The sequence below is a fragment of the Convolutriloba macropyga genome, chromosome 11 (genome assembly GCF_964194025.1).
Source record: "Convolutriloba macropyga chromosome 11, txConMacr16.3, whole genome shotgun sequence".
Taxonomy (NCBI): domain Eukaryota; kingdom Metazoa; phylum Xenacoelomorpha; order Acoela; family Convolutidae; genus Convolutriloba; species Convolutriloba macropyga.
The window spans coordinates 44,471,218-44,615,396 of record NC_134478.1 but is presented as its reverse complement, the minus strand read 5'-3'; the positions used below and the strand labels follow the sequence as shown (position 1 = coordinate 44,615,396).

Here is a 144,179-nt window from a genome sequence, read left to right as displayed (position 1 = left end):
TCTTGAGTTTCCTCTTTCGTCGGACGAGGAACCAGCCGCGTCACCGAAAGTGTATAGAGGCATTCAATGTATTTCAAAATCCAATCTGAAAAATAATGATGGATGGGACGCGTAATAGATCTCCGTCAAGCGTTAACTTATTCAACAAAAATCAGAGTTCAGGACATTACAAAGTCCTCTTTGGTCTGAATAGAACCAAAAAAGTTAGCAGACATAATGAAAGTGAGCAAAGATAAGAACAAATTTCATGACAGCTGTAAATGAGAACCAGCTGCAAAGTAGTAGTAGTAGCAATAGTAGATAGGCTTTAGGACGAGACCAGGGATGAAATTCACCCTTGTTTTCAGCTGGCACAATTTTCTTGGCAGGGTTACAGGAGCTACAGAGACAGAGAATTCACCAGGTGAAGGGTTCCATCTCATTGTAGCTGCTATCGGAGATTTGGTAATACATCTTTGTCAGTCTTTATTTCGTTAACTCATTTTCAGGTATGTGCTTGTTTAGGATGTTCATAAGTCGCGCAGTCCGTGCCCAAAAATAATGTATCGGTCTTCTTCAGCCTGCTAAAAGGAACTTCGAAGTTTTGCCGCGTTTCTCTTGATCTGGATTTAGGTTTGTCGATCGAATCTAGAGCATACTTGTCTTGACATAATGCGTTGAAGAATAGAATATGGTGCAATTCGAGATACAACGATACAGGCAGTGTGTTGAGTTTTAGTATTAGTGTAAAAGAAACCAATTTGTCAAATTAAAATTACTTCCAATACTTAAAACAAACGTTTTCGAACTTTACGTTCATCGTCAGGTTAAAACTGTTTTACAAATTGTTAAAAGATAAAATGAATATGTATTTACATTTGTCTGAGATGACAATTAAAACAATTCTAGGAAACATTCTAAAAAATTCAATCGAAAATTTTTCCTTATATACAATATTTAGCCTATTTACAACACATATTTACATCTGTTATCAATTTACTTAAAAACATTCCTATTCCGGATTTTTCGATTTTGTCCATGTTCTTGTATTTTTAGGGTTATTCCGAATTAGGGTTATTCCGAAACGTAAATGTGAGCAGCAAAAATAATATCACCTGTCATTGGTATCAAAAACCAACTGACACTGGAATAATACTGAATTTTCGCAGCTGTGCACCGCTTCAACATAAGAAAAATGTGATTCAAGGGACGGTTCACAGGGTTTTTAATGCAACCTCTAATTGGTTGGCCTTCGATCAGGCTCTTGAAAAGAACAAATCTTGCTGGACCAAAAATCAATATCCAGAGGAATGGTCTTCAAAAATTGTGAATCAGACTCTGGAAAAAATAATAAGTGGCGGTAAAGACCAATTAAGAACAACACCAAAAGAGCATCAAAAAAGCAAGACTAAATCTAATGATAAGCCAACTATTTTTCTACAATACAGAGGCAACCTCACTCAAAACTTCGCAAGCAAATTGAAGAAACTATGCGAATTGCAAGTAGTTTTTACAACGCGAAAATTAAGATCGTGCCTCCCCACCCTGAAATCATCCTTTGATAGAGATCTGAAATCCCACGTGGTATATGAAATTAAATGTAATGGATGCGGATCCATCTATGTTGGGCAAACAAGCCGGCATGTTACCACAAGGATAACAGAACATCAAAAGAAGGATTCACAGGTGGGTCAACATCTAGTTGAATGTCGTGGCGCCACGAATGACATTGAATGGAGAATTCTGGACGCCTGTCGGTCAGTAGAAAAACTAATGATCATCGAAGCAATATATATCAGCAAGCTGAAGCCGGCACTAAACACACGCGACGAATATAGGGGGAGGGAACTCACGCTAAAATATTAGTTCAAATCAGAATTTTGACTAAATGAGAATGCATAGGGCAAAAAACATTTTGTGCATGACAAAACGAAATTTGCAAAACCTCCACAAGAGGGATACTTATGGTTAGGGCAAATTCGGAATAACCCTAAAAATACAAGAACATGGACAAAATCGAAAAATCCGGAATAGGAATGTTTTTAAGTAAATTGATAACAGATGTAAATATGTGTTGTAAATAGGCTAAATATTGTATATAAGGAAAAATTTTCGATTGAATTTTTTAGAATGTTTCCTAGAATTGTTTTAATTGTCATCTCAGACAAATGTAAATACATATTCATTTTATCTTTTAACAATTTGTAAAACAGTTTTAACCTGACGATGAACGTAAAGTTCGAAAACGTTTGTTTTAAGTATTGGAAGTAATTTTAATTTGACAAATTGGTTTCTTTTACATTATTTACTTTTTCAAATATTTTAGTATTAGTAGTAGTAGCGAAGTCTTTAGAGATATACCATGGGTTTTCACCCTTTATGTCATTAGTGAGTAAGTTTGGAATGTTGGTTACAGTTCGTGCATTGGCAGAGTATCCTCCAGGTACATAGATTGGCTTCGTTGAACTTTTCGAAGAATTTCCAAAATTGCTGTGTTATTCGTGCTTTTCTGTTTTCTTTCGTTGTTAAGTCGATACTAGCAGGTCCGTAAAAGCTATCTGAATGCATCTCATCTTGAAACGTTAACTATTGATAGTTCATTAAACACTTCGTGATAACTGGTGTACATGCGATCGCTTCAATGAATTTTTTGCAAAACTACTTTGGACACACTAACAAAAAAAGAGAGCCAAATATGTCAAAGGGAGGAAGAGAGGTTTTATTCGAGTTATTCGAGAGGGTAATAGACGTTCTCCCAGAGCATTAAAAAAATCAAAACGGATAGAATGAGGTAGAAAGAGGGAGAGAAAGATTGATAGAAGCAGAAATATATAATGAGTCGGAGAGCAAATAGCTTTAAAATTGCGAAAAAAACAAAAGACAGAACAAAAGAAGGTTGAAAGCAGTGAAGGAAAAGCAGTCTGGGAGAAAGCCAACGGGAGCCAAAAGCGAAAAGGGAATTAACGAGAAAAAGAAAACAAAAAATCAAAATAGATGAGAGAGTAAAAAAACAGAAAGAATACAATACAACAATAACCATAAGAACATCAGGAACCAATTGTAAGAAAAACAATAGGAAACAAAAATTGAATCAAAAACAGAAAAAAAAGAAAAGAACAACCCACAAAAGAAAGAGAGAAAGGAAGAAAAAGGAAAGTGAGCGAGAGAAAGCACGCAAGGAAAAAAAGAAAGTAATAGAATGAAGGAAAATGGGACAGTTTTGGAAGGAAGAAGCCAAAATCATGAGAGAACGTACAAGAACAGCGAGATAGTGAGCAGGCGCAAAAAGCAAAAATGTGAGTGCAAAAATATCAAAGTTAAAGAAAACACTTGAGGAGCAGAAAAATAGAAGATCGCACAACAGAAAAAACGAAAGAAAGAGAAAGAAACTGAAGATACAACAGCTCAAAAGAGGAGAAAACAGATCCTTGGTGAGGCAATTAATTCCGGTTCTCATTAAAAGGATGAATGTGCTAATGAGAACACGATGGATGTGCCTATTACGAGGAATGTGCTGATAAAAAGGAATCGTTGGCAAGCCTTTGCCAATGCTTTTAAGAAGTCATCAAACACAAAACTGAGTTGGACAAAATAAACAATATTAACAAAACATTCCTCGAAAAAAAAACAATGACGGAAAATCATATACCTGTCAAGTTTTGTATGCAAAAACTTATTAGTAACAGCCCTTAATCAGAAAATGTTCTCTACTGAGCGCTAAAAAATTGTATTTATTTCAAGACCTCAGTTTTGTCATATAATTTTTTGGCACCTAAGTTTGGTTTTTGCATCGGCACCTTTTGGATGTTTTACACTTCACAAATTTTGTTTGCTGAATTCTTCTGTATTAAAAAAACTTCGTACAGGGAAACAAAAAACAAACTTCCATCATCCAGCTTTTAATCCTTGATATTTTTGGTGAGTGACTTTTCCTGAACAAACTTTTAAGACAACCTTTTTCATCAACATTTTTTTGACAAAGAATTACGGAAAACAATGTTTTTTTTTGGTCATAAACCCGAAAAAACATCGGGTTTATGACACAACTTGACACAACTTCGGTTATTTACTATTTCAGTATCAAAATAGATTCGGTCACAGACCGTTTTCTGAAGTTTTGTTGTCACAGACACTTTTCTGAACAACTAATCGGCCAATGATTTTTTCTACACTATTGTTTTTGTTTATTGGAACACCGATTATTGTCGTTTTCTTTTACAAAGAGATTTTGGCAACTGGCTTTTTAGCAAAGCATTTTTCGTTAGATGACACGACCTCTTAGCAACATTTTGGGTCAATGACCTCTCGCAACACTTTCCGGTCAGTGAACTTTTTGGGAACATTATTCGGTCAATGACCTTTTAGAAACATTAATCGGTCAATGACCTTAAAGCACCAATTTTCGGTCATTAACCCCATTTAAGCAACCGCTTAACCGTGCTCTTCGGTAGTACTGCTAAAACATGCTGTTCAGTGATGCCTCTAAAACATGCCGCCTTATGTGCTCACGCGATTAATATATAGATGTTTACTCAGAATGTTGTGCAGTGTTCCATTTCGTGTCCAGAAGTTATCGTCGGTGCTTTTGAGTCTGGTTTTGGGAATGTTGAAGCTGGAGTTGGAGCCTTGTCTGGTTCGTTCGTTGGTATTACGTGATATGTAACCTGATGTTTTTGTCATACTTGTGGTCAGTGATGGTGTTTCTAGTCAGCATCTTTACCACATATCCATGCAGTGGCTTTGCGTTGCACTTTTTCACGCGACCTCAGGTCAGTTTTTGATGCGTACCAGACCTTGGAAGCGTAGGTCAGAATAGGCACTACGTAACCAACTTACGCATTCAGTTTTGTGGCGGCCTTGGTTTTGAGTGATCAGTTTCTTTTCAAGAACCAGAAAGATCGCCAGGCCTTGCTTTATCTTCAAGAGCAATTATCACTCCAGGAGAGATTTCTAGATATGAGTACTCCACGGTCCTTTTGTTGCGACACTTCGAGTGAAACGCCGGATACGCATGAGGCGCTTCCTTTCAGACAAAGTACTTTCCATAATAATAATAATAATAAAGGCTTTAGGGATTCAGTCACAGGGGTTTCATAAGTTCCCTGTTTGGTAATTACTGTCACAGATTCAGTTTGTTAAGGTCTCTGCAGTCCGAGCAGTTGCAGAAAATCCTCCAAGTGCAGACATTGTTGAAGTCATATTTTTGATAGAAGTACAATGAGTAAACATCAGAAAGCTTCCCCTTGATATTCGGTGTTTTGCACACATCTCCTGAGAGATACCGGCCGAATAAATTTGCGAGGTGGGCAGCCCTATACCAGAAGTCACTTTCTTGCTTTTGCAACTTGTAAACTTTGCATTTATACTGAGTGATTTGACCAGCTCTGGTAATTTGCTGTTCCCCAACGCTAACGTAGTTCCTCCATTCAACATCAATTTTGTTCTTAACGATGGATATGAAGGTTAATAGTACAAGCAGCTCGTGATAAAGAGAGAGGGGTAGAAGATTCAGGATTTGCAAGCTGGTATTGTACTCATTGTCTTTTCTATTGAAAATCCATTTGACCGCTCTCTTCTGCACGTTTTCAATGATTCGCAGATCGGTTTTGCTAGCCTTGAATAGGATATCTCCATATGACACACTAGGTACTATGTAACTACGATAATCTGCTTTCTTGGTTTGCCAAGCTGTAGTGTTGAGCATGCTTCTTTTGATCATGTAGAAACACTTGAGAGCTTTGGTGGTTCGCTTCTCTACATGACACGCCCAGCTAAGAGATTCGGAGACCTGTATTCCAAGGTCTTTTTGCACTGCCGCTGTATTAAGGATATGCTCTCCCAGTGCAACTGACGCAGTCCCCTTGAAGGCAACAACGTTGCACTTTTTTAGATTCAGACTCATTTGGTTTTCTGAGCACCATTTCCAGAGTCTATGTCCATCTATTTGGAGAGTAACTTCATTTTGTGATATGAGCTTAAAATCGTCTGCATATCCAAACGATTTCGACATTAGTTGACTGGGGAGATCGTTGACGAAAAGAATGAAGAAGAACGGTCCAAGTACTGAGCCCTGTGGAACTCCACTTGATGTTTCAAGATACCGGGAGTAGGAGTTCCCGATGCGGACCCTTTGCGACCTGTTGCTCAGATAGTTTTCCAAGAGTGCTAATAGGGGTCCTCCAAAGCCCAGAATCAACAACTTCTCCAACAGCTTCTCATGACAGACTTTGTCAAAAGCCTTTTCGAAGTCCAAATACAGCGACAACAATGTCGGTTGGTTGATGTTTTTAAACACTTCGTTGAGATAACAGATCATTTGGGTTGTTGTTGATCTGCCTTTCCAAAATCCATGCTGATCATCCGATAGTAGACTTTCAGCACGGGGGTAGAGTTTTTCGAAAATAAGACGCTCTAACACTTTTGAAACACAATCGAGCAAGACAACACCACGGTAGTTTTTGACATTTTGTTTGTCACCATCTTTGAAGATAGGAACCACTTCGCCTCTTTTCCAGTGATCGGGAAAGGTTGACTTGTTAGATATGGTGTTGAAAAGCAATTTTAGCGACTTCGCAAGGCTTTTGGACAATGCCTTCAAAGGGAGATTTCCTAGGCCATCCATCCCTTTGGCCTTGCCTGGTTTCAGTTTTTCCAGAGCTGCGCATATCTCTGACTCTTCGAAGTGAATGCTTTGAAGAGCGGGCAAGGAAGTGAGAGGTTTTCTTTTGTAGTCAGATTTGGTAAAAACTGTTTGGAAGAAAGTGTTAAACAGTTCCGCTTTCTCTTGATCTGTTGATGCGGAAAGGTCGTCCAGGTGTAAGACACTTGGTATCGAAGGCGGCTTCTTGATGCTTTTAAGGTACTTTTGGATCTCCGAAAAAGCGCCGTGCTCGAATACTGACTTTTCAAACTGTAATTGATCACAATCCAAGCTTTTATCGAGTTGATTTGAGATATCTCGCAGCTTGGCTATCATTTTTGGGTTCTCTTGTGAGCACCTGCGAAGCCTCTGTTTGATTTTCATTAGGTGGGAGCTTTGGCTGGATACCCAAGGAGGCAGGCTAATTCTATGTTTCGTTTTCTTAGGCACGAACTTTTCAAACGCTTCATAAAGCCAGTCATACCAAAGATCCACCATTAGGTTCACATTGCTAAAGCAATAAAGCGCAAAAGGGTTTGTGGCTAGGTTTTTCTCTAAACCCTGCCAGTCGCCTTGCTTTAGTGAAAACGCGGCAAAATCTCGCTTTTTATTCAGAGTTTTGACAGCTGAGCTAACCGAAGAACCGGACTCGAGCGATATGAGAAAAGGATCGTGGTCTGAGCTGTGAGCCGATTTGACTTGATTTTCAACTGACACACTAAGAACTGGGTCAGGATTGTTTGTCAAAAACACGTCTAATTGCCTTGTTTTCCCCAATATGAAATGAGTAAAATTGTGTTCAAATAGATATTCAAGAACACTCATTTCTTCGGAGGAGTACATTGTTCCCCAGGATGTTGACGAGAAATTGATGCCTCCTACTACAAATCTTTGGCTTTCTTTCGTTACAATATGTCTCGAATTATTGAGACCACTGGCAATTTCGTTTTCTTTAGTGTTTGAAATACGTCAGGAAGTTTTCTTCGTTGACAGTAAATGATAGATTTGATTCTGTTTGAAAACCGCGATAGCACTGATTCAAGTTGGTTCTCACTCAGTTGGGTGTATCCATTACTCTTGTGTTGAGATAGGGAGTTATTCACAACATCATGCCAAACCACTATACTTTCGTTGGGATACTTGTAGAGATAATATTGGGCGTTTTTCCGAAAGTTGTGTGCATTCAAGTTGAAGCTGAGGCCAGGTACTGTGATCACTGAACCATGAAGTGTCTTCTGTTGGTGTTTCTTCAGGGTTCTGAATGCACGATGCAATGAACTTGCTCCAAGAATCAACATAAAGGGACCACCACGGCTGTCCCTGGTTCCATCAAAAACTGAAAACACACTATTAAATAAGTTTATCACAACAATTCAGACAGAAACGTCATAAGCTAAAGATTCAACACAAGCAGCATTCAAAACCCCCAAATTAAAAACAGAACTACTTTCAGTGATTCAATAACATTTGAAGACATTTAAAAACAACATTAGCTTTCCTTTTTCAACTTTAGTAGCACTTTCCTTTTCGTTAACAATTGTTGGTCTCGTAATGTCTCAGTTTCCAGTACTGCTTTCAATAATTCTATATATAGATTCTACATCTACATCTTATTAGTTTATATCATGCCCCCTTATTACCCTGTATTGCTTTGAAGGTAATTTCAGTTGCCACGGTCGTGTTTCAAATTGAAGATGACGGATTGTTGATACTAATCGGGTTGCCCTCTTTTGAACGTCTTCAATTAATTGAATATATGTTTTTAGTCTCGGGTACCGAATCTGGTTGCAGTATTCTCGACTGGGGGGCACTAATGCTATAAAGAGTAGGCATAATAATTCGTACAAAACCAGATTTACAAAACTCGTTTTTATGATCGCCCAGACAGAATTTGTTACATTTTTCACCTTGGTGCATATGATTGTTAAACTGAAGTGTTCGGTCAAACAAGATTCCCAGGAATACTCTCTACTCAGTGAATTTCCTTTTTTTACAGATCGTCATTGTCACGCATTTGCCTTCATTGAAATTCAGAAGGTTTTGATCAGACCATTCCCGTCGACTGTTTATGCCTTCTTGGAATGTTAGCTATTGTTATCTGATAACACTAGCGAACATTCCAAGAAGGCATAAACATTCCACTGGGTCAAAAGGCAGAGAAAAGCGAGAGCCAGGGCAAGGATGGTGTAACAACACAGACTGAGGAGGAGCTCCTGAAAAATCGGGCTTCATTGTCCCCCTGTCCTTGAGCTTCTTTGAGGTATGTGGCTCAGGTATATTTTGAAAAAATCAAACTTATAACTTGAAAACCCTAAATAAGGTCACTAGCTGCAATTACCGAATTGAGTTTTTAAAACAATGCCATAACAATGATATAACTCCGGATTTTTTGAGGTATCGCGCTCCTAAAAATGAAATTTTTTCTAAACAAGCGGTGCACAGTTTTCAATTAAAGCTCCTGAAACAAGAAATAAACCGCGCGGAGAAAGAGCGTAAAGTATTCAAGGAAAAACTTGAGACAGATAGGAGTAATTTTAGGGAGAATGTGAGACCAGAACTGATGCCATCCGTTGTTGGCAGCATTAGGCGTGAAATGAGGAATCACTCCGCAATGGTTCAAAACAGACTTAATGGAAAACTTGATAAACTGTCATAGAGACAGGATAGACCACTGCGGAATGGCTGCCATAGTAATGTTGTGATAATGGATGGCCGTGAACATCCATAGTTTGTACTTGACATCCTATCGTTGGGACCTAAACACCCTGTGAGAGACAAGTTTAATGAAGTGCACTTCCTTGCAGACGTAGACAAACTTGTACGTGAGAATAATTCTGAGGGTGAGAAGCTTTGTGAAATTGAGGCGTCCACAAAATGTTATGCAAAAATTGTACGCGAAACCACAATGGATAGAGGGGTCAAAGAAGTGCATGAATATCTGAGAGCCATTAATTTGCTGTCAGTACCATTTAACAAAGACTGCGGTTTCTGTGTGATGAGGAAGTCAACGTACAGGGAAAAACTTGATGAGGTGCTGAACTCAGATCAGTTTCAAAAATCATTGGAGCAAAAGATGAAATTTTGATCACAAATGAAAAACAAATCAAAAACAGCCTGCAACAATTAATCAAGCAGGGAAAAATTAGTGACAGAGTGTATCAAAGACTAAGGTCAACAGAATCCCAACCAGCGAGGCTTTATGGCCTGGCAAAGGTAAATAATATAGATACACCGCTCCGACCTGTTCTTTCGACACCTGGTAGCAGCTACGAAAACTTAACCAGTTTTCTGACACCTTTTTCCAGAAACTACAGGGCGCAAACATTGAAACCAACACGCAAGATGCTAGAAAGGCCTTAGAGTCTCTCACTTTTGAAGCAGATAGTATTTCTTGACGTAAAAAGGTTGTTCACCAAGGTTCCGTTTGGAGAGGTTATAAAAATTGCTCTAAGAGAACACTATTTAAGCAACCTAGCTCCAGATATCCCAAGATCCTCGATGAAAAGTTTGCTAAAGCTTGCGGTGACGAATGTTCATTTCAAATCTATTGGGGTTTAATATGTACAATCCGATGGTCTGGCTATGGGTGCATCACTGTTTGTAATACTAGCAAAGGTGTGAAAGAAATCGTTTGAGGCGTTACTGCAAAAACCAGCGCTCAAGGAAAATATTTCCAGATCCAACCAAAACCGGAAGTGCAAAGACTGTAACCGGAGAGTGACTTTCCGAGGAAGAGGAGTAGAATGTGAGTCATGCAAAAACTGGTTTCATGCAAGATGCCAAAAGATATCAATTGAGGAATACGCCAACATGCAGTATGTTGTTTGGATTTGTACTTATTGCAGCAACAAACAGACAGTGGGTGGTTATGAGGAGATGAAGTTGTTTAAAAACTATGTGAATGATATTGTCTGCATGGTTCGTGGTAATCCGGACAAGTTTTTCAAATTTGCAAATTCATCACACAACAACCTGCAATTTACATTAGAAAAAGTTAACGTGGAAGGGGATTTGGTTTTTCTTGACATTAACATAAATGTGAGCAGCAAAAGTAATATCACCTTCCATTGGTATTAAAAACCAACTGACACTGGAATAATACTGAGTTTTCGCAGCTGTGCACCGCTTCAGCATAAGAAAAATGAGATTCAAGGGCGGTTCATAAGGTTTTTAATGCCACCTCTATATGATTGGCCTTAGATCAGGCTCTAGAGGAGAACAAGGCTTGCTGGACCAAAAATCAATATCCAGAGGAATGGTCTTCAAAAAAGTGAACCAGACTTTAGAAAAGATAATAGGTGGCGGTAAAGACCAATTATGAACAACCCCAAAAGAGCATCAAAAAAACGAGACGAGATCTTATGATAAGCCAACTATTTTTCTACAATACAGAGGCAACCTTACTCAAAACTTTGCAAGCAAATTGAAGAAACTATGCAAATTGCAAGTGGTTTTTACAACGCGGAAATTAAGATCATGCCTCCCCACCCTGAAATTATTTTTCGATAGAGACCTGAAATCCCACGTGGTACATGAGATTAAATGTAGTGGATGCGGACTCATCTATGTCAACATCTGGTTGGATATCATGGCGCCACGAGTGACATTGAATGGAAACTTCTGGACGCCTGTCGGACAATAGAAAAACTAATGAATATCGAAGCTATATACATCAGCAAGCTGAAGCTGGCACTAAACACACGCGATAATTATAGGGGGCGGGAACTTAAGTTGAAATATTAGTTCAAGTTATAATTTTGACTAGATGAGGATACATAGGGAAAAAACATTTGGTGCATGACAAAACAGAATTTGAAAAATCTCATCAAGAAGGATACTTAAGTTTAGGGCAAATTCGGAATAACCCTAAAAGAACATGGCCAAAATCAAAATATCCGGAAAAGGAATGTTTTTAAAAGATTGATAACAGATGTAAATATTACTTGTAAATAGGCTAAATATTGTATATAAGGAAAAATTTTTGATTGAATTATTTAGAATAGTTCCTAGAAATAATTAAAGTGTGGTCTCAGATAATTGTAAATACATTTTCAATTTATCTTTAACAATTTGAAAAAACAGTTTTAACCAGACGATGAACGCAACGTTCGAAAACCTTTGTGTTAAATATCGGAAGTAATTATAATTTGACAAATCGGTTTCTTTTACATGATTTGATAACATTGTTTAAAAAATTTTAGCATCGTAAGCGAATAGATATATCGATGAGTTAACGGTTTCTGGCATCGAATTATTTAAATAATTTTAAGAGCAGGTCGGAGCACCAATTTTTTCGGAATGTCACCTAAAAATGGTTGCTAAAAATTAAAAATGGTTGCAAGGATAGAGTTTTGTCTTTGACTCTATCTATTGAATTCTTAGAAACGATTTAAAATCACAACGAGTTCTTTAAAATATTTCCAAAAAAATCACATTTACATTTTATTTGCTTTTTTAACACCAAAATTCATTCAATCTTTATTCCAGAGCTTTTGAAAATCCGAATATGCTGTTTTCTACTCCTGAAAAAAATTTTTACTCATTCCTTTATGTTGTTACCCTTACTCGTTGGGATTGAAAAAGTTTTGAATTGATATTTACTAGAATAGTTTTCTAACATCTGAAGTCATACTCTTTGGATTTGAACAAAAACTTCAGTGTCAATTCCCGCCGCCAGAACTGGTCGCGCGTATTTAATAGCAGTTTATTTTTTTTTTGACTTAGATCACTTCTATAGTCATATGTTTTGCAACCCCGAGACATGCGTTGAAGAATAGAGTACCGTGTAGTTCGAGATACAGCGATACAGGCAGTATGTTGAGTAATAGTAGTCGCTGTTTCTAGTAAGCATCTTTTCGGCATTTGCTTGTTTCGTTGGTATTACGTGATATGTAGTCTGATGTTTTTATGTCACACTTGTGGTCAGGGATGGTCTGTTTCTGGTCAGCATCTTTACCACATAACCATGCAATGGCTGTGCGTTGCACTCTTTCAGGCAACATCAGGTCCACTTTTGGTGCTTAACAGACCTTGGAAGCGTATGTCAGAATAGGCACTACGTAGCCAACGTACGCATTCAGTTTTGTGGCGGCATTGGTCTTATGTGAACAGTTTTTTTCCAAAAACCAAAGAAATTGCCAGGCATTGCTTCATCTGCGAGAGCAATTATCACTCCAGAAGAGATTTGTAGATATGAGTACTGCAAGGTCCTTTTATTGCAAAACCATTTTAAGTCAATCGACGTTTTATTCTAATGAATTAAAATATTAACTAGTTTTTGAAATTATTTACACTAAATATCACATATACAACATTTTATTTACTTTTATTTCACCAAAATAATTCAACCTTTCTTCCGGAGTTCTTCAAATTCTTGGGTATATTGCTTTCTACTCTCCTTGTTTTCTCTACTTTGTTTGAACAGTTTTTTTCAAGATGCAGAAAGATTGCCAGGCCTTGCCTCATCTTCAAGAGCAATTATCCCTCCAGGAGAGATTTTTGGATATGAGTACTCCAAGGTCCTTTTGTTGCAAAGCACTTTGAGTGGAACGACGGATTTGCATGAGCCGCTTTTTTCAGATAAAGAATTTGTCGAACGTCAATAGCTACAAAGTTTCAACACAAGCAGCGTTCAAAACCCCCGAAATCATTTCAGTGATTCAAGTAATGTTCGAACGCAGATTTAAAAACAAAAATCAGTTTTCATTATTAACTATTTTTACGGAAGACATGCATATTGAATCTCCGAATTCATTTTTTTTTGCGCTGCACAATCACATTCAACGAGGTGTTGTGCCACACGGGATCTTTGTTTTCATGCTCCGTAACTCTATTGTCAACATGGTTTGCCCAACATAGATTAGACTGCATTATCAACATGGTTTGCCCACCATTAGATGAAACTGCATGCTGGTTTGCCCAACATAGATGAAACTGCATGCATTAGATATAACTTTATTTACGATTTTCTGTTTCAGATTTTAGTCAAAAGATGATTTTAGGGTGGCCAAGCGAATTCTTATTTTTCTCGCTGCGAAAATGATTTCACACAATTTTACGATATCACACGATGATATTACAGAAAATGATTTCACACAAAGTGATTTTTTTCCACACAAAATGATATCACATAATTTTTTCAGTCCACTTGCAAAACTTTGAGTGATGTTTCCTATGTATTGAACAAAAATCCTCAGCTTAAGCTCTCTTTTGGTGAGACTTTTAATTGTTTTGAGATGTTTTTCGTTTTTGGGGGGTTTTGTTGAAACTTTTTCTTTAGTGAAAACATTTTATGCAACGTCTCATTTAAAAAACTGGATGACCACCCAGTTGAATACTTATTTTCAGTCCAGATCAGCTATGAAAATCTTATTGTAGAGTCCCTTGAAATGCATTTTATTCTGTTTCAACGTTGCACAGCTAAGGAGCTTTGGGTTTTGCTAATATCAGTCAATTTTTGATCACCAATGACAGATAATTTTTCTGTCATCGTTTATTTGTTGTTGAGATCTGGGAAAACCAGTATCGTTGGCTGTCCCAATAGTGAATTGAAAGTTGCTTGTCAACAGAATTTGCATACTCAAGGTAATCTAGAGGGTTCTCCTTGACAGTGCACACTATGACATCCACATATATGTTAAATAATTTGAAATACTGTGTGTCCTCTGTTGAACCTATTTCTGCACATTAGGTACAGATCCATACAATTTCCTGCAAGTTCTTATACTCTGTGTCAGTGAGGCCTTGGCATTTTATCATGAAACCAGTTTCTGTATGTTTCTCACTCAACACTTTTCGCTGGGTAAGTAACGCGTCGTTTGCAATCAAAGCATTTTACCTTCATTTCAAAAGTTTTTTTCTCCATTCCTCTCATTTGGCTTCTGCGAGGATTTTTTTTTAAAAAGTTTCATGCACAAATTTGACAAAATTACGGTCAGCCAAGCACCCATTGCTAAACGGTCCGATTGAGACTACCACATCTTATTACACTTAGAGTCAGAAACCTTGTCACTGGAGTACAGTTCATTAAGCGCAATGTAAATTGCTTCCTCAACTGGTACCTTGGTGTACTAGCTTTTAACATCGAAAAGTACTACTAGCTCATCTTCCTTTTAATTATTAGCCTCTGAAGCTGCTCTGGAAATTTTCGAGTTTAACTGGTTTGAGACTTGAGATTCTGTTGTTGATTAGATCATGCCCCACAACTATATCAGTCCTTGTGCTTAATCGGCCCCTGACCAGGGGATTCTGTGCGTTTTTCGTATTGGGGTTGAATGAATGTCCAGGACTGTTTTTATTTTTGTCAGAAGTTCTTATTTTTCACTATATTGAAAACTCTTTACCGCGTGATGGAGTGATCTAGCTGCTAATTTATGAACCATCCTGTCTGTAATTTTTCAGAAATTTTTGCTTTCTTTGGTTTTTTCTGGGCCTGTTAAAGATCGAAATAACAATAGAGAAAACGCCTGATTTGCATGAGGCGCTTCCTTTCAGACAAAGTACTTTCCTATTAGACAGATACGTCATAAGCTACAAAGTTTCAACACAAGCAGCGTTCACAACCCCCAAAATGAAAACTGACAACTACATTCAGTGATTCAAGTAAAGTTTGAGCTAGCTGCTAAAATATGAACCATCCTGTCTGTAACTTTTCAGAATTTTTTGCTTTCACTTGTTTTTATCTGGTTCCGTTATTGATCGAAATAACAATGGTCAACGCTGCTGAGAAGCAGAAATTGTCAATTAAAAAAAGAATTGATTAAAAAAAAACTAACGTTTTCGAACATTGCGTTCATCGTCAGGTTAAACAAATGAATAAAATTATTTTCAAACTGTATAAATTTGTCTTTGACTCTATCTTTTGAATTCTCAAAAATGAATTAAAATATTAACTATTTTTGGAAATTATTTACAGTAAAAATCACATTTACAACATTTTATCTACTTTTATTACACCAAAATTGAATCAATCTTTTTTCCGGAGTTTTTCAAAATCTAGGGTAATTTGTTTACTACTCTTGAGAAGAAAATTTTACTTTCATTTTTTTCTGTTGTTAACCATTACATGTTGGGGTTGACAAGATTTTGAACTAACATGTACCAGAACGTTTTTTGGATATCAAAACTCATATTTTTTCGATTTGAAATAATACTTCAATGTCATTTTACGCCCCGGTACTCGTATGCGTATTCAGTTGCGGTTCCAGCTTGTTGATGGTCACTTCTATTTTCATTAGTTTTTCAACACCGAGACATGCATCTAGAATCTCCCATTCAAAATTCGCTGTACCACAAAATTCAACGAGGTCTCATTCAACACACAATCTTTGGCCTTTGCATCAGCCCTTCAACAAAAAGCTCCAGCAACCCATACAACGCAGAAAAAACATTCTTCAGAGAAACCGCTCTAGTTACTCGTATTACGGTTTCGATAATTCCTCCTCGGACTCTAGGATAGCAGCACCGCCATAACGAACACTCAAGGCAGGTGATATAGAGAACTACCAACCCCCATCTGTATCGGTGGTACAGACTACTGCGGAGCAGCTGCCCGTGGAGTATAACATTTCTCCAGTAATTGCAGAAGTAGCGCCACCCGACCTATGTGTTTGGCCTCTGGTTGATCAGCAGACTCCAACACTTGATAAAGAAGTTCGACCAATGACAGTGCATGAAATGGAAAACAAGGAGAGCTATGATTGAAATGTATTATTCAAACTCTGAAACTCAAAAACTCATAATTTTAATTTTTTTTATTATTAATTATGATAACCAGTACTAATATTGTTATTATTTATTCCAGCGGGGACCAAATTTTAACTTGTAAATATTTTCATTATTATTACCTACAAAGATATAATTGTCCTAAAAGTAAAATTTTCTTTTTCGCATCAAGGGTTGTGTGATGCCTCAGTAAGTATCTGCATCTTATTTACTCGGTGCAGTAAAATTTTAAACTAATATTCTTATTTAGTTCATTTTTATTTGCCCTTTCTTTCTTATTATCTTACTTTCTTCAAAATTCCTATCAAAAGTTGATTTTTATTCGTTTAACTTTTGTTTCGCGCTTCGTGATCAGACTTGTCTGATCATAAGTTTATGCATTTTTTATTATGACTTTAGTTGTACTCTCGCTTAATCATATCAAATTCAGTTGCTTTTCTTTCTTCTTGAGCCGCAAGTAGATTCTCGCGCCGCAAGTACGGCATTAAAACTAAGTTGTGATTTTGCACTGCGAAATCCTATTTGCAAGCTATAGGGCTCGCAATTCGCAAAAACATGTGCAAATCTAATAGAGTACGACATGGCTTAAACAGCAAACAAGCGAACACTAATCGGAATTGACGCCTTCTGGGATAAATCAACACCCGACCCACCACTAAGATGTGAAAAGTGGATAGTTCAATATAAATTGGGACTTCTTGCAAAAAAAAACAATCTTTGACAATCTCCTCTGCCTGAGACTAGAGATAGCTCTATGGCCTGTCTTAACTCGAACGATGCCATTTGAAAGGAAACACAAGGTTGCCTAAAAAAGTGAACAAAAAAAGGTGCAAGCAAGTTTTGCCCTAGATCCATAACCACTGGAAAGAATTGCACGTAATGAACTGTTGCGTATGCATGGATGAGGAAATTGCTATTCCAAATTTCATAAAAGACGCATACTTCGAGGCTATTCATGCAACACACCAAGGGGGCTGGGGTATGACTGATTTGGCAATTAACGCATGGTGGCCTTACCTGTACATCGATTTGCTGTCAAAATTTGCAAAGTGTAACCCCTGCGTCAAAATGCGTTTAAAACTAAATTCTCTAATTGCTTCTACTCATTGGGCAACAATAAAGTTATGTAGACCTATACATTTTGATGGTCTTACATACAAGGAAAAGGACCAAGAAGTATACTTCTTAGCGTTTATTGATCGTTTATCAAAATTTCCGGCTGCTGAAGTTTTTGAGCAAACGCAAAAAATGTTAAAAAATTTTGCAAAATAATATTTTATTGCAAAACCTACCACGCTCAATTAGAATAGTTCAAGATAAATATCATTTTGGTCAGCAAATCAAAATAGATTTATAGTCAAGAAATTTTAAGCTCATAGAAGCTCCAATTGACAAATACAGAGCGATTGGACAAGTGAAAGGCCAATTCAAACAATTAAGGCCGCTAAGCAAGCGTCAAAACCGCCCGCGAGTTCAATTTAATCCAAAGGCTTGAATCTTTTTGATGATTTACCAGCAACAATTATGTTGTCAAAAGGTAATCAATCTCACAATTTTAGGCCCATTTCCGACGTAAAGCAAATACTAATTTTAGTATAATAACCACAAAATCAAACCCAAATACTTCAAATTATAAAGCGGTTTCGAAAACTTTTTTAAATCTAGAAAAAATTCTGTGGGACGAACTTATACTCGAAGGTCACTGGGATGATGCATCTCGCAGTGACATTGAGTTTGAACAGAGATTTAACAGCTTAATCCAAGATGCAGTAAAACGCAAAAAAGTTTACTCATGCAAACTTTCCAGCTAATTTCAAATTGATCGTTGCCTATTTTTGCGGTAGGGGTAGTCCTATTTCGGGATGTTAGAATACTCTGGACTTTCGTGTTAGGTTGTTGTAACGCGAGAGTCCAGAGTATTCTAACATCCCGAAATAGGACTACCCCTACCGCAAAAATAGGCACCGATCAATTTGAAATTAGCTGGAAAGTTCGCATGAGTAAACGATTCAAGAAGAGCCTGTATGTTTTACGTTTTAGCCCCAGGGTTGTCAGTAGTCAAAAGGAAAACCACACTACCGTTATAAAGGAACCCGGAAAAATTCACGAGCTGCTTTTCCTCCATACTTCCAAATGTTTACCGTGCATTGCATGTGAGGATTCCAGTTTTGCCTAAAAAATAGAAAAAGTTGCATTAGAAAGTCAAGAACAACCAGAAATCCTTACTTCTGCGGAGCAAGTAATACCAACAACACAACAAAGATCAAAATTAAAACAAGCAGAAACCACGAGTCAATAAAAAACGAGCAAATAACAACGCACATCGGCTTTTATAACAGTCGGAAGATTCCATGAATTCAACACAAACTTGACCCCCATACTTACATCACGAAAGAGATCCATTTTGTCAAAAACGACGTCAAATGATTAAGAAACAACAAAAAGCGAACAAAAAATAATCTCTTTAATCAAGGAGGCAGCTAGTCAAAACCCAGATGGTCCTGAAACTAACCTACCAATAGGAGCTTGCTAATAAAAAAACTCATATCCAAACCAATACTACCTTTCTTCAAAATTGATGAAAGTTGCATGACAGTCAAGGAAGCTGAATGTGTCTCAGATTCCGAATCTGATTAATGTGCTTGAAAGTAAGAAAAGTTAATAAAACAAAATTTTTATTGGTTATAGTAACTAGCGCATATTTTATTCAGTTTCTGTTGTGATCAAACTGTAAATCTGTGTATTTTGTCTCGAGAGAAATTTGATACATGAGTATTTCCATGACTGTTAAATACCTAATTTCAGGCATCAATCATTAAATTCAATTAAATTTTTAGTTCTAAAATAGTTCTTTTTGTCCGATATATTTTGAAGTTATTTTCTTGCATGATTTGGAGATTATTTGTTTCTTTGTTCATTGTTGTTAGTTTGGTAATATAATTCATTGTCTGATCAGGTAACCAATGTCCTGATCTTTGCCGCAAATTTTTATTTTATTTTTTTGTTAATAGTTTAGTGCATGATCAAATTACTGATCAGATTCTGCCTTTTTTTTTATTTTCATTCTCAATAATGCAAATTCTGTTTTCAGTTGAATCTCTTTAAAGCAATCATTTGCCAAGCAAGTCAATCAATTCGAGGCAATTCTCAAAACTTAGTCTTTTGCTCAATCATTTAACATAACTAACTATACTTCTGTATTCGCGGAGCGAACAACAAATATAAGTTGCCTCAAAACCAATTACCACTAATGAATAGAATTATGAGCTATTCCGCACCGTTAAATCTTTCGATTTTAAGTATAATACAATATTAAGTTTCGCTGAGCGAAAGCGCAGTTCAGTAAATATTGTTTATCTGTAGGACTTGCTGGAAATGCGTAGGAAGTTTTTGATGACCAGTTCCAATTCAAAGCGAGTTTTTCCTTCGCTTGTAGTTCCGCGAAAACCGGCTCTCAATAGACCGAATTGCCTCAAAAATGTGCTTGAATTTGCTTTTGAACAAAATCACTCATCCCTTTTATGATTGCCCAGGTTGAGGTCCTAGACGGAAAGTCCGTATGTCCAGACCCAGATGAACGCACGACGGGCGTGTGTTGCGTTCAGTTTTACTTGGTCTGGAAACATGGAAAAAAGCACGAAAGTCGGGACATGAACACACGAAAGGCCTGATGAACGCACGAAAGTCTGGACACGAACTCACGAAAGGTCTGATGAACGCACAAAAGTCTGATCATGAACGCACGAATAGCCTGGTGAACGCACGAAAGTCTGATCATAAACGCACGAAAGGTCTGGTGAACGCACGAAAGTCTGGACATAGGCACTTTCCGTCTGGGACGGTCTGAGCATACCAAATTTCTGTCTGGGACCTCAAACAGGGTATTATCATTCGCTGAAACCCGTCTGTTATCAGACATGAGGGTGCTTCGATCGCAAAATTTAGACTCTCTTTTTGCTCAGATCGTGTAGTTCTCCCAGAATACCCAACTGTTCTGCTCGGGTCGGTATGATTAGGTTCGGTTATTTCGTACGGAACCTCGCCCGAGAATGTGAAAAGTTTGAATAGTTTGGAACTTGAATCATGCGCTGTCTGCTGGCAGTTTACTATATGCCAAACGATTAATTGCTGGATCTGCGGTAAATTTTCCAGAATAGTTTTGGACTGAATACATTTAACTTGTTTTTCTGATACATTTAACATTGAAATGCTTTTCTGGAGTGTCAATTCTGAGAAATTTTAGTTTCAATTGGTAAACAAAAAGACACAATGGTGCACCAAAAAACAAGAATCGCAAAAATCTTGGTTCATAAACGATCATTGTTATCAGTTCAACCCATGATAGCTAAATTGATTTATTTGTGCAACGATTTAAATAAGCGATTTGCATTTAGCGGCTACTGGATCAAAAATTGTATTGTTATCAAAAACCATCAAAACTAAGAGGACTTTTTCAATTAAACCACGGATCGGGTCTTATTATACATTTTTAACATATGAACCAGCCTTAAAATTTCTGTTATTTATCTATTTAGTCATCAGGACTGAGCAACCAGATAGCATAAAATCGACATCTCGAAATTTTAAGTTCCATTGTTCAACATCTGAGGCTCAACAGGAACTAGAGTTTCTCTTACCGCCCGGGTCGAGGTTTTTGGGTAAATTTTTGTAAGAAATGCGGTGAACACGGTGAATTTTTGTAAAAAAATGCGGTGATTGCGGTGAAAAAAATATATTTCACCGCATTTCACCGCATTTCTTACAAAAATTCACCACGAAATTCACCGAATTTCTTACAAAAATTCACCGCGAATATCAACGCATTTCTTACAAAAATTCACCGCATTTGCTTTCCAATGTTTACTCAATCTGGTTTAAATTCTCAAGAAATATCAAGTAAGTAAGTCACAAGTGGCGCAGAAGAATAAGAAGTTGAAGGCATGGAGGAGGTCAGAGGTTTGAAACCGTGAGCGGACGATTTTTTTTTTGAGAATACTGAGAACGCGGTGAAAAAAAATAATTCACCGCAATTCACCGCATTCACCGCAAAAAGATGTAAGAAATACGCGGTGAAAATTATTTTTTTTTCACCACATTTCACCACTTTTCTTACGAAAATTCACCGCCAAACCTCGACCCGGGCGGCATATTGACACCAATTTTCATACCCACTTTCCACAAAAATGTAAATTTGAGTCGGGCAACATTTATCCTCAAAATTAAAATTTCAAAACGAAGTTCTAGATAAAAATCGAGTTTAATGTCAAGTGCCGATTATTTGAGGAAACTTTTTGTGTCTGTTGGAGCCCTAGGGCCGAAATTATTAGCACTTGAAGAAAAGTAAGTTGAAGTGTTTTCAATATCTTAAATGAAAACATGACCATTTGAACAGGAAATACCGTTATAAGTGGGGTCACAAAGAATAGGCTTTCGAACCTATAATTATATTAGCAAAGAAAAATAGTACGATTGATTTTTATGCTGTTTCCTGCAAATGGAATTAAGTTTTTGTCAGAAATTGATGTTGGAGAGGAAGGACGTTGTCCAATGGGAATGAAGTTAGGTATAAAGACTATTTCGCGAACGGAGAATAAAATATTTAAATAGAATACGGCCTCGCACCAAACCTTCCCCCGGAACGACGGTGATGCAGGGCACAAAATTTGAGTTGCTCGAGGAGTATTGGTAGTAGCCTTATCATATATGGAGTGTTAGTACACTTTGAAATGCTCTCTAATTGCAATGTTTTTACTGCAATGCTCGACCGGAGGAACGACTCGAATGACGAAAACCAAAAAGTACGATTTAAAAGTGCCGAAATGAATTTCAAATGCTAACAAAATCACAACCCAAGACAAGTGGTGAGAAAAATATATATTATTGTAAGGTTTCACGGATTCCAAATTTTTGGCATCCGGAATTACAACTCTGCAAAAAAAAATTTGAAAAGCTAAAAACTCAGACTGGTTATTGTATAGACGGTAAATTCGGAGTGGTATTGTTCCTACCAAAGAAACTGCTTTTCGTGTATTAGTTTGAATTATATCATGCAAATTGGTAGGATGGGGAAACTATTGGTTGAATATATGCGAAAACATTTGTATTTTTTAATATGAACTCTGTTTTTACTGTGACTACTGGATTGTTCTTGGAATACCTTATTTTTGTTTTTTTTAGAGGTCTTGCTTTTCTTAGCAGTTACAACTAGGTTTTATTGCATGACTTCAAGACTTCTAAAATTGGCAAAAAAACTTTCTCTCAGTTTGTGGCTTATAATAAGTTTATGAAGCAAAACACAGTTTGTTTGCAAAATTTGTTTGTTTTTATATCGAAAATAGAGCAAAAGGAGTCTTTGAAAATTACTTTAAAAACAGCTGAGCAAACTGTGATTTTAACGGTACAGTTGTATTAGGTGAGGAAATGAAGTGGGTTATTTAACCATATTGTCCAAAGTTAAAATAAGATAAAGTAAAATTTAAAAAATGGTCTGACAGCATTTGAAAAAGGCAACACTATTTGTCAACGATTTTTTGCATAGTAAAGAAAACGGCAATAAAAGATTGTGAGAGATGTCAATTGTATGGCTTGTTGTTTAAAATGAAAAAAATCAGTCTTTTAAAAAATGGAAAAAATTTAGTCTTTTAAGGCTAAACTGTTGAAGTACTTTTGAAATGCCTGAGTAATTTGGATATTGTGAGAGTTTGGTTTGAGTGGATTCTGAGAGCTGATCTTTAGAGGTGGCCTTAATTGTTTTGATGTTGTTAATTATTATTAAAAGTTGTATTGAAACAGTTTTTTTCTGGGATATTACAAGTATTTTTCCTACTTGTGCTACTTTAATTACCAGTTTTAAGTTTATTTTCTTAATTGTTGATTAATTTTTTTTGGACAATCTAGCTAAAGAGAATAAGCAGAGTAACAAGATAGCGCTTGCTTCACCAATTAAGACATGGATTTCTGTTGTATTGAACCAATCATCCGGGCAAAAGAGGCCCCTCACTCTGCGGTCTTGCAGAAATTCAGAAGACGAAATCTTAAATTAATTTAGCAGAAAAATCAAATACGTTTAGAATGTAGATATATACTTAATTTTGAAGTGAATGAAAAAGAAAGAAATTCACAAAGTAGAAAAAACAAAAATTAGTCTAGATAAAAGAATAAAACCGTAGTTTTTAGTGAAGTACTCCAACGCACCAATAACTTTCATAATATGTATTATTTCACCAACGTAACTTGAACAATTCATTATAATATAATTTTGATTGAAAGATCATTAGGAAACTCAACGTTATTTGTTCTGCTATGCGATTTGAGGTCACATTTTGTATGGGTGTGCAGACTGAATCCAATATTTTTTTATTGAACGATTGTTTTGAGCAGTTGTATCGCAGTAGTGGGAGAAAATCAAAATTTTGCATATCTTAGTTTTTTCTGAAACGCTTTTATGGTGATCTAAAGGAGTTATGTGAAAATGAAAAGTTTGATGCCGCGCCAAATTGCATGCATCATTTCCTACATACAAAATATTTGTCAATACTTTCTAGATAGGAACGATATACAATCAAATAAAACAGAGGATCCCCATACTTACAGAGCAGCCACATCAAAGGTACATAACAACATTTTTAATACAGGAATCCCCATATTGACAGAGAATCCCCATACTGACAGAGAATCCCAATACTGAATAAAACAGAGGATCCCCATACTGACTTAGCAGCCATATTAAAAAAAAATTATATGATTTTTTTTCTCTTTTTCTCTTTTAAGGACTGGAATTTTAACCTCGAGTTTTGATCGAGAGATTGATTGCATAAAAAGAAGAGTGAGTGCTTGAATTGTATTTATGTGCTCAGCATTCCCCGTATTATTTCTGAAAACCGGTCATATCAATCATTTCATTCGAATTCTGCTTAATATTTGAAACAAAATTTGGCTGGTCAAATGTGGCTTCAAGTAAACTATACCTAGCAGTTTTTATCACTGTGCATAGTAGCAACATTTTCAGCATTTTTTACCAAAGATTCATAACAACAACTTTAAAACAGAGGAAACCCCATACTGACTGAGGATCCCCATTTTGATCTCCATACTGACAGAGAATCACCCTACTGATCAAAACAGAGGATCCCCATACTGACAGAGAAGCCATATTCAAAAAAATCATTTTTAAATTTTTTGGTTTCACTTTTTAAGGATTGGAATTCTAAATTAGTGTTTTGATTGAGGGATTGATTACATATAAAGAAGAGATAGTGCTTGAATTGTATTTATGCGCTCACCATTCACTGCATTATTTCTGAAAACCGGCCATATTAATCATTTCATCGGCATTCCGCTTAAAATTTGAAACAAAAAGAATGTCAAGAATGACTTCAATTATACCATTTTTAACAATTTTTATGAATTGTACATAACAACAGTTTCAGAACAGAGGAATCCTCATTCTGACAGAAGATCCCATATTGATAAAAAACAGAGGATCCTCATACTGACAAAGCAGCCATATTTTCTTATAAAATCGACTATGAAATTTTTCCTGCTTTTGACTTTTACGGACTGGAATTTTAACTTCGTGATTTGATTGAGAGATTGATTACGTAAAAGGAAGAGTTAGTACTTGAATTGTATTTATGTGCTCAGCATTCCCTGTACTATTTCTGAAATTACATCCAAATTCAGATTAAAAATTGAAACAAAACTTGTTGTCAAAAATGGCTTCATGTAAACCATTTTTAGCAATTTTTATCAATGTGCATAACAACACTTTCAGCAGTTTTTATCAAAGGTACATATAAACATATTTAAAACATGCATCCAAATATTGACAGAGGATCCCCATGCTGGGTTTCATAATGACAGAGAACCCCATACTGATTAAAACTGAGGATCACCATAATGACTGGGGATCATATTTAAAAAAACTCATCTATGAACTTCGTTTTGCTTTTTCTCTTTAAGGACTGGAATTTTAGCCTCGTGTTTTGTTTGAGAGATTGATTACACAAAAAGAAGAATTAGTGCTTAAATTTTTTTAAGTGCTCAGCATTCACCGGGTTATCTCTGAAAAGCGGTCTTATTAAATTTTTAGTCCAAATTCCGCTTAACAATTGAAACAAAACTGTAAAATGTGGCGTCAAGTAAGCCATTTTTAGCAGTGTACATGTGTATAACAAAATTTCCGGCAGTTTTTATCAGAGGCACATAACAACATAGAACTGTTAACAAAAATTTAATTAAGTAAAATTAGATAGGGAATTTGAGGCTTGTGCAAAATAATAGATTTACCTGATTTTAGCGGTTTGAAATTTGTTCTGCTCATTTAAAGGAACTTTACGTTTTGATAACCAGATTTGCTGAAAAGCGTGACAAAGCTAACATAAGTAGAAAAAATGTAAATAAATCGTAACAAAATTTGCTGAATCCTTGACGAGAATTGTGGTTTCGAAGAAATACGTAAACTGTCTACTAATCCTTCCAAAACGCGCACATCTCTTCGCTAATAGTTGCACAAGAATTTGTACTTCATCAATAGCCGATATCAAAAGTGTTGAAAATAGGGACAACATAACGGATTACAATGAAAGCATTTGTCACCGTACAATATATATATATATATATATATATATATATATATATATATATATATATATTCATATACATAAACTTCTATGAAATTTAAGTTTGAAAAAGAATTATCAAAGTTTTTATAGTTTGAATCGAATATAAATTGTTCATATCTATGTTTGTAGTCTGAAAGTAAAATTAAAAAGCCCTTGTTAAGGTTCACAAATTTTTTCATTCAACGTTGCAGAGGATTTTAGTTTCACTTGCTTTAAGACATCCTGTTTTTAACAAAAAAAATGACAAATTCATGGAAGTATCGCAATTCCTGTTTTAGCGTCCTTTTGTGGAAATCTTCAAATTCCTTAACTAACACAATGGAGAAATCATCAACAATCCTTTAGTCTACTTTTTAAAGAATTGCAGCATTCTTGTGGAGCATTAATGTAGGTAACGTTTGGTGATAGCATGTATTTCAAAACTTCATCTCAGGTCCTTTTGGCTTTCCGATTGTTTTTTTTTCCAATTGTAAAAACTAAAAAAAAAACGGAGATTTGAGAACAAGACGTGGATTGCGGATATTTTTGGAACAATTAAATTTTTTTTCGATAGTGTATTGGAAAAAAATAAGCAGCTGTCATAATTCTCAACATTCAGGAGGAAACCGCAGAGATCCACAAGTTCATTTCAGGATCTGCCCTGAGCAAATTATTACTAGATTTTTGTTCAAAAAGTCAAAGCAGCAAATAATTTTTCTAAGGATTTTCATTTAAAAATTCAAAACACAATAGTCGAGGAATAGTATCTTGACCTGAATAAAACGTTTTCGGAAAATTGCATTGATACAGGAATTGCCAAAATTTGGCATGGAAGAAGCCAGAAAATTGCACAAAACTGTCACATCCTTCCAGAGCAACTATAAACGGATAGAAGCAGTCACTTTTCTGCCGGAAATTTAATGAAAATTAGTTTATTTTTTTTAAAAAAAAATGGAAGTTTTAGGTAATGCGTAAGAAAAAAAATCGAAAAATGAACGCTCCGTTTACTTTTTTTTTAAATTTCAATAATTGATATGCTTATTATTGAAAATAATATAACTGTTTCTGAGGTAAGAAATGACCACAAAATACAGTGTTGAAAATCTGTGAAAAAAGTCCTCTTGTCCTTTTTTATCGCGCCAAATTTTATCGCGCCAAATATTATTGCGCCAAAGTCTATCCAAAAAACTATACAGACCATTATGATCAATTCTATAAAACAGATGCGGTATATAATGAGACACAAAATTTATAGATATTCGAGAAATTTAATTTTGAGAAAAATTATCAATAGTTTTTTGTATTTCGAATCAAAGATAATTGGTTCAACACTATGTTTTGAGTCTTAAAGTATTATTCAAAACCTTGTTCAGGTTCATAAATTTATCCTCTGTTGCAGAGAATTTTAGTTTGACTTGCTCTTAGACTTGCTTTTATTAACTAAAAAATTAACAAATTGAACGAAGTTTCGCAATTCTTGTTGATCACCAACAATCTCAATGATCAACTTTTTTTTGAACCGCAGAATTCTTGTGGAACATCGATGTAAGTAAAATTCGTTAATAGCATCAATTTAAAAACTTCATCTTAGGTCCTTTTGGCTTTCTGATTGTTTTGTTTGAAATGGTAAAAAATAAAAAATGGGAGATTTGAGAGCAATGTGTGGATTGAGGAGATATTTGGAACAATGCGTGGATTGAGGAGATTTTTGGAACAGTCTTCGTTGGTCTTTTTGGCTTTCAGCTTGTTTATTTTTTTCGATTGCAAAAAGTTAGTTTTTGGGGATTTGAGAAGGACGCGAGGAATGAGGAGACATTTGAAAAAATAATGTCAGCAGTATTGCTTCTATGTTATGTTTCTCCTTTTTTTAAACGAATATGGTCAAATGTTTCGATTCTTCTGTAAATGAATAACGTTTCATTCTTTAACGAATAATGTCAAGCGTTTCTATATCAAGTTTAGTCTTTTTCCAGTCCTCACCAATTTTTTTCCGAATTTGATCATTTAGGAGCTAGGGTTATTTTATTGTTTGTGATTAATTTATATTGTATTGGAAAAAAAAACATCGGTCGTAGTTTTCGACGTTTCCCACTTCTTGCGATTTCCTGTATTTTCCTGTTTTTGCGTAAAGTTCTCAAAATTCAAAGCCGGAGACATATTTTATCCTTTCAATGGAAAGACTTACTGAAACAATCTTTGCAGAAATTTACAACAGGATAATTGTCACAGAGATCCAAAAGGTTTTCTTATGATCTTCTCCGAGCAAAATAATAATACACATTTTATTTTCGAAAAATCAACCTACCAAACAAGGTAGCAAATAATTTTAAAACTTCCTGCCAAAGCTTTTCTCTGTAATTTTTTAGACATTTTCTGAAAAACAGCAGTCGAGGAACTATATTTTGACCTTATAAAATGTTTTTGGAAAATTGCCTTGATATGAAAATTGCCATGTCTCGGTATGGAAGAAGCCAAATTGAAAGCAGCCCCATGCCTGTGGGACCTTAATGAAATTTACTTTATTTTTTAAAAAATTGAAGTTTTAGGTAATGCGTAAGAATAAACCAGAAAAGCCGTAAAAGGAACGCTCTGTTTACGGTTTTTTTAAAATTGAATAATTGATGTGCTTATTGTTGAATATATCATAATTGTTTCTGAGGAATGAAATGACCAGAAAATACGATTTTAAATATTTGTGAGTAAAGTTCTTACTCTTGTCTATTTTTTATCACGCCAAATAGCATTTTCTATCCAAAAAACTTTACAGATTATTATGATTAATACTATAACATAGTTATCCGATCTAAAAGGATGCAGATAAATTCAAAAACTTTCATTAAATATACATTTGAGAAGAATTATCAAAAGTGTTTTTGTAGTTCGATTCAAAGATAATTGGTTCATATCTACATTTGTGGTCTTAAAGAACATTCGAAAGCAATTGTAAAGGTTTAGAAATTTTTACATCCGCCGTTACAGGTTTTTAGTTTGATTTGCTTTTATTAACAAAAAAAAAATGACAAATTGATCAAAGTTTCGCAATTCTTGTTTCAGCGTCCTCTGATTTTTTGTCGAAATCGTAGAATTCCTAAATAAAGACAGTAAAAGAAACCACCAATAATCTCTTTGATCTACTTTTATTCGAACCGCAGAATTCTTGTGAAGCATCGATGTACGAAAAGTTCGGTTATAGCATCAATTTCAAAACTTCATCTTAGGTCTATTTGGTTTTTTGATGTTTTTTTTGTTCACTTGTAAAAATTTAATTTTTGGAGATTCGAGAACGATGTGAGGATTTAGGAGATATTTGGAATAATCATGTTAGCAGTTTTGTTTACAGTATATATTCGTACGTCTTTTCTTTAACAAATAATGTCAAACATTTCTATATCTCAGTTACTATAGAAAACATTTCCTTTTTTGTTAAATTATTTTAAGGAATTTTCAAATCGAGGATTAGTTAAATTTTCAAAAAAATGATAAATGTTGAATTTTTCAAAGACAATATATAGGCTTTATACCATGTTGTTGGTTCGACAAGTTTTGAAAAATTTTAGTAAAAATTAGCTAATATTTTTCTTAATATTACTGGATGATGATTTGCGCGCCGAAAAATTCTGCATTTAAATTACCCCAGCGTGATAAGCTTATCAATTTTTAACATTCAAACGTTAAAAAAATCACATTGGGTTTCAAAGTTTGCTTTTAAAAACTAATTTGTTCTTTTTTCGCTCCTTCTGCTTAATTGTTTCGTTTCTTTGTTTGTCTGCCCATTTCTGGTGTTTAATTTCTGCTCTTCAGATATTTATTTTTTTTCCTGATAGCGCTCCAAAAAATCTAGAGGTCTTTGAGTGGATTTCCCTTAGCACCATGGTCAAATTCCGCCCATGTTGCGTGTTTTTCCCGATAGAGTTAGGGTTTTTTGACTGGTACCTGAACGCATACTGGCTAAACCCTCCTCTGGATTTGTGTTCATGCTGGCCAATCGCAGTCCAGGCGATTATGAACAGAAATTAGGTCTCTCCCATTCATAACTCTTTTGACATATCAAAACTGAAGGGGTATATATTTAAGTATAACTTGTGCTGGTGTATTTGTATGAGCTAGAGTTGGGCCGTAATCCACTAAGTGATATATGTTCCCCTATTGAATGCGCTCCCTGTGACTTATACCCCTATCAAGTCCCCAGGGCTAAAAGGTGGTTGATTTGACTTATTTAATTTTTGTCAACATAAACAAATAATATATTTGCTAGCCAGGATATATGATATATAAAAATTTTCATCACAGGAAAAGTCGCCCCAACTACCATATTTCTTTCATTATGCGTTGAAACGAACACGGGAAGGGTAAAATATTGGGGTAAAAGTTGTTTGGGTAGTAAAATATCTACTGTTTTGTGAATGTGCCTTTATATTATGTACGTACACTATGTATATGAAACATGACGAGCGCACCATATGTTAACACTATTTTTAGTGTAATAAAAATATAGAAAATAGCCAAACAGGTAGTTCTAAATAGTGGTAGAAAGCTGAATCAACTTTGATGACAAAATAAACCATTTTTACTCATTCTCTTGCTTAAATTCGAATAAAAAACGCGCTTACACTGCTAATTTTCCCCCTCGCTCAAAGGAGGAAATATAATGAATGGAAATTCTGCAATTATGGTGTGTTTGTTTTTGTTTACTTCAATGCCGCTTCAAACACATGCTTAATTTATGACCTCCAATTATAAGTGTGAAGCACAGGAACAAAAAGTAGTGAAACGCGCGTCATGGTCACAGACACAAAGACATACTACACAGCAGCATATACGTATGAGTAGTGTATGAATACACCACATTCAATATTCGAAGAAGATACAAAGGGAGACACAAAAGAGATGAGAGAGATGACAGCTGAAGAGGACTGAAAAGATTCAAAACAGACTCAACACCGAAAGACAGTCCATGTGTATTCAAACATACCCTCCCAATTGTTGGTGAGTTAAACTAGTTACCATCTCAACAGATGCTCAATTGGATCTTCCCAATATATGCCCTCCTCCTACTTTGTGGGACTAGGACCTTGTTATATCTTGTATTACTGAATAAGTTAGGATTCGCGGTGCGAATGCGTTGTCTTACAAATTGAGTAGTAATTGCTAGTCAAATACACAATTACTTGTGTAGCGTGAATTATGTTTATTGGAAACGCGACGCGGATCCACTGCTAAGACTAACTTAGGATTATGAAGAGCAAAAGCAGAGTAACTTGAATTCAGATTGATTATTGAGATTATGATTATTAGTAATAAATCGATATGAACAAAATATGAAATAATTTAGTAGACTATCGGGAATATTAGTATAGGTGAATAAATAGAAGTCATAACTTTTAGTTTATAAAACACATGATATAATTATATATATAGAGGGTAAATAATTTAGTACACATAGAGGTTTCGATATATATTTAGGTATCCATATGTATCACATTTCCCTCGTGACAAAAAAAAATTTTAATGTATTTACAATTTTTTAGTATCTGCACAAAACATGAAATTGAATGAGACAAACATAATTGAATTTAAAATGTAGAAGTACTACTAATGTTAAATAATGGTGTAAATGTCAAGCAAATACGCGTCATAATTTAAGCGTGTGAAATGAATACATTGTACTGAATTATTTAAGTGCACAAACAGAAATCAATGGATTCGCAAGGCGAATACTGAAAGAATTAAAAGTTAACAAATGAAGATGAATTGTAATGAATTCAAAGTAAAATTAACATTATTTGTGGATTAGCAGAGCGGGAACAAGACTAAATAAATGAATGCAGTTTAAAATAGTTTTACTAAGTTTTTGAATTTAAATTTCATTTTCAGCATCCCACACCGACATTTCTCGTTCTTGCTCATATTCGAAATATCGAACTCTGGGATCCGGTGGTGACACTTGTCCCAATTGTAAGTCGGGTCTGGGAGGTGACGGGATTCGAGATTGTTCTGCCGTTTGTATGAGGGCTACCACCGAATCGGACTTCTTTGTTTGTTTCTTGTCTTTTTTATTCTTGCGCTTCTTTGGCTGAGTAGAACTTGTGGAAGCTAGAGAGCTTGTAGGGGAGATGTCAGCATCTGTGAAGCCGTAGAAATGGGGCCGATTGCGCTTGCGGCCTTTTGTTTGGTCGTCCTGTGTTTGTGCGGGGGGTACTTGTGGTGTAGGTGTAGGTGGGGCCGGTACAATTGATATAAGGGGCTGGTTTTGAGTTGCGGCGTCTTCTTGTATATCAGCTGTGGGAACAGTAAGGCGTCTTTTAAATTGTGGTTTATTCGGTTTGCGGACTGTTAATGCTCGCGAGACATTTGAATTTACAGAGGATACTACTGATGTAGTATCACGTTGGCGATGTCTGATCTTGATTTCGCCCCTCTTTTGCTTCTTAAGGTCGTTACTATGCTTCGCGATTTTGAACTCTGTGGTTTTTTCGTACGGGGCAGGGCGTCTTTGGGCGTATACCCACAAGTTGGTGGATCGTTCTGCTTTAGTCCCAAATTTTGCGAGATCGCTATCTCGGACCTTCACTGGAGTTCTGCCAGGCTCGTTAATTATCGTCGTTGTTGGTGACGATTTGGTGACGAAGGATCCAGGTTTCAGCACTTCGTACAGGCCCGCCAGTTGTCGTTTTGCTCTTTTCTTTTGCGGTAATTTGCGAGCCAGTTTGACGTTAAGGGACTGTTCGGTCCTGGGGATAGGGTCTGTGATTTGTGGGTGCGTTATAAAGCGGGACTCTTTAATGTCTGACTCCCAATAGCGTGGTCCTGCGTCTAGGGAGGCCTGGCACATCTTATGCTCTATCTCAGTGTCACTTCTGTTGGCACTTATCCATCCATTTTCGTCGAGCAAATCCTCCGGAGAAACTGTCTCAGCATCTAAATAGTGATTAACAATTTTTTCATAAGTTAGATTTTTACTTGATGGAAGTGTGCTAATATTCCGTAAGGGAGTATTTGCAGGGCGACCAAAATGAGCTTCAAAAGGTGTTATCTTTGTTGTTTTCTGTTTAGTTAATCGTATATCAGAGACTATTTGTTTTATTGCTTTAGCTGTAGAGAATGTATCTTTATTTTCGGCTTTCATGCAGGCTAAACGTCTTTTAATTGTTTGGATCATTCGCTCCACCAATCCAATAGCTCTATGATCACCAACCGGAGCGTCGAGAATGTCAATATTATTTTCGTTACAATAATTTGTGACTTGTTTACCTACAAGACAAGTTGCTTGATCTAAGCGTATCGTTCGCGGGATTCCATGAGTATATGCATAATCACGAAGAAATTTTACTACGTTTACCCCATTAGCATTTTCGAATATTCTAACAGTTGGATATTTTGAATAACGGTCAATACATGTTAAGAAGTAAATATCTTTGTCTTTATCATTAATTATCGGACCCCCAAAATCAATCTGTATTTCTTCATTTGGTTCTTGACAAGCTTTGTGTGGATGCCATTTAGATTTTGGTATAATAGGTTTCAAATTCTTACCAATAACACGGGGCGCAATCGGATGTTTTTGCTAAAATTTCCCTATACATGTAGGGCCACCATGCATATTGAGAGAGAGATATCATCCCCCAACTACCCGGGTGCGTCATATGAATGGATTCAAGCACCGCCTCCTTGATTGAATTCGGGATGGCCACACGTTGGTCAACACACAGACACCCAGATTTTACGTGTAGATCCTTCCAGAAGGAGTGGATGTATGTGCTCACTTCTTTACAGCGGGCTTCGTCATCCTGCATTACACAATCGCGGATCTCTTTCAGCACCGCGTCTTTGCTTGTTAGTACCGCTAGGAAGGATTTGGTGAATAGTTGGTTTAAGTTGTTTTCGAATACCTCTTCCCGTGAAAGTTCAATGTCATAGTCCTCTGGTGATGATGATGCTTGGGTGTTGCTGGGTCCGGCTCTGGTAGATGAAAAGGGGGTGGATTGGGTGCGAAATGTCACTCTTGGGGTTTGTGGTGAAGTTGATGGGTTGCTTTGTGATGCCTCTTTTGCTGACATGTTGATATGGAGTACTTGTTGTGTGGAACTAGCTATCAAATTGCAATTAGAGTTTTGCGACGGGATTCGCGCTGCGGGTGTGGTATCAGATTGAAGCAGTTGATTTGCACGGCAATTAAAGTTAGAAATGAATTCAGAATTGTAATTGTTTACTTGTACTCGAGGAATGAATGAATTAATTGAGGCATTCGAATTATGCGCGCTAATTTTAGCAGGTTTGCAAGAGTGGACTCGCGTCGGATGTACTTGTTGCTTATAATTACTAGTTATGTGCCGCTTTTGGAAAGGAATTTTATTTGCGTTACTAAATAAAGATGTAATCGGGTCGCGAATACGGGAAATTGTTGCTACCATAAATTCCTCATCATATTGATTGACACTTTTAGCGTGTTGATTTGGTTGGCGCGAAATATAATCAACTAAACCCATTCTGGTACCAGGAATATGTTCAATATTGAAATCAAATGGCAACAAGCGGTCAATCCATCGTGTTAATCTACTGTTGTAAGATTTATTAGAGCGGTGCAATTTTAAAACGGAAAGAAGTGCTTTATGATCGGTTAGAACTGTGAAGGTTTTCCCAAATAAATAATATTTAAAATATTCAATGGCCCAAACCACCCCAAGTAATTCGAGTTCATTTACACTATAACGTTCTTCATTGCTATTAAGAAAACGAGATGGAAAGCTATTGTTTTCCACCCTTCGCAGTCTAATTGTTCGAGTGCAGCGCCTAAACCTTGGCGAGATGCATCACATTTGATGCGCGTTTCCAGTGTTGGATTAAAATGAGTATTTTCCGTAGCGTTTGCAATAACAGTTTTGATATGTTCAAAATGTGATTGGTGATTCTCATTCCAAATAAATTTTTCGTTTTTCTTTAATAAAGGTCGGAGGGGGTGACATATTTTGGCAAGATTAGGTATGAATTTGCTTAGGTGATGAACACTACCTAGAAATGACCGTAATTGTTTCAATGTTTTTGGGGCTTTAATTTCCGCAATTGCCGCTGTTTTAGATTCAATAGGTTTGACACCATTTTGTGAAAATGTAAAACCAAGCCAATTTATTTGATGTTTTGCGAAGTGACATTTACTTAAGTTAACTCTAAGATTGTCTGCGTCAAATTTTTGGAGACATTTGTATACGTATTTGAGGTGCGATTCCTGGGTGCCTTTGCTGACTACGATTATGTCATCCAGAAAACAGTATGTGTTAGTCAGTCCAACCAATGTGTAATCCATTGCCTTTTGAAACTCGGCCGGCATATCTGTAAGGCCATAAAATCCCGTTTTAAAGCGATACGTACCCGTTGCTTCGCCGCAAATGATGTTAAAATTACAGTGACGTGCCGTATCGGGATGTAACTTTAATTGGCTATAGGCATATTTTAGATCGATTGTTGAAAAATATACGTTATCTCCCAGATTTGAGTTATTAATATGTTGTGAAATTGAATCAATGAGACTATCTATGTTTGGCATTTGATACTTGTTTTTGTGGATTGCTTTGTCTAATATTTTCGAATCAAGAGCTAACTTTACAGATTTGTCCTTTTTTGACCGTAATTACAATGGGAGAAATGAAGTTTTTATCCGAACATTCTTGTAATTTTTCAATGTGTCCTTGTTCAGAAAGTTTCTTTAGTTCTGCGGATACTTTGTCCAATAAATTTATAGGGACGCGTCGGCTTTTTTGATGTGATGGGGTGTAATGTTTGTGGAATTTTGAACGAACTGTATGTACTTTAGACTTACCAATTCTGGAGATTAAGTCGGGGTAATCAATAGCAATCTGTTTTTTGATTGGGCAATATTCTTGATCTACCTGATTGATTGTTACTTGATTATTTGATTGATGTATTGAAATTCCAAGAGCTGGAAACAGATCTCTACCCAATAGAGAGCGATGTCCGTCCGCCACTACTTGAATTTCAATTGGATTCGCGTACCAATTGCTGCTGTGAATGGAAGTTTGGAGGATGCCCACCGTGTGAATAGGTTCATTTGAAAATGTTTTTAGTTGTTTAGGATTTGCTTCGCGTATCCACTTTGATTTTGGATCATGGGAAATGATTGAGTTCGCCAAGGATTCATTGATTATTGTACACACGCTGCCCAAATCCACCAAAACCTTTGTTGATGTCTTGCCGATCGTTACAGGGAGGTTGGTTGCGTCCACCGAAGTTGTAGCATCCGATGAAGATATGACTGCTACACAGTTGTCTTCATCTGACGAAAAATTTGACTCCAAATCCGGATCAAAGTTGGCCGAAATTTGATTGACATCTTCATTTTGATCGTCTTTTTCTACGTTATTGACTCGCGGTCTAGGTTTTGGGTACGAATTGGGATCTTTAGGTTTGCGACAAACCTTTGCGAAGTGGTTTTCAATACCGCAGTTATTGCATCTTTTTCCCCGAGCGGGACACTTGTTGCGATGGTCGGAGGTCCAGTTAGATCCACAGAAATGACAGGTTGTAGGCTTTTTTCGTGCGGTAGTATTCATATTGGAGAATGGGGTAGCATTTGCGATACGTGTCCGTTGTACTTGGTTAACCGTTGACTGTGGTTCAGTTTTGCTTGCGTTCATTTTCAGTTAATTGAGTGTACCCATCTCAATATTAATTGCTATTGCCAATGCCTTTTCGGGGTCTACTGTTTCCTTAAGAAGTTCCTTCTGAATGTCTTCATTTTGCATATTCGCGATAAAGACATCCCGGATGATAGTGTCCCCTTTATCTCCTAGGTCACAGTTTTCCGAAAGTTCTTTGAGATGTCCATAGAATTTCTCAATAGGCTCTCCCTTTTGTTGTTTTCTTGTGAGGAAGAGGTATCTATCGAATGTTATGTTATGGATCCGAATAAAGGTTGTATTCAGAACGTCCCAAAGGTCCTTCGTTGAGATTGTTTCGAGGTTAATGGTTGAATTTTTTGAGTTGAATACACGGCGCCCCTCCATGCCTAAGCTCAAGTACATCAGAGAGGATGCTTTTCGATCACATAACTTCCATGGTTTATCACCACAAAGTACGCCGATTGTCATGACACGTTGACACTGGTTTTTCCACGCTGTGTTTGCCGGCTCATTACGGGTACGTCGGTCTCGTTCTGATTGCGCCGTCGGGTTGTCCACTGCATCCTCATATGCTGGTTCAGGAGGCAGGAGCACATGTTCAGGAGGGTCTACCAAGAGAAGGTCCACTTCAATTCCTTCTCTAGCGAGGATTGCGAGTTTCAATTGTATTCTCCAAAACTCCCAGCGAATTGGGGGTTCTAGTGTCGCCTTTTCCCAAAAGGGTTGAATTCCAAGTGGGGATTTGCCGCTGTCCTTTGTCGCTGACTGCGCCATGTTATATCTTTTATTACTGAATAAGTAAGGATTCGCGGTGCGAATGCGTTGTCTTACAAATTGAGTAGTAATTGCTAGTCGAATACACAATTACTTGTGTAGCGTGAATTATGTTTATTGGAAACGCAACGCGGATCCACTGCTAGGACTAACTTAGGATTATGAAGAGCAAAAACAGAGTAACTTGAATTCAGATTGATTATTGAGATTATGATTATTAGTAATAAATCGATATGAACAAAATATGAAATAATTTAGTAGACTATCGGGAATATTAGTATAGGTGAATAAATAGAAGTCATAACTTTTAGTTTATAAAACACATGATATAATTATATATATAGAGGGTAAATAATTTAGTACACATAGAGGTTTCGATATATATTTAGGTATCCATATGTATCACACACACCATAAAAAATACAAGAAAAAAAGATAAGAAAATATTTCCCTCTCTTTTCTTCAATAATGAGTTTGATTGATTTGATGTTTTCTTTATGTTTCCAAGGATTTGAAAGTACTCATATGGTTAGTTCTGATTAATTTTGGAGGACATTTTGCAAAACATCCTTAAAATTTAGAAAAAGAAAACATTTTTCTGCTTTTAGTTTTACTTTTTTCTGCCTAAAGTCTTCAATTTCCGTTATTTTGGATAGAGGGAGCAATGGTTAGTATAATTGCTTTAACCAGCAGAAAACACAGAGACGGATGGAAATGTTTTAATTAAGAATATTTTGAGAAAAAGAACGAAATTATTGATTTTTTGGGAAATTTTCGGACATATAGATTAATTTGTTTATTTTTAGGCTTGAAAATCTAAAGTGTTATTGAAAAACCTCCATTCAACAAAACTAAACTTAAACTGCAATATTTTGCGTTTGTCTCCATCATATTTTTCAATGCGGTCTGTCAATTATTGTTTGAGAAAATGTTGGCACAATAATTTTTTGTCAGAACTCCTTGCACAACCATCTGTTCCTCAATGATCTTCAGAGAACTTATTTCTCCTAGGAAGAATTAAACAATTTCTCTGTGTTCTTGCAAAGAACCGCTGAAACTGATTTAATTATAATTTGTGTTTATGGTGTGTTTATACTTATTTGTGTTTATTTTAAAATTGTACCTGCAATCATTTCCCCACGACTCAAACCTAATCACGACATAATTTCCTAATGACTTAAAACAAGCCAAAGTTATCGGGAATTTTTTCGAAGCGCGTGTCCCTTACACCAGAGAATGTCGAAAAAGCTAAGCCAAAAGAGCAAAAACAATCTGTAATAGATGTAAAATGCGGTAAACCTGCTACAAAGACCTGTTGCGTTTATTTTAGCTAGGTAAATTTTGAATTTGTGTTTTAGTCTATTCTTGAGACGTTCTACTCGGAAAATTTTATTCTGAGACATTTAATTGGCCTTTTAATCAACTCTGACTCCGAGGATGATGACACTGACATTGTGAATTCCGTGTCTCCATTCTACGTGGTGGAAGCTGGCAATTTCATTTGGGGATACAGTGATAATCTTTTTTTGGAACAACTGGCCGAGCTGGATTCAAGTTTCCCGACCAGGATAGGACTACAGGTTATAACTATATTGCATCATTGTTGTTCCACTGCTTCTATTTCAAACAATTTGCCCGTTTGCTTTCCTTCCAAAACTTTGTGTCGCTTTTTAAGGGACTGCAGTGACTTGAAAGAACATGCCCCAGACCAAATGTAATCATAAGGTTGCAAACATTTAATCGGTCTGCAAAACTTGAATTTGATTGGTTTAACTTATTTTAATTCAATAATACAATATAAAATGTGGAGTTGTAACCCTAGTCTAGACCTCGACCTATTAAAGAGCTTGCGCGACCAAAAATTGGTATGATTAGACCATGTTGAACCTAAAAAAGCTATGAAAAGAATTTATCTTGAATTTTAAATCACCTGGGCTTTTGCTCGACCAAACTTTGTCACTATGGACATTTTTTACGACCCAAAAAATACACTGGAGGTTTGCTGAACCCAAGTTTTGTCACCATGGACATTTGCTCGACCCAAAATTTAAGCTGGAGCTTTGCTCGACCAGACTTGGGCTATGGACTTTTCATCGACATTAATTTTTGAAAAGTGAATTTTGCGTTGAACAAATGTCAACTCATAAGTCAAAAGAAGTCTTTTCATGGGTGTTTTCTGACCAGGTCAAATCTATTGTCAAATCAGGGGTCGAAGAAAAGTTTTTTCATGAGTCTGCATCCTAGCTTAAAATTCAGCGTGCTCTTTTATTGCTCACTATTGGTTATGAGGTAGTCAGCCTGTGTGCTCTTTCATCTTTTTGGTATTCTGAGGAACCATTAATCTGTCAAAAATGTTTATTTTTGAGAAGCGAAAACAACTGAATAACGCCACATTTTCATGATGGCTGATGGGAAGAACGTCAATACAATTAAGCTACCTAGAATTTTGCCGGAACTTAACTAAGAGTTTCGACAGTGAAATTTTGGTCATTATTGATTCCCCATAATAGACTTTTTGGTTCTTTTCATAAGTCTACGTCTGGACTAGGGAATATTAACTTTTTGGAATTCTCACGGTCAATTAACAAGAAAAAAAATTTATCATAAAAAAGTGTTTGCATTATCTCAATATTTGAGATAATGAGTAGGTAAATTGCACCTATTAGGAGAAATTGTTGTTCGAAAAAATTGAAAGGTTTAACTGAAAATTGGTTTTTAAAGGGACAATGATTTGCTTTTGTCGCTGGGCTACATGATTGATGGTTGGTATCAAATTCGTTTTTCGATTCTGCTCCTGTGAAACTCGAGGTTACGTAAAACAACAGTATTCTTTCAGACCACATAAGAAAGCTTTTCTTAAATTTTTTTTGGTTCTTTGAAAATTATTGGTCAGCATTCAAAAGGGAAAGATATTTAACTTACATATCGAAATCTTTAGCAGATCTCAATAGAATGCAGAATAATGAAGCACTTTGAGCAGATTTTGTACGATAACTTAAAACTTTACAATTCAGCACATCCGGTAGGATCCTAACAAAATTTAAATTCATCTAAAGGAGGATTGTTTCAATGCCTTTAGCACTTTCCCTACAAGATTTCTACACAGCTGGACCTAAAAATTTACCCCGGAAACGATTATGCATTTAAAGAGAGAAAAAATGACGCACTTGATTGTTGAGTGAAGAAAATGTCGAAAAAAACAAGATCAAATTTGTTCTGCTTTGCTCCTTTTGATAGCAAGTTAAAGATAATTGTGAACTTTCGAAAACAATTGGACCCTTTTTGAAATTGTTTTTCTTGTGATTGCTTTGCTTCGGTATCTCATTACTATTCCGTATTTTAATGCCTTAGTTTTTTAATACTCAGCTTTGTCTTTTCTTGCGTTTGTTAGCAGAGCTGGTTTGAGTGACTATTCAGGAGACTTTTTCTTTTGTAATTGCTTTAACAAGTTCTTGAGCAGTTTTAACTAATTCACGTAGGATCTGATTTGAAGCAGCCACGACAATCTTCCTGCAACGAACAAAACTTCACGTCTAATAACTGCTGCTAATACCTCCAAATTTTCCGTTTCAATGTCAGTGGTTGCCAGAAAAGTTTGTATGATTGTTGTTGATATCATTATTCGGTAAAAATTTTCGAATTTCAAATTTAATATATCTTTTCTTATTTACCTAAACTGATTTAATTGTCCTGTCTGAATCCGCAAGTGAGTCCCAATGAATTGGATAATTTTTGGAGGTAGATTTTTTCAGATTGCTTAGCGCAATGTACTTTGCAAGTGTTACTACAATAATAGTTGTTTTGAGTCAATGTTAATAAAAGTAGGGGTTTTTTATCACAAAAGTATTGGTTTTGAAACCAATTGACCTTAGGAAAAACATCTTTTTCCCCAATTATGTTAAAGGGGTAATTACAGACGTATCTTGTTTTCGTCGTTGGACTGTTGTACAGCTGAAGTCTATCTTTAGTCATTTGTGCTACGATTGATTACTACTTAGTCAAATTAGGCAATTGCGGTTGAAATCCAAGAACGACTCGAGGATATCACACTTACATCGTCGGATTGTTTCATAGAAAGCATAATTTTCTTACCGCCAAGATATTTTCTTAGGAGGTCCTTTCTATGATTTTGAATTTTTTGTTCGAGCGTTTTTTCGTTCATTTTAGGCGGACTTCTGTCTGCGTATTGAGCAACGTCGGTATCTCTTTCATGCTTTGTTCCAATATTTCGCAATATCTGAGTTGCACACCCTCACTTCTGTAAAACTTCATACAGTCCATCCAGTTTATTCTTTTGTCTGTGGGCAGCGTGGACCTTGCGGGCTATTTTAGCTTGGACGCTTCTTTCGGTACGTGGGATGGGTTGCGGAATGCCGGCTGACCATATGAGTCTGGTTTTATCATCTTGCATTTTTTGTTGTTGTTCATGGGCTCAAGCACTGGTGGCGCAAATAACCTTTCCGAAATCCACATTGTAACGCATTCCTGTATCAGGGCACTGTTCTTCCGTTGAATATGTTTGGCGTTGGTTTGTATCTTCGTCTAAATAAAATTTATTTATTTTGTTATATTCATGATTTTTACTATTTGATTTATTTGCTATTTTAGATGCTGGTGTTTTACAATTAATGCCAAATTATGCCTCAAAGGGTGTTATATTGGTTGTTTTTTGTTTATTTTTTCTTAATATGTGAAAAATTGCCTGTATTACATGATGTAAAATAAAATTTTCAACTAAATGTGCTTTAATACATGATGATTAACCTTTTATAGTTTGAATGAGTCGTGCAACGAGGTCTATTGCTCTATGATTTTGTGCAGGCGCATATATTGGTTCAATTTGATTTTGAGGAACACAAATGAGATCATGAGAAGAAATTGTACAAATCAATTCAAAAAAGAAGTTAAAGAATTCATAAGGTGATTACGCTGAAGAAAAGGAAGTTAAAATTGTTTACAAAGTGAATAGACAGTTTCCTGTCTAAAACATGAACAAACTGGAGGTTGAAACAATGATGAATGATTGAAATAAGGAAATTGAAATAGTTTACTACCCTTGAAAATAAAGAAAAAAGGTTTAAACTAAATGCGACAATGGATGTTTTCGGAACAAATATCCAGTCCATATGACATTTTCCCCTGTGGAGGGAAATAATGATGATTATAATAAAGAGAAAAAAGTGATATTTATTCACCGGTTAAATAGTAATAAAAAAATAATCTATTATAATTATATGAAGTTCGGCTTTCAGTACAGTCAACTCTCTTTCTATGGGAATATTTTGATTTAAATCAACTGTCCAACGTCCGTTTGGGTTTCTCGCGGATGCTGTTGCAATGAATGCCGTGTCAGGGAAAGTTAATTCGGTCTAATAACCGTCTGATTGTTGAATGTCCTTGATTATCTTCTGCGTTTGTTGATTGGTCTTTTTTCGTTGCCTTGTCATTTTTCTCTTACTTCTTCTGAATGTAGAAGTTTCCGAGACAGATGTGTCATTATTTTGTGATGTATACTTCTTTTTTGTGGGAATGGAGTTTTTTGCGGCGCGGAGATAGTAGAGTCGGTGGAGCTGCAATTGGTTGAAATGAACTAAAGTGCTCAATTTGTATGACGCCGGGTCAGTTATTGAATGCTTCATCGTGTTTTGGGTTTGAAAACATGAGAGCTCTGGCCACGTTACTTGCCATTGAAATCCAAGAACGACTCGAGGAGATCACACTTACATCGTCGGACCGTTTCTTAGAATGCATAATTTTCTTACCGCCAAGATGTTTTCTTAGGAGGTTCTTTCTATGATTTTGAATTTTTTGTTCGAGCATATTTTCGTTCATTTTAGGCAGCCTTCTGTCTGCGTATTGAGCAATGTTGGTATCTCTTTCATGTTTTGTTCCAATATTTCGCAATATCTGAGTTGCACACCCTCTTTTCTGGCTTATTTGGTTCTTCAATTTCACTCGTTGTTGGGATCACCTTGCCTACGGTACTACGAGGTGCTAAAACTTCATACAGTCCATCCAGTTTATTCTTTTGTCCGCGGGCAGCGTGGACCTTGCGGGCTATTTTAGCTTGGACGCTTCGTTCGGTACGTGGGATGGGTTGCGGAATGCCGGCTGACCATATGAGTCTGGTTTTATCATCTTGCATTTTTTTTGTTGTTCATGGGCTCAAGCACTGGTGGCGCAAATAACCTTTCCGAAATCCGCATTGTAACGCATTCCTGTATCAGGGCACTGTTCTTCCGTTGAATATATTTGGCGTTGGTTTGTATCTTCGTCTAAATAATATTTATTTATTTTGTTATATTCATGATTTTTACTATTTGAATTAATTGCTATTTTAGATACTGGTGTTTTACAATTAATGCCAAATTATGCCTCAAATGGTGTTATATTAGTTGTTTTTTGTTTATTTTTTCTTAATATGTGAAAAATTGCCTGTATTACATGATGTAAATTAAAATTTTTACCTAAAGGTGCTTTAATACATGATAATTGTCCTTTTATAGTTTGAATGAGTCTTTCAACGAGATCTATTGCTCTATGATTGTGTGCAGGCGCATATATTGGTTCAATATTTTTTTGGGAACAAAATTCTTATAATTTTTTACCTGGTAAACATCTAGCCTGATCTAGTTTAATTGTTCTTGATACCCCACAATTATATCTATTTGTTTAAAAATATTTATATATATATATATATATATATATATATATATAAATATATATGTATATATATATATATATATGAAAATTTCAATTCCTTTGGACTGAAATCGTTATTTACTATTTCTACTGTAAAATATTTGGAATAATTATCAATGCTTGTTAAGAAATAATGTTCTATTCCTTTTTCGTTAATGAAAGGACCTCCAAAATCTATTTGTAGTTTCTCATTCGGTTCGATGCAATTAGGTAATGGTGACCATTTGCTATGCAGAATCACTGGTTTTAGGTTTTTACATATATCCGTGCAGGCTTTGCACTCACTAGATTTGCTTGTATATCACGATGACTATATGAACATCATATATTCTGAGCGAGCGATAGCATTTGGAAGCTCCCCGGATGTGTTGAGTGGATGTCATCTAATACGGCGTCTTTCATTGCTTTGGGGATAGCTATCCACTCATCGAGACGCAGGTAGCCATGCTTGACACTCATGTCTCGCCATAATAAGTGTATGTAAGGAATGATGTCTTTTAATCTTTGCTCGTCGTTTCTTAGGACACAAGCTCGTACTTCCTTTAGGATAGCGTTCTTGCCCGTTAAAATGGCTAATTATTTTTTGCTGGAATTTCTTTTGATTGTCTCTGATAGACTGAAATCGTCGGCTGTGTCTAGTGCAGGAGGTTGTTGAAGGAGTTGTTTCTGTTGTGGAGGAACTGTTGGTGCCTGGTGTCGTATTTGTAGGGGAATTATCCATGAAAGTTACTCGGGGTTTGATTGGTGCTGTTTTACACGATTTTTCCTGAAGCATTTTTTAAGTAGAGGCAATTGAAATGATATCAGTGAACTTGTTTGCAAGAGGATTTTGGGCAAAAAGCGAAGTATTTTTGGATGATTGGTATTTATAGATGGAATTTTGAGTTTTGAGCCAAATTTAGAGAATTTATGGTAATTGATCGATTTGGTGTCAAATATGGGTCTTGTTGGGCTGAATGTTTCAGTTTGCTCACAACCTTTACTATCTGACTTGTTCGAAGTATTTGCAGTGAGTTTTCCAATGGAATTTGGAATATTGAATGGCTGGGTATTTAGCGCAAGTTTTGTTTTGAAAGTGAGGAGTGCATTTGCTACGCGATTGGTGTTTTAAGTTGTGTTTTTTGCGCTTATGTGAAAGTGTAAATCAAAGAAAGAATTGACGGTGAATTATTAGAATATAGCGAATGCAATGCTATTAGCTTATTCTTCATTTGGAATTTGTTGCTTTTTGATTTGGGTGTTTGCGGTGCGAATGGCTTCATTAACTTTTCTTTGGGTGAACTTTGCTTTAGAACGCTAAGTAATTTCTGTAATGCTAATGGTCCATGTTCAACAAATTGTTTGAAAGAATCTCGGAGTTTAGATTTTGTTGCCACTACAAAATGTTTATCGTATGATGAAATTTTCTTTGCTTTTTCAAAATTATTTTTAAAGATGTAGTCTACAAGACCAGTTTTTGCTCCTGGCATGTGCTCTATCGCAAAAATATAAGGAATTTGTTGATCAATGCGTCGAAAATTTGACTATTGAAAGAATTAATTGAACGATTTCCTTTAAGTATTTATAGTACGGCTCTGTGCTCTGTAATTACTGTAAAATATTTGACATAAAGGTAATATTTGAAATAGTCAATTGAGCATACAACTCCTAACAATTCCAATTCATTTACGCTAAATCGTTTTTCTGTAGGATTCAGAAAACGGGATGCAAATGCAATAGGTTTCCTCCCGTCTTAGTTGTTTTTTTCGAGTGCTGCACGAATTACAAAACGCGAAGCGTTGGGTTTTACTCTAATATCTAATTTGGGATAATTATTGTAATTTTCAGTACTATGTGCTATTTCATCTTTAAGAATACCGGAGTGTTTGGTTTGTAACTCAGTCTAAACGTATTTAGCAGACTTTTTCAATAATCGCCTGGGGGGACAAAGTTGAGCTAAATGTTGTATAAGTTTGCTAATGTAGTGTACTGATCCGGGAAATGATGTTAAACTTTTAAGTGTAGCCGGTGGTTGTATTGCTAGAACGGCTAATTTTGCATTCGAGTGGCTAAATACATGTAAGAGTAAATTTATAACCCAGCCATTCAATTTTCGTTTTAGCCAAGTGACACATTTGAATTTGTTCGGCAATTTATCTTCATTTAACTTTTTGAGACATTTGATGACGTAATTAATGTAGTCCGATTCTGATCCGGTGCAAACTATTATGGTGCCATCTAAGAAATAGTATGTGTTTTGAAGATCTATAGGTATGTAGTTCATTGCTTTCTGAAATTCAGCTGGCATGTCACTGAGGCCGTAAAATCCAGTTTTATTTCTATATGTACATGTAGAATCAACACAAATAATATTAAAGTTACAATGTTTTGCACTGTCTTTATGTAATTATAATTGACTGTATCCATATATAAGGTCTAAGAAATATGATTGGCCATTTTTTGTGCTTGTTATGTGTTTTGAAATTGAGTCTATTAACAATTTTATGTTGGCTTTTGATATTTGTTTTGATGAATTTACTTGTTGCGGACTTTGTAATATGGTGTTTGGTAATTATAGATGGAATTTTAGAGTGTTGCGCCTAATTTAGAGAAATTATGGTATATAACTGATTTGGTGTCAAATATGGGGCTTATTGGGCTGATTTGTTGAGATTGTTCACATCCTTTACTGTCTGACTTTTGTAAAGTATTTGCAGCGAAATTGTTAATGGAATTTAATATATATAATGGCAGGGTTTTTAGCGCAAATTTTTGTTTTGAATGTGATGAGGACATTTGCAACGCGATTGGCGTTTTTAAATTCGAATTATTGCGCTTATGTGAAATTGTAAATTGCGGAACAATTGTGACGTTGAAGTATTAGAATCTGGCATATGCAATGCAATTAGCTTAAACTTTAATTGCAATTTGCTGGTTTTTGATATGGGTATTTGCGGGGTGAATGGCTCGATGAATTTTGCATTGGATGGATTTTGCTTTGGAATGCTGTACAATCTCTGTAAAGCTAATGATCCATGTTCAATAAGCTGTTTGAAGGAAACTCGAAGTTTAGTATTTGTTGCCACCACAAAAGCTCTTTGTTTTATTACGCTTTGAGTCCTTCCATACTTCCATATTTTGCGATCTTAAAGCATGCCGCATTTCAAAAACAAGCGAACCTAATCTGACCAATATTGGGCTGATATGGAAATGATTTGCTGATTTAGACGTAAGCAATAGGCATCAGTAGCGTAAGGGATAAGACCAATTGTTGTTAAGAGAAAGGCAGAGGCTGGATTCCGAGTATTGGCTGAGAAAGACGCATAATTTCCTAGGAAAAAAATCAGCAAATAGTTTTTCTATTTCTTTCGTTCATGCTTTTCTTTCTTTCTTTTTCTCTCTCTCTCTCTTTCCCTCTTGTCATATCTAAGCTCCTAATTTTTGCACGTTATTGCGCTCATAGAGAGGCGAAACAGGCGATCCTAATAGCTCTAAGGTGAGTGTTATCAAAATATCTATAAGGTGCTAATCTTGGCTTGTTTCAACGCTCATAAAACAAGAAGCTTAGCGTAGTACATGCGTTCTGAGAAAAAGCCAAATTTGTCGTTTTACAAAAAATTGCGGTTAAATAGGGTAATGGACGCCAAAATTACGCGTCGGTAGCCTAAGAGGTAAGAGCTGTGGCTGTTGAACGAGGGGCATGGGGTCGAATCCGAGTTGGCATGAACAAAGACTAAGTTCTTTTAAACCTGTTCGGCTATGGTTTTGTGATGGGTTTGCTGGCTTGCTAGTTTAGTATTACTTTGTTTTGCTAATACTGGCTTTATCAAAGTTTGGAACGCAATGAAAATTTGTCAACTTAACAGCTTGCTTTTTTTGCCAGCCTTAATGTCAGCCATTCAAGTCTGGGCAGTCTTTGTGTATATAAAAATTGTCAGGGTTGCAGGACTTGTACTGACTTCCAGGGCAACAGGAAGTGCACTCCTATTCACTCAATTTAAACTTTGTCTGAATGATTTCTTTCTACAGCCTTGTTTATGCATTTATACTTTTGAGCTCATTGCCTAAATGAGAAATGATCGAAGTGACAACGGAGAGTCCTCGGAGTTCAACCAAAATTCTCGCTCACTTGACTACCTATTTGGCTAGCACCTTGTGTCGGTCATATTATATAGTCTGGAAGAGCAGAAAGTCTCCATTGACAGCACGTTTCTTAATTAACAGTCAATTATCCTTTTATTTTGAAATAAATTTATTTTTCAAATATTATCTGCATAACCTTTTGAGCATTTTTGAGTTGCCTCACGTAGCTTGCAGAAATGAGAGGGCTGAAAAAAGTTTTTCTGCCGTCGTCGTCATACGTCAATGTACCCCCTCTCTTGCCTCTTTTTTTGGAATCACGGCAGTAACTGAAACAAAATGAGTAAAAAGCAAAAAAATGTATTGACCTCGGCGTTTAGGCGGATAGTTATAGCCTTCAAAATAGAGGACGAGTTGCACAACAAAAGCCAGCTCTGATCAGACCATCTAGACCAAAAGTGTTTTGGGATCAGTCAGACTTGAGTCGCAAACGGGGGGTGCCAAACTGACTTGAGTCGCACATTGTTGTTATCAGAGTGACTTGAGGCGCGCACTGGGGGTGCCAGACCAACTTGAGTCACGCACGGGGGATGTCAGACCGATTTCGTTCTTGCATTTTTAGCTGTCGAAGTAACATTAACGGTTGCGGTCAAAACTCAAAAATTTCCAATTTTCATATCAAGTTATTAAGTTATTTTATAGCGAGTATATAGATATGCCATTTACCTGCAATACTCATCTATTAGCGACCATGGAAACGGGTCAAGTGTGATCAATGCTGCTTTTTTTATCAGATGTATTGTATTTTTTATCAGATGTATTGACCTTGAGCTAAAAACTAACGCAAATGAGAGAAAGCATTGTGATGAAGAGTAACAATACAAATTATACATATACTTTAGTGACCTTGAAGGTCATTCAACAAGCTATTGAATGACCTTCAAGGTCACTAAAGTATATGTATAAATTGTATTGTTACTCTTCATCACAATGTTTTCTCTCATTTGCGTTAGTTTTTAGCTCAAGGTCACAGTTTTTGTTACCAAAATTCGGATGACCTTGAAAAAATGCTGTACCTTTGAAGTGCTATAAGGTCTGGAGTTTAGGAACCTAAAAGAGGGTGTTGGGCATACCTTTCAGTTATGGCTCTAATCAATGGTGCTAGTCTCGATGCTCATTTCGCTCATTGACTTTGCGCGCTGACCTTGAACGGCGGTTTTTCGATTTTTGTTAAATTATACCTTGCTTTCGCCTAATAATTATATTATCAATTTCTTTTGTTGTTTCAATGCGTTATCTAAATGTCAAGAGCAGTGTTAAATTTATGCCAGGATTTGATATATGGGCGATTTCATACTTTCCATTTGAGTTATGAACAAAGTATAGCTGATATTTGAATAATACCTTATGTTTTTCCTGTTTTTAAGTCAGAAACGTTGATGTAAATTTTGTTGAACGTGCAGTTATCACGCCTTATAGTGATGCTTAAAATTTCAAGGTCCTGTCATTTCAATTGGCGTAGTGTGGTTAAATAGTATTTACTTTCTAATTTGCTATTTAAACAGATCAAATTCCTGAATGCATTACTCGCAAGTATTGCAAAGTTAAGTCGCAATTATCGTTTATTATATGACTTGAGTCGCAAACGGGGGGTGCCAAACTGACTTGAGTCGCACATTGTTGTTATCAGAGTGACTTGAGGCGCGCACTGGGGGTGCCAGACCAACTTGAGTCACGCACGGGGGATGTCAGACCGATTTCGTTCTTGCATTTTTAGCTGTCGAAGTAACATTAACGGTTGCGGTCAAAACTCAAAAATTTCCAATTTTCATATCAAGTTATTAAGTTATTTTATGGCGAGTATATAGATATGCCATTTACCTGCAATACTCATCTATTAGCGACCATGGAAACGGGTCAAGTGTGATCAATGCTGCTTTTTTTATCAGATGTATTGTAAAAATTTCACTAAATTGATTTAAAAAACTCATATTTTAGCTTGTTGAATGACCTTCAAGGTCACTAAAGTATATGTATAATTTGTATTGTTACTCTTCATTACAATGCTTTCTCTCATTTGCGTTAGTTTTTAGCTCAAGGTCACAGTTTTTGTTACCAAAATTCGGATGACCTTGAAAAAATGCTGTACCTTTGAAGTGCTCTAGGGTCTGAAATTTAGGAACCTAAAAGAGGGTGTTGGGCATACCTTTCAGTTATGGCTCTAATCAATGGTGCTAGTCTCGATGCTCATTTCGCTCATTGACTTTGCGCGCTGACCTTGAACGGCGGTTTTTCGATTTTTGTTAAATTATACCTAGCTTTCGCCTAATAATTATATGATCAATTTCTTTTGTTGTTTCAATGCGTTATCTAAATGTCAAGAGCAGTGTTAAATTTATGCCAGCATTTGATATATGGGCGATTTCATACTTTCCATTTGAGTTATGAACAAAGTATAGCTGATATTTGAATAATACATTATGTTTTTCCTGTTTTTAAGTCAGAAACGTTGATGTAAATTTTGTTGAACGTGCAGTTATCACGCCTTATTGTGATGTTTAAATTTTCAAGGTCCTATCATTTCAATTGCCGTAGTGTGGTTAAATAGTATTTACTTTCTAATTTGCTATTTAAACAGATGAAATTCCTGAATGGATTACTCGCAAGTATCGCAAAGTTAAGTCGCAATTATCGTTTATTATATGACTTGAGTCGCAAACGGGGGTGCCAAACTGACTTGAGTCGCACATTGTTGTTATCAGAGTGACTTGAGGCGCGCACTGGGGGTGCCAGACCAACTTGAGTCACGCACGGGGGATGTCAGACCGATTTCGTTCTTGCATTTTTAGCTGTCGAAGTAACATTAACGGTTGCGGTCAAAACTCAAAAATTTCCAATTTTCATATCAAGTTATTAAGTTATTTTATAGCGAGTATATAGATATGCCATTTAACTGCAATACTCATCTATTAGCGACCATGGAAACGGGTCAAGTGTGATCAATGCTGCTTTTTTTATCAGATGTATTGTAAAATTTCACTAAATTGATTTAAAAAACTCATATTTTAGCTTGTTGAATGACCTTCAAGGTCACTAAAGTATATGTATAATTTGTATTGTTACTCTTCATCACAATGCTTTCTCTCATTTGCGTTAGTTTTTAGCTCAAGGTCACATTTTTTGTTACCAAAATTCGGATGACCTTGAAAAAAAGCTGTACCTTTGAAGTGCTCTAGGGTCTGGAGTTTAGGAACCTAAAAGAGGGTGTTGGGCATACCTTTCAGTTATGGCTCTTTTCAATGGTCTAGTCTCGATGCTCATTTCGCTCATTGACTTTGCGCGCTGACCTTGAACGGCGGTTTTTCGATTTTTGTTAAATTATACCTAGCTTTCGCCTTATAATTATATGATCAATTTCTTTTGTTGTTTCAATGCGTTATCTAAATGTCAAGAGCACTGTTAAATTTATGCCAGCATTTGATATATGGGCGATTTCATACTTTCCATTTGAGTTATGAACAAAGTATAGCTGATATTTGAAAAATACATTATGTTTTTCCTGTTTTTAAGTCAGAAACCTTGATGTAAATTTTGTTGAACGTGCAGTTATCACGCCTTATTGTGATGTTTAAAATTTCAAGGTCCTATCATTTCAATTGGCCTAGTGTGGTTAAATAGTATTTACTTTCTAATTTGCTGTTTAAACAGATGAAATTCCTGAATGGATTACTCGCAAGTATCGCAAAGTTAAGTCGCAATTATCGTTTATTATATGTTTTATTACCACTTTTAAATATCATCTGGTGTACAAATTATTGTCAAAACGAACCTTCGTGTTGTTGAAGCCAAGTCGTATGATTTTCGAATTACGAAATTCAACGTACTTCTAAAAGTTTTGCAGAAATCCCAAGGAAATTACAGTCAAGAAATGTTTCTACAGCTTTTAACGAATCAGAACATGCGTAAAGATATTTCTAAATTTTCACAACTATTGTCAGCCGTAACATTAATCATCGGTATAATGTATTATTTTCAGAAAAAAAGACCTCTTTTTAAGTGTATGGTTTTTCGGTTGTTCAGTAAAAAAAAGTTTATTCCAGACAATAAAAGGTTTTCAGCTCAACAACAACAACTAAAAGAAATTAGTCTTAAGCATGGTCTTTGACGTTCATCAAGTAAAGTCGTGAAGTGCTCCTCAAAAAAACAGATCACTTGAGGGTAAAAGTTTTTCGGTGGACTGGCCTGTTGGTTCTGAGCAGATTTTCCAGACTTAGAAAAAGTTTCTGATATGACCGTACAGACCCTGGAAAGAGCTATGTTCAGACTATTCAGACCATGCCACACAGCTATCTAGACCCTAGACCACGCTGTGATCAGACTATCCAGATTTTGGGTTGAGCTCTGATCGGACTGTTCTGACCATAGATAGTGCAGCCAGATTCAGTGGAGCGGTCACAGTTACCCCCCCCCCCCCAGTGCGCGACTCTTTTTGGTCTGATCATGGCCGGCCTGTGTCGCGCACCACATCCTGGGGTGGTTCAAACAGGAACGATTAGCGTTTTTGTTGTGAAGTTCACGTCTTCGGCAATAAATAAATCACATATACTTATTTCCATCAATTGAAGACTCGCCAGCTTTGGCCGAAGTCTCAACTGTGAAATGATTAGAGTTGTGACGTGGTATTGATCCGAGTCGTAATTTTACTCGGAGCTTTCCCTTAAAAACACTGACTTTCAAACGTGGTATTAAACAACGATGACATCCATGCTGATGTTCAAACCGAAGATGAACGTACGAGAGGGCATCGTACGTTAAAAATTGCATAGTCTGGAGACATCGAAAAACGCAAAGAAGTCTAAGTCTGAATATGAACGCACTAATTCTTTTCAGCCTTGTAAAAAAATTAATATTCATCAGATGACTTATAGCAATTTTACACCTGAGTAACCACTCAAGTGTTAGCCTTCGTGGTAGAAAGCGGGAACTCACTCGAGTTGAAAACAAATAGCAAAATGTGGAATGCGAAAAGAATTGCACTCAGTCTTTTGCATTGTATTAATTAAAAACATCGTTTGTTTTAAACATTCATCTGCAGATTCTGATAACAAGTTCAGTTGTGATGGATGCTTAGAAAGTCCTCAACGTTCAATCCAATTTGGACAAACAGTATTTCATTAATGCAAGACAAACAGTATTTGTTAATCCAAAGATAACAAACAGCATTTCAAATGTAGTCAATCAGAACATAGCATCAGATTCCTGGTTCGCCACTTCCTATAAATTATCCCGATTCTGACTCGTTTTACTCCTACATAGATATTGACCTTCCAATATAATTTGCAGTCTCGCCAAATCGACCAATATTTCCCAAATTTGAGGAGCAATTATTCCTCAAATAACAGCATCACTATAGTTTGCACTATAGTTTTCTTAATTATTCCTGAAGAGAGAAGGGATCAAATGTGTCGTTTAGGTGAACAACACCAATGATGGACTGTACGAAATCTTGACAGGAAAAGAAGACCAAGCCATGGATCGGGGAATCGTGGAAAAATGGGATAACAACACAAACTTACCATTTTGGTACAAAGACACTTGCAACATGATCAATGGAACTGACGGATCTCTATTCCCAGTTGAAGTCTCTGAATACGAGAGACTTTACATGTTTAACTCCAAGATGTGCAGAAGTATCTTCCTAGAAGCTGGGAAGCACGAACTCTTAGACGGAGTTGAGACAACCAAGTTTACAGTTCCACCAGAAGTTTTTGAGGTGGATTTTGAAGATAATGTCGGATTCTGTCGTGACGCAGAAGCAAAAAACTGTATTGGAAATGGCCTGCTAGATGTTTCTAGTTGCTACGGTTAGTATAATTTGAGCTCGACCGATTTATCAAATGCAAGCTTCAATTCGAAACTACAAAAAAATATTTTGAAGGCTCCACTTTAACAATATTAACATCTGCAAAAAATCCTTGTTTTCACTTTTTCGTTTCGAATCGTATATTGTCTGATCATTTTTTAACTCGGTGCCTTTTGCCGCCAAACTTCGGATTTTGGCGTGTAACTTTGTGCTCACACCCGGGATGATCCTTCTTAGATACCATATCAAAGACCATGTATGGTTCCATCCAAGACAAGGCAAAATTTCTTGTATGATCTCTCTGTGGTCTCTAAGAAGCCATATATGATCTTTGGATATGTTTTCTAAGCTTTTGCATATAAAAGGTAGTTTCAGCAGAGCAGCACGTTTTTGATGATTTTCTCACAGATCGAATTTTTTATGATCTTGGATATGGTATCTAAGAAATTATTATGGTCCTCGATAAGGTATCTAAGACACCATATATGATCTTGGGAATAGTTTCTAAGATTCAGTCGAAAAATTTGAAAACTACAACTTAATGAATGCTTTTCACCCCATTATCACAAATGGTAAATTGTATGATCTTTCATGGTATTTTTAAGGGTATGGTATTTTTTCTCTGTCAAATTAAATGAAGTTCCTTCAACCATAAAAAACGGATGATCAATTCTTATATTTATGGTCTTTTATAGGCCATAGAAATTTATGGTCTTAGATATGTATTCTAAGTCCCCATTAAAAGGTTTTTTATTTACTTAAAACAAAATCAAATTTTGTCACTTTATGCTTAATATGGGATCCAAAATACGTCATTTGAGACCTTGTTGTGTTTTTGTATGGTCTTTGATATGGTATCTAATATACCATACGCACCATACATGATTTTGATATGGTATCTGAGATGAATTTATGATGGTTAGCCCGGGAAAATGACATTTTGCCTTTGTCGTAAATAAAAAGCTCTCACAATAAATCGGCGAGAAAACATACGTAATTGTGAGTTGCGGCTTCTAAAAAGATCCCGTACCGTAACGATTCCCGTTGAACTATTAATGCAATTCTGAATTAAAAGTCATGTCACTCTGAATCATTCACGTTGAAAAAAATTAGCGTGTTTCCCAAAAAAGGTAATAGTAAATGTAGGTTCTGGCAGGAAATGCAGGTTCTCATCGGAGACGCTAAGAACAACCAAGAGAGCTGCCCACATCTGGCAGTTCTAGAATTCGCTTTGACGCCATCTAATTGAGAGAGTACATTGCAACAGATGAAAAATGCTCACCGTTCGCCGTTTTGTTGTCCGTGGGTTCAGATTGAAGCGGTTGTGGTTAGTTAAAACGAGCTTCCAAATCAATACTGATTAAGATTGCCAACTAGCTTGTCAAGCTAGGCATTTGTACCACATGAAACTTTACAACAAGTACAATTATGGTGACCTAATATCAGCAGTGTATCTTTGTTAGCATGAAAAAATTAAAAACGATCATTGATAATGGCCAAGATACGATATCGATGTCCTGTTGGTTGATGAAAAAACTGACCTTCAAAAAAAAATAAATTTGTTAGTCATGCGTAATTCAAACTTTCAGCGATGCGACTCCTTTACCTCATTAAGTAAAGAGAAAATTATGCAAAAATGATCCACGAAGAAACTGAAAAAGGCGCTATGTGATTTCATGTATTTGTAGGTAGCTCGTCAAACAGAGTTAGATATTATAAAATTGGTTAATAACCACAACATCAACTTATGGCGCTGAATCATTTAGTTGGAAAAATAAGGAGCCAAACAACGAACAAGCGCCACTGACATCAAGGGTACATCGATCAATGAATCTATACTCAGTAACTCCAAAGCTTAATCCAAGTTCAACAAACAGTTCCTTCAAACATAAATTTGTTTTGTCCGCAATTTATTAAGGTATGTTCCTCCAGTTTGGCATCCCTGCTCAAAAACTAAAATCGTTGCATAATTTGTGCGATAAAACTCAAAAACAATTGTTCTGACGTATCAGTACTGTGATCAAAATTTAGGGAGCCGAAACTTTACCAAAAATTAGTACCAGCTAAAGCTATAGTAGAAAACTTCTACATTGTCAATTACTTAGCTTCTTTAGAGTTTTAAAAAAAACGTTCTTAATAATTTCAAGGAATTGATGTATATCTTTTGTTTTGGTGGTTTGAACCCCATTTTTTGTCAATGTACCAGATCCTTGGGTTCATGCGGATGTTTTGTCACCTTAATCTATCGATCCAAAGATAAATGGAGTTGATATAAAATAAAATTCTGAAATTTTGACTCTGAATCAAGGTACTTCAAGCACGATCAAAAATACCTTAGCACCGCTTTTGGAACTGAGCTTAGTATCTAACATACTCAACGCAATTTGACTGCTATCTCCATTTACTATTTGTAACGGCTGCTCTCCTTGTGTTTCACAAAGAAATTTTCACACTGCCCAGTTCGTTCTGAGTGGTTACAAAATCTGTCCGGATACTTCGTTTATGCAGTTTGCTTTTGTAACTGTATATCCGTTCTGCTGTACTTACCGTTGCATTAACTATTCAGTTCGTAATTATTGGCTAATCTTAGTTTTTTCAACTATCAATTTGAACTGGATAGCTACAGATCACACAATACGGGATCTCTTTATGAGAAAAAACAAATCGAAGACAGAGATATATGTCTAAGACCTGTTTGTGCGAAAATATTTAAATTTAAACTTAAGTTGCCTTTTGCTGTTTGTACTCACAAGTTGAGAATACCAGAAGTTGGGGTTGTAACAGTTGAATTTCAGCTCCAATCATTCGCACATACAAGACACAGTAACAGAATTTACTGCTCAAGAATAATATTTTGAATACAAGACACAGTAACAATTTACTGCTCAGGAATATTTCCAGTTCAAGACACAGTAACACGTTATTTACTGCTCAAGACAATTTGTTTTTGCAATATTTTGCTGAGTTATACTTTAAGCCGTTTTCTGCGGCTGCTACGTTGAGTTCTGTGTGTTGCTTTTTGTTATTTCCCCCTTTTCTCTTTTTTCTAACGTGACAAACTTTAACTAGAACTAGAACTATAACTATAACTATTAAATGACTAGGACAACAGAAAGTGCTTTGTTTCTATTTTCCCGCCTACGCAAGCTTAGCGAGCTCAGTTCCAACACTATTTGTGTTCAATAAAAACTGGAGGATGATTGGCGTTTAATTGAAAAGCAATTGCTATCGGATTACTATGAGACACTGCTAAAAAACTCTTTTTTCCGCCCAACCCTTCAAGACCTGCAACTACGCATGATTCGTTATAGTTTGCATGAAATTTTACTGTCTTTTCGATTTTCAGAACCCAGGTTGTAAAAGCAATTCAGCTAAAGCGAGTGTGAGTTTTAATTTGTTATACCCACGTTGCACTTTTGAAGTTGATGACTGTTCAAAAATTATAATAATTTAATAATAATTTAATTTCCTCAATGCTAAATAAATAACAATTTTTTTTATAAATCAATGAATTAAAAAGAACCAAGGTGGACGGTAAATAGGCAAGTTCATGCTTTTTTGGTACCGCCCGAAATAGGAAAGCAATCTGCTTCAATTGCCGTTCGGTAGAAGAAAGTTGTCTGTGGAGCTCATACAACGACTGTTTGCGTGGCTTTTATGTGGATAGGTAGCTTGACTTCAGCACAGGGGTTTTACACTATTGCAGAGTACCCAATAATTATTGTAGACCGCGTAGTTAAGATCATGGAAAAGCTAGTCTTGGTCAGTAAAACAACGTTACATAAAGTGACAGCCAGGCTGACTTCATAACCGTGTTTTGTCCACTGCGTTTTTGCACTCAAGAAAAGTATAGTCCAAGGGTTTTAAGAAGAATCAAAGTGAAATGAACCATTGCTTGCAACCTCCGTTAACGGGTCCAATATAGAATCTCTCCACCACCAAAATGTTTTGCTGTTTTTCTGATCAAAAATTGCTCCTCATAGCGGTTTTTTGCGCATAGCGTTTGTCATTTTCAGTATATATACCTTTGGAGTTTTTTTGTTGAAGGATTTCATTTGAAACAGTTCCGCCCAAGGGAAGAAATGGGTTTCTTCGGTCTTCCAAATATCAGACCACAAGGACTGACCTGGTTAGACTAATCAACTGGCTTGTGGAATTTGGCTCTGACGCTAACCCTTCATTCTCTCAAGAGACATTTTATATAATTGATAATATTTTTCTTCCGCTGGTCTACGTCAAAGATCGCCATCCAAGTATCGGTTGTCGCGGGTCAATTATTCGCTAAAACTATGCTGTCTTTTAATGAAGTCTATCACTGCGTTCATCAAAATACAACCGCATTAACTGCGCGATATTCCACGTTCCATCATTCCTGTAATCGCTTAAACTCGGTAGAGAGGCTGTCATACCAGTCCCTTCCTCTCACGAACACCATACAGAAAAATTTGACCCCAACGATTGGAATTATCTTCCTCACTTGTTTAACAACTGCGTTCCGTCAAATTTGATACCAATTTTCATTTACGTCTTATGACGCATTGTTAAAAATTATCATAACAAACTACATCATCAAAACTAAAAAATGTGATTAGGAGGTATTCCATGAACAGAATTTACGTTTTGTGATGTTATGACCAGTTGCCAAAATTCTTGGGATCGACCCCCCTTCTCCTACCCACACAACCCACATTGGGGTATCTACTTGTCTGATTATGATGAGGTATTTACATATTTGTATTTGTTTTCAGATCATATATTGGGAGAGGATTCTGGACTGTTATGGAATTTAAGTGTGGTCCTTTCTAATCCCGAATTCCTTTATTGTGACCCCAAGACAATTGACTCAATCATCGGATTCGAACCAAACCCCGAACAACATGAAACGTATATCAATATAGAAACAGTTAGTCGCAATTAAAATATCAGTTTTTATCATTGTTCCGACCCCCACTTTAGTGGGGAAGGAGGAACTATATACTCAACTGGTTTTTTTTTGTTCAGTCAACTTTGGTCGATCGATATATTCATCGCAGAGAATTGTGAGTGGTATCACTGAAAAGCCCGTCCAACGTAAAATACGGAGTTGAAAAGATTATTTTGATTTTCTTTTTTACAGGGAGTCATCGAGGTTTAAATTTTTTGAACATTCCACTGTTTTTGTTCACAATTTCAGTAATTTTTTGCTAAAATTTGGCATAATTTCGCTGATATAATTCAAACTAAGTTAACATTTTGAACGGCAGAGTGTTGTTTTTTCCGATGAGCGTTGCTGAATTGATTGATTGAAATTTTTTTGGCTAAAACTTTTGGTAAAATTTTCAAATTTTAAACTTTTTTCATCAAAAATGGCACAAAATATAGTTTTTTGGTCCACTTTGATATATTTTGCCGGACTTAGTGACCTAGAAACCATAAAACAGACGCCCTAATCTCAAAAAGAGCGCTAATTTCAATTAGTTGCAGTATGAAAGTCTTCTGGAAATAAAACTTTGCCGTTTGTTGCAGATTTAACTGGATAAATATACAAAATGCATCGTTCTTTTTTTTGAAGAATTCCACGCAACAATCGTTCTATTTCGCAAACACTTGGAACACTTGGTCGGTTTGCTGGGCGCGTGACAAAATCAGGGAGAAGTTCGACAATATCATGGATTCTTGGAATTAGAGACTTTTTTGGTTTTTATTTTGATGCTGCCTTTTTTTCAAAATAATTTGCTTTTGTTTTTTTTTAAAGTTAATTACTGAAAAAATTTTTTATTCACGGCTCCGTTAAAGACAGCTCCAATTTACATAAATTTGAGGCCGAATGTAGATACAGCTTGTTTTCAGAGAACCAAAGGGTATTTATGGATTTGAGAAAGTTTTTTAGTAAAATTTACCTGAATTCTTGTCTTTTGAGTTCAATTGTTATTCTTTTGGCAGCCTGGTTTTTAAGTTTAGCCCCTCTAAGATCTAAATTTTTTCCTCAAGAGGTGCAGCCAACCTTTTCTATTCATTCGGTTGTTACCTAATATCTCTCATGTTATTGAATGTATTTGTCTTAAGGAAATTGTTCTGGTTTTGTCATTTTTTAAAATTTTTTTAGTCAACATTTTGCTTATTCTCAGTAAGTACAGGTCAATTTTTCCTTCATATAGAAAACAAACTAACTTTTTGGCCGATTGTTTTAACAGAATGTTTTCTTGCTTTTGGCACTACGAGTTTTAATACAAAATTTTCTGATTCTTGTTCATAATTTCACATTTTTGCTGTTGTTTTTGTTTCTTTTGTAAATTGTAACATTATTTAACAATCTAACTGAAAAAAACTTTCAACATTTGAAACTGAACATATTTTTTGTTTTCATTATATATGGTTTGAAGGGCTGCGACACCGTTCTCTTGCAGAAATTGTTGGAAGTTTTTATTTTTGCCCTTTTTTTATTGTTAATTTTTTCGAAGATAACAACTAATGCCAAATAATGTGAAATTAAAGATCTCAGTGGCCAACTATAGATACACAAATGACTTTAATAACTGATATCGGTAAATAGCTAAAGTTTGTTTTGACTTTCGAATTAAATTTCTAAAAAAAGTGTAATAGTATTCTTCAACTTGTTGTATCGTTTTTGTAAACTAGCCTCAATTTTTAAAGCTCATTTTAATGTTTTCTTGAATCAAATAATAATTTTTCTGTTGTTTAAACGTTTTAAATGATGTCTTCAGGGCTTAGACAATTTGTTTCAGAAGAATTTTGTGAAATTTAGATACTTTTCAGTTTTTGAGGTTCTTTTTGTTGTCAACCCTTTGCAATTATCAACAAATTCAACCAAACACTCTGAAATTTTCTAATGTTACACACGCAAAATATCGTGAACAAATACCCGACTTACCACATATGGTGTACACAAAAATCATTCACTCATGATTTCACACAATTCTTTTAGGTTTAACCATAGTTTTCCCCTAGATGAGAACCAGACAAACAATTATCTAAAATTTTTGCCTTGTCGTCATCTTGGCGACTTGTCAATTAATGCCACGTGCAACACCATTTTATTTTATATAAAATTTTTCCACTGATACGACCCAAAAATAGTGGCAGATTACATGGTTTATCGCGCGATTAAGTTGTGTAAATTTCTAATGTTTCTCGCAAAACGGTCCCTTTATGGTGTTTCTCTCTTTAGGACGAGATTTAGACGATGCATTTCAATATTTTTTTACGATTCAAGTGACAAAACTGAATAAAACTGTCGTATGCCAATTGAGTAGCTTAGAATTGAGGCGATTCGGTTTGTCAATTACGCTAACTGGTCTATGCTTAAGTGCGGGAATCGCGAGGCGAATGCGTTTTTTAGATTAGTGGGTGATGTTGCAACTCGATTTTCTATTATTTCAAGTGTTGAACTTCAAAAGGAAGATTAAATTGATAACTGAGTTGAAAAAAAACTAACGTACTGACAGAACAAAAATAATAATAAAGATGAAATTCGAGCCAATATAAAAAACATAGCAGGAAAAGGCCTGACATACAATTCAAAAAATTTTTAATGACTAAACAAAAACCTAGACCTAGAACGGACTGTGAGTGAATTGGGAAAACAATTTCTAAAAAAGAAAATCAGATTAAAAAAAACAATATTGATGTCAAAATGCCGCTTGTGAGCAAAAAAACCAGTAGCGAGAAATAGAAATTTGGTTCAAACAAAAAACTAGGCGTAAAAAAAACTATGAACGAATTGAAAAACCATTTAGAAAAAAATGCGATCCAAAAAATCGAAAAAACTGTAAAAATCGTAGTGAAATTGACGCATGTGGACAAAAACCAATAGCGAGAAAGTAAATTTTTGTTCAAACACCTTTTTCTCACTCTGCTTCAAAATTAGAGCGAAAAAAATCACGCAGCAAAGCCACTCGCGTTTTCGCTCCACTTCTTGTGTCGGCGTGACCAAAATCACTACTCCAATTTGACTTCAAAAATCTTGAAAATGTGTGAACAGATCTTAAAGAAACATAGCAGGACAACTGACGTACAATTCAAAGACTTTTCATTGACTAAGCAAACGACTAGACCTATTAGGGACTATGAGTGAAATGCGAAAACCATTTCTAAAAATCGAAAAAATTATATCAAAATTTTTAAAAAGTCAAAGTTCAAATGCAGCATGTGAACCAAAAACCAATAGCGAAATAGTGAAAATTATAAACAAAAAACTAAGCCCAGAATGAACTAAGAAAGGTTTGGGAAAATCATTAAGAAAAAAATCCGATCTAAAAAATCGAAAACCTTTTAAAGTCGAAGCCGAAATGCGCACGTGAACAAAAAGTCACTAGCGAAAGCAAGTTTTAGTTCAAACACCATTTCCTCACAATACTTTAAAATTAGAATTAAATAAATTACGCCACAAAACCAGTCACTTTTTTCGCTCCACTTGGGTTGGCTTGACCAAAATCACTACTCCAATTTAACTTCAAAAATCTTGAAATTGAGTGAACAGATCTTAAAGACTAAGTCGGAAGAACTCCGGAAGCAACTCGCAGCATCAAAACTTCACAAAGAAAGCGTAATCGCTGCTAAAGCCATTAGTTTTTGTAATCATTAACTCAATACCTTCCCAGGTCTGATCTAAACGTGGGGTAAAATTACACCTCCGTCACCAAGAGAATCAAAATGCAACAAAATTTTGTGATATTGAAAACGTTTAATAAGGTTAAAAAAATCCAAAATAATTATCATGGTCAAAATACTGATAGATTGAAAAACCTGACCAGCATATCAATTTTTCTGAAATAATTCATGATTTTAATGTCAAAAAGATTGCGAAATCGAGCGGCAGATTATAATCTTAGAAACTAAGTTAAATTATTCAAAAAATGCTGAAGTTGAAGAACCTTAAAACCACTACAATCAGATTTCTAGTTACTGCAGTTAAGACAAAACACAACAAATATTCTTTCTTGAAGTATATATATTGTAGACAACATGATTTCATAAAAACTCAAAAAATAAATTATTTATAGAAATGACATAATCAACAGTATAATAATCGAAGGCAAAAATAGTTTAAAAACAATACCAAGACCCCAAGAAAAATGCAATAAAATTTAAAAGGCTAATTTTAGAAAAAAATTCCTTGCAAATTCTCGGTACTGCTTCATGTTCATTGAAATCAAATGCAAACCTAAGAATTGACGAAAGTCTAAGAAAAATCTGAAATGATTGAATTTTCAAACAACTAAAAAAAATAAATACAACGCATGTAAAATTCTGTGCCAGGAAAAAGCAAGAATTACACAAAATTAGAATGAGAAGAATATTGACACAATTCATGGAACACCGTAACAGAATAATGATTTCTTGATTTTTGAAGTTAAAAATCAAATTGAAAAAATCAAAGAAATCGAATACGTTTTCCTGTTCAGCATTCGAGACAAAGAAAAAACAACGAGCCATCTGAGACAAAAATTGATCCTCGATAACAAAAAACCAAAACAGATTTCAAACCTACGAAACATTGAAATATTTTGTATAAAAATGGTCAAAAAATTTTTAAGACTGAATTCATGAAAATAATTTTAATTGTTTTTCAAAAGCTTCACATCAAAAATGAGTGAACTTTCATTGAGACGAAAGCAAAATCCCTCATATTGCACAAAAACACTATTTCTAGCAATCAAAACCAAAATACAAACACAAAACAGACCTAAATTGAAAAAGCAGAGCCAAGATCGGATTAGCTTAAGTACAATATTATAAAACAATATTAAATCGAGGTAGAAAGAGGCGTTGAGTATATGAATCATCAAAAGCAGAGTGTCCATATTTAAGGATTTTTGTCAAAAAGACGGCTGAAAGATCCATAAATGAAGAAATTTAGAGAAAAAAGCCCAAAATTAACTAAAAAATCAAGAGTATGTGGCAATTTTGAACTTGAATTCCATTTTCAGGCCCTTCAAAATACAGTGGGATCAATTTCCGAGGTTTACATTGCCTTGCAATAGAGCATCGAAAAAGATTTATTTCACCAAAAAACCAAATTATGAGCAAAAAAACTGGGTCACTTAGACGAAAAAACGGTTATCTATTTGTGCCATTCAGTCAAAAACTACTTTTTGAAGTCTAAACTTCATTCAAGAAACGCAACACATGATCAAAAAACGTCTCTCGCTCAGATAAAGTTAGTTCACATGGCAATGTTACTCACTTTTGCTTTTAGGTTAAAACAGCGTCTGAACGAATAGTACTTCCAGTAAAAGAAAAAAACTTAGGAAAACCAATGCTCCTCTTCGAGTCCTGAAAAAAGACAGCACCCCAATACAATTCAAATTCTTTGACTAGTAAAAAACAAGAGATCTAATTAGATATGCACGCAAAGCAATTTGAACATAAAAGAAGTACTGAATACAACGGCGTCAAGTCGCTGAAGACATGCGACAGGTGAACATAAAAAATATTTAGGGCGTAATATTACATTATTTTTATGTATATGTGATAGTATATGTGATGGTAATATAAACATCAATTGGCACTGGTTGGACCTGCATTTACTGTAAAACTTTTGATTTCATTTTGTCGCTGTTCAAATCTGATGCTATTTCCGCCTCATGAACAGTGCTAAAAATTTGGTACGTTCGTTTTTTAAGAAGATTTGCAATTTGCTAATTGATGCAACACTAGTCTAATTTCATGTTCCGACGTTTGAGATGGATAAAACCATTGTTTTTCCGCGATTGAGCGCATACTTTCCACTATTGCCTTTTTCTTCGCAGCCGTCCGGACGGTAACTTAACCTGCTGGTGCGACGAGTTTTTTGATAAATGTTCTCGTTCTATTTATTTTTATGTTTTTCTGTGGATGGAAATGACTAGTGACTAGTGCCCAGGAAACAACAGATCCGTCTGATTCGTTGGTTTCGCCTTCTTTTGCTGCCACGGTTACTTCTGTGACTAACATTCACTTCTGTCATATTGGAGTTGTATATGAAAGGGCAGGATTAACCGCCATTCTGACTTGCAACGCCCGGGAAACTTTTGAGTTATTTGACGAGATACAGCTTACGACGTCATTTGGGACGCGATGTTTATCTTTTTCCCTCCTGATTTGCAAGGCATGTCTGTGGCATGCGTAGCTTTTTTTCTGTCGTTTGCACAGTACAAGTTTTTGGTCTTTTACTACAAATATGGCAAGCGTTATGTCATTTTCAGCGTCTGTTCCAACTTTGGCGAAACGTGATTGGTGCTTGATTATGAAATCGTTTTTCCTTTAGAGTGTTGAGCCCGGGGCTGAAACCTCATATTGTCATTAAGTATCCTCATTTGATAGTTAGTTGGCCGGAATTTTTCACTGTTCGGGGCTCGGGAAATCCCACAATATCTTGTGGATCGTTCCTTTGTCTGTCGTTTGCTTTTCAGATTCCGTTTGCTTGATTTCTTTAAGGGTTCTCATCACTGCGGCCGCGCACTTATCCCATTCCTCGTCACTGGAGTTCAAGTGTGCGCCCCATTAAAAAGTTTATGATTAGTCGGATTCAATAAATCTGATTTGGTACCGACATTACTGAGTGGCGTATAGGCTTTTGTGCCAGAGTGTGCTTCAAATGGCGACAGTTTCACTAATTTTTGCTGCAATTTCTGAAGTTGTAGATAAATTATAGTTTAGGGACGCTTCAAAAATTATTTTCTTTTTTTTTCAGCTTTTCTGATGCATGCTAATATTCTTTTTATTATTTGGACTAGCCTTTCAACTAAGCTGGCAGCTCTGTTGTTGTTTGGTGCTACAAATAGGTCTACACTATAACGTTTGCGAAATGCTGTTGTTTGCATTTCGATCTGACTTCCAGATTATTCGTGTTATAGTACGATGTGTGCAATTCATTAGAATATATTTTCGAGCATAATTGTTCCGACCCCTCTTGAGGAACTATATACTCAACTGGTTTTTTTTTGTTCAGTCAATTTTGGCCGATCGAAATATTCATCGTAGAGAGTCGAGACTGGTATCATTAGAAAGCTTGTCCAGCGTAGAATATGGAATTAAAAAGATTTTTTTGATTTTCGTTTTTGACAGGGAGATATCGAGGTTTAAACTTTCGAGAAAATAGAGTGAATTCCGTTGACTTCGTGCACCTTTTTCGGAAATTTTTACTAAAATTTCGCCAATTTTGATAAAATTTGTCTAAATTTTTCATGAAAATGTTGTTGATATTACATTTAAAGACAAAATACATTGTCGGCTATTTCCATTGAATTTTTTTTGTCACAAATTCCGGCTAAAAATTTCACAAAATTCAGATTTTTTCATCAAAAACAGCACGAAATAAGTTTCTTTAGTCCACTCTGATTAAATTTGCAGGAAGTGCACACCCAAACACCACTAACACAATCTTTGTAGACTGAAAAGGGGGCAAATTTCACTTCAATTTCCGTTGAGAGTGCTCTGTAAATAAAAGTTTTTTGCCTTTTTTTGCTAACTTTATTCTTTGATTATCAAAAACGCAGCATTTACTTTTGATTTTATAACAAACAAAATATCTATATCAATGAAATTCCAAAAATTAAACATTCCTAATGGACAATTAACACTAGCAGGACTAGTTCTGTACCAATCTTGGACAGTTACAATCCAAAAATACTTCGGATTGTCATCAGTCGGTTTTTTATAAAAAAAATCGATTTATGTTTTTTATATTAATTAAATAACAGAATATTTCAAATCAAAGCTCACTAGTGATAGGTCCTATTAGCTTCCTTATTAGCTTTAAATTAGTCTATCTAGTTGATTGCTTGAAAGCTTATGTTCATTTTGACTTTTAAAATATTTGATTTTTAAATAGAAAAATAGCTTATTGAACTTTGCCTCCATTTTCATCTTATTTTGGTCAACTTGTGGCTTAGTGTCAGCAATCAAAGAGTGCTCCTTCTTTCTGCTGAATTCGAATTTACTTTTTATTGCGGTTTTACGCCTTACGTTATGGTGTTCTGGCTTCGATACTACTAGATTTCAGAAACTTTTAAATTTTTAGGTATTTGCCCATTTTTCATGTTTTCTAATTTTGACAAATTATCACGTTATCGTCAGTTCATATATCACCTTTTTCGCGTTCAAAATAACGCACAATTGATAAGATTTAAATCCATAAAGATATAGATTGTGGTTCTTTACCGCTTCGACATTACTTTCTCGAAGAATTTAATTGAAGAATTTAATTATGTCTTTGTCAGGGGAAGGTGCCAAAATGGATTGGTGTCACAAAATCTAATGTCTTTAAAGAATTCGTTAGGAATTTACTGGCTTCAATACTGGTTTTTCACAAAAAAAAACTAATTTTTGGTTTGCCATATTTGACGTTCTTTTTGTAGACGTAAGACATGTTCTGTTTAATTGCTGGTCACCAGGGCTTCCTTTGGAATAAGAAACGAACCTATTCAATTTTTTCATTTTGTAATTAATGGCTTTTATGTCTTTTGAAATAAATTTTTTTCGATAAAAACAAGTTTTACATAATCTTGCTCTTTTTCTTTTTGGTCTGAATATTACCTAGTTTCATTAATGAGAGTTCACAAAATAAATTTCAAGGGAAGGTGTCAAAAGAGATTGGTGTCGCAAAATTTAATGTTTTATGAGAATGCGTTATAACTTTACTGGCTTCCACACGGGTTTTTCACAAAAAAAAAGTAAATGAATTTTTGATTTTTGTCATATTTGACGTTCTTTTTGTAGACGTAAGACATATTCTGGATAATTACAGGTCTCGAGGAATTCCTTTGGAAGAATAAACGAACCCATTCAATTTTTTTATTTTGTAATTAATGGCTTTTATGTCCTTGGAAATAACTTTTTTTCGAAAGAAATCGGTGTTCAAAGAAGGTGCAATTGAACATACTTTGGGGGCCAAAGTATGGCTTTACGGCTCCCAAAGTATTTTCTGGCAAGTTTTAATTGATTTTTAGCTGGTTGTCTATTTGTTGTTCTTTTCTGCATAAAAAATTGAATACCAAGAGTTCTTAATTCCCTTCTATAGAAGCATTGGTAATTGTAAATTTATGAAATATTTCAGTTGATTCCTAATGGTTTTCATTACTTTGATTAAATTCAGCGAATTTTCTAAGTTTCTTTTCTTTTTTGTCTAATTGTTACCAAGCTTTATTATGAAATGGTGAATAATCACTTTTTTCTGGTGAATTACAAGTTATTTTGTTTAGTTTCAGTTTTATCTGACGCTCTTGTGACTTTGTTATTAAGTTTTGTTTTTTAAAAGGGACATAAATTTTTTGATGTAATTAATGTTTGTTGTTGTTGTTTAATTTTGCCGTTCGTCTTCGCTCGCTTTCTTAGTATCGGCATATCTCATCAATCCAATGCAATATTTTTTACTCCACTGAGTTATTTGCTTTGGAAGCTATCTTTTTGTTCATACACAAAATTTTTTTGAAAAATACTTGAATTTCTTGTGTTTTTCTATCTTTTCACGATTTGGTAGACAATTATGCCAAAATTGTTTATGAGTGGGGTCGGAATCTTATGTGCGATCGCACATTACCGAACCGCCTGGTTACCTCAGTTTTAATGTTGAAATACATCTGCCGATACAAACTTTTAGGAGTGATATATGCAAGCTAACAACTATACTTTTTGGTCTCTCTCATTGTACATCGGACCCCGAAGATAAGAGTGTGAAAATAAAAACATCTGCTGACAGAACTGTTGATGGGTTTCGTGTGCTGGACTGTGATGCAATTGGTATTTGTCGTGTGAAGGGTTTCCGCTCTTGTTTGTTTGGTGATCCTTCACCACTAACTGGGACTCAAGTGGGGATATTTTGCTGTGCAGACTTAAGCGTTTCAATTAGGTTAATAAACTGCCTCAATTTTTTTTTAATTTTTGTTTCTTTGCACGCCAGTGATTGAGAAAAGAAGAACGTGTTCAAGCCTTGGGGTCAGCACCACCGAGCAACAGTTCATCAAATACCGAAAAACGACAGCATTCGCAACAAAACCAAGCACAGAGACAACTTCACACTCATGTCACGACAACCAATCAGCAATGCGAATGTTGTGAAGAGGAACACCGAATTTTCAAATGTGGGAAGTTCAAAGGTCTAGGTGTCAAGGAGCGGGCCCAGCTGATCAAAGTCAAAGGACTTTGTTTCAATTGTCTACGAGCAGGACACCGAGCAGAGAACTGCCGATGTTCTTCATGCCACCAATGTGGACGAAAGCATCACACTTTGTTTCATCGAGAAGATGCCCATCAAATCAACAATCAAGTGAAAAAATAGTTTGAAACAGCCGCAAAGCCAACGTAGGGGAACAGGAAAAGATTACACCTGGAGTTTCAAGCAGTAATGCAGAACAAATAACTATCGATCAAAAGATAACAGCAGCCCTCGCGCATGAAGACAAGACACGGGACATTTTTCTGCAGACAGCAATTGATCCCTTTAATGTCCAAGGAGAAAATGTATATCTGCGAGCAATTCTGCACTCTGGATCTCAGAAAAATCTTGTAACTGAAGCTGCCGTACGGAGAATTCAGCTAAAGAGAATGAGGAACAATACTCGTGTTTTTGGACTCAGCGGAAATGAAGTCTCAGCTAATCGCGGATTTGTTGACTTTTGCCTTCAAACTAAAAAACAAAGCACCAATTATCATTGACGGGTCAGTTTTGACAAAAATGACAAACGATTTGCCTTCTCGGTACATCAGCACAGACTATTGGGAGACAGTAAAAGAACCACAGTTGGCTGATCCCGATTTAACCAGCCCGCCAAGTTGATCTCATCATTAGAGCTGGACACTACGAAGACCTGATGGTTGGTAACAACCGACTGAAAGAACCAAACAACCTCGTCACATATCGACTCTCAGTATTCGGTTGGTTAGTAACCGGAAGCAAAAACGTGCATGCTTTCAAATCTTCCAGTTTAAAAACCTACTTTGTGTCATCATTTGACGACAGTCTAGAGCGTTTTTGGGAAATCGAGGAAATGCCTGCAACTAAACATCTGACGACGAAGAAAGAAGATACGAATCAAGTCAACCACACGAAGAAGCCCTGAAGGAAGGTTCATCATAAAACTGCCGTTTAAGAAAGAAATTGAAGGACTCGGGGATTCAAAGCAGCAAGCACGACAAAGATTTAGAAGTCTCTTTCATAGACTTCCAAAACAGCCTGGTCTGTACAGACGATACAACGAGTTCATCAATGAAATCATTAAACTAGGACACATGGCAGAAGTACCAGCAAAAGAGATGCTACTACCAATAGTGAAAAGCTATTATCTCAGCCATCACTGTCTGTCAAAGATTCAAGCACAACTACGAAGCTGCGTGTAGTCTTCGATGGTTCAGCCAAGACTACCAGTGGAATTTCTTTGAATGATAGACTGATGGTGGGACCCAAGATGCAGAAAGATCTTTTTAACATGCTGATCCGTTTCCGTATGTATCCTGTAGCCCTTTCAGCAGACATTGCAAAAATGTACCGACAAGTGCAACTGGATGCCAAAGATAAAGACTTTTTCGGAAGGAACCGAACTCAACAAATATAAGACATTTAGGATGACACGTGTCAGGTACGGAATAGCATCATCAGCGTTCCTTTCCATTCGTCCCCTTCGAATTTTAGAGGAAAATGTTTCGAACAAAAATCTTTAGCAAAGAAGCATGACAGACATGTACGGCGACGATTTGTTGACAGGAGCACCCGATCTGGAAATTGCAATTAAATTGCAGGACTCAATCATAGCAGTTCCTTCGAAGGCAGGGTTTGAGATTCGCAAATGACTATAAGTAACCCAGAACTTGTTGAAAATTTGCATGCAAACTTTCGAGAAAATACCAACAAGATGACAATTAAAAGCGACGACTACAGTATAAAAATTTTAGGCGTCAAGTGGAAACCAGATCCAGACCCAATTCAGTTTTATAGCAAAACTGGGCAAAAAGACATCATCTACAAAACGCGAAGTACTGTCGGAAGTCAACCGGCTCTTTGATCGTTTGTTATAGCTTTAATCTACAACAATACAGTTCAAATCTTTTGTGCAACTGCTTTGGATTGACCGACTTGGATAGGACGAAGCTTCGTCAAAATGCGTTCAGTAACCTTACAGCCGATTCAGAGTTCAATTGAGCGAATTGGAAAAAAATACACTGCCCAGAATGGTAGTTTCAATCTCACCAGCATCATTGGACACTGTGATGCATCAACTACAGCTTACGCCGCAGTTGTGTTTACACGACAATCTTTCGACGAATCGGTTCACACAAGGATGCTGACAGCATAGAACAGAGCTGCACCAATAAGGAGCTTCTGCGTTCCACGGTTGGAACTTTTTGTAGCCTTTTTTGGAGCAAATTTGGTGAAAACGTTTTCATCATCTTTGAGCCATCAACGTTTCCCGACACCAAAGGTGTACGCTTGGATAGATTCAACTTAAACACTTCCTTGGTTGCAAGACTTTCCAAGACAGTGGAAGAGATTCGTTGCCAACCGTGTTGAAAATTCAGAGCATCATTTCATCTAGTAACTGGAAGTTTGTGCAGACGGAGGACAATCCTGCTGATTGCGCATCACGAGAAATCTCAGCTGCAAAACTAGCCAAACACAGTTTTTGGTGGAATAGACCCCACTGGCTAGAAAAAAGTGAAGATTATTGGCCGAAGGCGGAATCAAATGAGGAACATCAACCCACCCGCGGTGAACAATGAAGTGCAAACACTGAAGCAAAAGACAATGGTTTTTACTCAGGAGAACAACTTAATAGTTGAGCTAATTAATCGAATATTCTCGTTTGGAAAACTGGTCCCAATTTTGTGTTATATCAAGAAATTCATTCAGAAGCCTAAACAACAAAACCAGAAGACCTGTGCCAACAGAACAGATCCAACACAATCCGATACCAAATGTTAATCACAGAAGATGAACCTATCATCAAAACGATGTCAACAGAAAATATCGAAAGCTGCAGCAGCATCTCAATTTCAACCACTCCGTCAACTCAAGTCTTCAGATCTTTATCATGGGTGGATTGCCTTATACAGCCTGATTCAAAAACTTTACTTGCAAGAGTCTGATGCAATTGTTAGTCAATCATCCTCATCAATGACTGAAGGGAAAGGTAACAACAATTCGGACAACGTGTATAGTCATAAACTCCTTGGTAAAGTAGAGGTAAGTAATGTTGGTGAGGTTGAGGTAGGTAAAGTTGACGTTTGTAAGGTTAAGGTAGGTAAGGTTGGTCAAATTCAGGTAAGTAAGGTTGGTAAGGTTGAGGCTGGTAAGGTTAAGATAGGTAATGTAGGTCAAAGTGAGTTTGAGGAAGGTTAGGCTGGTTATGTTGAGGTAGGCAAGATTGGTAAGGTTCGGGTAGGTGAGCTTGGTACAGCTGAAATAGGTAACCTAAATAACCAACAAGTTTCAATGAATTGGAACCACATGTAGGTACAAGTGAAGAAAGATTGATCAACAGTACAACAAAACGAAGAATAAAGCTCTTGTTAAAAAGAAGACGATTTTTCAAACTTTCTTCTGTCTACGATCCAGACAATAAAGACGTTCGCGTGGGCGGAAGACTAGCAAATTCGCCATACAACATTGACAAGAAGTTTTCTATCCTGATTTCCAAGGATTCGACAATCACAGTGCTTCTGATTCAGGAAGCTCATGCAAGGAACTTACATGCAGCGCAGTTAACAAACTGTTTATCTTCGACAAAAATTTTGAATTCCAGAGGACTATCAGCTGTCATCAAAGTTATTTGCAACTGTAAGCCCTGCATTCGCCGCGACGCCAGGATTCTTCAGCCGCAAACGGGAGATCTGCCAACAGAACATGTTGTTTCATCATTTGCTTTCACCTACACTGGTTTGGACTACTCTGGAACTTTCAGCACAAAAGTCAGCAGTGAAAAATGGCAGAAGACGTATGTTGCCCTTTTTGTATGTTTCAGCACAAAGACATTTCATATGGACACAGTGACAACGTTGACTAAAGAGGACTGTCTAGACGCCATAAAACGTTTTACCGCACGACGTGGACTGACGAATACTTTTATAGTGACAACTAAGGGACTTTCGTTGGAAGTCGGAGAAAAATTGAGTTTCGGAAACTATTAATGGATAGAGAAATCAAGAAACTGGTAGTTGCCTTCACTACAGGACATCAGATAAACTGGTTGCCAATTCCTCCACGGACGCCTCACTTCGGAGGTCTCTGGGAAGCCGCAAAAAAATCCATGAAGAGACATTTTTTCAGGACTGTGGGGACAACAAAGATGCCTTTGGCGAATTGCACAACCTTGATTACTCAAATCGAGGCCATCCTCAACTCTCGCCCGCTGACAGCTCCCTCTAGCGATGCCAATGACCCGTCAGCGCTAACACCCGCTCATTTTTTATTGGTCGCCCTTTGGCGGAACCATCTAAAGAAGACAATTGGACCTTAAACAGAAGGTTCAAAAGCATCAAAAACATTCTCAGGCAATTTTGGAAAAAAATGTTCCGTGGACTACTTGATAACACTTCAGCATCGACCAAAATGGCAGGATAACAAGCACCAGTACGCCGTCAATTACGTTGTGATCATCAAGGAAGACAACACGCCTCCAATGCTATGGCCAGTGGCAAATATTACCAAAATTTTCGACGAAAATGACAAGATAATACTTCTAGTCCAAGTTAGAATTCAAACAGGACTCTACATACGACCAGTAAGCCGACTTGTTCCATTGCTGCAGAAAGAAAATCCAAAATCTCAGTTACCCTATTGGAAGACAGCGAATGACTCAATGAATGAGGGTTAACAAGTCAGCAGCACAACCCATTTCAATGCATCTAGACCAGAAGATAAGCGTTCTAGACAATAAGCAATCAATGTTCATGTCAATAAAATCAGCAATCAAAATTTTGAATTCTGTCACGCTAATTGTTAATCACTCACCTTCATGACAGCAACGACAATGATGACCACAATGATGATGATGATAATGACCATGAGGATGATGATGATGACGACAACGGCAAGGACGACGATGACGACTACGCGACGAAGATGACAACAAGGCAAACAATAATCAATTTTCAGAAAATAAGTTACTCGGCAAAAAAATTCTGTGAAGTTTCTTGTGTCAAATGTTCTCAAGTGACATCAACATTATTTTTCAATTGAACTCGTTCAAGGAGGCCGGGTTATGTTGTGTTAATCAACTTTTTGACCTTCATATTGCGAGAGCTTCAAAACTTCAATTCTATATTACTTCTTCAACAAATGCAATAATAAATTACCACGTGACTTGATCTAAGAAATCATAAATTCATCTGATTTTATCATAGAACTGTTGTTTCCCCTTCAGCTTACGTTATTCTTAAGCATAAAGCATTTAAGTCTTTAAAGCGTTTAAAGCAAGTCTAACTAACGAAAATAAGTGTTGCCACGCAACAAACTGGATTATATATAGGTTGCGCGTGCTTTTTCATTTACGTCGAAACGCGGCGCCTTGGAGGCTTCCTTTTCAGAATTTTTATCATTTTGTTTTCTGGCTTGCAGCTTGGAGGCTAATAGTGGCGCAACTGTGATTTTTGATATATGAGATTTGCTTTGCGTTTGATAATAGACGGATTTCCATACACTCCCTAGAAAATGAGCAATCAAAATTCAAATCAATAACATCATCAATCAAAATTTTGAAGTCTGTCACGCTAGTTTTTAATCATTCAACTTCATGACAACAATGACAATGATGACCACAATGATGATGATAATAATGACAATGGGGATGATGGTGACAACAACGGCAATGACGACGATGACGACTACGACGACAAAGATGACAACAAGGCAAACAACAATCAATTTTCAGAGAACAATTCCCTCTGAAAAAATTTTCTTTGAAGTGTCTTGTGTCAATTGTTCTCAAGTGACTTCAATATTAGTTTTCATTTGAACTCGGTCAAGGAGGCCGGGTTATGTTGTGTTAAACACATTTTTGATCTTTATATTTTGAAAGCTTCAAAACTTCAATTCTGGATTACTTCTTCAACAAATGCAACAATAAATTACCACTTGAGTTGAACTAAGAAATCATAAATTCATCTGATTTTATCTCAAAACACTAGTTTTTTGAGCTTGTGTTTTTTGAGCATAAAGCATTCAATTCTTTAAAGCGTTTAAAGCAAGTCTAATTAACGAAAATACGTGTTGCGACGCAACAAATTGAATTAAATATAGGTTGCGCGTGCTTTTTCATTTACGTCGAAACGCGGCGCGGTGGAGGCTTCTTGTTCAGAACTCTGATTATTTGTTTTCTCGATTGCAGTTTGGAGGCTAATGGTTGCACAATTTTTAATTTTGATATATAAGATATGCTTTGTAGTCAATAATAGACGGATTTCCGTAGTTTTTGGTTAACATTTTCCAGAATTTTGCCTAAAGTTTCGTCAATTTTGCTGAAAATTGTAAAAATTGTTAACAGTAGCAATGTGATTTTGTTTTTAGACACAAGAATAGTATTGTTGACACTTTTGATTTAATTTACTTTGGCTAAAATTTGACTAAATACTTCAAAATTCAGCCTTTTTTATCAAGAATTGCCAGAAATAAGCTTTTTTAGTCCAGTTTCATTACATTTGTAGGAAGTAAACACCCCAAAAACAACAATCGCAATCTCTGTTAACAAAAAAGGCAGCGAGTTTTTGTTTCATATCCAATGAGAGTAGTCTAGAATCAAAATTTTGCCGTGTTTTGCTAACTTTACTCTATGATTATCAAAACGCAGCTTTTATTTTTGATTTTGATCTAAATTATCTAGATCTAAATCATTCGAAACAATTGAGTGTTCTAAATGGATCAACAGCAATAGTGGGGCTGGTTGTAATCATTCGTTTTTTTTTTAAAAAAAAATCGAGCTTTTTCATGTTAGTTAAAAACAAAACGTATATTGTCAAAGCCCACTGTTGATAGGTTCAATTGGCTTTCTAAAGAGTTCCAATAAATTATCTATTCTTTTTACCCGATAATTTATTATCCTTTTGTCTCTTAAAAATGCTTGCTTTTTAAATTATCACTGGCTTATTGAACTTTGCCACTATTTTTCCTTTATCATGCTCAACTTATAGCTTAGTGTCAGCATGCTTCTTCTTCCTCTTTTTTTCTACTGAATTAAACTTTGAGGTTTTACGCGTTAAGTTATGGGTTTCTGGCTTTAATACTTTTTTAAACTTTTTTCTGAATTTAACAAACTTTTTTAATTTTTAGGGTTTGGTTCATTTTTCACGCTATTTTCAAGTTTTTCAAATTTTCTTTTTATGGACAGTTCAGATTTTACAATTTTGGCATTTAAACCAAGGCACAATTGAACAGGTAAAAATCCTGAAAGGCATATATTATGGTTTTAAGGGCATTCTCGAAGAATCTAATTGAAATTTTTGCTATTGTCTTTTACTGTTTTTACTTTGACTTTTTAGTCGTATGAAATTATCTGGATAAAGAGGGGTCTCATAGGCTTTTGATGAAGGTATAAATGAGCCTTTATTCTGATTTGAGTAGATAGCTGATGGCTATCATGACTTTGAAAACAATTGTTTTCAAAATTTAAGAAAAACTCTTTTTTAAAGTTAACTACAGGTCACATATGACATTATCGTTGTAAATAAAAGGGGCAAGTGTACAAAATCTAATGTTTTTAATGAATGTTTAATGAATTTACTGGCTTCGAAGCGGTTTTTTTTTGCACAAAAAGTAAACTATTTTTTTGATTTTTTTCAGTATTTAACGATCTTCTTGTCTTCTTGTACACATAAGACATATTCTGAATATTTAAAGGTCTCAAGTGCTTCCTTTGGAAGAATGGACGATACTATTTAATTATTTCATATTTTAGCTGATGGCTTTCTAGAATTTGAAAATATTTGTTTTCGAAAAGAAAAACAAAAGTGTTAATTAATTTTGCCCCTATTCTCTTTTTGATCAACCTTTTACCTATTATTATTCATGAGAGGGCGTATATCACAACTTTTTTGTTTTCGAGGAAGGTTCTCTTGAACATATTTTGAGGGGCCAAATACGGCTTTACGGCTTTGACAGCGTTTTCTGGCATGTTTTAAATGAATTTACTGTTGTCTCTATTTGTTGTTTCCTTTTGTAACCAAAAAAACCTTTTGTCAATGTCAGATCTTGGCGCCCTCATGTAGAGATGTATGTAATCATTAACATGTTGGATGTTTTAAATTACATGTTAGCTTTCACTATTATGAAGTTAATTTTTTTTGAAAATATAAGCCAATTTTTTTAATTTGCTGTTTTTTTGTTCTTTTCGTCTAATTGTTGCCGAGCCTTTCTATAGAGTGTTCGCATATCTTTTCTAGTGAAGTATAAGATTTTTTGTTCAGTTTTAGTTTTATCCGACGCTTTTTTGACTTTGTTATTAAGTTTTTTTTTAATGGACATAAAGTGTGGGATGTAATTAATGTTTGTTGTTATTGTATTGTAACTTTGTTGTTCGTCTTGACTTGCTTTCTTAATAATGAATTATCGCACCAATCTAATCCGGCATTTTTTCTCCACTGAGTTATTTCCGATGGAGCCAATTTTTGTTCATACACATTTTTCTTGAAAAATACACGAATTTTTGGGGTTTTCTATCCGTTCCTCATTTGGTAGACATTTATGTTTAGAATGTGGATGAGAGGGGTCGGTACTTCGCGTGCGAATGCACATCACTGAGTCTCTTTGTTGGTTTTAGAGGAAAATTGCCCATGTTTTAATTTCCAAAGGTTTGAAGCAGCTTTGACTAAAAAACATACCCCAGCAATTTATTTTATTATGTTTCAAAAAAAGTCTCAAATTAGTTTTCAGCTTTTTACGGACTAATTTTTTCAAGCATCTGCTCACAAAAACCATATTTTTTTTTGGAATTCACTTACTCGCTATCAAAATGTCATCCAAAAACAGAAAGGGTTGTTAGAATCAATAAGTGTATTCTCTATTGCTTTTTGAAAACCGACCGGAATATCTGTTCCACGCATGAGCTCAAACGTTATAAGATTAGCTGAATTAGGGTGTCATTTTTGGTCATTTGACATCATTTTTTACAAGGTTTCCTTGATGCTTTTTGAGTCAACGTCCAATTTATTGAGCAATCTTCTTTCAGTATAAAGTCAATTGCTGATATGAAATTTTATCCCGATTAGGATGTTTTACTTTTATTCAAAGTATATTCATTCCAACTTTGTTTCTACTCTGTCTCGAATAATTAATGATATGTTCAATACTTATTGTTGTGCTCGCTATTTTTTATGGCACTTGATTTTAACTGTTTGGTTTTTGGACATACCAACTCTACAGACCAACATCGAAAATTCATCTGCACTTTGTTGTTCTGTGGAACAATGTGAATTGATAAAATTAATTCTCTTATTATTTTTTTGTTGTTGCAATGCAGATCCTAAGGCATCAAACAAGTCTTCTGCAGTCAGTGCTCCTACTCCTAGACAATCCTATACTTCTACTACTACTGCTACTTGTACTACTAGGAATAGTTCTAATTCTGCATTTTCCGTTTAGTAAATATTGTGTTAGATTGGTGCGATGATTGAGACAAGGCTTTTCACTGGTTCGCTGGAATAGGTTTTTTTCAAAATACTTGTTTCGCCTGTTAGTGTCTAGATCTATTGTCACAATCGAACACAACATGCCTCACTTTAATAGTGGTCATGTAGTTTTGTTTTGTGTCCATTTTCTACCGATGCATTTTGCTCTGTGATTTCATTGTAATCCACATTTGTGATCTTTGTCGAACGCTTTGTTGTTTTTTAACCAAAGCTTTGTGTCCTTTTCAGTGAGCTGCATTATAACCCATGCTTTGTTGTTTTCTTCGATGTTTTCTGCACAATTTGGCGAATTGATATTTTTGTCCAAAAACTTTCTCTGTTGGTCACAGGCAATGTGCTTCATAGAAAAATTTTGTCTGCAATAACGACAATGAGGTGTCGTTTTTATGTCATCAAAACGTTTAAAACCGCTGCGTTGACGACTGGCTCACTGAATTTGGTTTCTTAATTGCGCATTGTTCTTTTAACTTAGCGTCGAAATATCTTTTCTTTCCCGGTTCTGTTACCCTTCTTGAAAAATATGACAATTGAAAGGTCGACTTCGGAGTCCTGTGGAAAAAATTACGATGAATACTAATGTACAGCATGCTGGTGATTCAGATGTCTTGTATTACATTTTCTTGGAATTTCTTGAAACTAAATTTTTATGCAACTCTTTTAAGATTCTGAACAATAATTTAATGCTCGCTTCTTTTTTGCGTTCTTGAGACTAACAAAAACTCGTCTAATGTTATATATTCTTTCTCAGGCACGCATTCTGCCTCATTTTTGACAAAAAATCGTGTGTCGAAAGATCGTTTATCACTGCCTGTGGTTATTTGCAGTTTCATACTCTTCTACCTAGAGTATCATTACTGAGGTTCAGTAATGATACGCACTTTAGCCCTCGTCCTATGGTCTATTACATGGATACGCACTTTTACATTACCTACGGTTCTTAATCATACAGTGTACCTGCATTTCTAACTCTTGACGTTTCCATTTCCACTTGAAAATTAGCTGGAAACTTTTTGTACACAAATCTGGCTCTGTTAGTTTTGATGGGTTGTTGAAGGATTGTATGTATATAAGCTAAGGGTGTAGTCGCATCGCTTGTGTTTTCTTTTCTAGTATTGTTTTTGAGGTTATATTCTCGTGGGCAAGGCTGCCAAACTCAGTTGCATCTTCCATTTTTCCATTTCAATGGTAGTCTTGCCGGTATTTGTCCTTCTTTTTGTAGTCGTATAACGTACACTGGATAATAAAAGGTCTCAATTACTTCATACGCAGATACAAATGTATTGTTTAGTGATTTTACTTGTCATCTAATGATAATAATCCTTTTTGACATCAGTTGTTTTCAAAAATAGAATCGTATTTCTGAACTTCGCACCTTTTTGCTTTGTTTGTCGACCTCTTACCCAGTCGCATTGAGAACAGGTCTCATATCTTTTCTCTTGAAGTAAAGATTATTTTGTTTTGTTTAGGTTTCATCTGATGAAAGGTTGATTTTGATATAATTTTTTAAAAACATAGACATCGAGTTTTGGTCGTAATTAATGTTTGTTATTTAATTTTTATTATAGTCTTTTCCAGTAGTCTTATTAACAACAAGTTTTATCGCCCCCTAGCATGGCTTTTATTGTATTCAATTAAAGTTTATTGAGCAATATGTATGTTTTTGAAACTTTTCTATCGGTTCATCATTTGGTAGTCAATCAAATCAAGAATGTGGATGAGCGGGGTCGGTACATTATGTGCGTACGCATATTACCGAGCCTCCTTGTTGCAGTTTAATACTCCTCTACCTAGAGTATCTTTACTAAGGTGCGGTAATGATACGCATGTTAGCCCTCGTCCCATGGTCTATTACATGGATACGCACTTTTACATTACCTACGGTTCTTAATCATACAGAGTACCTGCATTTCTAACTCTTGACGTTTCCATTTCCACTTGAAAATTAGCTGGAAACTTTTTGTACACAAATCTGGCTCTGCTAGTTTTGATGGGTTGTTGAAGGGTTGTATGTACATAAGCTAAGGGTGTAGTCGCATCGCTTGTGTTTTCTTTTCTAGTAATGTTTTTAAGATTATGTTTTCGTGGGCAAGGTTGCCAAACTCAGTTGCATCTTCCATTTTTCCCATTTCAATGGTAGTTTTGAAGTTGTTTTTTCTTAAGCCGGATTCATAGAATTCGGAGTTTTTCTGGATTCTCTAGCGGACTGCGCCATGTCACACGCGAGTTGTGTAGCTTAGAAGTTGAATGATTCGCGCTGAAATTCTTGCTAACTCGTGCGTGCTTAAGCATTGTAGTCTTGGGGCGAATTCATGTTCGGTTTATTGATTGAGTTGGCGATTTGATTTGCCTTTACTTCTTGATTTGAACAGCATGCATGGTGAAGAATAATTTTGACAACTGTGTTGTACAAACTATCAGATCAGAAAGAGTTAGTTTAATAGTAGAAAATTAGTTATAACAGACTTAATGATTAACAAGTAAACTAGTTACATTTTTTACAATGGAACGTAATTATCAAAGAAGTGCTGAATGCAACGGCTTCAAGTCTGCTGAGTTGAACAGCAAATTATCAGAACCGAATTAAATAACGTAAATAACAAAAGATTTGTTATTACAGAGTGAATATAAAATAAGGAAACTAGTTAGATTTGCCTGCAATGCAATTTGAACATAAAAGAAGTACGAAATGCAACGGTGTTAAGTCTGCTGAAGACAGATGCCTGGGGACCAAGTACAAGTTATGCTTATAGGGCAAAAATAATTCTAACAAACTGATTGGTACGTTTGGCTTTAATCGCGTTTTTTAATACAAGAGGTTGGTTTGTATTTGATAAAGCTTCGTACAAATCACCTGATAAACTTGGATCAAAACGGCGCTGGACACAGCTAGTGATGAACAAGAGATCCCGAGGTAGAGATTCCAAACAAAAATCTAAAAAATACAAAGGTTGTCGCAAAGATTTTCAGACGTTAGAAAAGTAATGTGTATATGGGTACCTCCGCAACATAGAGCCGCAATACGGTACCCATATACACATTACTCTAATTCACTTTATATATCCACTACTCTATATTCACTTCTTTTATATTTTAAATCTATCATTTCTTGTCTCACTTAGTGCAAGCCACTAGTACAGAGTTAAGCTGGTAATTAACAATTATCAGACGGATAGTTCGGGTTCTATCCCCACTGACTCCAGTGGACGGCCCCAGATACTAGTATAAAACTAGTGAGACCGTGTAAAAAGCACGTAAAACCAACTTGCGAAAAACTTGAACAAAAAAAACCAGCTTAACTCTTTCATAATTTTTTAAAATTTTGCTATCATTTTTTAAAAATTAATTATCTGCGAAGCAGCTTCACTGGTAAAACCTAAATTCACAATTACTATCTCTAATACCTTTATCATCAAATGGATCAATAGCTATTTTATATTGTTCTTTAGTTTCTAAAGGATGTTTATTACTATCAATAGTATAATTAGTTACATATTTAGTTTAACCTTCATATATAGCATTAGTATAATCTTCCAAAATAAAAATAAAACAAAAAAAAAATCAAAGCAAAATTTATTTTTCACTCTTTAAGAGCGATTCACTCTTTTCGGGGTGATTCCTGAGTAGGGAGGTCGCTCTTTTTCACTCTTTAAGAGCGACTCCCTCTTTTTGATATTTTTTTTTATTTTTTTATACTTTTTATTTCAAATTATCTATACTTTTCAATAAGTTTATATTTTCTTTTATTTTTTCTATATTTATTCCATTATTTATAAGAAATGATACAAAATTACAGTATTTACATGAACAATTTTCCTCAGTGTGGGAAATATCAGATCTGTGAAACAGTTCCACTGATCTGGGAACCAGCTCCGCCGATCTTTCTGTTAAATTTCTACTAAATCCTGTAGTCAATTCTATATCTGGATGTTGTTTCTTGACATGAACCCGTATCCCATCATATCTCACAACAGAAGTACAATATGGACAATTAACTTTAGCTGAACTACAACTTCTACATGTATACTTAACCTCATCAAAATTATTTAGTGGTTTTATATGATTACGATATGCTTTAGCTTTAAGGAAACATGCTTCTATAATAGTATCATTGGGTAATTCATCTTTCATCTTACTTAACTCATTATTATGTAAAATATCTTTTATCTTATCCATTTCCTTTTCTATAGTACTATCTAATGGAATATTTATGTTTATAAATATACTATCTGTATCTGTGTAATGATGACTACAATCTGACTCTTTCTCAAAGTAATCATATATAGCTTTATACATAAACAGTTTAGCTTTTTCTAATATAACAAAACCAATATAATTAAACTTATCTAACTTAACATTACCTCTTGTTTTATGTACAGCCTCTAGATCATCATCATACTCTACAGAATATTTGAAACCAATATTTTCTACTAATTTAATATATCTATCTACATCATTAACTAACTCTACGTCTTGTCTATTATATACATTCTCTATTGTTTTTCCATAGAAGGCATTATTCATTAACTTATTGAATACATCCCCAAATTTATCACCCTTAGCTTTAGCCTCCTTTCTTTTCTTAATATTAAACTCAATATAAGGCTTTAACCACTCACCCTTACCATACTCTAACTTTTGCTTAATTGTAATATCTTCCAAATTCAGACCATGATCTAAATACCAATCTAACATCTCTCCATCAATTACATAATCTACTCTATCCGTTAACTTTAACATTAACTTCTCATTAGGTTTATATCCTTTCTTTTTATTTACATTTTGATAATCTGTAAACTGTCCAATGTTTGCCCTAGTCTTTTCAGGAAAGAATGGATACTTGTTTGTTTTCTGTTTCAAGTCATCATTATAATTTATATCAATAGTGTAGATACAACACTTAGTAGAGCTAGAGCTAGTATATATTATATCACATACTTTGATCTCACCAGTAGGTAAGGCTTGAACCATAGCAGAAGCATATAATGAATTGAAGTCTAAATATTTTAGATAATTCTCTTTCCCAGCATTCTCAGGATCTATACTTTTATTCATACATTTTACATGACAATCACCTAATACTCAAGCTAACCCACCTCTAATACCATGTTTTATTGTATCATAAATATTAACTGTATTTTCTTTATAATACTTAAGTCTAACATTAGTATATTTCAACCCACACAACCAGGTTAACCCAGGAGTAGAATATGTGTAACATGGATCTATTTCATAATATTCTAAACACATAGCTCTAAATTTCTCAAATACATCAACTGATAACAACATATCTGTTTTAGGATATAACATCATATAATCCTTTATTGTCTCACATTTAGTATCTTTCCAACAATCAATTGCTTGCTTATATTCTTTATCTATAATACCACTTTGTTTCAACTTAGAATAGAATGCTTCCTTAGGTGGTAATGTTTTTTCATGTAGTTTATCTATACTATCAAACCATTCATATGGGAATATACCTTTACGTCTTTCTAAGCCACATTTATTTAATGTTATACATTCTTCATTACTCAATGTTTTACTTATGGCATCTAAGCTAAGTGGATGGAAGAACCTAAACATATCTAATGCTTCAGCATAACCCATATCAATACTAATACAATTCTCATCAGTTTTAGTCTAACTTTCTTTGCTAGTTTAGGTATAAATAGATGATTATCATAATTAGAAGAATTAAATGCATACATTGACACAATTGTGTTTTTAGATTGGAGGTTACATTTGTTGTGAGCATAACCTCTGAATTTACCATTTAGATTATCATGATCTCTAACGATATCTTTGAAGCCGCTTTCCCGGTCTTCACCCAAGTTATCATTACATAGAACCAATCTTACATTGTTCCTATGTTTTAATGTTGTTACATGTTTATTATAAGCAGTATTATTATCAAGATACATATCACAACTATCACAATACTTTATTCCTTCTTCTGGATTGGTGTAACCCTTTCGTGTATACTGCTCATCTAACTTTTGTTCTAAATCTTTATTAGTAATTTTTATTCCATCCTCATTAGCACTTTCAATAATTTTATTTCTATTGTATAATCGCTCATTCTTTTTATGTTTAAGTGATTGAATGTGTCTGTTATAATTCTTTCGAGTCTTCTCTTCATCACATTCTTCACATCTAATCCTATTTGTTTTAGGCTTTTGAACATAGACAATATCATCAAATGAGTCTAAATCTGAGTCCTTATCTTTATCATAATCTACATCTTTATCAGAATCTACATCTTTATCTTTATCCTTATCCTTATCATAACCTAAAACCTTATTGGTGTAACCACTTCGTGGATCTAAATCTGGATAATATTTTGCTTCTGCCTTTCGCAATGGCTCACGCATTTCTTCTTCTCTTTGTTTTAATTTTGCATCGTGTTTATCATATATTTCTTTTATTTCTTCATTTATTTGATTAAACCTTCTGATTGATTCTAAAGATTTTTCCAATTCTATCTTTTGTCTTTCCTTATCAATGAGACTGCTTCGCAGATCAGTGAAACTGCTTCGCAGATCTACTGGTTTATTTTTATTTTTTAACATTTGGACCGCCATACTAGAAGCACTAGATTGGACTTGTCCATGGGATTGAGCTTGTCCATGGGATTGAGCTTGTCCACTTCCAAATTGGACTTGTCCATGAGATTGAGGTCGCTCACTTCCAGATTGGACTTGTCCATGAGATTGAGCTTGCTCACTCGTGGAATGATTGTAACCGGTATAAACTTGTTGATTCATTTTTATATGCCAAATTTTAAAATAATAATATTTATATAGCTTTTCAATACTATAAAAATGATTAGTACCAAATGTGATAAATGTAAAAATAAGGCTTGGTGTTGGAGTTGTGATAAATGTCAAAGTAAACCATTCCAATGTTTCATATGTAATGAAATCATAACATATAGAGAAAAACATAATCATATGGTTGTTCATTTTAATAATCCCAATCAATATTTAGTATGCAGAATGTGTAAAGTAAATAAACACATCTCTCAGTATAGATTTAAACATTTCTATTGTAGGCTATGCATATATCTCCATAGATATAGGTTTCATCATACAAAAGAAAGATTCTCAGAACATGCAAAGAAATATAATATCCATGAAGCTGGTTTCCAGATCCACAAAGTGGTTTCACCAATCAGCGAAGCTGGTTTCCAAATCTGCTAAGCAGTTTCACTGATCCACAAAGCTGGTTCCCAGATTGAAGTAAAGCAATAACCAATTATAATAAGTTTATTAAAGAATTAACAATTAATGATGATAGAAAGTTTATTGAAGCCGCTATTAGATTATATAATGTTTGTGATAATTATTTTTATATAAAAATGACTAAACTAGAAACATTTATAAAATAAACAATCTAGAAAAACAAAACGGAAAGAATAGATTAGAAGATAAATTAAAACAACAAGAATATTATGGAGAAATAGAAGAGTTATTTGATCCTTTAACTAAAACTATCAGTGAAACTGCTTCGCAGATAAATGCAAACAATGAACGCAATCTAACATTAAGTGAACAAACATTAAGAGCAATAGATTGGCAAAATCAAGAGTTAGATAAACAAACTAAGATGATCGAGCAAGCTGGTTCCCATTTTAATGAAACTGCTTCGCGGATTGGTGAAATCGCTTCGCAGATTGGTGAAACGTTAAAGGGGACCATAAAGCAAACTCAAGATATAGCACCAGTTTATGTTGATACAAAAACAGCCAAACTTCTTCATGACATGGGGGCTCAAACTAATCCTCAATTAAAATTAGAACTCGTAGATTTACCTAGTAGGAGATATAAATTGAATGGTGTTGATATAACTCTAGTGCAGGGTGCATTTTTAGTTAGGGATAATGTATATAAGTTTTCAGAAGGATTAACTGATTTTCTTACTAAATCAAATGTAATATATGATGATAAGGTTGAGGAAGATGAAAACAAAATTAAAAGGTTTTTAAAGGATATTAGATATGATTTAGGAAAAGGGGATAAGAAAAGCGCTAGATATAGAACAATAAAACGTATAATGGAGGTGGGAGATGATATATTTGGCAGGGGATTAAATGGCAACCCAAATAATTTAATCTACGAAGCAGGTTCCCTGATAGAAAGATTAGAATTATTCATACTAGAAACAAAAGCTGGTCATGATGGATTATATGATGAAATGCTAGATATATCTAAGCAACTATTATCTATGAATATTAGTAATCAAAAACAATTAGATAATTTTGTTTTTAACTATGGTAAATGAATAATGATGGAAAAAGAACAACAACAACTAGCTAAAGAAGTATTCAGTCCTCAAATAACAAAGCTTAAAAGACAAAGAAGAATACCATTATATAAAGATGAAACATGGTCATCTGATTTAATTGATGAATCATCTCTAAGTAAATACAATAATAATTGTAAGTTTATATTAACAGCTATAGATATATTCACAAAATATGCATGGGCTATTCCATTAAAGAATAAATCTGGTTTATCTATAACTAATGGTTTTAAAACAATCCTATCAGAAGGACGAAAACCAGAAAAGTTATGGGTAGATAGAGGTAGTGAGTATTACAATAAAACATTTAAAACTTCACTTAAAGAATATGGAACCGGCAAAGCCGCTTCAGGGATAGAGCTATATTCTACCTATAGTGATCTAAAGGCTGTATTCATTGAGAGATTTAATAGAACATTATTACACATAATAAGTAAACCTATGTTCATCAATGGCGATGGTAATTGAGTAAATATATTAAATAATGCTGTTGTAACACATAACATTAACATTCACTCAACAATTGATATGACACCAGTTGATGCTTCTAATAATCCTGATAAAGTTAAATACACTTTTAGTTTTAAGAATATTAAACCTAAACTTAAAGTTGGTGATTATGTTCGAAATGTAGATAAACGTAATATCTTCTCTAAAGGTCACACTTCTAATTGATCAGAAAAGCGCTAGATATAGAACAATAAAACGTATAATGGAGGTAAGAGATGATATATTTGGCAGGGGATCAAAAGGCAACCCAAATAATTTAATCTGCGAAGCAGGTTCCCTGATAGAAAGACTAGAATTATTAATACTAGAAACAAAAGCTGGTCATGATGGATTATATGATGAAACGCTAGATATATCTAAGCAACTATTATCTATGAATACTATTAATCAAGAACAATTAGATAATTTTGTTTTTAACTATGGTAAATGAATAATGATGGAAAAACAACAACAACAAATAGCTAAAGAAGTATTCAGTCCTCAAATAACAAAGTTTAAAAGACAAAGAATAATACCATTATATAAAGATGAAACATGGTCATCTGATTTAATTGATAAGTCATCTCTAAGTAAATACAATAATAATTGTAAGTTTATATTAACAGTTATAGATATATTCACAAAATATGCATGGGCTATTCCATTAAAGAATAAATATGGTTTATCTATAACTAATGGTTTTAAAACAATCCTATCAGAAGGACGAAAACCAGAAAAGTTATGGGTAGATAGAGGTAGTGAGTATTACAATAAAACATTTAAAACTCCACTTAAAGAATATGGAACCGGCAAAGCCGCTTCAGGGATAGAGCTATATTCTACCTATAGTGATCTAAAGGCTGTATTCATAGAGAGATTTAATAGAACATTATTACACATAATAAGTAAACCTATGTTCATCAATGGCGATGGTAATTGAGTAAATATATTAAATGATGCTGTTGTAACACATAACAATAACATTCACTCAACAATTGATATGACACCAGTTGATGCTTCTAATAATCCTGATAAAGTTAAATACACTTTTAGTTTTAAGAATGTTAAACCTAAACATAAAGTTGGTGATTATGTTCGAAATGTAGATAAACGTAATATCTTCTCTAAAGGTCACACTTCTAATTGATCAGAAAAGCGCTAGATATAGAACAATAAAACGTATAATGGAGGTAAGAGATGATATATTTGGCAGGGGATCAAAAGGCAACCCAAATAATTTAATCTGCGAAGCAGGTTCCCTGATAGAAAGACTAGAATTATTAATACTAGAAACAAAAGCTGGTCATGATGGATTATATGATGAAACGCTAGATATATCTAAGCAACTATTATCTATGAATACTATTAATCAAGAACAATTAGATCATTTTGTTTTTAACTATGGTAAATGAATAATGATGGAAAAACAACAACAACAAATAGCTAAAGAAGTATTCAGTCCTCAAATAACAAAGTTTAAAAGACAAAGAATAATACCATTATATAAAGATGAAACATGGTCATCTGATTTAATTGATAAGTCATCTCTAAGTAAATACAATAATAATTGTAAGTTTATATTAACAGTTATAGATATATTCACAAAATATGCATGGGCTATTCCATTAAAGAATAAATCTGGTTTATCTATAACTAATGGTTTTAAAACAATCCTATCAGAAGGACGAAAACCAGAAAAGTTATGGGTAGATAGAGGTAGTGAGTTTTACAATAAAACGTTTAAATCTTTATTTAAAGAATATGGAACCGGCAAAGCCGCTTCAGGGATAGAGCTATATTCTACTTATAGTGATTTAAAGGCTGTATTCAAAGAGAGATTTAATAGAACATTATTACACATAATAAATAAACCTATGTTCATCAAGGGCTATGGTAATTGAGTAAATATATTAAATGATGCTGTTGTAACATATAACAATAACATTCACTCAACAATTAATATGACACCAGTTGATGCTTCTAATAATCCTGATAAAGTTAAATACACTTTTAGTTTTAAGAATATTAAACCTAAACTTAAAGTTGGTGATTATGTTCGAAATGTAGATAAACGTAATATCTTCTCTAAAGGTTACACTTCCAATTGATCAGAAAACGCTAGATATAGAACAATAAAACGTATAGTGGAGGTAAGAGACGATATATTTGGCAGGAGATTAAAAGGCAACCCAAATAATTTAATCTACGAAGCCCGTTCCCTGATAGAAAGATTAGAATTATTAATACTAGAAACAAAAGCTGGTCGTGATGGATTATATGATGAAATGCTAGATATATCTCAGCAACTATTATCTATGAATATTATTAATCAGGAACAATTAGATAATTTTGTTTTTAACTATGGTAAATGAATAATGATGGAAAAAGAACAACAACAACTAGCTAAAGAAGTTTTCAGTCCTCAAATAACAAAGTTTAGAAGACAAAGAAGAATACCATTATATAAAGATGAAACATGGTCATCTGATTTAATTGATAAGTCATCTCTAAGTAAATACAATAATAATTTTTAAGTTTATATTAACAGTTATAGATATATTCACAAAATATGCATGGGCTATTCCATTAAAGAAAAAATCTGGTTTATCTATAACTAATGGTTTTAAAACAATCCTATCAGAAGGACGAAAACCAGAAAAGTTATGGGTAGATAGAGGTAGTGAGTTTTACAATAAAACATTTAAATCTTTACTTAAAGAATATGGAACCGGCAAAGCCGCTTCAGGGATAGAGCTATATTCTACTTCTAGTGATTTAAAGGCTGTATTCATAGAAAGAATTAATAGAACATTATTACACATAATAAATAAACCTATGTTCATCAATGGCGATGGTAATTGGGTAAATATATTAAATGATGCTGTTGTAACACATAACAATAACATTCACTCAACAATTGATATGACACCAGTTGATGCTTCTAATAATCCTGATAAAGTTAAATACACTTTTAGTTTTAAAAATAATAAACCTAAACTTAAAGTTGGTGATTATGTTCGAAATGTAGATAAACGTAATATCTTCTCTAAAGGTTACACTTCTAATTGGATTAGAGAATTGTTTAAAGTGAATGAAGTTCTAAAAACACAACCACCAACTTATAAAATAGGAGATATTAATAGTGAGATAATAGAAGGTAAATATTACGAACAGGAGTTATTAAAATCTGAGTTTAGTTATTAGATTTTTAATTCAATAATAAAGTTATAGAATCATTAAATATACTTCTTAAAATAAATAATGACAAGAAATAGATTCAATCAAGCTAAACATAAATCAACATCAACATCAACAAACAACTTAACACTAAGTAAGGCTCGCGGGTTATTCCTAGAATATAATGATAATATTGATATGAAGGATACCTATAAAATTACTAATGTACATCCTCCGATAGATGAAAAAGATGTTGTTAATAAAGAGTATTGTGACAATAACTTATTATCCTCTTCTAATAAGATAGACATTTTAAGTAGAAACATAATTGAACTAAGAAAGGGTGACTTTGATAAAGTTACAACTAAAACATTACAACTAAATTAAACACAAGTTAATGAAGAACTAATTAATGAGTTTATTGAATCAACAAATGAAGTCAGAAATAATGTTATGTTTTGTATTAAAGTTGCTGCAGATACTATCTCTAAATATAATTAATTAAAGCAAGAATTTGATAATAATAAGTTTAATCAGAATATAACTAACATACACTTAGATGAAATGTTTATTAACGGTCTGAGAGAAATGAAAGAATACAATAAATCTCTTAGAAGTGTTATAGTACAATATATAATTGCTATACTTTTACAAAGTAAGTTACCTGATAATAAAGAGAAAGACAGACTTGAGATGCATTATAGTTTTAGTCAAGAAGATATAATGAAAGAAATAGAAAGAATTTTTTTTCTTATGAAAATAAGCAAAGCAATGACCAATCCAACAGCACCGAGTGAGAGATTACTATATCCAAATTTGTCATCAGTATCAGAAAGATTGATACGTGAAGCGGCTGAGAAACAGATCAGCAATGCTGAAAACGTCAACGAACAGTTGATAAACAAAAAGATTCAAGCTAATAATAAATTTAACAACAATATTAACATTATAAAAGATATTAGAAATTATTATGAAACTGAAACTAATAACTATAATAAGAAGTTAAGTAGATATAAAAATTATATTAACATAGCTGAGATAACAGAAATAGTATTATCATCAATCGCAACAACTGCAACAACAACATCAGTTTCATTAACAGGTATAGGATTAGCTTATTCTATACCAACAGCTTTTGCTACAGCAACTGTTTGTGGTTCATTATCAAAAACAATTAATACTAAAATTAGAAATAAAATTATAAAATATTCACAAATGTATATTTTAAGTAAACAGTTTAGTGATAGGTTTAATAAACTATATACTAAATCAATGAATGATAATAAAATAGATAATGATGAGTATAATGAATTTGTTAAGTTATATGAGGATTATAAGAAGAATAAGAAAAACAATTTGAGTATTTTTTTAGATTGAAGATATTAGTGCTTAGTAATAACAATGTTTTTAGTAATAATAATATTAGTATTAATTTTCATCCGCGAAGCGGTTACACCGATCGATAAATATATAATCAAAATCTTAGTTATAATCATAATATAATCATAATCATAGCTATAATCATAATCATATTCATAAACATAATTATAATCAAATAATTATCTTTTTTTGCACCTAAGTATAACCCTCTTCCTTTTTGTACTACCTTTATACCTTCACCAGTACTTGCAAATTTAATTAAATCAGGTGTAGCCGCTAGAGCTGCTTTAGGGTTTCTAGATGCAGCTGCACTTCCTATTTTACTTGCTATTTCTAATGCTCTTACTGGATTATTAGCTACTTTCTTTCCAAAGTTAACTCTAGCCCTACCAACACTTTTAAAGAAATCTTGAAGTCCTTCTGCTTCTATTGTTGCATCAGATACTGTCATTGATTTATTCCTTCTACATAAAACACAATTACCTTTTAACATCTTAGTTCCTTTTGAAGTAATAGCTCCTCTTATATTAACAGTACCACTATAATGTCTACCTCCAACACAATATGAATTAGTTTTCAACTTACTTAAAAGACTCATTTCTATATATAAAAAATAATGGAAGTTAAAAAGTATAATCCCTTTGTTGTTATTAAGCCTAAGCCTAAGGTTAGGCCCAAGGCTAAGATTAAGCTTGAAGCTGGAGGCTTAGTTCTAGAGAATAAAAAGAAATTAGATATTATTTATGCTAAAGGTTTTGTTAATACTAATAAGAAATAGTTGGGTATTAACAAGAGTAACAATTAGAGCTGACTAGCTATAAATATAAGTATAAGTGTATGTTTATGTATAATTATAATTATATAATTATAACAATAACTATATTATACTATAATTATAATTATCGCTAGAAATATATCTAAATTTATAATTATCGCTAGAGTTATATCTAAAATTATAATTATCGCTAGAGTTATATCTAAATTTATAATTGTAATTAAAACTTAAATTATAATTATGATATAATATCAACCATCTTATTACCATCACTACTCACACTAATAACTTTTCTAGTTAATACTAATGCATGACATATAACATCTGCAACTGCAGCACTAAATTTAAAATTAAGTTGTATTGGTTGTGGACCTATATGATCCTTTGATATCTAGTATCGAATACATATATTCTATAATTACTTTTGAATGTTCTATGATTTATATATGGTTTTATTATATGTGGTAGCCCATTATAATCTTTATTAAAGTTAACAATCTCTTTAAAAGCTTCATTATAATTATTGGTTCCATAATTAATATTCATTCTATCCTCGGGATAAAACTCACTACCAATCTTACAATAACATTCAGTAACATTCATTACATCAAATGTACTTGCATCATGAGTTTGTTCATTAACATTATTATTTTCAAAACCAACTATTACATATTGCGGTCTTTCCGTACCACTTTCTATACCTAGATCAAACAAGAAATTTGTAGCATTGGGTACATTCTTATAAAATGTCTTTCTTTCATAATAACTAAAGTCTACATTATTCTTTTTATTTAATCCATTCTGCACAATAATTCTATTATCATTACTAGGATCAATTCTAGGTACACACCATGATATATCTCTAATTTCTATTTTACCATCATTAGCAACTGCACCAGGATTAGCATTAACTCTATATAGAGCTCTATCATTATTATTATTTTTTTAATAATAGTTTAAATCCTAAACCCTATATAATCTTTTCTAAATCATTTATGAAACCAAATAGATCTCTCATCTTAATCATCATATACATATGTCCTCGTTGTGCGGCAATATGGTCACCTTTAGGTTGACTATCTCTATTGCCCTGATTTCTAACAAAACCACTCTCATATTCATCATCAGTACTAGTTAATAACTTATGATGACAATGATCTATATATTCAATAGTCTTACCACCACTAGTTTCAAGCTTAATTGAACTAAACAATGCCATCATACCATAATTAACTAATCTAATATTAGCATCATTAGCAAATACACCACCAGCATCATTTGATACAACAAACTCTATCTCTAGATGTGAATCACGCAAGTTTGAGTGATTCTCTTCTCTATTGAGTATGATATTAATATTGGTATTAACCGTATTCATTGTTGCTAGATTATTTTGTTTATACTTTATAATCTTGCTTTTGTGTATATCATTATTGTAACCATAAGTTGTATCCAAATTAAAATCCATTCTTATTAGATAAAAAATGACTGATTCACGAAGCGGTTTCACCGATAGTTTAATGTTAAGAGAACTACAAAATATACATGAAGCTTTAACTAAAACTAAAGAAGAGTATACACTTAACTTTAGAATGATAAAGCCAACAGAAAAGTATAACTTTAGTGAACCTATGCTTAATACAACAAAATTAGGTTTAATTAGATTATCTGTTTATAATTCGGTGTTTAATGTGAATAGGAGAAATAATCAATTCTTATATGCTAGTACTGTTATAGAAGATGATGAAGCTTTACCTCGGGCTCTTAGCTCTGACCCTAACCTTAACCCTATCTCTACCTCAATCCCAAACATTACATCTATACTTAATTATAATTATAAAGGAATCCCGTTGCTATATTCAACTATTACACCGGGAGCAAATGAGTTAACTGACATAGCAGAATTAATAAAAGAAGAAACTGGTGGTAATGTTATAATAGAACCTGATAAGAATACGATGAAATGTTTAATGGAAATAAAACAAGGAGCACTCAGCTTTGATATAGAAAACTCACTAGCCTCATTACTAGGATTTAGAAAAATAATTTGTAAAAAAGGTAGATATAAATCTCAGAAAATTATTGATATTATGGGTTTTAGTACTAATAAATTTCATTGTAATGTGATATCTGGAGCTAAAGATAATGGTAAAGATACAGACATACTATATACTTTTAATCTAACTGAACCACCATGTTACTTGATAAATATTATACCAACTAATATCTTGTATCAAAAGGTAACTAAAGATAGAATAGAATATAAAGAGTTTCATATTAAAGATGAGCATGGAAGGTCTATACCCTTTAATGGTGATGTATTAAGTTTTACTTTACATCTAGTTTAGTCTTTATCTTTATCTTTATCTTTATCTTCATCTTTATCTTTATCTTAATCTTAATCTTTGACTTAACTTAAACTAAACTACAAAACTCTCCGATCCCAATTAATTCTTAGTTTACCAATAATATTTTTATTTTTAGTTATATCAATGACAATATAATTATAGGGCTCTTTCCATACCTTATTACATATATTAGCAAAATCATTATAACTAAGTTCAACATTATTAAAGAAATCTTGATATATAGATATGAGGACTTTACCTCCCTGTTCAAATAAAATAAATAGATTACAGTTCTCTCTAACACTCTGCCTATCTAGAGAGAACAGGTTTTGATTAAGATATATCATATTGCAATTATAATGTCTACCTCTACAAAAGTATTCATTAATAACTGGTTCTTTCGCTCTAACATCATCAAATATCATTTGTTTCTTTAAGTCCTTGGGTAGTTTATCAGGAGATGGTAAATCTTTTATATCTTTAATAAAATCAACATCTGCTTTTGGGTTTATTCTTTCTATACCATGGTACTGATCACCAGTAGGTCCAATGATGTATAGCTTATCAAAGTATATACTAGCTAGAATTAGTTTTTTTAATAAGAATATCTTACCACATTCACTAGGACCAGATATTATACATCTAAAGTTATCTGGGAATGCGGCTTCAGTAATTATATCATCATCATTTAACCATGAATATAGATCATCATTTATGTTTACAGATATAATATTAGTAGGACTATGGGACTATTTCACCATTACTAATGCTATTACTATTGCTATTCCTATTAGATTTACTCTTTTGATATTTTTCATCAAATAGATATATAAAATTATCTCTATCATTATCATTATCATTATCATTATCATTATCATTATCATTAACATTATCATTATCATTATCATTATCATTAATATTATCATTATCATTATCATTATCATTATCATTATCATTGTCATTATCATTATCATTATCATTATCATTATCATTATCATTATCATTATTAGCAAAACTATTTCGTAGATTTTTTTCAATGACATTATCACTATCATTATCATTATCATTATCAATATCATTATCATTATCATTATCATTAACATTATCATTAACATTATCATTATCATTATCATTAACATTAACATTATCGTTAACATCACCTCTACTACAATTCAAACAAAAACGCTCATCATACATTTCTGGATATTTACATTGATTAACTAGAATATTCAAAGCACTTTTAATTCTAAACCCTCTATCAATAAGATGGATCATATATAAACAATAAGCTCCACAATAAGATTCATCATATTGTTGTATTCTCTCATTAGAGCCTATATCAACATATTCTTCTAAAAATAAAGGTGGAGTTTCTACAACAAAACTATCAAAGTAATATGTTGGACCACCTACTCTTCTTATAACTAAAACCCAATGTGTACCTTCAGTTGGATGTAGATTTACAATAATGTTGAAGTTAGGATCCCCGATACTATCTGGAGTTTTATCTCTCATTACAATCTCAATTGGTGTTAGACTTATATCTTTACCTATATCTTTTATTCTGATATCACTCATAGCATTATTATCAATATGAAATTTTTTATTGAATTCCTCAAAAATTAGGATGAGCATTTTTATATAATAAATTTATTAAATAAGTCTAAGTCTAAGTCTAAGTCTAAATCTAAATCAAATCTATATTTATTATATAAAAATGGAAACAGGTAGTGCAGTTTTTATTTTTATTATTATTATTGGAATTTGTTATATAATATATGATTCAAGACCAAGTAAATATACAAAACTAGAAGAAAGCTTTGGTGGATTTATGAATAGGAGTTTAGTTAGATTTGAATATGAAAAGTCACCATTACATACTATTGTTTATGGTGGAACTGGAACGGGTAAAACATATTTTTTTAGACAATACTTACAGTTATACTTAGACCAAAACCAAATCCAAAACCAAGACCAAAATCAAGACCAAAACCAAGACCAAAAGCAAGACCAAAATCAAAACCAAGACCAAAGCAAAAACCAAGACCGGAACCAAGACCAAGCTAAAAATGTAGTTTTAGTTTGTAAAGATGATAGAGACTGGATAGATCCTGAGTCTAATAATTTTTATACTGGGTTTAATAAATGTGATATAAATATGATCACAAAAAATAACATGTATAAATTTCAAAATTGTGTAATAGTACTTGATGATATGGGTGATAGGTTAAATAAGGATATAGGTTATTATTTTACTGAAGGTAGACATTATAATATTCAAATGACTGTAATGTGTCATAAACCAGCTCAAATAATTAATACAGCAAGAATGAGTTGTGATACTATTTATTTAACAAATTATAATGGACCTGACCTATTTAAAAACTTTAATGAGATATATAAATATGAACATGACTTCAATAAAATAATTAGTGAATTAAATAGTAACTATTATAATTGTACAGATGGAATGTCAGATGAACTTCGTTATGGTATAATTAAATATAATAAAAAGGAAAATACTTTTATTATTATTAGTAGTAATAGAACAATGATATATGATTCAAGAGTTGGTTTCCTTGATTTAAAAGCTCTTAGTTTAAAAGATGATTTAGAAAGAGAAGATGTAAATAAACTTATAGCATATATGAAACCACTAATGATTAATGCAACAGATAGAAATGTTATTAATCATGATAATTATCAGTTTTATTTTAATAAAATTCTTACTTTAAATAATATTAAAATTCGGAATGATGTTCTAACTAAAGAAATGATTTTGGGAAAGGGTATGAGAATTTTATCAAATATTGGTGGAATTATAGGCGCAGGTTTAATTATATTTAATTATTTTTATCCTGATTCAATATCAAGAAATGCTGGAACTGTAGCAATGGGAGCAAGCACAATGTTGAGTAGAGTAAATACATTAGTTAATGTTGGATATGGAGAAGAGTTGGAAGGCGAAACACGAAGCAGTTATACTGATCAGTGTAACTATGACTTCGTCAATGAAGAGATGGGAATTTTGAATAGAAGGGGAGGAAAATTTTTAAACAAACTATATATAAATAATGAAGAATCTAGAGAATCTAGAGAAGAGATTATAAATTTTGTTAAAGATAAAAAAAATTAGACCTTGATTTGACCTTAGATAAGAGATGCAAAACTAATAAACTCAATACTCTAGGAATAATATATTAAGCAGAGTGTATCACGTCTAAAGTTAATTCTAAAGATTTAATTGAAATCATGGCTAAATATTATCAATGATTAGGTAAATATTAAAGTTTACCCTATTATAAATGCTTTTAAAATGTTTAGAGTGTAACTATAAATGTGGAAACATTGCTGTTTTAAAATATCATTATGAATCATTTCATAAAGATAAAACTGATAAATGTATGTGTGGTAATATGAGTGGTATTTGTGCTAATGATTTTTTCCCGATGGGGTTGTTCTTTAAAAAATGAATCTAGTTCCAGTTCTAATTCTAATTCTAGTTCTTATTCTAATTCTAGTTCTAGTTCTAACCCTAGTTCTAATTCTAATTCTAGTTCTAATTCTAATTCTAATTCCAATTCTAATTCTAATTCTAGTTCTAATTCTAATTCTAATTCTAATTCTAATTCTAATTCTAATTCTAATTCTAATTCTAACCCTAGTTCTAGTTCTAAACCTAATTCTAACTCTAGTTCTAGCTCTAGCTCTAGTTCTGGTTCTGGTTCTATCTATGACTATAACTCTAACTCAGATCCTAACCCCAACCCTAATCCTAACCTTATCCCTAACCCTAACCTTATCCCTAACCCTAACCATATCCCTAGCCCTAACCTTAACCACAGCTCAGAAGTATTAACTAGATGTTGTAATAAGTGTAATCATATAAAACCACTAAATAATTTTGATGAGGTTAAGTATACATGTAGAAGTTGTAGTTCAGCTAAAGTTAATTGTCCATATTGTACTTCTGTTGTGAGATATGATGGGATACGGGTTCATGTCAAGAAACAACATCCAGATATAGAATTGACTACAGGATTTAGTAGAAATTTAACAGAAAGATCGGCGGAGCTGGTTCCCAGATCAGTGGAACTGTTTCACAGATCTGATATTTCCCAAACTGAGGAAAATTGTTCATGTAAATACTGTAATTTTGTATCATTTCTTATAAATAATGGAATAAATATAGAAAAAATAAAAGAAAATATAAACTTATTGAAAAGTATAGATAATTTGAAATAAAAAGTATAAAAAAATAAAAAAAAATATCAAAAAGAGGGAGTCGCTCTTAAAGAGTGAAAAAGAGCGACCTCCCTACTCAGGAATCACCCCGAAAAGAGTGAATCGCTCTTAAAGAGTGAAAAATAAATTTTGCTTTGATTTTTTTTTTGTTTTATTTTTATTTTGGAAGATTATACTAATGCTATATATGAAGGTTAAACTAAATATGTAACTAATTATACTATTGATAGTAATAAACATCCTTTAGAAACTAAAGAACAATATAAAATAGCTATTGATCCATTTGATGATAAAGGTATTAGAGATAGTAATTGTGAATTTAGGTTTTACCAGTGAAGCTGCTTCGCAGATAATTAATTTTTAAAAAATGATAGCAAAATTTTAAAAAATTATGAAAGAGTTAAGCTGGTTTTTTTTGTTCAAGTTTTTCGCAAGTTGGTTTTACGTGCTTTTTACACGGTCTCACTAGTTTTATACTAGTATCTGGGGCCGTCCACTGGAGTCAGTGGGGATAGAACCCGAACTATCCGTCTGATAATTGTTAATTACCAGCTTAACTCTGTACTAGTGGCTTGCACTAAGTGAGACAAGAAATGATAGATTTAAAATATAAAAGAAGTGAATATAGAGTAGTGGATATATAAAGTGAATTAGAGTAATGTGTATATGGGTACCGTATTGCGGCTCTATGTTGCGGAGGTACCCATATACACATTACTTAGAAATCCTGTCTTGAAACGGTGAGCAGTGCAAAAAACTGTGGTATAATCCCATATAGTTCTATTTCCGATGACATTGAGTGGAATGCTCACTGCTCATAGAAGTTGATTAATAAGTTTCAACGCTAAATAGATCATTTTAGTATTTTGATAAAGAATAATTCACTACTGGATTTTTGTATTAATATCATACTTAAGAGGTTTTTTTACAAAAGAATATCAATCAGGAAAAGTTCTCATCAAAAGTTGGAATGAAAATTTTGGTTTTAAATTCCCGCTAAATTCCAGCAATTTCGGAACTTTCAATTCCTTTCGTTTTGAAGGAAAACGACAAATGCATGAAATCCTATTAGTTTGATATTTTTATTTCTCAAGGTCGAATTAATAATAAATTCTTACATCGTTACGCTTCAATATAAGAACAACAAATGTTTACGTGTCATATATATATATATATATACATATATATATATATATATATATATATATATATATATATATATATATATAATTATTAAAAAAACTTATAAATAAGTTTATCGCTTTTATGAAATTTTTGTTTCAAAATTTTTATATAGCAGCCAAGATAAATGTTACCATTCATATTTTTCAATTTGTTTATTTCAGAGCAGTGGAACTGTGCTCAAGTCGGCAAAGAGAACCCAAACCAACACAATGATCAAAAAGTACACCGGCATTGACTTCCTCTCTAACTTGCCCGATGGTTGGCAGTATTTGGTACCCGTGTTTTGGCTCGAAGAGGTGATTAGCTTCAAAATATATTTAACAATAGATAGATATAAAAACATAGAAGCCAGATCCGTGAAAGAAATTTCACAATTTCTGAAATTCATTAGCTAGACCGACATTCTCACTGACAGTAGATGCTTTCTAGATTAGACATTTTTTTTTCTTTGTAGAATTTTGTACTTTGATTAGGCTGACTAGCTGGGGAGCGACTAGTGCTCAAAAATCTAGCAAATTGAAAGGGGTGTTTTGATGGCTCTCAGGCTTCTATTGGATGGTTCTTTTGTCCCCACGCTGTTCTTGTCGACTGTAAGAAACTCTAGTTGGAATAATGAATTGATTCGAGTAATCAAATAACATCAAGTGACTGAACAAGAAATGTAAAAGATCACGAAACCAAATCACAAAGCAACCAGAGTTTTATAATAAAAGATGGTTCACAACTTCAACTTTGTAACCAATTTCACAACTACAGAACTTATGTTCTCTCAATTCTAAAAGCTCTCAATTCTACAAGCCGCTTGATCTCACTGCGGATCTCCGGTGTTCTCAAGTGTTCTGATTTCAAATCGCGCAAACCAGTGTTCTGAACTTGTCAAGTCAGTTCAACTCCCTCAACAATAATTTTATTATCACAACTTCTCTACAGGTCAACTCCTAAGCTATAGTTTTTTTATGGTACTGTTTTGTTGATGTTGTTGACTTACTCCTTAATAACTTATCGAGCAACAATGTGCAAAAGTGATCAAATAAAAGAATTTGTTCACTCCGCATTATGGACCCCATTAGTTACGCCTTTCTTACGTGAAGTTTGTAATGACTTCAAAAAAACAATTGAATGACCTGAACGCCTTCTTTATACATTGCTGACTTCTATTCAAGCTATTCAAACTAAAACAAAACAATATCAGACCAATGACGCTACCAATTATTCAATCGGTCATCTTCAGAACTTCAGAGTTGTTCCAGCTCATTTCAGACTATACCTATGAAATAGTTTCTCAGCTCTCTTCTCCATAAAACCTAGTATCATAATGAAACTTGGCATACTATGTCTATACATCACTCTCTAAAACCTTGTGGAACAAAAGATGGGAAAATGAAAAGAGACTATGCTCTTGGTCTCAATGGTACGAGTTGCGCTCTAGAAGTTGAAGATCAGAATTTCCAATTTCTATATTCTCATAAAAACATAAGTAACGGCTGCTCTCCTTGTAATTCACAAAGAAAGTTTTACACCGCCCAATTCGTTCTGAGTGGTTCCAAAACTGTCTGGGCTGGCAAGCTCTCCGCTTGGTGACCGTGACTTAAGCACACTTTCGCGACTGATGCTTACCCTGGGATAATTGTTGTCGATCCTGGTTTTCGCACGCTCGAAACTATAATCGTGCAAGTAGAAGGATTTATCTGAGTTATCGAGCCAACCGGGAACATCTTTGTTCTTCGGGGTTTTCCGATTGAAAGGTGACCTACAGAATCTGATGCTTCTGCGTCAAGACCTCCTTTCTCATATTCCAGTTTCAGTGCACCTTCTATTTCAAAAAATTTCATCTCCATTTCGAGCTCTTTCCTTTTCAATTGGAATTCAATTTTCTTCAATGTCATTTTTGATGCAGGGTTTTTTTCTAGAGCCGCAAGTTTTTGTGCCATTTTAACTCGTTTATAAGAGGAGGCCTTTGAATCGTTGTCATTGTTTGGGTTTCCATTTTCAACAGTTCGTTTAGAAACTCATACAACAGACTGTGAAGTCTTAGTGGCAGTTGGTTCTGCATCGCATGTCAGTTGCGCATGTCAGTTTAATTCTGTTGATCGGTCATGTTTGTTTCCCCGTAAATGTATAGTAACAAATCAGCAGTTAATGTTTCTAAGAAACTTAGCCGTTTGATTTTGTGACGTTCAAACAATTCTGGATCACGCAGATTTTTTGCTCGCTTCCGAAGATGAATGCAAAGAGAGTCGTCAAGCTTCTGTAACTGTTGATAAAAGGTATTGAGTTTGCTTGATCTATCGTTGATTTTGATTAGCTCCTGGCCCTACAGAGTTTTTGCTTTGAGTTGTTTTCTGCAGTTGCTAATCTGTCTATGGAAAATGAATTGTCTATGGAAAATCTGTGACGTAGTCGTTTTGTTTGTACTTTGGGACTGCAGTTTGAATCTCTACAGTACTTTTGTTTATCTGCTTCAGTTAGGCATTGCTATTTAACTTTAATGCGCTTTGCCTGATTGAAATTGCGTCGTTGAATTGCCTGTTGAGTTATGTTTAATCCGTTGATTCCTTTGGCACTCCACTTGTTGAGTGGGACAGCAGTTTGTATTTCACTGTCCGGGTCGGAGGACCAAATGTAAGGACTGCATTTTTGTGCTTGCGACCGCCCAGTTTGTTCTGAGTCGTTCCAAAACTGTCCGGATATTCTGTTTTTGCATTTTTCTTATGCGACTGTATCTTTCATTATATTCTTACCGCTGCATTAAAGTTCTGTTCGTAACTATTTGCAAATTGTAGTTTTTTGAGTACCAAATTGGACTGGATTTGCTACAGATCATTCAATACGGGATTTCTTTATGTATACCAGTTTAATCCGATAGAAAAACAAATCGAAGACAAAGATATATGTCTATGACCTGTTTATGAAAAAAATCTTAAACCTAAATTTAGGTTGGTTTTTGTTTTTGAACTCGAAGGTTGAGTTACAAGAAGCTGGGAATGGTAACAGTTAAATTGCAGCTCCAATAAATCGTAGATACAAAAAACAGTAACAAATATTTTACTGCTGTAGAATAACTTTCAAAACAAGACACAAAAACAATTTACTGCTCGAAAATTTTTTAAATGCAAGACACAGTAACCTGTTATTTACTTCTCAAGTCAGTTTATTGTTGCTATATTTTGCTGATGTATTGGAAAAAAGCCGTTTTCTGCGGCTGCTCTAGCTGTGTGTTGTTGTGTTGCTTTTGTTTTTTCACCCTTTTTCACCAAATCCTACGACTATGACTGTTCTAATAACTATAACTAAAACTGGGACCAATGCGATGACTAATAGACAACTAGTACACAAGTGTTTTCCCTATCTCAGTTTTTATAATTATGTAATTTCCTAGGCATTTAGTGAAAGCTCATTCTCAACCTCGCCGGCCCTGTTTTTTTTCCTGAAAACATCTTCGGCAATCGGTAGCACTGGAGCGAGCTTCACAACAGGTCTCCTGTAGACACCGTATTACGTTTGAACCGTTGCCGATCAAATTGCTCCGTCAGAACCTTTGATGGTTCCTATAAATCGACAAAGTTTGGAATACTCTCGTTTGTCACTATCTTCCACTAACCACACAAGATCACCTTGATGAAGACTTCTGTCCGTTGTGGACTGGACTGCCATTTCTTTCGAATATTCAACATTGGCATGTACTTTTTACGGAATATGTCCCAGAAGACATTCGAGTGAGCTTGTGTTTGTCGAAAGAGTTTTCGCTGGTCGACAAGTTCCTCTGCGTATTGTAAATACGGTAGACAAATTTTTTGTTACCAAGCAGGAAAATTTTTGGGGTAATCTAATCCAAATCGTTTACGTCAGAATTGACTGGCATTTAATGGTCTTGCATTCATTGTCTGCTCAACAAGACACATTGTGGTTCAGAGAACATCCTCATTAGTTGACCGATTGCCCAACACGGCGTATATTGCCTTCATGCAACTTCTGACCGGTCTTTCCCACAATCCTCAAAATGTGGTGAGGCAGGTGGATTGAACTTCCATCTCATCTCTTGTTGAATCAGACGTTCTTCAATTCGCTCCTTGATCCATGGTGCTATAAAATTGGCCAATTCTTTTTCTGTTCCAACAAAATTTGTCCCGTTATCGCTAATCATTTTGAACGGTTTGCCTCTTCGAGCAAGGAGACGCTTAATTGCGTTCAGACAACTATTGGTGTCTAGTTTTGGTACAGTATCTATATGTACCTTTCGTACAGTAAGGCATGTAAAAAGACAGCATCAACGCTTTTCGTTTCTTCGACCAATCTTTACTGTGAATGGTCCAAAATATTAGACGCACACATTCGGGAACACTGTTGATGCGACTAATCGTTCTTCAGGTAGATCTGCCATTAAGAGTGCCTTTGTTTGGGCTCTTTTCTTTCAACATCTAATGCATTTGTTTTCAATCGCATTCAAAGCATTTTGTAACCCTAGGATCCAGAAATTTCGGCTGAACCATTTTTCCGATATGTTCAGGTCCTTTGTGATTACTATTTTTATGTTCATTTTGCACGAATACTTCAACTACTTAGTGCCTCGAATGTAACAGTTTAGGATGCTTGCTTTCAAAATCATTTGACTTTTACCTATTCTTCCTTGGGCATGAATAAGACCTTGCTGGTCAATGAATGGTGAAAACTGGAGAATTTTGATGAGAATTTTAGGAATTTCCCTTTCAGCCATGAGAAATTTCATCTTTCTAGCAAACTGTTCTTGCTGCAACAGCCTGAAGATCCTTGCTTGTGCATCCTGTCTTTCTTCAACACTTAATGTTTTTGTACCCAGTTTGTTTTTTTGCGCTGCACGTTTGCCATTGTGTTTACTAGTCGATTGAAATTGCTGAATCATTCCTACTGAATCATCGGCTTCTTTTCCTCAACATTTGCTGAGAAGATAATTTGTTCGTTTTGTTCGTCTGAAGCAAAAATTAAATTCACTTGTTCAGGCCACTCGTTCTCTGATTGCTTCAACCAGGCCGGCCCAGTGAGCCATTCGGTTCTGTTAAGTTCGTTAACATTGATTGCTCGTGTCCCGATGTCAACCAGATTGTTAATACCACTCACGTGATTCCACTGTGAAACATAAGTTGTATCCAAAATCTCAGCTAATATGTTTACAACAAACACCTGTTGCTTACGTGGGGAGCTTTGAATCCATAGCAGGACTGTAGTGGAGTCTGTCCAAAGGTTAGAACGGTGAATCTACGATTCGTGTTCCTTCATTATCTGTTCTTTAAGTCTCATTACCACAAATACTGCGTGTAGTTCCACACGCGTTATCGAAAGATGTCGCATTTGCGCGACTCTGCACTTTCCGACTACAAATGCTAAATCTGCTGAGTATTCCTTGGGCTTTGAACGTAAGTATGCCACTGCGCACATTGTGTTTTCGGATGCGTCGGCGAAAACAGTATGCTCCCATTTGTCTTTCGCTGTTCTTAAATATCTTCTATCAATGCTTGTTCCCGCTGTTTCGGGAAGCTGGACTTTTCAATTCAGAAACCTTTCTTTTTCGCTAGGTCCTACTGAGTTGTCCCAATGTTTTCCATTTTTGGTCCAAATGTACTTCAGGAGTCGTCTCAAATAAACACTGAATGGGGTGCAAACATTCCATGAGGATCAAACACTGAAGAAACTCGGGATAAGATCTTCCCCTTGGTTTATTGGACTCTCAATTTTTTTGCTTGTACAATCACAAACCTGTAGACCATCATTGGTATTCGTCCACTGAAGCCCAAGCACGGATGAAAATTCCTTTCTGTGTTCTACTTCAACCTGCTTTGTGTTGCTGATTGAACTTAAGTCCTCTGGCATTGCGTTGCTTACAACAACGCTAATGATGATCCACATCTCCATTTCAAACTCATGTTTTAAGAAAAGAGGTTGCAGTTGTTTGAAAACCTTGATTGCCTCTTCAGGTGTTTCGACCGACTTGATGAAAAGGTCCATATTGAAGTTTTTTTGGATTGTTTTTGCTGCAATTGGGAACTCGTCCTCGTTATCAATCGCTACTTGCTTCAGAGCGCAGTTGGCGCATGTTGGTGAATTCTTTGCTCCAAAAATTGACGTTGACACTCGTAAATTTGCACAGGCTCTTCCGTCGTTGGTCGCCACAGGAATCTCAAGCAGCTTTTTATCTCGTTCAGGAACTTGCTATTGCAAAAACATAGATTCGATATCTGAGGTTAGGGTAATTGGTCGTTCTCGAAATTTAAATTTTGTTCTGATCACTCCGTGTAGTAGATCGGGTCCGGCTAATAGCTCGTCATTTAGGCATACTTTTTTTGTACTTTGCTGCAACGTTGCAAACAAGACGAACTTTACTCAGTTTGTTGGGGTTTAGTACTGGATGGTGCGGCAAATACCAGTTTTTTCCGAAAGTGCCTCTGACTTCCGATTTGTTCAGTATCTTCACAAGTCCTTTGTCAACATCTGCATCAAATGACTGTTACATTTAGGGTCATTCAACTGATAAATTTCTTTCAATTTAGGGTCCTTTTTGAGTCTTCGATCCAATGAATAAAGTTGACCAAGGGCTGAGCCGTAGTTGTTTGGGTTCTGGTTCACTCCAGCGCAAGCCCATTCCGTACTGCTCGCCTGTAAACTTTTATGTGCTCTCTAGAAATTTCTGAGCTTGCTGCTCTTTCTTTGAATGACTAACAACATTTGTATTCGAAGCGCAAGTTTCTATGTCCCACCATGATTGGATATTTTCTGCCACTTTCACGTCTTCTGTGGAGGCGAAATGACAAACAATTTGACTTTTCATGCCTGTCATGGGACCGTTGACTACCCATCGTAATTCTGTTGAGACGGCGAAAAGCTCACTTCGTGCTCCAATTTCATCGTCCAATGGACGTTGAATTTCGTAGGCATCTTGTCCAAGTATGATGCCTACTTCCATCAAGTTGAAACTTCTATTTGGAAGTACACTCAAGTGGCTGAAACTTTGTTGCACTTTGTTGTAGTCATAGATTGCAATTCTCAATGAAATCGACGGATGTACAAAAACTTCAATTTAATGCACCTTCGAATGCAGTCCCTTTATTGTTAGAGGAACCTTTTCGCTCTTCAGATCCTTTGTTCCCTGAATGCCAGCTATATTAAGCGTAAAATCTGTGCCTTGAGCTTGCAATTTCTCTCGAATGCTTTGATCGATGGAGACCTTGCAATATCGCCTTGACATCTTGATCTGATTATTCTTTCAAGAAGAATCAGATCAGGTCTATCTTCTTGGCACTCGTCAACGAAGAAGAAACACAATCATCCCATTCCTGATAAAGCTGACTTAGCTTTACCTGTCAACAAAGTTTTCAAGTGGCTCTTTTTTTTGGAGTCAGGTATTTTGCGATGGTGAACCGTTGTTTTGAACATATTCGACCAATCCGGCCACTCTAGGGCGTTTTCGTCGAATGAACTCAGTTTCAATTTAGGTAGCTGATTACTACTGTTTGGTTTATTACACTTAAATTTGTCTTGTTCCTGGGCTGAACTGGCACGCTCTCCGTTGGTGACCGTGACTTAAGTACTTCTCCGCGATTGAAGTTTACCCTGGGATAATTGTTGTCGATTCTGGTTTTTGCACACTCGAAACTATACTCGTGCAAGTTGGAGAATTTATCTGAATTATCGAGCCAACCGGGAACATCTTTGTTCTTCGGGGTTTTCCGATTGAATTGTGATCTACAGAATCTGATGCTCCTGCGTCAAGAGCTTCTTTCTCGTATTCCAGTTTCAGAGCACCTTCGTCTTCACAAAATTGCATCTCAATTTCGAGCTCTTTCCTTTTCAATTCGGATTCAACTTTCTTCATCCTCATTTTTGATGCGGAGTCTTTTTCTAGAGCCGCAACATTTTCTGTCTTTTTAGCTCGTTTATCATGGGAGGCCCTTGAATAGTTGTCCTTGTTTGGATTTTCATCTTCAACAGTTTGTTGAGAAACTCTTACAACAGAATGTGAACTCTTAGCGGCAGTTGGTTCAGCGTCGCTTGTCGGGTTGTGGGCTTCACTTCTGTTGATTGGTCATGTTTGTTTCTCCGTAAATGTATGGTAACGAGTCTGCATTTAATGTTTGTAAGAAATTTAGACGTTCGTTTTCATGACGTTCAAACAACTCTGGATCACGCAGAATATTTGCTTGCTTCCGAAGAAGAATGCAAAGAGAGTCTTCAAGCTTCAGTACCTGTTGATAAATGGTCTTGTGTTTGATTGATCTATCGTGGTTTCTGATTAGCTCCTGGCCCTCCTGTGTTTTTGCTTCGAGTTCTGTTCTGCAATTCTTAATCTGTGTATGTAAAATGTCTTGAATCTCTGACGCAGTCACTTTGTTTGTACTTTGGGACAGCAGCTTGAATCTCTACAGTACTTTTGTTTGTCTGCTTCAATTAAGTCTTGCTATTTTTTTCTAATGCGCTTTGCCTAATTGACTTTGCATCGTTGAAATGTCTGTTGAGTTTTGTTTTATTCGTTGATGTTTTTGGCATTCCACTTGTTGAGTTGGAAAACAGTTTGTTTTTCACTGTCAGGGTCGGCGGACCAAATGCAGCGGCTGCTCTCTTTGTGTTTCACAAAGAAAACTTTACACCGTCTAGTTCATTCTGAGTGGTTCCAAAACTGTCCGGATATTCTGTTTCTGCATTTCGATTTTGTGACTGTAATATCCGCTATGTTCTTACCGTTCCATTACAATTCTGTTCGTAGTTCAATTCTAATCTTAGTTTTTATAGTATCAATTTGGACTGGATTTGCTACAGATCACACAATACGGGCTCTCTATGTATTCCAGTTCAATCCAATAGAAAAAGAAATCGAAGACAAAGATCTTTTTCTAAGATTTGTTTATTTAAAAAATCTTGAAACATAAAATGTTGGTTTTGGCTCTTTTTACTAACAAGTTGAAATAACAGAAGCTGGGGTTCGTAAAAGTTGAAATGCAGCTCCAATAAACCGTAGATACAAGACAGTAACAAATTCTATATTGCTCAAGAATAACTTTCACTAAAAGACACAGTAACAATTTACTGCTCAAAAATGATTCCAACGCAAGCCACAGTAACACATTATTTACTGCTCACGTCGGTTTATTGTTGCAACATTTTGTTTATGTATTGGAAGAAAGCCGTTTTCTGCGGCTGCTTTAGCTGTGTGTTGTTGTGTTGCTTTTCTTTTTTCACCGTTTTTCTCCACGTCACATGACTATGACTGTACTGGTAACTATAACAAAAACTGGGACTATTACGATGACTGATAGACAACTAATATAAATGTGTTTTCCCTATCTCAGTTTTTTAAATAATTTCCCAAGCATGTTGTGAAAGCTCAGCCTCATCAGCATGATAAAAGTTATTATACGAAATTCTTGCTTAAAGGTATACCAAATGAAGCAGAAACATAAAATTTTCCGAAAAATAACTCGATTTTTTACTTTGTCAGTTAGAAGATGACGTATTCTCAAAAAAAGAAGACAAGAAAACCAGTAAGTTTCATTACAGTGAACTTAATTTTTTTACTTCACTGGAATGAAGGAATGTTAACTCCCTAGACGTTCGTTCTCGTTTCTGCGCAAACATGACTGTTTGAAGTTTATCTTACGCGCTGTTAATATAGGCTTGCAGGGAGTAAATTTCAAGCGAGAAAGCCAGTAAAGTATATTACATGTGAGACTTGCATTTACAATTGCTCAGTACAGTACTGAGTTACACTTGGAGTTCAGAGGGTCACCAAAACAGCAAACAACTTTAATGCATTATTTTAAGCAGAAAATTCTAGTTCTGAATTCTGGAAATACAAGTCTCATTTCTAAGTTCAATTTCAATCAGTACTGTCTTGCAAACTTTTTTAAAATATAGCTTGGGTGACCTCTATTTAATTTCACTTAGATTGGGCGTTCTCAACTTAGATTTATTTTGTGAGAACAAAATAGGAGATCTGATCTAAATACATATACAACATTAAAAAACAAGCTTCATACACACAAACTCAGATGTTTAGCGCTACACTTCATCGAAAAAATGGCTTTGGATGTCTTAGCGAACAATCAAAAGTTTCTAACAACAACGATGAAGATGAAAAACTAAAAAGCATTGCAAGAGCAGTCTTGAATTACAAATTCAAAAAAAGGACTAAAAAAAGGACTAATCAAGGAAAAGAATGACACTAAATAGATGAAAAAAAAGCAAAAAAAAACAAATTCCAGAAAATTTTCTTTTTTTTCTAAAGCAATGATGTTAACTTTATGAACGATTTGTCAAATATATCGAGAACATCAGAACACGTGTCGTCAGAAAACCACATATCTAACGACAAGGCCAACAAAGGATACTTGGCAGAGTTCAATAAATTTCTTAACTGAATGAAAATTCTCAACGACGTCAACCATATCACGGATTCTACCAATTAATATCGAAATTTAAAAATATGCACGATAGAACATAATTTGTTTTGCATTCAGCATTCGTGATCAATACAAAAAAGATAAATGAACCAAAATCAAATTGCAATCAGTGAAGATATGGTTTCACTACGAAAGAAAAAAATTCAAATGACAATTTTTTGCTTCTGCTGAAGAGCTGTTTGAACTTTTCTACGTTTCAGAACTACCCATGTTTTGACTCTCGTTACACCTCAAACGAACCAAAACAACTAAGTGGAAATGAATACCTCATTGACTTTCAATAAAACTGTGAAAAAGGCCCAAAAAATAAGAATGCCATAATACAACCTTGTAAAGACCACAATGCAAAAAATTCAAGCATTAGTGACGCTTCAATGCTATTTAAAAAGGTAATTGTTCAAAATATTAAAAAAACTTGAGAAAAACAAGTTCAATTAAAATGACACTAAATGTGAACAAAGTCAATATGAAATACATAACTGTTTCAAAAAACTTTCAACCTCGATAACTCCTCGGAAAAAAAACTGATACCGAAAACTCATCAATGTATCTCTCATGATACCACTCACAGTCACCACTCAAATATATCACTTTATTACAATTGACTAAACAAAAACCAGATGAGCATAATTTTCCAAAGCCCAAAGAATCAAAGAGAGGACAGGATTGTTTCAGCTTGAAGAGATCTCAAATTTATCTGATCAAAGCAAAAAAAACAATAACAATCGTTCTTAATGCTATGTTTTTCACATACAATAGGCTGAATCTCTTGAAAGATTAGGCTTGAAGCAAACAGTTAAAAGCACTGTATGACCATTACACAATAATCAGTACAACGCAACTTGATTTATCAAACGAACACAAGGACAAACTTTGATTTAATTAATGCACAAAATGCACAAAAATCACAACAGAGCACGGGTAAAATGAATAATTATTTCAAGAAAACTTTAAATCAATCCAAGTTAAAGTTCCGTAAGTAGGTACAAGTCGCTCAAAGCAAGAAATTTGAGATCTTTTGACAGACTGTTTAATACACAAAATCATTTTCTGAAAACATTTTTACAAAATTTGTTGGTATTGAAGATTGAAAGGTTTTTAAACCTTTTTGCTGATTGAAATTGCTATTGGCAAATGCACTCCGAAGTAAAAACAAATATCAAGCCATCCTGTTGTGGAGAAGAAAACAGAATGACAAAGTGCTGATTTCACTTTTAGGCCACTGCTACATATGTAATAGAACTTTGATTTGAAAAATTCGAAAGATTTTAAAAACGGCCGAAGATGTTTTTTCGAATAAAAATTGTCTGCGATTATATTCAAACATTAAATAAATTTTTGAGCTCCGAAAACCAAATAATCTGGCAGTGGGTAACTTGAAAATAAGAAATGGAGGGTATTCACAGCTTTGCGACTTTCCAATCTGTTAGAACTTTCTGATCTGTTAACAGCTGTTAATTACTCTCTGCTTTAAATTAGACCTCTTTAAAGTCAGGTTATCTCTTCACAAGTTGTTTTATTTTACTTTTAAGACAGTTTTTGATATACATATTAATAATTTGACAAACTTGTGACACTTTTGAAACAGAAACAAAAATGACGTAATTTTCCGCTCCCCATTTTCTCATTAACCTGTCAATAGTAGGTAGAGCCGCCTTTTTCAGGTTGGAGAAAAACCAATAAAAAACTGATCCCAATACTGAAGCTCCTTTTTTGAGCTGATTTTCACACGAAGCTTCTTGAAATGTTAATAGTTCAAACGAACAATTTACTTGTCTAAGCACAGACGCTCCATTTGTTCACGTAAATTATAAAAGAGGTGAACCCTTGAACACGAAAGAACGAGGAAATAGAGTGAACGAGGAACGGATCATAGTGGAAAAGCAACCTCGACTGCTCAAAAACAATTGCGGTACCCAGTATTATCGCAACTGCGAACACAATGGTTTGAGTCCAGTATTGCACTATTTTCACAATTTTTCCAACCAGTAGGGTTATCGAGACAGAATAAGAACATTCATTGCAAACAGAATAAGCAGAAAAAGGACAACATAGTAAAGCCAGTCATGACACTGAAAAAGGCATTTTGGTGAATTTTGGAGAAAACCACAAATTAAATACTCCAAAATTGTTTTCCTGATGAAACGTTGAAAGACTTTCAAGACGGTCGAGCAGATAACAAAAAAAATAGAGGGCGATGGAAATTGGAGTGGTCAATCTAACACAGATGATAATCTGGTTTGAATGGAAAGAAAAGGCAGTAAGCGGCGAATTGAACAACGTGACCACTATAACCGATTAGAGAGAAACATAGGTATGGCATGCGAAAAAAACTGCAATCAGAACAGTACAGATATGTTGACAAGAAACGAATCAAAAGAAACAGCCACAGAGATTACAGCAATTGATATAAAATTCACAGAAATACCCAACAGCATGATTTTCAGTGCGCAAATTCACGGAACAATAAAAATAGGTACCGTTAGAAGGCAAAACTAAGATCATTGAGATACATGTATTGAGTTACATCTGGCTGAGTCGTATGCAATGCTATATAGATTGAGCACAATTTCAAAACTGACGAAGAACATACGAAAAAAAATGACAATGAAGGCAACTTAACTTAGTGTTGGATGATAATAGAAATCTTGTAAACTTCAGCATACAAACAGTCCTAATAAAACAAGTGACAAACATTAAAACCAAGTTCGAAAACAACAAAGCAATTGAAGTGCTGGATAGTATAACCGGTTGCGAAAAAAACCCCACGGAAAAAAACCCCACTTCGTTTTAGTTAACACGACACAAAGCCAGTTATTGGCATCTATGAAATGGAATACCAAAGCCAACATGTTTTCCACATTTGAGTTCATTTGTAAATAAGTTAGAATATTTAGAAATCAAATTCTTGGTACAAGAAACTAGGACAACGTTGGATCCGCACTTTGAACATTGCAACGTCATTTGAACCAATGTACTTGAACATAGGCAATTGCTTACTGAAATGTTATGATTGAAAATAAGTACAGCAGTGCTGGTGTTCACCTGTTCAAAGATCGTAGCCAAAAATTCTACATAAGTACTTGAGTAGAATAAATTTGGTTTTCATTTTTTAAACTTATTTAAACATTTTTATGCAATAAGGATTTTTTAAAAAAAGTGAAATTAAAATTTTTTCAATGCATTAATTTAAGAATAAATAGTTTGATACGGACATTCAACTTTTGAATGTAATCACCTCTGAACATAATTTTAAGCATAAATTTTCAAGAAAGCAAATTTTTAACTTTTTTTAGCCTAAGGCAACTTAAGAACAATAACATCAAATGCCCAAGTTAAAAAAATGTTGCTCAAGTCTCAATCAAAATCTAGGAATAAGGGGACAAAATGCTATGCATGTCTTCAATCGATCTCAAACAAATCAAGTTTTCGGCCCAGGTGTAACCTCATTTAAAACTCACCAGACACTGAAAGTAGCAGCAGCTGTCAAGGAAATTAACGACAACTTGCGAGAAATTATCCCGAATGGCAAGTAGAGAACACCTTTCCTCTCGAATCTCAAAAATATAATATGTTGACCAACTGGCCTACTTTGTTGACAGGTACCTGTTTGTACCATTTGAGCTATATCTTCGACAACACAACTCTTCGTTTTCTTCTTCGATGACTGGGAAGACAACTGAAAATTACAGATACTTAGGCGGATATTTTGGATTGGCCAACATGCCAGTAATCTTCTAAGTGAATATCGACAGATCTCTGAACAGGGATAAACTCGAAGAGCACGATGATGCTCTAAATTTTGCAAGGGGAGACCCAATAATACATTTTATTATCTTGAGTATAATTGTTTACAAATTAGAAGAAAGATTACCACTAAAAGTAGAATTTAATAACAAAACACTGCAATTGGGACAGTAGATTGACTGGTTTGGTCACTATGTGCCATATAAACAAACAATCAGTTCAAATAATCCAAATCAGCAAACTCCATCAATGTTGATCACCCCTTAAAAATAAAAGAACTAAGATCAATGCTTTCTTCTTCAAGTACTCTGAAACACTAACTGGCAAACACCTCATTACACCTGATCTCGTTTTCTTTCAGGACAATCATGGGTAATACCAATAATTGCCTGTACCCCATGAATGGACCAAGCTTGTGGACAGTTTTAGAGACACTTTTGTCAATTTCTTAAATTACATGACCGTGATTGAAATAACTAATATTTACGAAACCGCATCGACGCAATTCGCAGCATTGCGAGCAACTAGTGGAAAAACACCCCTTTCAAATCACAACCTCCACTCCAATATCCTGTCAGTCAGGCAAGACTGAAAAAAAATTTGCTGAAACAATGATGAGAATAAGATGAACCAGATATCCGAAATTGTCTAACTGGCTAAGCATCGAAAACTATATCGCAGAAAAAATTGAGATTTGCGTAAGAAGTTCACAAGCAGGCAAAAATTTGAAAACCAAATGAAAGATAATAAAACTTTGGAAAATGCAACCTTATGAACGTCTACTTGTATGTTTCAATCTTGCTTGAACTTATTTAGTTTCACACGTGCCCTTTTGTGGAAAAAGTTTTGAAATTCTAAAATGTTTGCAGCAAATTAGATGTTAAACTTTAATTAGCGCAAAGAAATGATTAATGGCGATGAGAAATAAACTATCAGCCATTACAGCAAATAAACATCATTATTTTGGCAGTCGTCGAATGCCGCCCTCAAGAAAAACTAGGCCCAATTATCGTCAAGACTGTGTGTCGTGGTCGATAACACGGGTCAAAAGAATTCAATACGTTGAATTTTGAAGTAAATTTAGAACTGAAAATATAGAAAAATTAGCTCGTATTTATAGTATTGATCTATGCGAAAATATACAGAGAAAATTTAGATTAGCTAAAAAATATTTTACTTGATTGACATGTGAATAGATCTTAGTTGCAAATCCCAGAGATGATTTTTAACTTTCATCAACATTTCATGAGAATCATATATAGCATAGGTACAATCGAGTTCAATAGTTGGAGGTCACTGGATGTTAGAATCAGGTTTCTATTGGTGGGAGAATTTACTTCTGACATATGATTGATAGGTCAATAAGGTAATGATAGCGCCAAAACAAAATTAGAATTGAGTTTTGTTTTTGTGACCATTACGTATCAACATAACAACAAAGTTCGTCAGGTAAGCTTTTCTTTTGTTCTTTGAAACTTAATAGAGAAAACATCAAAGTTTCTCGATGTTTTTTTGAAAACATCACATCCTCCCTCCTTTTTAGGCAAATTTGTGGGCATAGGTTCTCCAAATCTGCCGGGTTGTTTTCTGTTTCTTGTTGATGTTCGTGAGGGCTCTGGTGATGGGGGTTGTTGGTGCTCTGCAGCTGATTTGGCTGCAGAAGTTTCATCTTGATGTGAAGGTACCACATCTGTGTTCTGAAGTTGCGGTTCGGATTGAGATATGGTCTCTTTCTCTGCTGGTTCGGTTATCACATTGTCCTCTTCCAGTCTCGCAATTTGGTTGTCGCTCACTAAAATAATCCGTGTCGAGTTTTTGGGCTGTATCAAAGATGTGTTCAAGCCATTCCTGAAGATGAAGGTAGCAGGAACTGTTTTTGTCTTTTCATTGGCTTTGAATAGAATGGTTTCGCACAAAACGAAATCTGCTATTGCTGGTAGTCTCACACTGCGTCGCAACAGGTGTTCAACTGGAGCTTTGCTCCTCGTCTTTGAAGTGTTTCGATGTGTCATCAGTGCCCTTAGCAGGCATGCTCCAATAGACACATTAAGATTGAGACTCCATGCATGAAGTGCCCGCTTCACTGTCTGAACTGCTCTTTCAGCTAGTCCATTAGCTCTTGGATGATAGACAGGTGATTTCGTTTTCTTAGTTCTCAGTGATTCAGACAACTGTTTCAGGTCACCACTTAAAATTTCAGGACCATTATCTGATAATAAAGTTTTCGGTATTCCGAATCTTGCAATGGTTTGACTAAGATATACTTAAGCTGTTTCTGATGTTCTATTTCCCGCGGGGAAAATTTCTATCCAGCCAGAACCCGCGTCATTAATTACTAAGATATTGTCTTGGTACTTAACATGACCCCAGTCAATGTGGAGACGTTCCCAAACGTCGGCTTTTGGCCACGCAGAGACTGTTTTTCCCAGGCTAGGCCTGTTCATTTGACACTTCTTACAATTACTATCAAAATGTTGAAAGTCTTGGGTAATGCCAGGCAACCATGCTATCATTCTGACTGATGCATCAATAGCAATCTTTCCAAGATGTGTCTCATGCGCTTTTGCCAAAACCAAGTGTTGTAGTTTGGGTGGATTGAAAGGAACAAAACCTCTGAAGATGATTCCATTGTGTGTGGTCAGAGCATCTTTGTGTTGTTTGAATCCTTTTTCTGCTTCTGGACATTGTTTCCAATTGCCGCTTTTGATTCTTTTCATTACGTCCTGGAAGAATCTGGTTGTTCCAGGTTCAGTTTTAATTTGCGCTTTGGTCATCAAATTACTCTGAGCGAAGTAGATGTTATTAATTGCGCAGCGCACTCGATCGTTGTTGGATTCGTCTTCGTCAAAATTAATTCCGCTAAGAGCATTTGCATGGGGTATCTGCTCTCCTGGTGTGTATTTCAACTCATAGTCGAAGCCCATTAGAACTGTTGCCTATCTTGTGATTCTGGCTGATGCTGTCTTCGGGATGGCCTCGCCTGGTGCAGAGAGATATATGAGTGGTTTGTGGTCCACCCGTAGGGTAAATTGTCTTCCAAGAAGGAATTGCTTCAATCTTGTAACCACAAACACAATTGCCAATGGTAGTTCCATATACCAACACATCGTCTAGAAAAATTACAACAACTTTGATTCCTTTGAGTGTTCATTTGATGCAATTCTGGAAAACTGAAGAAGAGTTTTTCAATTTCTGAGGTAGTCGGCACATCTTGAACAGTCCCTGAGATGGGTTGATTGAGCAATTATTTTTTGCCTCTTCGTCAAGTTCAATTTGATAGTAGTAACCTGAGAGATCAGTTTTGCCAAATTATGAGGCCTCGTATAAGTTGTGGATGATTGTCTCCATGTCTGGTAGCGGGTAGTCCTCATCCATCACCTTGCCATTGATATGCACTTTCAAATCCATGCAAAGTCTCAGTTCTCCACTCTTCTTTCTCTGCCACACCACTCGAGATGCGTTAGTGACTCCTCCTGTTTGTACCGGTTCAAGGATGCCCTGTCTGGTCATCTGTTCCAGTTTCTCTGTTACCCTGTCTTCGAGAGGTAGAGGTGTTTTTCTGGCTTTGCAGAACATTGGCTGTTATCCTGGTATCAGCTTCGTTTGAGTTTTGTAATCCTTTACAGTCGGTAGGTGCTCGGTTGTGATGTTGTTCACATAATCCTTGGCTAGAAAGTCTAGAAGTAGTCCAAACTCTTTATCAGACTGCACAACTGCTAATTGTGATTGTGTGAGCCTGCTTCCGTTCCACTCAACGTCTCAAGTAAGTGATCCCAAAAGCGTTAATTGATGACCATCATAGGCTTCGAGATGTCTTAGATTACCATCCAACTGAGGTTTACCAAGCTCAATTCATATTTTTGATGATATCATTGTGCTATGTGAACCTGTGTCTAACTGCATTTTTACTTTGCAGTTATTTACTGAGATATATTCCCATGTCGCAAACATGCTAAAGATTTGTTCCTTAGTATAAAAGATTCCCATCTCCGATGATAGAGATGCATGCTCTGAAGAAATTTTTTCTGCTTCGCAAAGTTATTCTGTTGATTGTACTTATGAATTTGGTTGGGGTTCGCTTCTAAACATTTTGAGAAGTGTCCCACCTTTTCACAGGTGTTGCATTTTTTACTTAGCACTGGACAGGGTCTACTAGAATGTGGCTTACCTCCACACCTAGTGCACATTTTGTTGCTTTTATTAGCCGCAAATTTTTCATTTGGCTTTCGAAAGGTCTTTTTGAAATTGAACATAACTTCTTCTTGCACAGTAAAACGCTTATAACCGGATAAACAATTTGCAAAAGCCATTGCTTGACTTCTGAATTGTAAACTTTTGGTCATTTCAGTAATCGACATTGTTGGTTTTGCTTTAATATCGTCCAGTAGTCTAAGTTTTGCTTTAGGGTCCTCAAACCTGACATAAACTTTATTTTTACCAACTCCTCTTCGGGGCTGGCCGCTGTTTTGAGTTTTTCGAAGCCACAGTAGCGTGCTTCGTCTCTAAGACGTGCTAGGAAATCGTCGTCTGACTCCCCAACAATTTGTATTACGGACAAAAAATCAGCCCTTTCTGCCGTTACTACTCTCTCTTTAGGAAAAAAAATTGAATTGCCAATCTGACGTCTTTATACGGAGTGTCTATTAGATTCCTACGACTAATTAGGCTCCTAAGTTTAGTAATTGCCTTTTACCCGCCTATACTAAGGAAGAGATTGGTTACCTGTAAGTACTGTACAATACCATCAGTGTTGACTTTGTCTTCTTTCTTCTCTGCTCGAGTTTTCGCCAGAAAAGACAAAATCCACGCAGAAGCTGATTCTGAATTCTGTAGATCCAAATTTTGTCTGTCTGCGGTTGGTCTGGACACCATTGTTGTCATCGATTACACGGGTCAAAAGAATTCAATAAGATGAATTTTGAATTAAATTTGGAACTGAAATACACAAAAATTAGCTCGTATTTATAGTACTTGTCTCTGCAAAAATGTACAGAGAAAATTTAGATTAGCTAAAAATATTTTACTTGATTGACATGTGAATAGATCTTAGTTGCAAATCCCGGAGATGATTTTTAACTTTCATCAACATTTCATGAGAATCATATATAGCCTAGGTACAATCGAGTTCATTAGTTGGAGGTCACTGGATGTTAGAATCAGGTTTCTATTGGTGGGAGAATTTACTTCTGACATATGATTGATAGGTCAATAAGATAATGAAAGCGTCAAAAAAATTTAGAATTGAGTTTAAATTTGTGACCATTTTTTATCGACATAACAACAAAGTTTGTCAGGTAAGTTCTTCTTTGTTCTTTGAAACTTCAATAAAGAAAACTTCTAAGTTTCTCGATGTTCCTTTGAAGCCATCACACTGTGCATAAATCCAAATTTGTTCATGTTTACGCATCCATTTTTCTATCATATTTATCTCTGATATCCATATTAATTGCAAACACTGTTTTTGTTACAAATAAACAACTATTAAACTGGGTGATTCCTGTTAAAATTCTACCTGCCTTCAGTCAGTGCCCTTTTTCAAGTTAATTTTAAATATCTTTTTGGGTTTTACACCTTGGCACTATATCTCACTTTAGAGGAAAACTATATAACGATGAAAAAAGAGTCAATGTAGTTGCTCAACCTTGTCTAGGGATACCATTCGTGTTCGAATAGGTGGTGCCAGTGGACAATGAAGTGGTTGATTTTGTGGAGGATTTGCTTCGTGTGAGAAAAACGGTTCTTACCATCGCTTATCTCTACATTACCATCGGATGTGCCTTCATTCTGGCTGCCCTCATTAAATCAATCTCTTGCTTTTACAAGGTTTGCTATAATAAAGTCCTTCAAAACCATTTAAATACGTTTTAATACCATTTAAAAAAGAACCAGAAGTTTTCCATTGTAATTTTTTGTTTCTCTGATGTGCTTAGTGCTGTTCAGTATAAATCTTTCTGAATCAGTACTGCAAACAAAAGTTTCTGTGAACAGAATTAGAATCAGTACTGATACTTAGTGAACGGTAGGTATCGGATCTCTCATAAATTAATAACATATTTTACTTCACGCGTATGTCACATAAAGCTAGTTATTTAATAAAGAAATGAGGTCAAAAGTTCACTGCCTATTTATCTATACCATTCCTTATGTTTGTGTTGTATCGTTCTCTCTGATCCAATTATTGTATTTTGAAGTGTTGTGTGTTAGATTAGGGATTGGTTTTTAGACCTGTTTTGGTGACCTGACCATCATGAATGTCGATAAATGTCATTTTATTCTTCATTTTGTTTGTTCAGGTGACTAGAACCCACAAAGCAGATAAAGAGAAGTTGATGCATCATCAGTTTTAGATTCTTCAACTGATTTGAGATCCGACCGCAACAATGAAGTTCTAAAAACAAAAATCAAAGACGCACTGATCATTTCTCGAAACTAATTCACCTCACCAGAGAAAAAAATTGCACTATTATAACAACTGCTTCACAACTTCACTTGGTGCTAATATGTGTTATCAGACAAAATAGAAAATTGTACCGACTCTAGTTTCATTTAAAGAACAGCCACCAAAGTTGCGGTGACGAACTGTTGAGGCAGATCCGATATGTGCTCTCTATCGCCTTAATTTTTGTCAATATAGGGTTACTTATTTCTGCGCGCGAATTAGACCTACCTAACTCTATCTGACTAACCGACTCTGGCAACTACTGAAGACTGAAGGTAAAGATCAATAACGACGACAAAACATTTACATATTGCCAGGTTCAATGGTATAAGCATGGTATTGAAAATATTGGCGACTAACAAGAACATAATAGCATTCACTTTATAAGGGAGAACAGAGTCTTTTCAGTCCAAGCTTGCCGGAGAACTCACGACATAAATTTCTGTCTGTTGCTTCCATCCGGGGTAAGAGGTTTTTTACCCAAGATGTCGATTGCATAAAAAAACCTTATCTAAAATTCTTCGTGAATTCTTCTAGTAATATTGTAGAGCTGATTTGTGTCGTCAGTCACTAGTCAGTCAGTTTGCCAGCAGCAGGATATTTTAGCCCGTCGTCCTGTCCGCGCAGTTGTCTCCGATTGTCTTTTATATTAGTGAGAGTTTTGATGCCAAATGGAGAGAGCCGCATCGCATATTCTCATCATCTTTTTTGTACACACACTTGTCTGCCAGATTACTTTCTGGATGGCACCCTATTTAATTTACTCTGAGACCGTAACGCAGATAAAAATAAGTTGATGATGCATCATCAGTTTTAGATTCTTCGATCAGCTTGGAATTGGGATACAGACATCATCAATGCAATCCCGAAAACAGAAACCAAGAAAGGGAGATGTAATTTATCACAATTGATTTATTTTACCAAACAATATTCGCAATATTTTAATATTATTTTAAAAACTTCACTTGGTACTACTACTACTACTATATGAATTCAGACCAAAACAGCCAATTGTACCACTCAACTCCAGTTTTATTGTTGCTACAAGGAACTGAAGTAAAATTTGACGACAATTGGGAAATTCATTCTAGAATGAAACAAGGCGGCTCCGTAATGTGCGATGGCACATAAGGTTGCGACCCCGCCCATCCACAATTTCGGCATAATTGTATATCAAATGAGGAACAGATAGAAAAACCCAAAAATTATTTTTTGGGAATCCCAAAAAAACCCAAAAAAAGCCTAAGTATTTTTCAAAAAAATAGTGTCTGAACGAAAAGATAGCTTCTAAAGCAAATAACTCAGTGGAGTAGAAATTGAAGCAATAGATTGCTGTGATATGCCAATATTAAGAAAGCGAGTCCAGACGAACAGCAAAATCAAACAACAACAACAACAACTACAACAACAACAACAGCAACAACAACAACAACAAACAAACAATAATTACATCATAAATTTTATGTCCGTTTTAAAATACAAAATTTAATAAAAAAGTCAACATACCGTCAGATAAACCGAAAACTAAACAAAATAAGTTATCAATCACCAGAAAAGATATGGAGTTGTCCACAAAAAAGGATTGGTAACAATTAGAAAAAAAGAACAAAAGCAGTAAAGTTAAAAAAAATGGCTTATTTTAAAAAAAAATTAATTTCAAAGTAATGAAAACCATTACAAATCAAGTAAAATATCCCAAAAGTTTACCAACGATTACGGCATTAAGACCTGTCCTTATTCATTTTTTAAGCGGCTAAAAAAGAACAACAAAAGAACAACAAACAAAAATTCAATTGAAACTTGCCAGAAAACGCTGTCAAAACAGTCAAGCCATGTTTTGACCCTCAAAATATATTCGATTGCGCCTTCTTTACGCCAACAATGTTTTTTGTGGCCATTTATTAGTTAGACTAGGTAACAAGCAGACAAAAAAAGAGAAAAGACCAAAAGTATGGAATAGTTTTGATTTTTTTTCGAAACAAAATTATATCCAAAGTCATGAAAGACACTATTTACAAATTTTAGATAGGGTCGTTTATTCAAATATTCAACCAGAGGAAGCCGTTGAGAGCTGCAATTATTCAGAATATGTCTTGAGTTTACAAAATGAACGTCAAATATGACAAAAATCAAATTAATTTACTTTTTTTTGTGAAAAACCGTTGTCGAAGTCAGTAAGGTCATAACGTATTCTTTTAAAGAACAGATTTTGGGACGTCAATCCCTTTTGGCACCTTCTTTTGACACCCATAATGTCATTTATGACCTGCAACTAACGAGATTAGGTAGCCAATAAAAAAGAAGAACAAACTTGCGAAGTTAAAAAGTTTTTTTTTAAGTTTTGGAAAACGGTTGTTTTCAAAAGTTATGAAAGCCATCAGCCATCTACTAATATCAGAATACCGGTTCATCTATTCTTCCATAAAAGGCCAGTGAAACCTATTACTATACTGGAAAATTCATACGCCCGAAACGACAAAGTAAAAATGACATTTTAAGACAAAATTAAAAATTTCAAATAATTTCTTCAACAAAGAAGGCTCGAGGCCGTTAAAACGATAATCTATTTCTTTCAGAACTTTCATATTTTCAACTTTGTTGTTTTTGGAACGCTAATAATGTGATATGAGAACTGATAATTATGTGATAATGTGACTAGAAAACGTGAAAATCTGGCAAATATCTAAAAACGAAAAAAAAAATCTGAAATCTAGTAATATCACAGACAGAAAACATTAAATTCAGCCTTGAAACCCCAATGCAGATTAAATTTTTAATTGATTGAATGAAAAAGCATTATTTTTTTGCTGACACTAAGCAACAAGTTGACCAAATTAAGAAAAAAATAGAGGAAAAGATCATTAAGTCATTATTTATTTAAAAATCAAGTGCTTTTAAAAGTCGAAACGATTATAAACTTTCAAGTGAAAAAAAGTAAATGCATTCGCTTGGAGTTGTTTACGAAGCCAATTAAACCTATCACTCCTGACCTTTGATTTGATATGTTATGTTTTCATTATTAAAAAAAGGTCTTTTTTAAAAAAAAGACCGACTGATTACAATCCGAAATTTTTGGATTGTAACAGTCCAACATTGGCCCAAAACTAGCCCTGCTAATGCTTGTTGTCCATTAGGAACAATTGATTTTTCTAAAGTTGTAGATATAGATAATTTGTTAATTGAAAACTCAAAAATAAATTCTGCGTTTATGATAATCGACGAGTAAAGTTAGCAAAAAACGGCAAAGAGGGCAAAGAGCCCTCTCAGCGGAAGTTGAAGTGAGAATAGCTCCTTTCTGGGTCGTCAAAGATTTTATTAGTGTTGTTTGTGGGAGTACTGCCGGCAAATTGAATCAAAGTGGACTAAAGTAGCTTATTTCGTGCTGTTTTTGATGAAAAAGGCTGAATATTTATCCCGAGTTTTTGACCGAAAAAAAAATAAATCAGAATAATCAACAATGATTGTTTGTCTCTAAAATAATCAAAGACACTATTCTTAAAAATTTTAACAAATTTTGGCAAAATTGACGGAAATTTAGGCAAAAATGTGAATAAAAACAACGTGAATTCACTCAACTTTTCTCAGAAATTTAAACCTCGATAACTCCCTGTAGAAAACGAAAATAAAAAAAATCTTTTTAATTTCATATTCTACGCCGGACGAACTTTCTATTGATACCATTCTCAACTCTCTACGATGAATATATCGATCGGCGAAAATTGACTGAACAAAAAAAACCATTTGAGTATATAGTTCCATCCCCCCTCAAGAGGGGTCGGAATAATTATATCATTAAATAAATTGCGAACCAATTATATAATGTTCAATACTATTTGTGGTGTGAGAATAGGTCTCACGACGTGAAATTCCCTAACTAATGAATTTTACAGACCAAGTGATACAATTTTTACCCGGGTCGAGGTGTCACCGCCATTAACCGCAAAATTATGTAAGATAAGCGGTGAATGCGGAAAACTTTGTAAGATAAGCGGTGAATGCGGTGAACTTACATAAATCAGGTGGTGAATGCGGTGAAAAAAACTTTAATCGCCTGGTAGCGGTGAAATTACATAATTATACCGCTGAATTTAGCGGTGAAATTACATAAATTCACCGCCTCGAAACAAAATGTCCAAATTATGTAAGATAAGCAATGAATGCGGTGAAATTACATATATTCAACGCTTAATTTAGTGGTGAACTTACATAAATTCACCGCTTGGAAAAAAGTGTTAAAATTTTGCGAGAACAACAGTGAATGCGGTGAAATTACATAAATTCACCGCTTAACTTAATGGTGAACTTACATAAATTCACCGCTTAGAAAAAAGTGGTAAAATTGTGTGAGAACAGCAGTGAAAGCGGTGAAATTACAAGAAATCACCGCTTGTTTTAATGGTGAAACTACACAAACTCAGCGCTTGGAAAAAAGTGTTAAAATTTGGTGAAAACAGCGCTGAATGAGGTCTAATTACAAAAATTCAATGCTTCTTTTAGTGGTGAAATTACACAACCTCACCGCTTGGAAAAAAGTGCTATAATTGCACGAAAACAACAGTTTTTTGAATCCGTAGCTTTTGGAAATTTAATATTTTTTTTGTTTTTTTTGAAATCGTGAAACCCTTGTTTGATTTTTTTTGTCAAAACTCACAAAATACCCTGGCCTTAGGATGAGGTGAGAATTTTTTCCCACTTCGCAGTAGAGTATTTAGGTGTTCAGTAATTAATGAGTGTTCTTTACTTGCGTCCTGATAAGTCTACGTTGCGATGTTTTTGGTCGTTTTGCGTGATTTTCCTAGGAATTGGGGTCTTATAATAGCCCGAAAATTGGGCTAGGCCTAATGTTCTTGACGATTTCTCCCAATCTACTTTACCAAGTGAGACGCTCATTGCTGCAATTTGTCGGCACTAACCTCCGTTTTTTTAGTGTTTAATTGGTCTCTCAAATTGGCCTAATCGAAAAGTTTTTGATGTTTATAATTGAAAAAATTCGAAGTAAAATTTTGTTGTATTTTAGGGGCACGCTTCACGTTTCAGATTTTTTTTCCTAAACTACTTTGCCAATTTGGCCGGGCATAATAGCGTTTTGTTTAATTTAAGTTTTCATGGTATGCAGTTTTTAATTGTTGTCTAAACTGACATGATCGGAAGGTTATTAAGCTGTAAATTTTAAAATTCAAGAAATAAAAATTGTTATAAATTTTTTTTAGTATTGATGTTTTTTTCTTCTAAATTGGGTTAGTGTTAATTGCGTTATTCAGACTTTTTGGTCTATAGAACTTTTCGACTCCTTAGTTTTCGGGAATTCATTTTTTGTTGGCAAAATCTTGATTTTGCCGGAAGTTGGCGTTTCCCATTAGCTCAAAAATCCGGGTACGCTTCATGTGTTTGACAATTTTTCTAAAACTACTGTACAAAATTGCATGGTTCTAATTTCATTTGTTGACACCAAACATTTCTTGAATGTAGCGTTTAGTTGTTTCCTGAAATCGGCCTACTCAAAAAGTTATTAATGTTTAAATTTAAAAAAAAGTTCGAAAAATTTTTTTTGTGGCGCACGTTTAATTCTTCTGATGATTTTTCTTAAACTATTCCGCCAATTTGGTCGTGCACAGTCTTGTTTTACTAATTCTAAGTTTTTACAGGCGTGCCGTTTTTTAGTTGGTGTCTCAATTGGCCTGCTCAGAAGTTGATTAGACTTAAATCTGAAAAAAATTAAAAATAATGATGTCTCAATTTTTTTTCAGTACTGATGTAGTTTTTCTTCTAAATATGGTTATTATTACTTGCAATTTGTATTATTTAGGTTTTGTTTGGGTCCTTGAAGGTTTTCGAATCCTTAGTTTTTTGGAAATTCATTAATTTTTTTTGCGAAAACATTTAATTCTCGTTCGAGTTACATTTTTGTCAAAAGACCCAAAACACACCGGCCTTTATGGCGAGGTGGGATTTTTCCACTTCGAAAAAGAACTTTTGGGTATTCAAAAACTACAGAGTGGATCTGAATTGCGCTCGGAATGGTCTACGTGGCGCCGTTATTGCGCGCAGAAACTGGGCTCTCGCAATAGCCGAAAAATCGGGGTACGGTTCATGTCATCAAAGATTTCTCCATAACTACTGTACCAAATTGCACGGGAATTGTCGCATTTTACTGAAACTAAGCTTTTATTGCTTGCAACGTTTAGTTGAGTTCCCAAATCAGCCTAATCGAAAAGTTAATAATGTTAAAATTTAAAAAAAATGGAAGTAAAAATTATATTTTCGGGAGCACGCTTATGGTTTTTGACAATTTTTGCAGAGCTACTTAACCAATTTGGTCGCGTTTTAGTGACTGGGAGATTTGTAAAGGCCTGCAGTCTTTAAATGTTGTCTAAATTGGCCTGCTCCGAACGTTTTCAAACTGTAAATTTTTAAAGTTTAAAAAATAATGATGTTTTAAATGTTTTCCTGTACTGATTTAATTATTCTTCTAATTTGGGTTATTGTAGCTTGCAAATTGTGTTATTTAGGCTTGGTTTGTGTCTCTGAAGCTTTAGGATACTTTGTTTTTGTCAATTCAACAACTTTTTTATTATTTCCGAAATCATGAAATTCTTGTTAGATTTCTTTTTTTTTTTCATCAAAACACACAAAACACCCTGGCCTCTAGGGCGAGGTGGGAAATTTTTCCCACTTCGCAGTAGAGGTTTTGGGCGTTCCGTATCTTATGAGTGGACTTGAATTGCCTTCAGATTTGTCTACGTGGCACCGTTTTTAGCCGTTTTGCTAGTGTTTGTGAGAAATTGGGCTCTCCCAATAGCCCAAAAATCGTAGTCTGCTTCATGTCATCAAAGATTTCTCCAAAACTACACTACCAAATTAAACGGGAATAGGCGCGTTTTGTTGCTTATGAAACCCTTGTGATTGATGTATTCAATTGTTGTTCTGAGTCAATAACCGAAAAAAGTTATTCATGTCCAAACTTTGAGAAAATTTGTAATTTTTGGTCATATGGGGTCTTTTTTGGTCATTTTCGATTTTCTCATTCAATTTTTGATCAAAATGAGTTGTTACTGGCTTGATCTGTTGCTGTTAAGACGTTCTTCTCTGGAATGGCTAGTCACATTCCTGAAAATATCCTTTAGAACACTTATTTACTGATCAATGCAGAAAATTAAAAGTTTTTTCTCAAATTTTATGGCAGAGGGGTGTTTTGCGCAATTGAACAAATTTTTCGGCGTGCGTTTTGTGTTTTCTAGAGACTATTTAGGTTGTTGAAGCTAATTGTGTCAAATATTGGGGTTAATTCAACAATTTATCTTTTTTCGCGATTTCATCAAAATTCTGTGGATGTTGTTTTATGTCAAAACACACAAAACATAATAGCCTTCATGGTGAGGTGGGAAAATTTTTCCCACCTCACCATGAAGGTTTGACGTGACCTGGAAATTGGAAGTGGACCAGAATTACACCCACAAATACGCCGGGAAAGCTGTTTCACGTTGTTTTACGTCGGTTCCGGAGATCTTGGGCTTCGATTTTAGCCCAAAAAAAGGGGTACAGAACAGTATATTGCTAATAACTCCTAAAGTACTGGACCAAATTAAACGGGAGTAGTCGCATTTTGTTAGCACTGAACCCCTCTTGCTTGCAGTATTTAGTTGGTTTCCCAAATCGGCCTAGTCAAAAAGTTATTAATGTTCAAAGTTGAAATAGTTCGAATTTTCGGGCTATTCTGGGTGACCCAAATTTCGGTACTACAAAACACCCGATTTACCCAATAAATGTTAGTGTTTTAGAATCCTCAGTTACTGGGGAGTGTCCCCATATATATTTTTCATACTAGTTTGTGATGTTCAGACAGTCAATTTGGCCTCTGAACAGATGTCACTTCGCTTTTTCGCAATTTGGTATGGTACCATGTTTTTGCTATAACTCCTTCTACAGTGCACCGATTGGGCTCATTTTTTGATATGATGCGTATCTCAAGCAGTGCTACAAACGGTAATAAGGGCGTTTGTTTTTGTTTAGCCGTTTTTGAGAAACTACCCTGTAAACTTGACCCCATTTTTGACCCCCGAAGCGGATGACGGTCAGTCTGATCACTTTTTTCACTTTGTGAACACCCGATTTAACGGACAAATGTTAGTGTTTCAGAATCCTCAGTTTATGCTGAGTATCCCTATATATATTTTTTATGGTGTTTTACGTAGTCCAGTTGGTCAATTTTAGCGAAACCTGCTCCGTACTTCTCCTATTTAGTCATTTGGTACGGTACCTTTATGTTGGAATATCTCCTCGTAGAGTGAACCGATTTTTGATCTGTTTGTTGATTTGAACTCAGCGTGAGCCGTACTTGAATCCCTGTAAATGGCGTTTTGTTTCTTTCAGCCGTTTTCGAGAAATTGGCCAGGACACATACCTCCTTTTTTACCTATTCGTGTCCGGGTACATTTCGGGTTTGTACATGTTAGACCAACAAAAAAGACGAATTTAGCCCCGCGAATTGGTTCTTTAGACTCCCCTGATGGTGAGCATTCTCCTCATATAGGTTTTATAGGGCGTTTTCCGTAGTTCAGAAGGTCAATTTTAGCTCTGAAAGTGACGTATCTCTCTTCTGGGGTCAGTTGGTACGGTACCTTATTTTTGCTATAACTCGTCGAATAATGCACCGATTGGGCTCATTTTTTAATATGATGCGTATAGTACAGTGCTACAAACTGTACTAAGCGGGTTTATTTTTGTTCTGCCGTTTTAGAGAAATTGGCCAGTAAACTTGCCCTCGTTTTAGCCCCAGAAGAGGTTGACACCAGTGGTGACACCAGTGGTGACACCATTGACACCTTGAAGCTTTGAAGTGTGTTTTAGAAAATTAGTGTTTTGAATAGCCCGTCTAACGTAGATTCCGAATATATATACTTTATATATCATTTTCTGTGGTTTAGGTGTTCAATTTTAGCTCTGGAGGTGGTGTATCTCTCCTCCATAGTCATTTGGTACGGTACCTTCTTTTTGCTATAACTCCTCGAAGAATGTACCGATTGGGCTCATTTTTTAATATGATGCGTATCTCAAGCAGTGCTACAAAGGGTACTAAGGGTGTTTGTTTTTGTTCAGCCGTTTTTGAGAAATTGGCCAGGGAACTTGGCCCCGATTGACCTCCTGGGGAGAAAAACACCACTGCCCATCGACTTTGAATTTCTAAGTACTTATCAGAAACAAGTGATGGTATATATAGTTTTAAAGCCCGTTTCACGGGCACTTCAATGAGCTATGTTTCGTTTCGATTGGTTCAGTATTTCAGAAGTTATTAACAATTTTCGACCTCGAACCTCCGAAAATGACCACATGCTCACTCCTCGATCTTTAATTTTTCTTTATTCAGAGTGTTTATGTTAACAACCAGTTAATACGAGTTACAATATCATTGTATCAAACTTTTAAGACTATGTTGAACGTTTTTGGTTTGCTCTTCGGGAAACAATAACCGAACGAGCGTTTGGTACCAATTGAAAAAAGGGCATGGTGACTGAATCGTCCGCAATAAGTCTTTTTCATCCGGTCAAGGAGTTGTTCAAATCGAGCCAAACCACGTGTATCTAGAGAGTAAAACAAAAAAAATTGCTATAGCTTTCCGAACTTAACATTTCTACTCTACGAGTTCTTGAAGTATTGACCCCAAAGCACAAATTGCCGGTTTGTTATAATCTTACTACACAGGAGATTCTCCATACCAAGTTTGGTTTGCTTTGAACAACTCCTTGACCCAATGAAAAAGACCTATTCTTAAATAAACTTATTCAAAATTATTCGGAGATAATAGGAAATTTCCGTATGAAATACGAACTTTCTTTCTAGGAAAATTAGCACAACCATTCGTTTTGCATTACAACCTAAATAGTACTGGTAGTTTGGGATATCAATTTGGTTCACTTTGAACAACTCCTTGATTCAAAAAAAAAGACCTATTTTTAAAATTCGCTAATAGCGAAATTCGCAAATTTCCGTATGAAAAACTAACTTTATTCCTAGGCAAGCTTTAGCAAAAATTCTTTTTGTTTTAGACACTATATACACAGGGGATAATACATACCGAGTTTGGTTCGATTTGAACAACTCCTTGACCCGATGAAAAAGACCTATTCCGGACCATTCAGTCACCATGCCTTTTTTCAATTGGTACCAAACGCTCGTTCGATTATTGTTTCCCGAAGAGCAAACCAAAAACGTTCAACATAGTCTTAAAAGTTTGATACAATGATATTGTAACTCATATTAACCGGTTGTTAACATAAACACTCTGATTAAAGAAAAATTAAAGATCGAGGAGTGAACACGTGGTCATTTTCGGAGGTTCGAGGTCGAAAATCCATATTTGAAAGTTAAATATTCCAAATAATCGCAAATTTCCGTATGAAAAGCTAACTTTTTTCCTAGGCAAGCTATAGCAAAAATTCTTTTTTTAGACTCTATATATACAGGGGATGCTCCATGCCGAATTTGGTTTGATTTGAACAACTCCTCGACGCGATGATAAAGGCCTATTTTTAAAATTCTATGATCGCAATATAGTAGTCTATGTGTTGTCAAATTTCGAGCTCTAAAAACTCTCTATTTAGTGTTTCAACTTAAATTGTTTTTCAACCTATTCAAAGACTTATTCAATTAGTTTGATCTAAGGAGGAGTGTCAACATATAGAAAGAGTCTGAAACCGAATGACTTTTTGGCCTAGCTGCCCTTTGAAAAACGTAGTCAATACGCTGTCAAATTTGAGCTCTATCTAAACCGAGCCAGCGGTAAAACTAGGTGCACCCATTCCCGGGTATCAGGGGACGCCACCAAGTGTGAACTGGGACCACCCACCAAGGGTCGAAGTGGGACCACTCAGCCCCGGGTATCAGGGGTATAGGATTAGGGTTTAACGATTCGCGTTTGGGGTTTTTCTCTTTAATTTCTCTGACATTTTTCAGACCTGAGCGTTTAGAACTGATTCAATTGACATTACTGTTTCAGATTCTTTGCCTTCTGCACCTAAAACTTTGATGATGGACCCAAAACGTGTCGGCGTTCCGTATGCAAACTTAGTAGATGAACCCCCAAAAAAGAAGTTTAAGCCGAGCTTCTCGAAACAGCAAATCCAGGGACGATTGTGGAAGGAGATAAATGGACAAAAACTCGAGTTTCTGTAGAACAACTTTAATAATGAGAAGAAGATCAAAACTGCAATCGTAGGAGATTCCATTGTGGACTCCCTTTGTGTAGATGGATGCGTATCTTTGTCTCTGTCTGGTGGCAGAGTGGAACAGTTCTATGCCCTTTTGGACACCTTAGAGAGTTACAAAAGTGTCATTTTCATAATTGGGGGAAACAATCTCTCTTACTTTAATGAGGCGGGGGAGGAACCTGAAATTGTTATGGGAAAGATACGAAAGTTCTATAATGCGATTCGAGACCACAGAAACCCAAAGTAGTCGCCTGCACAGTGCTAATGAGATGCCAGGCTAAGCATTTTAACATCGACCGGTTATATGCAATGCTGACCAGTTCTTCCATCAATTTTTATCGTATGCACCAGCATGTGCATAAGGCAAAATGCTTTAAAGACAGTGATGGGATTCACCTAACAGAAGAAGGTTTCCATGCGCTCGCTTGTGGAATCAACAAATGTATCATAGACAAAAAACTTGATTGATTGATTGATTGAAGTCCTTACTTGCAGTCCTTTTGGTTTATTTATAATTTGCCACTTCATATGACATTATTTGAGCAGTTTCAGTTTGACCAGTGTCAGTTTGACCGGTTGCAATTTGACTTTATTTGTTTTATACATTTTCGTTCTCTGGTGGTTTTATATTTTGATAACATTGAATTCTTAGTTTCTTGTATTTTTTTAGAACATTTTGCTACTGTAGTTGCATATGATCTGAAACAAAGCTGTAGTGACCACTGGAAAATAAAGTTGTTTTGCGAGAGAAAATTCTTTCATAATTTGTATAGGAAAAACTTTTTCAGCGGGCGAATTGCTCGCTGCGGCTTAAATAAAATAGAAATATCTGCGGACTTGTACAGCGGGCGTTTTGTCTGCTGCGGCCTATGAGAATAATTGATTAGATTTACTTGCGTAATTCAGTGGACATTTTGTCTGCTGCGAAATAGGTCTAATAGCGTACTTTTTCAGCGGGCAAATGGCTCGCTGCGGCTTAAATAAAATAGAAATATCTGCGGACTTGTACAGCGGGCGTTTTGTCTGCTGCGGCCTATGAGAATAATTGATTAGATTTACTTGCGTAATTCAGTGGACATTTTGTCTGCTGCGAAATAGGTCTAATAGCGTACTTTTCAGCGGGCGAATTGCTCGCTGCGGCTTAAATAAAATAGAAATATCTGCGGACTTGTACAGCGGGCGTTTTGTCTGCTGCGGCCTATGAGAATAATTGATTAGATTTACTTGCGTAATTCAGTGGACATTTTGTCTGCTGCGAAATAGGTCTAATAGCGTACTTTTTCAGCGGGCAAATTGCTCGCTGCGGCTTAAATAAAATAGAAATATCTGCGGACTTGTACAGCGGGCGTTTTGTCTGCTGCGGCTTATGAGAATAATTGATTAGATTTACTTGCGTAATTCAGTGGACATTTTGTCTGCTGCGAAATAGGTCTAATAGCGTACTTTTTCAGCGGGCGAATTGCTCGCTGCGGCTTAAATAAAATAGAACTATCTGCGGACTTGTACAGCGGGCGTTTTGTCTGCTGCGGCCTATGAGAATAATAGATTAGATTTACTTGCGTAATTCAGTGGACATTTTGTCTGCTGCGAAATAGGTCTTATAGCGTACTTTTTCAGCGGGCGAATTGCTCGCTGCGGCTTGAATGAAATAGAAGTATCTGCGGACTTGTACAGCGGGCGTTTTGTCTGCTGCGGCCTATGATAATAATTGATTAGATTTACTTGCGTAAATCAGTGGGCAATTTGTCTGCTGCGAAATAGGTCTAATAGCGTACTTTTTCAGCGGGCGAAATGCTCGCTGCGGCTTAAATAAAATAAAAGTATCTGCGAGCTTGTACAGGGGGCGTTTTGTCTGCTGTGGCCTATGTGAACAAATGATTAGATTTACTTGCGTAATTTTTAACTGGATCCAAATTGCTCCACTGCTTCCCACTTATAGCATCTCATCCCAAAATTTACTTCGCCATTTTTAGTTTTCAGAAGTGATGCCACTCAATAAGTTGTTCTGTTATTTGTTCAGAAATGAAGCAGGAGACCTACAGTTCTTAAATTTGACTGATGACCGATGGCCAAAAATGGTCATAACGCAGAAAATAAATCTACAGCTATTGAGTGAAGTAATCTTAAACCTAGAAACAGGTAAGCAAAGCTACTACTTAATCTGTAAAGGCGCCGAAGCTGATGTGAAACGGAGGTATGATGCTGATATCCTGGAGGAAAAGAAGTTGAAATCTCTGCAGTCGAAGACCATCCCAGTGGGCAGCCATCGAAAGCTTGAAAAACAAGTGACAGAAAGGGGATCAGATAATTTAACGAATGTAGTTGTGAGAGAGGAAAGCAGTAAAAATGGAGTTGAAATTTCAGCCTCTGGAAGTGACAACTATATGGCTGTTATTGAGAGTTCTCACCAAAAGGACTTGATGACTAAGAGTGTTTATAAAGAGCCAGTGAAAAGAAAAGCGGACAATGACACGAGGCTCTCTGAAATGATGAGAGAAACGAAGAAAAAAAGCAACTTGGATTCTATGGTTTGTCATTTTTAAAAATAAAAAAGTCTTCTTAAAAATAGTAAGATTCTTGCCAGTAAGGTTCCTAACGTAAAATTATTTTTGTTCAGTGCTGCGACCACCACAAGGATGTATGTGCTCTCCTCAAGTCTGACGAAGCGAAGTTTGCTAGCTTTATAAATGATCATGCCCAGGCTATGGCACACTACAACAAAAAACTTGAGCAAGAAGTGCAAATTTTTAAGTCATTGGTTAGTTTTCGTGCAATTATTTGCTGCTTTTACTCGATGACCATTTTGGGTTCTTGTAGGGCCATGAAGGGACGAAAATTAACGAAGAGGAAGAAAGTGCAGTACCAGAAATTGAAGCTGATGGCGTCGCGTGTGTTCGATTTCTTGAAGGAATTGACTTGTATGACCTTGGTTACGTGAAAAATCCAGAGGGCGCTGGCAAGAAACTAAGAACTAAAATTTGGAACTGTGACGGTTTGACCGAGAAAATGATTTCGCCTTGTAAAAGTAACCACGATCAACGTGTTGCCGCAACTCCGGAAAAACTAGCTCAATTTAAGGGTGTGTTTAGTTTTTGGTTCATCACTACAATAGATTGGGCACTGTTAGATTGATAAGTTGGTTTTAGCCCACATCAAAAGACTTTATGGTAAAGCCAAGTTCACAGAAGTCTACCCAAGAGCTCGTAAAGCTGCAAATCAAGCGGGAAGAAATAGAAAGAACTTCCTCAGGAGAAAACAGAGTAAAGATTTGAAAAACAGTGATTCAAAGAGAGAAGAGTCAGAAGTCGGAGATGAGGCGCGAGGTTTTCAGTTTGATTACAGTTTGTTAGTCGCTCTGAGTGAAATGGTTTAGTTTTACATTAAGAAGTTTGATGTTAGATTTGATGTACTTAAACATTATTTACCCTGTTGGCATAGCAGATGAGCTAGTATTGTTATAGTTTTAATACGAGATTGGCATATTTTGTGATGAGAATTTCATAAGCAGGATTTTATTCCTTAATCGTTTTGATTTTGTCCTCGATAAGCAAGCAAATTAATTGAGCCTCTTGTTATCCCCAACTGTTTTGAAATTTTTTTGATTGATAAAAAGGGTGGATTTTTCAAATCAACAAGCCGTAGTTCTAATTAAACAAGCATTGGAGTGCAAGTTCACCATTATAGGTGAGTTCTCTAAGAGGATTCTGGCACACGAAGTTTTTCCAGCTTGGAAAGTTTTGCTGCGTTATTCCATAAATAACTTCCTGTTGGCGCAATTTTTAGATACAATGAAAAAATCTGGCAAAAACAAGAAAAAGAAGTATTCTCTCTCTATTGACAAGGAACCTCTGCAGCAGCCAGCTCATCAAAGGAAGTTGACATTCGAGGTATGTTCATTTAGTCAACCAATGTTAGCACGTGGCTCAAATGAAACAATTGATAACCAATTTGAAACGGCAGGACCATCCTCGAGAACACGAGTAAACCCCACAAAAAGATTAAATGAATCTGATTCTGAAGTCGAGATAAACAACTCAGTCAAACTATCTCTGATGAAAGCAGAACAGAAATGGATTTTCGTTGGCTCTAAGGAAGTGCATCTATTGGGTGTTATCAGTGAGCTATGGCCAGAAAATTTCAGCTATATCCAACGATCGACGTTGGAAGAAAATAAAACTACGACTTTGAAAATTGATGGCATGGTTGTTTCGTGTCGATTGCTCTTCAAGGGTTCCAAAAAAACTGCAAAAGAAGTCTACGAAAAATATGAGGCGCAATTGAAAAGTGGTGTGAGACCTGAAAGCTTGAAAGTCACGTTTGTTAAGGTCGATCGTAAACGACAAGTTTTTGATGACGTGAACTTCCTATCAAAGACTGGCACGAATACCAAGCAAAGCTCCTTGCCGGCTTTAGGCGGGTCTCCAAATCAATCAAAGAAACCTCGAATTACCTCCAAGGAGACGACATTGAAGACTCCAACACAAGTGGGGCCAATTGAATTGCGTGATTTACCACCTTGTCCAAAGCTTACACCCGCCAATCGTGGTCAAGACTCAGATCCAGATTCTGATTGCGACATGTTTGAAGAGTTTGCCAACGCTCACGAAATGAGAATGGCTTCTTTGATGAAAGCTTTTAATGAAGAGTGTGTGAGGCAGACCAAGAGAAGGAATTTTCTTCTAGAAACACTAAAGGATCAGGTAATCTTTTTTATAAACATATGACGGTCTTTTTATCGTGAATGAGTTTGGAAAATCAGCTTCTAGATATTCTTCTACAGATACATAAAAACCAGGCAGTCTTTGTTATTAAGGTAGGAAAGGTCTTTTTACGGCTAATGAGCTTCAGAAAAGAGCTTTTGAAAATTTTGATCTAGAAATACCTAATGATTGGTTAATCTTTGAGATAAAGGTATAATTTTTTGTCTTTTAATTGTTATTGAGAGTTTCTAAAAGGCTGCGCTTATAGCGACTGCTGTTAAAAGAGGAGATCTCCTACTTGAAACACAACTTCCAAAGCGTGGATGAGTATCCCGAATGGGAGGTACAACAAACGCCAGTCCTCCATGAAGGATTTGATTTAATGACTATCTCCGCAGGAAGCGATATGGGATCATTTGGACGTTCGATTGGCACTCATATCTTTTCTTCTGGAGAAATTAACAAGCTGATTTCTTCGAAGCGAACGGCGGACAAAATTCGTTCTCCGGTATCTGACGAGCTTTCGGAAAAATTCAAAAATGTAGTGCGTCAGAAGTATCCGGCAACTCCAAATCTTGCCTAAAAGTGGCAAGGAAATCGTACAATCAGTTGGTTCGAGACAGCTGCAGGTTTGCTGAAAACGAAGGTCATGTTACTGCTACGGCAACTAACAGTTCGTTCCAACCAAGCGACTATTCTGTCGAAAGATCCAATACTCAAGAGCAATTAGATGACGAAGCTTAAATAGAATTAGAATTATTTAGATTTAGTGTTAATTAGAATTATTGTTTAAAGTTTATCATTGATTGCCAGAAGTCAAATCGCAGTTTTAATCTGTTCAGTCACGTGCGTTTGTGCTGAGAATTTACGAGGAGTCAATTTATTGGTTTTTTTAAATCAAGTTACAAATGTTTTCGGTGCCAAACTCTAAATTATGTTGTTTAATTAATTGTTAAAATAGCTTGAAGATAGCTTTTCTGGAAGCATCTTGGTCAGATTGAAAAACTTGAATGAATTCAAGTTTTGTTTTCCCAGTTCTAATTGCTCGCAGTTATTTTAGTCATGTCTTTCTAATGCATTTTCCGCTAACACTTTTTTGTCGCGCGTTCTCTTGTTACAGCGCAACTGAACCAACAATATTCGGTTATGTTCATATAGTATTGATTGCGAATATGGCTCTTCAGGTGCGAAATGTCAGTTTGTGAAAAGCTAGTGATAGCTGATGCTTTTGTTGTGTCCAATGTTTTGAAGCCGCAAGAGCGTAGGCCAATGATGATGTACAAAATTGATGACTTCTCAGATTTTCTTAATGAGGTGAGCTCGAATTCAACTCTTGCCAAGACTTTAGAAGGCTTTTCGAAACTGTACCGGGAGGCAGATTATAGAGGTTACAGAATTTTGCCGGACATGTTTGGAGGTTTTGGCCTTTTCAATGTAACTGGGAAATTGCTGAAGCCAAAATTTGAGCCACTGGAGGACATTGTTGGAATAATTGAAGAGATTCCCGATAGTTTGAAAGAAAAACTGAGCCCCCTTTCAATTATGAAAAGCAGTTTTACGGAGAAGGAAGTGGTATTGCTTGGAGTGACAAGATTTGTCAATCACAGTTGTTATCCTAACACACGTTATTTCCAGGGATACAGCTGCAATTACTTGCCGTATAAAGCATTGAGACTTCAAGTCATACGGTCAATAAAACCAGGCGAGGAAAAAACAGTCGATTACGGAGATTCTTTATTTGGCAGCTTTGGAGAGTGCAAATGTGATTATTGTGCTGAAAAACACTCTTCTCGAATTGAACCAGATGCGAGCAATCAGGAGGGCAAATTTTTTGCTTCTTGTGAAAATCGTTCAGAGTTTGAAGGCCCGAGTTCAGACAATTCTTCAGAAGGCACCCATGTTTCAAGCCCAACAAAAAAGCAGTCAAAAATTGGCTCCCCTCTTTTGTTTAGTCATTTAACTGAAAACGAGACGTCGTCGGATGATTCAGATGTAGGAAATGCTCTTGCAGAATCTGTTGGCACTTTCTCTGAAAAAGATACCGTTGGGGAGATTTCTGTTAATAGTAAGGCAATATACAGGAAAAGAAGGTTGGGAAGACAGCACAAGGGTAGCGTCAAGGTGCACCGATCTTCTAAAACTGATCCTGTTGAAGTAATTGACGGCTTTATTGAACAGACAGCAAGTTTTCCGGTCAAATTGGTGACGAGCAACCATTTCTATCAGATTATGATCCAGTTCCGATTTCTGATCAAGTGATATCGTCTTCCGTTGCAGCACGCGGCTACTCCTTTTTTACAACTGATGATCAGTCGGAAACAAGTAGCGAACGAAGCCCAGACAGAACGCCATTAGTTAGCTCATCAAGTTTTCCTCAACTGAATTTTCCCGAGAACATTCTATGTGGGAACTCCAACGTTACAGTCCACAATGCCCTAATTTCGCTTCTAACCCTTGTGGCAAAACATGGGGGCTCGGACGAACTTCTATATGATCTGATTAAACGAGAGCAATTTATTCATCCTAATTCTGGGTTTCCGACGCCTTTCAGCGTGAAAACGCTGATTCCTGAACTCTCAAATAACTATACTAAAAGTCACACGTGTTACGATAATGGCGAGTTGATTTGTCTGCATTTTTTTGAACATCTTAGATCTGTTGTAGAGAAAAATCACGAACATATTCTGAGGTACAGTTCAACCCGAGAACAATATAAAGACTTGAATTTGGAACCCGTCTTAGAAGGTGACTGCATGCGCCTCCGACTGATTGTGAATACAGATGGAGCCATTGTTCGTGATAGTGCGAACGAGTCGGCATACCCTGTGTGGGTTGCTTTAGCGGATCTGCCACCAATTCTTCGATCGAAATATGAGAATATTGTTCTCTGTAGTGTTTGGTATGGAAGTGGGATTTGCCTTGGGACGATATCTTCAAAAGTTATCAACAGGAAATATCAAGAAAGTTCACTGTAAACGCTGAGGACTATGTTTTTGATGCAAAATTTAAGACAATTGCCTTAATTGTAGATCTTCCTTGCAAGAGTAGTGTCCTTAAAATGAAAAAATTTAACGGGTACTATGGTTGCACTTTATGTGAAATGAGAGGCAAGCATAGGCTTGGGGCCCACTTTTACCCTCATAGCGAAGATTTGAAAATGAGAAAACCGGAAAATCATTATCGCCAATCTATCCTGTTTGAAAGCGGCGATGTTGATTACAGGAAATCAAACAAAGAAGACGATCCCGAAATTGATAGCAAAGGTGTTCAAGGTTACCCTTATGTGTTTAAAATTATTCCAAATCTTCCTCTCACTGCCCCTATAGATACGATGCACCAACTTTCTAAAGGTGTTGCTAAAGACTTGTTGGAGTTTCTTTTTGAGATCAGTGGATCTCCAGTCACAATTGAGTATGCAACAGTCAATCTAAAATTACCGTCAGAGTTTAAGCGAAGTGTTCGTTCTCTTGATAACTTGAAGCATTTCAAAGCAAATGAATTAAAAATGTATCTCCTCTATCTAGCGCCGATTGTTTTCCGACCTCTTCTTAACGACTATTCAGATATCCGTGATTTAAACTACCTTGTTTTTGCACTTCGTTCGCTCTATGAGAGTGGGGAAATGCTTCTTTATGTGGATTGCTTTTGGAAGCTTTTTGTAGAAATATGCATTTCAAATACCCAGGAAGACAATTTGAGTCGATTAATTTTCATCTGTTGCGGCACCTCGCTTGGCAATGTGAATTTTTTGGACCCCTGTGGACCACTTCTGCGTCACTTTTTGAATCTGCTAATCATTATGTAATCCGGCCTATAACTGGAACAGTTAACACGTGCAAGTTATTGGTTCAAAGATATGTCCGAAATCGCGAACTGATGCTGTCAGATCTAAAAGACGATTCTTTGAAACCTTTGGTTTCAAATTTACTCGGGAAAAAACTGCCAATTAAAGAAAACTACGGGTTAGTTGAAACACAGGAAGTTAAAATCTTGATTGATCAGTTCCCCTCCGCTAAAATTTTCTGCCGATATGACGGAAAGTTTCTTCTTGATTGCGCCTGCTACTCCCGAAGCACTAGTAATAGCTATGTTGAGATCGGAAAAGATGCAATAGTGGGACAATTGGTTGCATTTTATGACAATGGAACAGTGCGATGCTTGATTCGCGTCTTTAAAATTTTAGAAAGACTTGCCATTAACTTAGAAGGAACTGACTTTGCCGAGTGCTGCGAAAAGTTTGAACCTCTAGGTTTTGCTGTTGAACAAACGGAAGAGACTCTTCACTATGACGTCGATGATATATCCTGCAAATTAATCCGGATTTCATACGATCAATTGTATTTTGTGAAACTGCTAAACCACTTTGAGCATGATTAATACTTTGTGTCAAACTAGATATCAACCTAAAGTTTTTCAACCTAGTGAAGGACTAATTCAATTAGTTGAGGGTCTAGGGAGCAGTGTCAAACTCCGAATGGAACCAGAAAGCGAATGAATTTTTGACCTAGCTGGTCTTACAAAAAAAGTTATCGATACGTTGTTAAATTTCGAGCTCTGAAAACACCTATTTAGTGTTTCAACATAAATCGTTTTTCAGTCTAGTCAAGGACTTATTCAATTAATTTGAGGGTCCAAGTAGGAGTGTAAACATTAGAATAGAGTATGAAAGCGAATGAATTTTTGACCTAGCTGGTCTACAAAAAAATTTGTCGATACGTTGTTAAATTTCGAGCTCTGAAAACACCTATTTAGTGTTTCAACATAAATCGTTTTTCAGTCTAGTCAAGGACCTATTCAATTAATTTGAGGGTCTAAGGAGGAGTGTCAACATTGGAATAGAGTTGGATAGCGGATGATTTTTTGGCCTAGCTGTTCAACAAAAAAAGTTGTCGATACGTTGTTAAATTTCGAGCTCTGAAAACACCTATTTAGTGTTTCAACATAAATCGTTTTTCAGTCTCGTCAAGGACTTATTCAATTAGTTTGAGGGTCTAAGGAGGAGTGTCAACATTGGAATAGAGTATGATAGCGAATGATTTTTTGGCCTAGCTGTTCTACAAAAAAAGTTGCCGATACGTTGTTAGATTTTGAGCTCTGAAAACACCTATTTAGTGTTTCAACATAAATCGTTTTTCAGTCTAGTCAAGGACTTGTTCAATTAATTTGAGAGTCTAAGGAGGAGTGTCAACATTGGAATAGAGTATGATAGCGAATGATTTTTTGGCCTAGCTGTTCTACAAAAAAAGTTGTCGATACGTTGTTAAATTTCGAGCTCTGAAAACACCTATTAATTGTTTCAACAGAAATCGTTTTTCAGTCTAGTCAAGGACTTATTCAATTAATTTGAGGGTCTAAGGAGGAGTGTCAACATTGGAATAGAGTATGATAGCGAATGATTTTTTGGCCTAGCTGTTCTACAAAAAAAGTTGTCGATACGTTGTTAAATTTCGAGCTCTGAAAACACCTATTTAGTGTTTCAACATAAATCGTTTTTCAGTCTCGTCAAGGACTTCTTATTCAATTAATTTGAGGGTCTAAGGAGGAGTGTCAACATTGGAATAGAGTATGATAGCGAATGATTTTTTGGCCTAGCTGTTCTACAAAAAAAGTTGTCAATACGTTGTTAAATTTCGAGCTCTGAAAACACCTATTAAATGTTTCAACAGAAATCGTTTTTCAGTCTAGTCAAGGACTTATTCAATTAATTTGAGGGTCTAAGGAGGAGTGTCAACATTGGAATAGAGTATGATAGCGAATGATTTTTTGGCCTATCTGTTCTACAAAAAAAGTTGTCGATACGTTGTTAAATTTCGAGCTCTGAAAACACCTATTTAGTGTTTCAACATAAATCGTTTTTCAGTCTCGTCAAGGACTTCTTATTCAATTAATTTGAGGGTCTAAGGAGGAGTGTGAACATTGGAATAGAGTATGATAGCGAATGATTTTTTGGCCTAGATGTTCTACAAAAAAAGTTGTCGATACGTTGTTAAATTTCGAGCTCTGAAAACACCTATTAAGTGTTTCAACATAAATCGTTTTTCAGTCTAGTCAAGGACTTATTCAATTAATTTGAGGGTCTAAGGAGGAGTGTCAACATTGCAATAGAGTATGAAAGCGAATGAATTTTTGACCTAGCTGTTCTACAAAAAAAGTTGTCGATACGTTGTTAAATTTTGAGCTCTGAAAACACCTATTTAGTGTTTCAACATAAATCGTTTTTCAGTCTAGTCAAGGACCTATTCAATTTGTTTGAGGGTCTAAGAAGGAGTGTCAACATTGGATTAGAGTCTGAAAGCGAATGAATTTTTGACCTAGCTGGTCTGCAAAAAAAGTTGTCGATACGTTGTTAAATTTCGAGCTCTGAAAACACCTATTTAGTGTTTCAACATAAATCGTTTTTCAGTCTAGTCAAGGACTTATTCAATTAATTTGAGGGTCTAAGGAGGAGTGTCAACATTGGAATAGAGTATGATAGCGAATAATTTTTTGGCGTAGCTGTTCTACAAAAAAAGTTGTCGATACGTTGTTAAATTTCGAGCTCTGAAAACACCTATTTAATGTTTCAACATAAATCGTTTTTCAGTCTAGTCAAGGACTTATTCAATTAATTTGAGGGTCTAAGAAGGAGTGTCAGCATTGGAAAACAGTCTGAAAGCGAATGAATTTTTGACCTAGCTGTTCTACAAAAATAGTTGTCGATACGTTGTTAAATTTCGAGCTCTGAAAACACCTATTTAGTGTTTCAACATAAATCGTTTTTCAGTCTAGTCAAGGACTTATTCAATTTATTTGAGGGTCTAAGGAGGAGTGTCAACATTGGAATAGAGTCTGAAAGCGAATGAATTTTTGACCTAGCTGGTCTACAAAAAAAGTTGTCGATACGTTGTTAAATTTCGAGCTCTGAAAACACCTATTTAGTGTTTCAACATAAATCGTTTTTCAGTCTAGTCAAGGACTTATTCAATTAATTTGAGGGTCTAAGGAGGAGTGTCAACATTGGAATAGAGTATGATAGCGAATGATTTTTTGACCTAGCTGTTCTACAAAAATAGTTGTCGATACGTTGTTAAATTTCGAGCTCTGAAAACACCTATTTAGTGTTTCAACAGAAATCGTTTTTCAGTCTAGTCAAGGACTTATTCAATTTATTTGAGGGTCTAAGGAGGAGTGTCAACATTGGAATAGAGTCTGAAAGCGA

At 35.2% G+C, this 144,179-nt stretch overlaps 2 protein-coding genes across 2 annotated transcripts in view; one reads left to right on the top strand and one right to left on the bottom strand.

Moving 5' to 3' along the window:
- The window catches only part of LOC142349827 (uncharacterized), an 11,721-nt gene extending 11,601 nt beyond the window's left edge, over positions 1-120 (bottom strand). The window contains exon 1 of the mRNA XM_075401624.1: positions 1-120. This exon is cut by the window's left edge and continues 238 nt beyond it. Within this exon, the coding sequence (XP_075257739.1) occupies positions 1-63 (63 nt within the window). The 5' untranslated portion in view covers positions 64-120.
- Positions 121-36,440: 36,320 nt separating this feature from the next.
- On the top strand, positions 36,441-121,165 carry LOC142349138 (lysosome membrane protein 2-like). The gene is made up of 7 exons (XM_075400553.1): positions 36,441-36,455; positions 38,711-38,932; positions 53,587-53,977; positions 58,725-58,879; positions 100,629-100,763; positions 120,312-120,461; positions 120,932-121,165. Exons 1-7 carry the CDS (start codon positions 36,441-36,443, stop codon positions 120,983-120,985), a joined length of 1,122 nt encoding a protein of 373 aa, XP_075256668.1. The 3' UTR covers positions 120,986-121,165.
- The last annotated feature ends 23,014 nt before the right edge of the window (positions 121,166-144,179 follow it).

Excerpts from the sequence above, each read along its gene's own strand:
- LOC142349138 (XM_075400553.1), top strand. Across the intron at positions 53,978-58,724 it reads AGATGTTTCTAGTTGCTACG|ATCATATATTGGGAGAGGAT; the intron begins GTTAGTATAATT and ends ATTTGTTTTCAG. Across the intron at positions 120,462-120,931 it reads CAATCTCTTGCTTTTACAAG|GTGACTAGAACCCACAAAGC; the intron begins GTTTGCTATAAT and ends TTGTTTGTTCAG.